The following is a 144,179-nucleotide window of genomic DNA, read 5'->3' on the forward strand; positions in this document are numbered from 1 at the left end:
ATCCAAGTTTCCATGAGGAAGGCGATATCAGGGGAGTGTGTAGTGATCAAGTCCCAGGGCTCAATGGCGTGCTTGTGGATGGAGCGGGAGTTTAGGAGTATGCAGTTAAGGTGGTTGCGGGGGTTGTTGTGGTTGTGGTGTGTGTTGGCATTGTTGTGGTGCATGTTGGTGCTGTTGGTGTTTGTGTGAGTGCAGGTAAAACGGCATGAGTGGCATGTGAAAGGTCCGTGTGTGTGCTTGGGGTTGGCCTGTGTGCAGGCGGGGTGCTGGTCTGGGTTGAGGGCATGGAGTTCTGTTCCTTTTCCACAATCCTTCACCATAGCTCCATCTTTCTAGCAATGGATATCTGCTGGACCTGTGCACCAAGCAGCTGTGGCTCTACCCTGATGATTTCTTCCACCATCACCTGCAACTCCTCAACAGTTAAACAGGGGTTCTTTTATGGGGACATGCCTATTGTGTAGTGTGTGTGTTGTGCAGAGGGTGCTAGGTTTTGAGGTATGTTGTGTGTGTGATGTGTGACTGTTGTATAGGTGGCTGTGGTTTGTGTGTGCAGGTCTAGGGATATGTGGGCTGGCAACGTATAACAGTCTTTTCAAGTTTGTAAAGAATTGTGATTTGTGTGGGGGGTGTCTTATAGTGCTGTTGCAGGGAGTGTATGGTGTGTGTATATGTGTCAGGTGTGGGTTTTTCAATCTGGCCAATGTTGCCTTCTGTTGGTGTGGAGTGGCCAATTCGACCGTGGCGGTATGCACCACCAATGGCTTACCGCCATTGTATGTCCGCTGTGGTGATTCGTGGTTCATTATTTGGAGGGCGGTATGTTGCAGCATAGCGGGGAGGGTGGTGGGTCCGACAGATTTTCACATCCGTTGGATCTGGCAGAATTGTGGATGTGGCTTTGTCAGTTTTGTGCTTGTGTGTCATAATGTGGTGGGCGGATTGGTGCCTCCACGGTGGACTGTTGTAGGCTGTCACCACGGCAGTCTTCAGAAAAGGCCGCCAATGTCATAATGAGGGCCTAAGTCTGAAGGCAAACTTTTGACAGATGCCTCCCACGTGCTGTAGCCAAGCAGGGCTCCATCGCGGTCGGCCTTAAACTTTGACTTTGTCCCAGTCGAGGTGCGACCAGAGGACCAGATTGGCGTTTTCAGTTTCTATGCACTAGCAAACATGAATTCTTTAAAAATGCATATCTCCGGTTCCCCTTATTTGATTTTATTTCTTTTGGTGTCAAATTAAAGATAAAAATATTTTCTATTGTTTTTAATTTGTTTTTAATTTTTAAACAGTTTTCTGTGTTTTAGTTTAATACTGTTTTGTGAACCTTGAATGCTTTACACACTTTGGCCCTCATTATGACTTCGACAGTCTTTTAGAAAGACCGCAGACGCCGCGGGTGCCCAAAGACCACAACTATTGGTGGGCCAAAGATCGCCATATTTGGACTCACCCAAGGATTGCTGCTCATTCAAGGGAAGAAATCCGACAGCGTCAGCCTGACCGACTGCGGGTGACCGGCTGTTCAACTGCCAGCACCTCCACCCCAAAGTGTCTCAGCCAGCCGTATTACGAAATATAATACAACACAGTGGTTCCTGGTGGTGTTGTGCTAGCGTGGAAAATGCTGAAACCCATCCCTTTCCGAAAGACCACCTCGCCAAGACAGGTAGGTGGACCTACCAAAAGGGGGGGGGGGGAGGGTATGTTGTGGGCATGTGTGGGGCGTGTATGTGTAGCAGTATGGGTGTGCGTGAGTGCGTTTGTGTTTGTATGTGTGCGTGGAGGGTGTGTGTCTCTGAAAGTAAGCCGAGGGGAGAGTGGTGTGTAAGGGTGCAAGTGAGTAGGTGTGTGTAATAGGATGCATGCGAGTAGGGGTGTTTGTATGGGTGCATGCGAGCATTTGGGGGTGTATGTCAGGGAGTATGTTGATGAGTGGGGGTGCGTATCTGAAGGTGTGTTGATGAATTGGGGTGTGTGTCTGAAGGCATGTTGATGAGTGCGGGTGCATGTATTAAGGTGTGTGGATGAGTGGGGGTGCTTGCATGTCAGTGTGAGAGCGAGTGGATGAAGGACATGACAGGTGGACGTGCAGTAAGTAATTGCAATGGGAATTTCCATGCCACTAACATGGATTTATTCAGCTAAGTGATTATCACATGTTTATGTGTGAAAGTTCATTAACTGACTGTTGGCATGCATCAGGGAGTGACATGCAGAAATGTGGGAATCATATGTGAGTGTGTACACTCAGCAATACAATGGAATTTGTATGTGCATAAGAATGGTACAGTGATGTGCCTTCCCATTAGGAAACAAGATTAAACCACCCCTTCAGTTAATGGAGATTCCTGGAGCCTCAACAACATTCAATTGACTATTGGCTTTCAGTTATACAATGTTAGAATGGAGTTCTCACCAGTAAGAATCTGAACTGATGATTTTGCTACGTCTAGCTGATTCATTATGCTGTGGATATTTGTAGACAAATCTCCCAGACATTTTGCCCAGATTTGCACTAGTCCACGTTTCTGTATGACATGTGTTACATAGAGAAGCTACATAAGTACAGTTTTCATGAGACTATTCTGACAATGGATATATTAGGAAGTTACCATCGGGATATTTTAGCAGTGTAACATGAGTCTTTCCATGTCACCTTACTCCTGCTATTGTACATATTCCTGCAACATAGCTGTATTAGTTGACCATCATTTCATCATAATGTGGTATTAGGTATATGAACATTTTCTGATTGCAGGAACTTGTTTGGAATCTGTAGTAATGAACTTGGCATTGCCATGCTCTTTGATAACACCAGGTTACTGAGATATGCTACAAGAGCCAAACTATTCAAGGTGATGAGGTCTCCTACTTGATACATGAGTATTGTGATTAGACAACTTCACTCAAGCAATTGGAGCTGTTTGTGATTATGATTTTACTGTGAGTAACTGTTCATAGGTCATGTAGCATGCATTCATGTGGTCTTGCTAATGTTGAAGCCACTTTAGTGGACCTTGTAGCTGGGGTCTAATGTAAGTTTAGTAATGTTCTGTGGTCGAAGTTGCTGGTGAAGTGTTTTCTGTCACATGCAAAAAACCTATTAGTCTTTCCAGCACCATCCCAGGCAAGTGGAGGAGACAGGGCTGACATCTTTGGGAAGCAGCTGGCCACAGTATCTGTGGTTGTGACACAACAGACATGGAGGGACACAGTGGTCCAGAGGATGAGGGGAGTGCCACAGAGGACACAGACTCACCGTCTTTTTCATCAGAGTCAAGCTCCAGTGGACACTCCCTAGTGGTGGTGGAACACACAGGACCAGTTCCTACATCATCCCCGTCTGTCAACCACACTACCATCTCTACCCTCGATGTTGCTCCCCACCCAGTTGGCCAGGCCTGTTCACCTAAGAGGGGAGCTATCTCCTTAACTCCAAGCACCTCAGCCCTGCCCCTGTTATCCCTGCTGCCCTGCGTGAGAAGGTTACTGATCTCCTGAGAGACACCTCTGTGGGTCAGACAGTATTACTGAATGCCACCCAAGGGTGGGGCAGCCATCTGCAATGGATGGTGGCCCGCCTGGAAGGCATCCACAGTGCTATGTCTGCCTTACAGAGATCTTTTCAGGCTCGGGCCTCCTCCCTTGTGGCTGCCTTCCACCCATCCAAGACTTCCACCTCACCTCCTGTCTCTTCCTCATCCGATTTCCCTATTCCCATACCAATCCCAAGCACACTCATATAGAAGCATGCACCTCACTCAACAGCCCCAAGCAACATTTGAAAACATAAACACCACAAAACATATAAGCTCACAATCACTCACCAGATACTCACTCCTTCATCACCATCCCAACATACCCGCAGACACCAGACCCACACAACATCCACCACCCCAACATACTCCCAGGCACCACACCCACAGATCCATCCCCCATCCCCCACATATACCCCCAGACACCACACCCACTGACACATCCACCATCACCAACTTACCCTCAAGCACCACACTGACACCCCCAGACCCAATCACAACCCCAGCATTCCCCCAGACACCACACCCACACTGAAAGATCCATCTACTAGCCCCAGCATACCCACCATGTCCACATCACACACCACCAAAAAACGCAAACACCCACACTCACTCACCCAACAGACATCTACAAAACACAAACATGATACTTCAGGCACACAGACAGCAGCACCAAAAACACACCCACACTTGACACATCCACTCCCTCACCTCACAACCCCTAATCCCTCCTGGACATCCTGCCCATTTTCCCAAGGAAAGCTTATTATTTGTCCATGGCCTTACCCCTGTAAAGACCATTCCCCTCCCAAAGCCAAAGGAACCTCTTCCATACCACAACCCATCCCTACCACATTCAAATCCTCCCTTGTGAAACATGATCCCCTGCCACTAAACTGAGCCATACCCACATAAAACCAAAAGTCCTCCCAAAACCTAGGACGCCCCTCCCAAAGTCAGGCATACCCCTTCAAAGACCAAACTCATCCATCTCAAAACCTACTCCTCCCTTCCCAAATGACATCATTGCGGTGCCTGGACTGCCCACTAGATGCACCTTCCTGGAGGGTTTCCATGGCTGTGTTATGAGAGGCACATTTACTGGCACACCAGTGTACTGGATGACATATTATATTATTGGATTGGCCATTGGCCTTTACTTTACGACATGTGTTTATTGTTTAAAAAAAAGAGAATTTGCTTGTTTTAGTACAAATTAGTCCTGCCAATACTTTTCTACTATTTTGATGTGCATGGATACTTTAGGATGTATCACTACAATTGTGTTTGTTTTATCCTGATTGATGATCCATTTGATGTGGTTGGTATGATCTGACCTTAGAACCAGTGCTGGAGTCACCCAGGGCAAGAGGATATGTTCAATGGATGGATATGTGGGATGTAATCCAAGTGGGATTGACATTACGTTGGGTCCTATTTCATATGGTGAGTATTTCATCTTAGCTTGGCCAATGTCAACATCTATTGGGTTGTATTTCTCCCTATGATTTAGGTTAGATATTTTTTTAATGTGTGCAAGCTAGAATTTTGTTTCTCCACACGTGGATGATGTTCAATTGTCCTACCATTTTTACATTTTAATGGAGATGTATTCATTTTTATGTGTGTACCTTATACCTACTTCGTCTAAATGTGTGACCCAAGCTGTTACTGCTGTGTTTGATTCCATGATTTGCACTTACACACTTCCAACATATGCATGGCACTTGGTTGGCCCTGATATACTTCGAGCCACTGTTCCACTGGGTGTATTTCTTTTAGTGGCGTGCTTTGTGGAAACATTATATATTTGAGAGTTACAACTAAGGCATGGCAGTTGGTGTCTAAGAGTAATATAGAACTGAAAACAATGTATGAGAAAAGGTATTCTGGGACTGATACTTGTCACATTTGGTGTTAGTTGGTGGAAAAGATGATCTTATGAGGTTGTTTATAATGTGTTTTTTTCAATTTTTATAGTGATGCCAGTGTTCTCCAACAGTCCTGATGAGGCCTTGAGTTGTTAGGCCGAAACGCGTCGACATATTCCTAATGGGTTTAAGGAGTCTGAGCAAATAATTCACTGATTTCCTAAACTTATATAGCACTACTTACTACCTTGTACAAAGAAATTTAAGGCAGCATACAGCTGGGTGCAAGATCCTTGGTCACCATACAAATGTTGATCACTACGCTTACTGTGTTCTTTTGTGACTATCCTATAAAGCGTTGGAGTAGGGCACATGTTTTTTAGACATTGTATGTATTATTTGTTCCACATGTCTAGTATTATTGTAAATATGTATATATAAGTGTATATGTCCCCCTAAGTGTCATTAGTTTATAGATAGGCAGTCTTCCTCTGACTCTGATGTTGCTGTGTATTATTAAATGAAATAAATAAGGGAAAATAGTTTTACCCCTCCGAACCAAGAGTCAATATTGGTTGCGTGCAATAATTATTCAATTTGTCCCTTTCCTGCTAAATCTTTTGTGAGCATTGTTAAGTTAGTATCCTAAGCAGGCGAGGGTTATAGGATACCTCCCCCCCTCTTTTTCAGTTAGACTGTTCCTCTGCAAGCATAGGTTTTGAGACATGTGCGAAGAGGATTTTACCCAGGGCATCTACTTTCTAGGGGTCCCCCAGTAGAGGCATACCTCCTCTGCAGGGTGTCTTTACATTGTGACCTTAGAATGTTGTTCACACTGATTATTTATCATCCCATTTACATAACATTACCTTTAAATGTGGGTGATATATGAAAGTTGGTTACAGAGATTTAGCAGAGAAGGTGTGTTTCAGTTTCATGATACTTCCATACAGATGTATATTTGATATCACAACAGGCCATAGCATGTGAGCCATGTGAGGGTGTCACTTAGATTCTTAGGTGCGATATTGATGAGGAGGTGCTGTTATGTGACACAATTTAATGCACACATCACTATCCCTGATTTTGGAACATCCCCACATATCGACTTATGTAGAGTGTGGCTGTGCAGTATCAGTGACCTGGCCAAAGAGGTCATCATAGAGCTGAGATTGGGTCATACATTGAGAACAACTTCAAACAGGGGCCCACAAAGTATGTTTCCCTGTAGTCCCAGGGCCAATATGTTTGGCCCAGGGACCACAGACCCTTTGCCAGGTCAATGGCGGGCCATCTATTTGCTATGGTGTTGATGGTAACAGGTAAGTGTTTAGCTTACCATCAATTGTGTTCACATTGGTGTCAGTTTTGGGTGTCATAAAGCAGCACAAACAGCGGAAGTATGTGTACGAACAGCTCCATGACAGCACAGGATGTGTGAAGCTGAGTACAGGTGAGTTTCAGCCTTCTATTCCTTCTTGTCTACCAGCTCAGATGTGGTGGTTGGACCGCAGGAAGGCACTTCATAATTGCTCCAGCGGTAACACTGGTGGTCCCCCCTCTGACAGATACATTGGCCTATCTCACTGCCACTGCAGTCTGGTGGTGTAGGCAGGACAGTAGCAGTCTTTCATCTCTGCAACCACATGCATTGTAATACAGAGGTTGTACCGCCAACAATGCAGCGGTGTATCCAAAGCACCCGCCACAGGGGTACCAAGACCGCAAAAGTCATAATCAGGCTATTAGTTGCTTGAGCTTTGGATGTCTTTAGAGTACATGAAAAGGATCTTTAGAACAGTGGAGAGGTCATAGTATCCGTCATATAGACCGCTATTTTACGTATTGTAACAAGAAGATGCAGGTAATACCCATCTCTGTGTTTTCTGTGTTTTGATTTTCCAGTCATAACTAGAAAATCAGCATTTTGTCATACCACCCCTTATTTAAGCTACTTGAAAACTTCTATCACTTGTGTGCAAAAACAGCACAGGATAAATATTCTTTCTCTCTAATGCTTTCTAACCAGCGACACATTACGTTTTCAATTCCCATGTTCTGTCAGTCTCTTACCGCCTATACTGAATCATTTCATGGATCAATTTTTTTATTAATTTTAATTAATTCTCGCCCAAAGCCACACTCTGCTTATTTATCCTCTCAGAAATTAGCACTCATATTCTCTGCAATGTATTATAACTTGCTGCCCCATTCAGTAGAAACTATAATTTTATACATATTAATTAAGCATAGCTGTAGTATCAGTTCTTTCTGATTATGTTTGGCTCCAGTTCTAAGGCAAAATAAGTGAATCTGTCGACCTGGATCACTGATATAATATGGAGGCCTAAACTACCTAAACACAAATCAATATGGACATTGACTCCCTCTACTTAACTGTATGATATAATTGTTAATAATAATGATATTTACATAAATCAAAAACAAAAACATCGGAAACAAACTTATTGTTATCCTTAAACAAGCAAATATTATGTAATTAAAACATTGAGCCACACAATATGAACTACAATATTATTAGCAAAATAATAAAAAAAAATACTCATTAATATATTTAAAAAAAACACTTTTCACATAAAACAATTACTTTAAAAAAAACTTGGTACACACATATTTAAATCACATAAAAATATATGACATCAACAATATATTTACCATTCACCCTAAACAAATTATATATCTAAAATATAGACAATAAAACCCCCAAAAATTAGCATTACCCACAAACATTTAAAAACCAACAAATATATATTTTATCACTTGAGTCCATCCATGGTAAACACTAAAGTGGTCATTAAGAGTTTAGCGGACAGAAAAGCCTGTCCGCCAAACTCCCACGGTCAGGTTGCCGCCAGTACGGCCACTTTCCCATGGGCCCCATTACGAGTTCCCTGCTGGGTCAGCGGGTGGAAACAGTGTTTCTGCCCGCTGGCCCAGCAGGGAACAACATACAACATTGACGCTGGCTCATGATTGCAATGTTGCAGTGCATGGGGTGCAGCAGACCCCTTTGCGCTGTTCACTGCCTGCAAAGCAGACAGTAAATAGTGCAATGGGGCTGGCCATGGTTTGCCCCTGTACCCCATTTCCACCAGCCTTTACATGGCAGTGCTACAGCCATGTAAAAGCAGGTTGAGAGGGGAGCATAGTCTCCAGCCAGCACAGCTCTGGTGGATTAGGACCTCCAGCATCGTCAGTCCCTCCTGCGTAGGTAAACTGGCGGTGCTGGCGGTCCGACCATGGTGCAACCACCATGGTTGCAATGTGGCGGTCAGTCGGTTGCCTAAGTGGTTGGATCCCCGCTTTGGTGGCAGTCAGATGGCCACTATCACCCCTCTAAATTAGGTCTATAGCTATAAATCCTGCTTTCCACAGTGCTGAAGACCGCCAACATATTGTTGCGGCGGCGGAATACCGCTACAGGTATTACGATCCACATCTCGGAATCCCCCCACAATACAGACACCCACACAAGTCCGCCACACCAAAGGTCAGTGATAAACTTGTGATACCAAAACCCACACCATCACGCCAACAAGAATACGCCCACACTATCACAACCCACGAATCAACGCGGTGGTCTTTCAACCGCGGTAATCCATTGGCGGTACACACTGCTGTGCTAAAAATATACACACATTTACAAAACACAACCACATTGGACAATTAGAAATACACACACCTGATACACATACAAACACCACACCCACAACACTATAAAACACACCCCCACATTACCCACAAACCCTTACAATGTAAAATTTCGAAGAAGGCCAGAGAGAGAAATTAGCGAATACAACACCAGCATCCACAGACACACAACACCATCACTTATACAACTTCTGGGTAGAGCCACAGCTATTCGGATCACAGGTGCAGCAGACGTACATTGCTAGGAAGGTGGAGCTATGGCAGAGATTCGTGTACAGGGTCAACACCGTGGGACAGCACCCCAGAACAAGGAATGACATCAAGAAGAGGTGGAATGACCTACGGGGGAAGGTGCATTCTGTGGTATCAAGACACCAGATTGCTGTACAGAGGACTGGCAGTGGACCCCTACCTCCTCCCCCACAACTAACAACATGGGAGGAGCAAGATTTGGCAATAATGCATCCTGAGGGCCTTGCAGGAGTAGCAGGAGGACTGGACTCTGGTAAGTCATATCTTAATTACTTTATCCCCCAACCCCACCTGCATGCCATTACATACACCCACCCCTACTCTCACCCCCATCACACCATCATCTCCATATGTCCCACTATCACAACCCACACATCTCAATACCAAGGCCCTGCATGCAACACCTATGCATGGGCCACCATCACCAAAGCATATCCAATACAGAAACCCACATAGAACCCAAACCATCTATCACAAAAGGGCTAACACAATGATGCAAGACCAAGAGTAGAGGGTACCTCACCCAATGCACAAGATTGCACACATGGATATTAAAACTATGTGTTTACACCCCAACAGGACCCCTACCCAACGTCACCGGACTGGAGGTGCCAGACATATCCAGTCGCCCCACAGAAGAGGCCCACAGTGATGACAGCAGCTCTGCACGTCTGGATCAAGATGACCAGCCTGGCCCATAAGGGACCTCAGGACAGTCGGTTCCACTGGCACAGTCCCAAACCACCACTGAACCTCCCCCCTCAGGAAACAACGCCACAGCACCCACCCAGCGGGCCCATCCCTCTGTCCTCTGGACACGTCAATCAGCAGTGTGTCCACCACTACAGGGAACCCAGGCAAACCCACCAACACAAGACAATCAGAGATCTGGGGTCAGTGGCAGTGGGCACACGGTTCAGGGGATGGAGGCAAAGGATAACAGGGAAGCTGGGAGGACTGCTGTGCGACAGGGGGAGGACAGGCCCAGGGAACCAACACTCTACGAGGCACTCTCCAAAATCATGGGAGCTTACCACCATTCCCAGGAGACCATGGGCACGGTACTGGCCAAGTTTCAGGAGACCCAGCGGCTGCAGGAGGAACACTACCTTGGGATCAGGGAGGACTTGAAGTCCATTAACACCACCCTGGTCACCATTGCAGGGGTGCTGGCAGACCTTGTCAACACCATGAGGGACACAGTGGCACACAAACGGGCCCCCGACACTAGCCTGGACAATGAACAGCCCTCCACCTCCGCCGGCACTAGTGGACAGGAGGCACCGCCACAGGACCAACAAGCCACCAGCACCCAACCTCCTGCAGAAGGAGAACTAGCCTGCAAACGGTCCCTGATATCCAGGAACAAGACAGAGAACATTGCCAAGACCCCCGCCAGGAAATAAGACCCTCTTGAATGTCAACGTTCTGTCCCACTTTGTCACCCTCTCCACCTTAAACTGCCATAGCTCCACTTCCTATGCCCCATTGGACAATGCACCTGTGATACCAAGAGACTGGACTCTGCTATGGACATTATTCCACCATCACACCAGCCCATTTCACACCCCCTCCCCTTATTTGCACAGAAATAAACACCCTTGAATCACAAAACAATCTGGAGTCAGTCTGTGCTTTCACAAATGTGTAATTGCAACATCTCTGGAATATAGCAATATCAATGTACTTGTACACATACCAATGTTACACAGCTGTAGGCCAGGAGTAAACATAGCAGAGGGCACAAATGGGGACCCAGATCTGTGAACTGGAAAGCCAAAGTGAGAAGTCAGGGTCCATACACAGAGTTCAAAAGGCAGACTTATGCTAGGTCCTACAAAAGTATGATCTATGGGAAGCAGTTCCATCTTCTTACCTGTGTCTCACTGGAAGTATTGCATGATGATGTTGTTTTGGTTGCCTACATCTTCTTCTTCTGCCTCCTCTTCTTCACTGTCCACAGGCTCCACAGCTGCCACAAGACCACCATCAGGCCCATCCTCCTGCAGAAAAGGCACCTGGCGTCGCAAAGCCAGGTTGTGCCACATACAGCAGGCCACGATGATCTGGCACACCTTCTTCAGTGTGTAGTATAGGGAGCCACCTTTCGGATGGAGGCACCGGAATCTGGCCTTCAGGAGGCCGAAGGTGTGCTCAACTATCCCCCTAGTTCGCCCATGTGCCTGTAGCGTTCCTCTGCCCTTGTCCTGGGATACCTGACTGGGGTCAGTAGCCATGACAGGTCAGGGTAATCAGAGTCACCTGCAAATATCGAGGGACAACTGTTAGATATCCTTCAAACATATCCAGACAGCAAATGAAACTGTGTGGGGACTTTAGGCTCACCTATTAGCCACACCCGGTGCCTATTCCTCCAAATGTAACCGTCATGCACTGATCCAGGATACTTGCCATTCACATGGGAGATGTACTGGTCTGCCAAACACACCATCTGCACATTCATGGAATGGTAGCTTTTCCGGTTTCTGTACACCTGTTCATTCCTGCAGAGGTGGGACAAATGCCACATGTGTACCATCAATGGTACCAATGATGTTGGAGATATGTCCCAGGGCATAGAAGTCACCTTTCACTGTGGGCAAATCCTCCACTTGAGGGAAAACCATGTAGCTGCGCATGTGTTTCAGCAAGGCAGACAACACTCTGGACAACACGTTAGAGAACATTGGCTGGGACATCCCTGATGCCATGGCCACTGTTGTTTGAAAAGACCCAGGAAATGGAGTACAGACAGGACTTGCACTAGAGCGTGGATCAGTGTCCCAAAATGCATCAGCGAAGCCCACACAAGATACCTGACTCGAAACGTAGAGAACAATGCAGGGGCATCAGATCAAAATTAAACGGGCACCTCAGGGGGAGGGTGGGCACCTCAGGGGGAGGGTGGGCATTTCAGCCAGATGAACGCACAACGCCACTGCTCCACGAGGGGGCTCCATGCCCACTGCTGTATCCTGGGGAGTGCAAAGCCACAGTCTCACAAGTCTTTCCAGTGGGTGTTTTGCCCACTGCTGTATCCTGGGGAGTGCAAAGCCACAGTCTCACAAGTCTTTCCAGTGGGTGGTTTGCCCACTGCTCTATCATGGGGAGTTAAAAGCCACAGTCTCAAAAGTCTTTCCAGTGGGTGGTTTGCCCACTGCTCTATCCTGGGGAGTGCAAGGCCACAGTCTCTCAAATGGATGTCAGACTCCACTGGTTCTGGAGGGGGCATTGTGCCCAGAGTGCTACATCCTGCCAAGGACTGAGGAAGTTTATGCTTTTCTCCACTGGTTCTTGAGGGGGCTTTGTGTCCAGAGTGGTCCAGAGTGCTTCATCCCACCAAGGACTGAGGAAGTGGATACTTTTCTCCACTGGTTCTGGAGGGAGCTTTGTGCCCAGAGTGCTTCATCCTGCCAAGGACTGAGGAAGTGGATGTATCTCTCCACTGGTTGTGGAGGGGGCTTTGTGCCCAGAGTGCTACATCCTGCCAAGGACTGAGGAAGTGGATGCTTTACTCCAATGGTCCTGGAGGGGGCTTTGTGCCCAGAGTGCTTCATCCTGCCAAGAAATGAGGAAGTGGATGTATCTCTCTACTGGTTCTGGAGGGATCTTTGTGCTCAGAGTGCTTCACATGCAGTGTGGCAGGTCCCATTCCTTCACCTGGGTGTGTGTGCCATGAGATTGCCTGGGAACAGGTAGCATGATACGCCATGGAGGCAGAGATACACTCCACCCTGCTGCGACTTCGCCTGCCACCTGCTGGTACAAACAGTGCTGGGAGTCATGCCTCATGGACGCTGGGCAGGGTCCAGGGCATCTCCTGCAGCCGCGGACGGCTGCCCAACGGGGATAATGCTGTGGACTGTTGGTGAGGAAGCAGACGTGCAGGTGGCGGTGCTCTTGACGGTGCCGTGGCGGTACAGGTAGTGGTGCAGCTGGTGGTGTCCACCGCCGTACAGGTTGATGTACTGGTTGACAGAAGGGGTGACTCTGGTCCCTCAGCCAGAGCCACCCTGCAATGTCCTGCTCTTCGGCTTGTGTCCCTTCCCCACCTTTGATGTTGCTGCTGGTATCTTGCCACAGTCCCCCTTTTGGTTTGGAGGAGCCCTTGCTTGCTGGTAGGTGGAGCTTAACGCTCCGGCATGTGGGCACCTTCTTCACCGTGGCGGAATGGCCTGCTCCTTGGCCTCACTAGGTGGCACACTGGCAGCACTGATGGGTGGCGCCCGCGATGAGACCGGAATTGGTGTGACCACTGTGCTGGGGGATTTGGTGGCTGAGTGGCTGGGCTGGGACCTGGACAGCCTGGCCCTAGGGGAAGGATGGGGGGAGGTGTAGGGAAGAGGTCAATGTTAGCCAGGAAAGGTTTCTTATACACACTGGGAAGGGAAGATGCACGAGATTTGGGAGTGGAGGAAGAGCTAGTGGTTGTAGGAGGTGTACATTTGCTGAATTTGGGTGAAGGTGCCTGGTCCGGAGGCTGTTGTGAGATGGATTGCTGTTGGGTGGATGTGTGCCTGCGTTTGTGTAGTTTGGGAGGAGGGCTCACAGACACACTGGGAGAGAACACAGGGGATGTGTGAATGGTAGTGGGGGTGGTGAGTGCACGTGAGCGGTGTGTGGTGATGGGCGTGCTGGTGATGGAGGTAGTGGCTGATGATGCAGTGCATGCAGGTGTGAGTGGAGACAGGACAGGGAGGGAGGAGGAGGATGTGGAGGAGAGGGACACAGTGGAGCAGTGCATGTTAGTATGTCTGCATGGGGATCAATCAATCAATCAATCGCTATGTACCCGTTAGGGTTTCGAGGCGCTAGGGGGGTGGGGGGATGCTGCTATCGTTCAAAGAGCCATGTCTTGAGGAGTCTCCTGAAGGTGAGGAGGTCCTGGGTCTGGCGTAGTGAGGTTGGGAGTGCGTTCCAGGTCTTGGCGGCGAGGTAGGAGAAGGATCTGCCGCCAGAGGTCTTGCGCTGGATTCGGGGGACGATGGCGAGGGCAAGGTTGGCAGAGCGTAGTTGACGTGAGGGAACGTAGAAGTTGAGTCTGGTGTTCAGGTAGGTGGGTCCGGTGTCATGTAGAGCCTTGTGTGCGTGGGTGAGGAGTTTAAAGGTGATCCTCTTGTCCACGGGGAGCCAGTGGAGGTCCCTCAGGTGAGGGGAGATGTGACATCGGCGGGGTATGTTGAGGATCAGGTGGGCGGATGCGTTCTGGATGCATTGGAGTCGTTTGATGTCTTTAGTTGGGATGCCTGTGTAGAGTGCGTTGCCGTAGTCGAGTCTGCTACTGACGAGGGCTTGGGTTACCGTCTTTCTGGTTCCTGTTGGAATCCACTTGAAGATCCTGCGGAGCATACGGAGGGTGTTAAAACAGGAGGATGAGACTGCGTTGACCTGTTTGGACATGGTGAGGGCGGAGTCGAGGATGAAGCCGAGATTTCGTGCGTGGTTGGCTGGGGTGGGTGGAGTGCCCAGGGCGGTGGGCCACCACAAGTCGTTCTAGGCTGAGGGGGTGCGCCCGAGGAGGAGGACTTCCGTCTTGTCGGAGTTAAGTTTTAGGCGGCTGTTGCTCATCCATTCGGCGATGGATTTCAGTCCCTCGTGAAGGTTGGCTTTGGCGGTGTGAGGATCTTTGGTCAGGGAGAGGACGAGCTGGGTGTCGTCGGAGTAGGAGAGGATGCTGAGGTTGTGCTGGGGGGCCAGTTGTGCGAGGGGGGCCATGTAGACGTTGAATAGCGTTGGGCTTAGTGAGGAGCCTCGGGGGACGCCGCAGATGAGGTTGGTGGCTTTGGAGTGGAAAGGTGAGAGTCGGACCCTCTGGGTTCTGCCGGAGAGAAAGGAGGAGATCTAGTTGAGGGCTTTGTCTTGGATGCCGGCTTCGTGTAGACTGGTTAGTAGGGTGTGGTGGCAGACTGTAACGAAGGCGGCTGATAGGTCTAAGAGGATCATGGCTGAGGTTTCGCTGTTGTCCATTTGTAGTCTGATGTCATCTGTGGCGGCGAGGAGTGCAGTCTCTGTGCTGTGGTTTTGTCTGAACCCAGATTGGGAGGGGTCTAGGATGGAGTTGTCTTCAAGGTAGTGGGCGAGCTGTGTGTTGACGATCTTCTCGATGACTTTCGCTGGGAAAGGGAGGAGGGAGATTGGTCGGAAGTTTTTGAGATCGTTGAGGTCAGCCTTAGGTTTCTTGAGGAGAGGTTGGATTTCTGCGTGCTTCCAGCTGTCCGGGAAGGTAGCGGTGTTGAAGGAAAGGTTGATGATCTTGTGGAGTATGGGGGCGATGGCGACGTCGGCTTTGTTGAAAACGTGATGTGGGCAGGGGTCAGAGGGAGATCCTGAGTGGATGGAGTTCATGGTTTTTAGGGTTTTGGAGTCGTCTACTTGGGTCCAGGTGGTGATGTGGTCGGTGTGGGAGGAGTTGTTGGGGGTGGGGTCTGGCGGAGGTGAGGTGTTGAAGCTGTCGTGGATGGCTGCGATTTTCTGGTAGAAGAAGGTGGAGAGATCGTCGCAGAGTTTCTGGGATGGAGGGATGTCGTTGACGTTGGCGTGGGGGATGGGATGGTGCTTGTGTGAGTGCCCGTGGGACGTTTGGTGCTTATGTTTGCCATGTCCACACTTGTGTATTGATGAGTGTGCATGCTGGTCTGATGGTGTGCTTGGGATAGGCTGAGGTACAGGGGATTGGGTTTGGGTGAAAGAAGTTGGAGTGAGGAGGCTGGACACAGGGACAATGGCTTCCATCAGTGCTGAGGCCAGAGCCTGAAATGCTCTCTGTTGGGCCATCTGCCCGGAATGAATGCCCTCCAGGTATGCATTTGTTTGCTGCACATGTCTCTCAACACCCTGGATGGCACTCAGAATGGTAGAGTGCCCAACAGTGAGGAATCTCATGAGGTCAAAAGCCTCCTCACTGAGGGCAGCAGGGCTGACTGGGGCAGGGCATGAGGTGCCTGGGGCGAAGGAGATGTCCACCCTCCTGGGTGAGCGGGCACGGGAAACACGCTGAGGGGCTGCTGGGAGGGCGGTGCTGGTAGGGGGGTGGCGGCTGTATCTGTTGATGCAGTGGGCACAGAGTGCCCGCCACCACAAGGGAGCTCCCATCAGAGGAAGAGTCGCTGTTGCTGGTGTATGCTCCTGTCCCCGTCGTGGAGCTCCCCTCGCCCTCCGTCCCACTGGTGCCTTCAGACTCCGTTGCTTCACCCTCCAGGGCCACGTGGGATGCAGCTCCCTCCTGCTCCAAACCCACTGCTCCTCCACCAGATGATGCTAATGCACGCAAGAACAGGGTGACAAAACATAAAAAGGGGGGGAAGACAGAAGAGACACATGGTCAGTGCATTCAACCCCACTACCGTTGGTGGACACAGCAGACAAGGAGCAGCCCTATGCACTAAGCCATGCACTAACAGTGCAGGGGAAAAGCACATGCCCAAGGGGGACTCTGGCCCTCATTATGACCTTCAGCCGCCTGCCAAGATCTGACCGCCGGGCGGCCGCCAATGCGGCTGCACTCCCGCCGCGGTCATTTTGAGATCCCCACTGGGCCTACGGGCGGAAACCTGGTTTCCACCCGCCGGCCCAGCAGAGATCTCAGCTGCAACACAGGATCCAGCTCCAAATGGAGCCGGCGGTGTTGCGGCCGTGCGACAGGTGCAGTTGCACCCATCGCGCTTTTCCCTGTCTGCATAGCAGACAGTGAAAAGCTTCACGGGGCTCTGTCCGGGGGCCCCGGCACTGCCCATGCCTGCAGCATGGGCAGTGTAGGGGCCCCCAGGGGCCCCGCGACTCCCCGTACCACCAGCCTTTTCCTGGCCATTCAAACCGCCAGGAAAAGGCTGGTGGTAGGGGGACTCGTAATCCCCTGGGCATCGCTGCCGTGGTGGATTAGAACAGCCGGGGCCATTGTGTCGGAAAACCGCCGGCCCCGGCGGTGCGACCGCGGCGCTTCCACCACGGTTATAATGACCCGGAATGCACCGCCAGCCTGTTGGTGGTGCTTCTGTCACAACAGCTGTAATGACCCCCTCTATCTAGACCCATTTCATGCACAGCTGGAACCCATGGAAGCCTGACTAGGTGTAGAGGACAAATACCCACTTTGGGGTTGGAGTGGGAATGAGGCTGCAAAACAATGGATCTACCTATGCGCGTCTGCCCTTGCCTAGGGGAACCCACAGGCCACCACCCACACCCAGACACCTCGTCAAGCACGCAGAGTCAGCTGAGAGAGAGTGTACTCACCCCCTTGTGGCTGCTGTGATGCCTTCAAGTGCCCTTCCAATTCTGGATGTGCCACCACCAGGATCCGGTACATCAGAGGGGTCATGGTGCAACGGGCACTCCTTCCATGTTGGGAGGCCATCCCCAGCTGGGCCTCCACCGTCTTCTTGTTCCAACGGCGTAGGTCCTCCCATCTCTCACGGCAGTGGGTGCTCCGTCTATGGTAGACCCACAGGGACCGCACTCCCTTGGCGATGGCATGCCAAACACCCTTCTTCTGGTGGACGCTGACCTAGAGGAAAAGTGAAGTAATAATGGATGTTACTATCCCGTACAGTTCTTCCCATGCATTGCCTAAAAACCTCCTACCCTGGCCCAGACATACATACACACACACTATCCTCACATGCTGGCCTGTCCCCCCTCCCTCTTCTATCCACGACACTCCATACAATCATGTGCCATCCACTATGCTCACAGTGTACTCACCTGTTTGTCCGGAGGACCGTACAGTTGCGTGTACTGGGGGAGGACCCCATCCACTAGTTTCTCCAACTCCTCCGAAGTGAAGGCAGGGCCGCTTTCCCCAGACACTATAGCCATTGTCGCTTCCAAACACAGGTCACAGCAGCACTTGCAGTGTAGGTCCTCTCCTGTTGAGGATCAGGTATCAAGTGAGTGAACAGTTAGAAAATTGCGGCCACGTCCGCGGTGGTGCGTACCGTCACCGCCGGCGTACATCGTCATTGGCTCCTGGAACCCATAGGGCCCAATGTTAACCAATGCTGAATTGCACCGCGGTCTTCAACCGCCTACCACGACGGGGTACAATGCCAGCGCAGTTACCTCATTTCCCCTTGTCCCATCTTACAGGTCAGGCAGCCGCCATTTCAGGGGGCCACATAGCAGGACAAATAACTGCGTCACACCTATTTAGGGCAGGAATACGGAGAGACAAAGCCACATAGAGAAAATGTAACATTTTTGCAAAACAGCATTTTGATACCTAAGTGTTGTATGACCCTTTGCTCACCGTTCTCCTCCATAGGGGACGTTCACTTGGGCAGGTGATGAGATGGCGGCATCCTCTGGGGTACAGACCCCTGGTGGACCTGTCGACAATGGAAGAGAGACACATAATTATCACTTACAGACTTGATCAGGCAACAATCCAGGAACTGTGTGCCCAGGTGGAGCCAGACCTTATTTCAGCTATCCACCATCCCACAGGAATACCCCCTCTAGTGCAGGTCCTGTCTGTACTCCAACTCCTGGCCAGTGGGTCTTTTCAAACAACAGTGGCCATGCCATCAGAGATGTCCCAGCCAATGTTCTCTAACGTGTTGTCCAGAGTGTTGTCTGCCCTGCTGAAACACATGCGCAGCTACATTGTTTTCCCTCAAGTGGAGGATTTGCCCACAGTGAAAGGTGACTTCTATGCCCTGGGACATATCCCCAACATCATTGGTGCCAATGATGGAACACATGTGGCATTTGTCCCCCCTCTGCAGGAATGAACATGTGTACAGAAACCGGGAAAGCTACCATTCCATGAATGTGCAGATGGTGTGTTTGGCAGACCAGTACATCTCCCATGTGAATGCCTAGTATTCTAGCTCAGTGCATGACACTACGTTTTGAGGAATAGCAGCATCCCTTATGTGATGGGGCAACTCCAGAGGCACCGTGTAGCCTAAAGTCCCCACACAGTTTTATTTGCTGTCTGGGTATAGGAGATTCCCTAATGTTTGGAGGATGTCTAACAGTTGTTCCTCGATATTTGCAGGTGACTCTGGTTACCCCAACCTGTCATGGCTACTGACCCCAGTCAGGAATCCCAGGACAAGGGCAGAGGAACGCTACAATGAGGCACATGGGCGAACTAGGAGGATAATCGAGCGCACCTTTGGCCTCCTGAAGGCCAGATTCCGGTGCCTCCATCTGACAGGTGTCCCCCTATACTACTCACCGAAGAAGGTGTGCCAGATCATCGTGGTCTGCTGTATGTTGCACAACCTGGCTTTGCATTGCCAGGTGCCTTTTCTGCAGGAGGATGGGCCTGATGGTGATCTTGTGGCAGCTGTGGATCCTGTGGACAGTGAAGAAGAGGAGGCAGAAGAAGAAGATGTAGGCAACCAAAACAACATCATCATGCAATACTTCCAGAGAGACACAGGTAAGAAGATGGAACTGCTTCCCACATATCATACTATTGTAGGACCTAGCATAAGTCTGCCTTTTGAACTCTTTGTATGGACCCTGACTTGTCACTTTGGCTTTCCATTTCACAAATCTGGGTCCCCATTTGTGCCCTCTGCTATGTTTACTCCTGGCCTACAGCTGTGTAACATTGGTATGTGAACAAGTACATTGATATTGCTATATTCCAGAGATGTTGCAATTACACATTTGTGAAAGCACAGACTGACTCCAGATTGTTTTGTGATTCAAGGGTGTTTATTTCTGTGCAAATAAGTGGAGGGGTGTGGGAAATGGGCTGGGGTGATGGTGGAGGAATGTCCATGGCAGAGTCCAGTCTCTTGGTATCACAGGTGCATTGTCCAATGGGGCATAGGAAGTGGAGCTATGACAGTTTAAGGTGGACAGGGTGACAAAGTGGGACAGAAGGGTGACATTCAGGAGGGTCTTATTTCTTGGCCGGGGTCTTTGCAATGTTCTCTGTCTTGTTCCTGGATCTCAGGGACCGTTTGCGGGCTAGTTCTCCTTCTGCAGGGGGTTGGGTGCTGGTGGCCGGTTGGTCCTGTGGCGGTGCCTCCTGTCCACTAGCACCGGCAGAGGTGGAGGGCTGTTCATTGTCCAGGCTAGTGTCAGGGGCCCGTTTGTGGGCCACTGTGTCCCTCATGGTGTTGACAAGGCCTGACAGCACCCCTGCAATGGTGACCAGGGTGGTGTTAATGGACTTCAAGTCCTCCCTGATCCCCAGGTAGTGTTCCTCCTGCAGCCGCTGGATCTCCTGAAACTTGGCCAGTACTGTGCCCATGGTCTCCTGGGAATGGTGGTAAGCTCCCATGATGTTGGAGAGTGCCTCGTGGAGTGTCAGTTCCCTGGGCCTGTCCTTCCCTGTCTCACAGCATGCCTCCCAGCTTCCCTGTTATCCTGTGCCTCCGTCCCCTTAACCGTGTGGTCACTGCCACTGACCCCAGGTCTCTGATTGTCCTGGGTTGGTGGGTTTGCCTGGGTTCCCTGTAGTGGTGGAAACACTGCTGATTGATGTGTCCTGGGGACAGAGGGATGGGCCCGCTGGGTGAGTACTATGGCAGTGTTTCCTGATGGGGGAGGTTCAGTTGTGGTTTCGGACTGTGTCAGGGGAACCGACTGTCCCGAGGTCCCTGATGGGCCGGGTTGGTCATCTTGAGCCAGGCGTGCAGAGCTGCTGTCATGACTGTGGGCCTCTTCTGTGGGGGGACTTGATATGTCTGGCACATTCTGTCCGATGACATTGGGTAGGGGTCCTGTTGGGATGTAAATGCATAGTTTTAGTATCTGTGTGTGCCATCTTGTGCATTGGGTGAGGTACCCTCTACTACTGTGCTTGCATCATTGTGTTAGCCGTTTTGAGATAGTTGGTTTGGGGTCTGTGTGGGTTTCTGTACTGGACATGCTTTGGTGACGGTGACCATGCATAGGTGTTGCATGCAGTGCCTTGGTATTGAGATGTGTGGGTTGTGATAGTGGGACATATTGAGATGTGCAGATGTTGTGTAGCTCCATCTTCCTTGCAATGGATGTATGCTGCACCTGTGATCCGAATAGCTGTGGCTCTACCCAGATGATTTCCTTCACCATGACCCTGAGCTCCTCCTCAGAAAACCTGGGGTGTCTTTGAGGTGCCATGATGTGGTGTGGGTGATGTGTGAGCTGCTATCTGTTGTGATGTGTGGGGGGGATATGTTAGTGTGTGTTGTTTGAGGTGCGTGGATGTTGTTTAAGTGATGGTGTTGTTTGTCTGTGGATGCTGAAGTGTTAGCTAATCTCTCTCTCCGGCCTTCTTTGAAATTTTACGTTGTAAGGGTCTGTGGGTAATGTGGGTGTCTATTTTGTAGTGGTGTGGGTATGGTGTGTGTATGTGTATCAGGTGTGTGTATTTCGAATTGTCCAACGTGGTTGTGTTTTTTAAATGTGTGTGTATTTTGAGCGCGGGGATGTGTACTGCCAATGGATTACCGCGGTTGAAAAACCGCTGCATTGATTCGTGGGTCGTGATAGTGTGGGCTCATTCTTGTTGGTGTCATGGTGTGGATTTTGGTATCACCAGTTTATCACTGACCTTTGGTGTGGTGGAATTGTGTGGGTGTCTGTATTGTGGCGGATTCCGAGATGTGGGTCGTAATACCTGTAGCGTTATTCCGCCGCCGCAAAGGTATGTTGGCGGTCTTCAGCATGGCGGAAAGAGGGACTTACCGCCAGGGTTGTTAATGAGGGCCTATGTATGCAAAGGGGGCATTCTCCCTTTGGGGGTTCGGAAAAATGGTGCAATGAAATCTAAAAGATTTCTTTGCATCATTTTTTTCGGCACTTTTAAGGCGTGTTAAAAAGTGGCACACCGTTGTTTACAATGTGCCCCTATGTGCTGTTCAGGGTTGTTTTTGCTTTGTCGCCCTAAGTGGGAAGGGTATGCCCAGATGTGGGTCCCGTGCTTCCCATGCCACTGGATTCAAGCTAGCCTGGCTGATGAGGGGTGAAACCCCGAAACCGGTCCCAGAATGCTTGTTTCCGGTCCAGTGAGGACCTGGCTTGGCAGTTCGGTTTGGACTGTTCCCATGAGGAACAGGGTCAAGACTGATTTGCATATGGCTGGGTCCAAACTGGGGTGGCATGGTGAGCAAAAGAACGATGGATTAAACCCAGATCTATGACTGGGGGTGAGTGTTTGACAATGTTCAGCATTCCGTCCATCACTTGTTGTTTTTGCTTTGTCGCCCTAAGTGGGAAGGGTATGCCCAGACGTGGGTCCCGTGCTTCTCATGCCACTGGATTCAAGCTAGCCTGGCTGATGAGGGGTGAAACCCAGAAACCGGTCCCAGAATGCTTGTTTCCGGTCCAGTGAGGACCTGGCTTGGCAGTTCGGTTTGGACTGTTCCCATGAGGAACAGGGTCAAGACTGATTTGCATATGGCTGGGTCCAAACTGGGGTGGCATGGTGAGCAAAAGAACGATGGATTAAACCCAGATCTATGACTGGGGGTGAGTGTTTGACAATGTTCAGCATTCCGTCCATCACTTGTTGTTTTTGCCCTGTTCAGGGTTAGTGCCAACATTTTGGCGCTATCCCCAAACAGTTCATCAGTAGCGTCAAACATTTTGACGCTATTGTCCCCTACCATGCGCCATGGTGTGCCATATCGGTGCACACATGGTGGGGGGGCTAAGGTGCACAAGGAAAGTGGCACTGCACTGGATGCTGCACAACTTTCCTTAAGTCTTCCACTAAATACTTAAAAAACACTGCAAGGTGAGGAAACTCTGCAGGATTCTCTCAACAAACCATAACACATGATATATAGATACATTTCAACAACTACCTATTTAACTAATACATAACTGTTTCTAATCATTAAAATGTAAGACAGAATATAAATATTAACACAATCTCCAACTTACATTTTCTTACGTAGACTTCTTAAAAGAAAAAATCTTCTACTTGAAAAATGATAAACTAACAAAAAAGAATATCACAAACCAGCAAAAAGATATAAGAAAGTAACTAATTCAAATAACGAGCAAAAATAAATAACCTCAACCTCCACAACCTACCAACAAGTAACATTTAAAATGAAACATATGTTTTTTTCACCCAACATAAAGGAAAAAAAGCACTTGCTCCACATTAGAAACCCCCAACAGAAAAGCTTCTAAACCGTTTGAAACACCTCAACAGAACATACATTTAACTATACAAAAGTAGTTGCATTTTTCAAAATGTTCATAACAAATGTGCAAAGGTTTAGCTATAATATATTTTTATATTATTACACTAATTCCAGGTACAATGACAGAAGCTGCCAATTTGATCACTTAAAGAAAGAAAACAGTAGCTTAATCACCTAGGCCACACCGACAGCCAAGAAAGTGCATCATCAGAAAATATAAACTGGAAATATACTATAGCCTTAGAGCCCGCCATAGCGGGCTCTACCGGCCATTAAAGGCCCGCTCCAGCATTAAAGGCCTGGTCTTTAATGGCCGGTAGAGCCCACTACAGTGGGCTCTAAGGCTATTAGAACATTCTACCACTAGAGGGCATAATGTTCTAATAAATAAAACAAAGTCCTGATGGAGTCCGAGGGGATTAAAATCAGCAACAGCTTTAACAAGGAGAACATTGGAATGTTGATGCTCCAGGCTTTTACCAGCCAGTAAAAGCCCGAAGCATACCATTGTCTGCAATGGCGATCCCAACATTCAAATGTTCTTTTTTTTTAAAACTAATTTTATTGAGTTTAACGGAAAAACATTGGGATAGTACACAGGTCAAATTCAAATTCAAATCAATCTTTATTAGGATTTTACTCTATAAAAGATAAACAATCTCTTTAAAACGATAAAAATATACAGTAAAATACTTAAAGAAAACATTACTGATAAATAAATAAATAAATAAAAAACCCTTGCTACTACAAATTGAGGAATTATTCATTCTCATACCGAAGATTTTCTAAATACGACAGCGTTTTCCTTTGTTCTATGGCATTTTGGATTCATTTTATCACTACATCACATTTCTCATTAGTATCCAATTTACATAAGTAGTTAAAAGCTTCTCTACAATAAAATAATTTGTTAATAATAAATACAGGTTTTAAAAATTGCTTCCTAATATCGTGATCAAATTTACAAGATATAATAAAGTGCATTGTGGATTGTGCAAATTGCCCCACACAGGGGCACTTCGGTAGGCTTTTACTCCAAATCCTCACCTTTCGGAAAGCTACCAAAAAGTGCAACATTCTAAAGCGCATGCGAGTCAGATAAAATCTATCCTGGATGTTTACTACTTTCAGCAAATAATTTGGCATTACCTCGTTATTTTCAGTCATGTAAAGTGCTGCTGTTGACTTCCTACATTCTCTATTTTCTCTATCACTAACCCTCCATGCCATAAGTTGATTTTTCAATTCTTTCTTGCTAAATTGGAGAATAATACCTGGATTGTCCAAATTTGGAACTAGATGTATACCTTTCAACAAATTTATTAGATGCACGAACCTTGGAATTTCATCCCAATATTCTAGTGTAAGGCAATCTTTAATAATCTTTTGGGTAAAATGCGTCCCTTCTTTAGACCAGATACCATGCCAAGCCAACAATGCATTGGTGTATATTAAATCATCCACATAAGGGCAACCCAACTCCTTGTGTACCATAAATGTGGAGGTAGTATTTGGCTCTGCAAGTAGTCTGCAAAATAATTTATTCTCTAGCACTTGTAATGAACGGATCTCGGGCATCGAACCCCAAAGGGCAGAACCATACGTAATGCTGTTAACTGATTTACTTTTGTAGATTTGCAGCATTTCCCTTAGGGGTTTATTGCCAATTTTTTTTGAGAATCTAAAAACAGCCTCAGTTGTCCTAACATACTTCATCTTGATAATTTCTAGATGTTGTTTCCAATGACCCATATTAGAAAACTGTATACCCAGATATGTAATCCATTCACCTCTTCACATTTATAGCCTTTGATAAAGAAAGCTTTCTTCCTGACCTTTCCCTGTCCACAAGTCATTACAACAGTTTTACTCATATTCAACAACATATCTCTTTCCTCCCTAAATTCCACAAAGCCCTCGATTAACCGCTGCAACCCATTTGCAGTTTGTGACAGCAGTACAGCATCATCTGCATATAGAAGGACTGGGATAGAGCATTCTCCTATTTTAGGGGTATCAATTTCCACATTTTTTTACAGGTACACAGGTCATTCTATGTGCCTTATTCCAATAACATTTTACGATGTCCGTGCATCAGCCAATGGCCTATCCCAGTTAACTTCAACCCCCTAAACCCATCCCTGTCATCACTACTAGCTGGTCACCCCTTCAACAGTGCAGTAATACTCAATTCAATAATAGTCAGCTGTAGATCTATCCCCCTGTTCTGCCTAGTCAACATGACCAATCAGTGGCAGTCCCTGGTCTTGCCATCTCCATGCTCCTCTTCCCTGCCTTCCCCCTATGTGGATCTGATCTTGGAGATTGCCGGTGGAGAGGCCAGCAGTCTGAGTTCCTCAACTAGGATCGCCCATCCCCTGGCCCACTTAGAAGGGCAACCCCACCTCTGAGCCTCCATCTTTAACATTTTCCCTTCATAGTCTGCCCATTTCAGGAGTTCCTTGTGCCAAGTTAGCAGAAGAGGGCCTGAGGAGACTTCCAGTTGGGGTTATTTCCCTTTTGGCTACAATAAATCCTAGATCCATAAACTTACTGGTAATTTTATTTTTGGTGGTGTGTGGGAATTCACTTAAGAGGCAATAGGCAGGGTCTCTTGGAATTTCTCTTTCCACTAGTGTTGAGAGGGAGTCCACTATCTCCTACCAGTAGTGAAGGAGTTGTGGACAACTCCAGAACATATGAATAAACCCTGCCCCCTCTTCATCACATCTGGGACATTTGATTTAATTGACCGTGTACATTGTGTTCAACCTATGCGTGGTCAGATATGCTCTATGTAAAATATAGAAGTTTATTAATTTAAACCTGGCATTGCGGGAGACTTTGGGTATGTGTTCCAGCACTATTTCCCATCCCTCATCTGTGAAGGGTTTACCGATATCTGCTTCCCAAGTCTGATGCAGGTGGGTCAAAGTATCTTCTGGTATAAGCATGTGACTGCCTTCCTAGAGTCCACTGCTGTTGCTATATACGTGCATCTGGAGTGGGTGGGAGGTTTTGCCCTGCCCACCCTCCAATATTGCCTTATGGTAGTCACAAGGGCCCTATGCATCAGGAAATATTGAGGGCTTAGCTCAAACTCCATCTGCAGGTTATTATAGGGGACCAATGTCCCATCTCTGAGCAAGTCCCCCACTCTGTGCACTCCTGCCTCTTTAATTTAATGCAGTCCCTGCATGTGATTTTCACTGAGGAGGGCTGTTGAATAATCAAGAGGGAGCTCTGTAGGATAGGTGCATTTGGTTCCCATTCTTTGAAGACATCTACACCAGCAGCATGCTACTGCCTCCTGTTCCCTCGTTTCCCTCGTTTACCATGGTTCCAGGATTCTCAACCCTAGTAGCAGCTGAATGAGCCAGGACCCAGCTGGGGTACCAATCCGCCTATCTTTGGTCAGGCTCTGCTTGCCCCTCACCCACTGCATAAAATATTGCAGCTGCGCTGCTGTATAATAGGCTTCGAAGTTAGGTGCTGCCAGCACACCCATGTTATTGGGTCCTCTTCCCCATAAAAATGATAGAGTCATGGAATCTATCTCCTTGAAAATGGCTCAAGGGATTTTAATAGGCAAAGTAGTAAAGTAATAGAGTAACCGTGGTAGTACAATCATCTTCAACAGAGCCACCCTTCCCATCACTGATAATGGGAGTGTGCCCCAAAAGTCCATGGCCCGCTTCAGGGAGCCAATTGACCATACAATATTGCCATCTAGAACATTGTAGATGGCATGATAAACTCTCACTCCCAGATATGTAATGCAATGTGGCTCCTAGTGCACTGAGCCCAATTCAACTGGTGAGGGGGTGTCTCAGCAGAATGGAAACAGGTTGGTTTTCTCCCAATTGATCCGGAGGCCCAATATGTCACCAAATGTTTGTAACAGTTGCTGTACCCAAGCTAGGTCTACCCCGCTGCCCTGCAGGAACAGTATGAGGTCATCCGCATAGAGCGCAATATACTGCCATTCAGCTAACACCACAGGGCCTCTATAATCGTCCCCTTGGTGAACTCGGAATGTGATGAGCTCCATTGCTAGGACGAACAGCAACGGAGATGGGGAGCACCTCTGCTGGGTGCCTTATTCTATCTCATAACTTGGAGAAATATGTTTACCAGTCTTTACTCTGGCACTTGCAGCTGCGTAAAGAAATTTGACCTAATTCAAGAACCCCTTTCCTAGGTGGAAACTAGTGGTCACCTCTGCCAGGGAGTCTCATTCCAGGTTATCAAAGACTTTTTCGATATCTACTGATAAAATCGGAGTTTGTGCAGTTGGGGTCAGAGCTTTCTCTAGTATTAACAGCAGTCGACGGTTGTTCTGTGCTGTGTTGCGGCCCGGAATGAAGCCTGATTGATCTTTGTGTATCAGCTGAGGCATATGGTGCAGGAGTCTGGCTGCTATTATTCTACTAATAATTTTATAGACTGTGTTGAGGATTGACAGCAGGTGATAGGCCTTTAGGTCATGGGGTTGTTTCCCAGGTTTCAGCAGAGGGACCATTAGTGCTTCTCTGGTTGATGGTGGGAGGACATTTATCTGCTTGGCCTCATTGTACATTTCTACTAATTTAGGCGCCAACTGCTCTGTAGAAGTGGCATAAAATTAAATTGGGAGGCCATCAGTGCCTGGGGTTTTTCTTCGTGCCATATGTTTTATGGCTGCCCTCACTTCTAGTAATGTAATATTCCCTCCCAATAATTCTGCCTCCTCCTGCGATATTCCAGGAAATTTTAGTGGCTGAAGAAAGGCCTTAATGTCTTCTAGCGATACTTGGGATTTGGTCTTATACAACCCAGCACAGTAGTCATGGAAGGCTCCATTGACTTCAGATTGTGTATTCAATGATAGTCAAGAATCTGTTCGGATCTGCACTATTGGAGTTCCTCTAATATTGGGCATAGCCAACCAGGCCAGTAGTCGCCTGCCTTGTCCCCAGACGTGTGTGCTTTTATCATATAGTTTTGGTAATCATGACAGCGGAGTCGCTCGACTAGTTCCGCTACTTCTTCTTTGGCCCTCTATTAACTTGCCCGGCCACATGCCCTAATTCAGTATGCTTTAGTGCAGCTTCAGCAGTTTGAATTTCCCAAAGGAGGGTTTTTCGTACTCCTACCGATTCAGCAATACAGCGCCCCCTTAGGACTGTCTTAAATGCAGCCCATTCCATGTCTCTGGAATCAGTAGACCCTCTGTTTTCCTGGAAGTATTGTAATACACATGTACCTATTTGCCCCCTAAACGATACGATAATGCTTCTGGCCTAAGTCTCCAAGTGGGTATGGGGGGAGGGTCTATTCCCTAATTTAGGTATAGGAGGACAGCGTTATGGCCTGATACGGTATGGCCTGATACGGTTTGAGCAAGATACTCTATTTTGTGAATTTTCTGGTGCAGTGGTGGCGTGCTCAGGAATTTACCTAATTGCACATGCAAATTATAAAAGGGAGAGTAATATGTGTAGCCCCTGTACTGTGGGTGTAAGGTGCACCACATGTCTACCAATTTCCAATTCTCCCCCCAGGCTGTAAACGTTTGAGCAAGTTTGCATATTATGGACTCCTCTAGCGGGGGTGAGACCTATTCGGGACCAGGTCACCCACACAGTTGAAATCCCCTCTGTTTAAGACTTCTCCCATCATATGTCGAGCAAGTTGTTGGGAAAGCTCGCCAAAGAAGCCAGCTTGGTTGACATTAGGGGTATAAATGTTAATGAGCATGATGTCCTTGAGAGCCATGAAGCATCCGTGCATTGGAACGGGACCCTAGGCTTCATCCAAATTAGCACCCCCCGGCATATGCTGAATAGGTCGTATAATACAGTTGAATTCTCCATCTTTGTTGTAATGTTAGCCCCTCTTTCTGAAGGATGTGTGTTTCCTGCAGTAATACCAGCTGCACCCCTCTGCGGGAATGGATCCCCTTCACATTCTAGGAGATTATGTTATAGCGTGTGGGAGCTGGAATAGTTTGTTGAAGGACCAAGGGTTGTCTCTCAGCCATGCCATAAGTAACTGAGCGAGGATATGCTGGGACTAATCATGTGTTACTCTTAGCGGGAAAACACCTGTCCCATTGTATACTGCACAGTTTCCTAGTAACCAAAACATTAATAGAGCAACCCAACTCTCCTTCCCCAGGACTCTGTTGGTTAACCCTCCCTGTGCAAACTACATATCTAGACACCATGTGGATTTTATCGTCCACCTCTCCGGTTGAGGGGTGGTTGAGGACCATGTGCCGGTGTGGCCTGCTGCAGCAACCATTTGGGGTAGTTTACTGGATGTTTAGGAGTGTGATATTTTCACACATAGGGTCTTTAGGCTTCTAGGCTTGGTCTCTCTTCTTCATGGATCTTGATGTCTCCCCCATACCACAGTAGCGAAGAGATTGGCCCCTTCTCTTCTGTCTCCCCTGTGCCAGTGATTATCGGTGACTGCCCCCTCCTAGTCCTTCTGCTGTCTGTCCTCAGAGGAGGTAATCTGCTGTCTATGTGTAGTTCCAATTCAGAATCTGATAAGTCTGAGTGTTCTGATTGTGTTGTGACATTACTTGAGGCAACTCTGTTGTCCTCCTCCTGATCTACGGGGGTTCCTACCCTGGAGGTAGGGCTGGTTTGCCCCCCGCTGCAAAGGCCACAATATCTTCCAGACCCCAGCTCCGGGCTTGCCTCGCCTCCTCGGCTGAAGGGGGCCCCCTTCAGTGGTCTACTCGTCTTGTACTTGCGCTTCATGCGTGGCGACTGCGAGTCTTGTGCTTCCCACGGGGCCTGCGTCAGTTGTGTCTCAATCCAGGACTAAACCTCCTGCGGCAAATTGAAGAAGAGGGTGACACCTTGCCATACCACTCTGAGTCGGGCCAGGAAGATCATAGCATAGGACACTCCCATTTGTCACAGCTTCTGTTTTGCTGTTAGGAACATGTTTCTCCGATTTTGAACTTGATTTTGAATAAATAAAACAAAGTCCTCATAATGTATGAGGGGATTAAAATCCCCTCAGGCTCTGTGAGGCCTTTGTTCACAGCTGTTGCTGTGCACAAAGAGAACATTGGAATGTTGATGCTCTGAGCTGTTACCAGCCAGTAAAAGCCCGGACCAATCTATTGGCTGCAATGGAGATCCCAACATTCCAATGTTCTAATAAACATTATTCAAATGCTTGCGAAGTGAGGGCAACGAAAAAATATGATGTTGTAATTGATATGAAAGAGCACAGCCACTGCTCAAATCAGTCAGAAGTAGCAGTAAGAATGATATTGCAGGTTGTAAGATAGGCACACTAGCTCCTAGGGACATACAAGCAAAATCCTTGAAAATATACTACCTAGAGTGCTTACACACATAAAAGGCCTAATACCAGCTACACCCACCTTAAAAAGTTTAATTCCATAAAACAAAAAAGCAACCAGCAATACCTCACCTGCTCCTAGAACATAGCAAGTCACAGAGATACCTGAACATTTAACAATTACACATAATTAGGAACCTTAACTTTGAGTTGATAATCTAAATAATGAGAAATGAATTCTTATATGCTCTACGGTAGACAACTTAATACAACTTAGCTAATGTCAAATCTGGATGATAGATGGAACCTAAAAAATGTGTCTCAATCCATTCACTCAGATATACACTATACACTGTGAATTTCAAAAACACTAATATCATTTTTATATAAGCCCTACTACCAAATAAACAAAGCAGCACTTACGATGACCTCTTAAACCACATAACGCATAGAACAAATAACTACTACCTCCTGGGGGTAGGTCATTTGGATGGCGAAGAGGAAGGTGGTGGGGGAAGGACTTTGGAGGTGGAAGACCGCCGTGAGGGAGGAGTCCAGAGCCTGAAAAGTCCTCTGTAGGCCAGGCATTCCACTGTGAATGCCTTCCAGGTACGCAACTATCTGTTGGAGCTGCCTGTCCTGCACCTCGATGGCATTCAGAATGACAGTCTGACCACAGAGATACTCCTCAGGAGAGCAATAGCCTCCTCGCTCAGGGCAGCAGGGGTAACAGGGGCAGAGGGTGAAGTGCCTGGCATGACAGAGACGGCTACCCTCTTTAGGTAGCAGACCTGGCCAACTGGGTACGGAGTAACAGGGAGAGTGAAGCTGGAACTGGGGTGGCAGACAAGGATGGAACAGGTGTAGGCCCTGTGTCCATGGAGGAGGACTCGAAAGAAAACGATGTTGAGCTGGTCTCCTCCATGGCACTCCCCTCACCTTCTGGGCCACTGGGCCCCTCTGTGTCTGATGTTTTGTGACCATTAGTACTGTGGCAAGCTGGTTCCCCATTGTTGTTGGCCCTATCTCCTCCGCTTGGCTGTGATGATGCTGAAATGACAAATACAAATAGTGTCATTCCAGGTGCCTGAACACACTTGAACAACAGTTTTGATTACAAAACATTACCATAATGTACAGTAGTCCCCAGCCACAAGGTCCTCCAAAGTGGCTTCAACATTTGCAACACCACATGCATTCATGCTACATGAACTGTAAACTATTGCCAACAAGAAATTCAAAATCACAGAAAACTTCAATTGCATGAGTGAAGTTGTCCAATCACAATATCCATGGATCAAGTAGGAGATCTTGACACATTGAATGGTTTGGCTCTTGTAGCACCCCTCAGTAACCTATTGGAATCAAATCTTATGGCAATGCCAAGTTCAGCCTCACAGATTCCACGCAAGTTCCAGCAATCAGCAATAGTTCATATGCACAATATCACATCACAATGAAATGATGGGCAAATAATTCAGCCACGTTGCAGGTTAGGTGGAAACACCCAAGTCACACTGTAATTTCACAATATGTCCATTGTCTAAATAGTCTCATGAAAGTTTTAATAATGTTGCTTTGCTAGATAACATATCTTGCATAGAAAATTACACTGGAAACAATTTGGTCAACATGTCTGGGAGATTTGTCTACAAATATCCACAGCACAATGAATTAGGTAGGCTTAGGGAAATCACCTGTCTCGATTAGAACTGCAGAGAACACCCTTCTAACATTGCTTAACTAAAGGGCACTAGTCCATTGCATGTTGTTGTGACTCAGGGAATCTCCATTATCTGAGGGGCCTTTAACATGTTTCTCAATGGGAAGGCACATCAATATACCTTTTTGTCATGCAAATACAGATTCCATTGGATTACTGACTGTACACACTCACATATAATTCCAATATTTCTGCATGTCACTCCCTGATGCATGTCAACAGTCAGGTAATGAACCTTAAACAAAGCACTTAGCCAAATGATTTAACATCAATGGCATGGAAATGCACATTGTGAGTAATTCTCATAGGTCTACCTGTCATGTCCTTCATTGCTTTTGCAATTGTTCATGATAAATGACATGGAGTAACAGGTTAGGTTATGTCCTGTTGGAAATGGGGTCGCTAGTTGGTAAAGGTATACACCTTTGTCCAAGTAGGGACCACAATCCTGGTCAGAGTAAACCACACGCAATCCAATTGATCTTGTGCATACCCTCTGGTAGATTAGCACTGAGCAGTCAGGCTTAACTGAGAAGGCAATGTCTAAAGTACATGTGCCATAAATCATACAGTAACAGAGTGAAAACACCACAAAAATACACCACACAGGTTTAGAAAAATATAGCATATTTATCTGGTTAAATTAAGGTCAAAGCAATAAATATTCAATAAGCACAAGTTCAAATATCACTTTTGCGTGTTTAAAAAGTGTCTTAAATCTTAGAAATCAACAGTTGTCTCTTGTTTACATAAAGTACCTGGTTTGCATAAAAAATAACATGCACAGAGACCGTAGAGGAGGAGATGTATGGAAAAATAGGGTGTGCATTGGATTTTCCGGTGCAGCACAAATGATACGTTGTTTCTTTCTGTAGGAAAGTACCCTCTCTTTGCCATGGTTACCCCCACTTTCTGCCTGATGTCAGTGTGCTTGACTGTGTTCACTGGGATCCTGCTAACAAGGATTCCAGTGATCATGCTCTCTGCCCTCTAAATAATACTGGTGGCCCCTTATAAGCCCCTAGTATATGGTACTTAGATCCCCAGGGCATTGGGGTTCCAAGGGATCCCTATTAGCTGCAGCATATCTTTTGCCACCCATAGGGAGCCCATGCAAAGGCATCTACAGGACTGTCATTGCAGCCTGCGTGAAAAGGTGTATGTACCCTTTCACTGCCATTTACACTGTGCTATGTCACTTATAAGTAATATATAGCACCTACCCCAGGCCTGAGGGCAGGGTGCAAAGTACCTGTGTGTAAGGGCACCCCTGCACTAGCAGAGATGCCCACACAACCTCCAGAACCATTTTCTTAGACTTCGTGAGTGCAGGTATGCCATTTTACATGTGTACTGGACATAGGTCAATACCTATGTCCAGCTGCATAATGGTAACTCTGAACATAGGCATGTTTGGTATAAAACATGTTGGAATCATACCCCAAGGCTTTTGCAACCATGGGTTGTATTATTCCATGAACTCTGGGGGCTCCTTAAAGAACCCCCAGTATTGCCATGCCAGCCTTCTGAGGTTTTCCAGGCAGGCCCAGCTGCTGCCACCCCTCTGACAGGTTTCTGCCCTGCTGTTGCTCGAAAAGGTCAAGCCCAGAAAGGCAGAACAAAGGATGTCCTTTGGGAGAGAGATGTTACACTCTCTACCTTTGGAAATAGGTGTTACAGGCTTGGGAAAGGTAGCCTCCCCAAGCCACTGGAAAACCTTTGAAGGGCACATTTGGTGCCCTCCTTGCATGATCCAGTCTATACAGGTTCAGGGACCCCATAGTACCTCCTCAGGCATGAAAAAGGACAAAGGAAAGAGGAGTGACCACTCCTGTATCCATCACCACCCTAGGGGTGGTACTCAGAGCTCCCCCAGATGGTCCCTGAGTTTTACCATCTTGGATTCCAAATTGGCAGGGAACTCTGGGAGCATCTGAATGGCCAGTGCTGGCATGGACGTCAGACCCCTCCCCTGATAGGTGCTTACCTGTTTAGCTGAGCAATCCTCCTTTCAGGGCTATTTAGGGTCTGTCCTTTGGGTGATTCTTCAGATTCGGATTGCAAGACTCTACTTCAACTTCTCATCAAAGAAACTGCATCTGGACCCTTCTGGAACTCTACAGACTGCATCAAAGAAGCAAATATGACTTCTGCAACATTATATCTTCAGCTCCTGCCAGCAACCGCAACTGTTTCCCAGTTGTGCATCCTCAGAGGACAGCCTGTCTTCAGCCTCCACCAGAAGAGTGAAAGAATCTTCCTTGGGGTGAAGCAGTCACTCCCCTGCTTCAGCAGGCATCTACTGCAACAACGACTGGCTGCGTGGATCCCGTCTCCTGATGAGCTACGTGAATCCTGCATCACAGGTGGTGGACTGAAGTCGTCCCAATGGTCCTGACGTTCTACTGTCCAACTTTGGTGGAGGTAAGAGCTTGCCTCCCCAGGTAAGACAGTACCCCTGTGCTGCATGGGCTCCTTTTGCATCTCCTTTGTCCCCATGCTGCGGGACTCCTGGTTGTGCTGTCTGGTCTTCTTTGGGCTCTCTGAGTTGCTGAGAGCCTCTTCTGTCTCCCCCTCCTGGGTAGAGTCCACCTGGTGCCGGGCAGTGCCATTTTCCGCTAACCTCAAGCTTTGCGTGTGCCAAGGCTTGTTGGCGGACTCCAATGATGCAAACCAGACTGCAATCCTCCATCCAGTGTGGGACATCACTTGCACCAACCAGGAACTCGAATCCGTCTTCCTGGCTGCAGCATTGATGTTCTTCTTCACCTGTGGTTCTTCTTTTGCATCTTCATCCAGGTTAGCAGCGGCTCCTGATTTCCCTGGACTCTTCTGTGCTTCTTGGACTTGGTTCCCTTCTTCCACAGGTCTTCAGGTCCAGAAATCCACTGTTGGTGTCTTGCAGTCTCTTCTGGTTCTTACATTATCTTCTTTCTTGTGTTTCTGTGTGTTCTAGGAAAATTACTGTGTTTTACTCCTACCTTCCTGGGCTCCGGGGTGGGTGCTATTACTTACCTTTGGTGTTTTCTAATACTTCTATTTCCCCTCTACACACTACACTTGCCTAGGTGGGAAACTGACATTCGCATTCCACAGTATATGGTTTGTGTTCCCCTAGGCCCATTTCTAACTATTTTGATTTTCACTAATTGCACTGTGTTCTTACTGTTTTTATGCCTATTTCTGCATACTAGTGTATATATTTTGTGTATTACTTACCTCCTAAGGGAGTATAGTCTCTATGGTATTCTTGGCATTTGTGTCACCAAAATAGAGTACCTTTATTTTTGTAACACTGAGTATTCTCTTTCATGTGTGTGAGTACTGTGTGACTACAGTGGTATTGCATGAGCTTTGCATGTCTCCTAGTACAGCCTTGGCTGCTCAGCTACAGCTACCTCTAGAGAGTCTGACTTTTAGACAGCCTACATTTCACTAATAATGGATAACTGGATCTGGTGCAAGGTGTAAGTACCATAGGTAACAATACAAACCAGGCCAGGCTCCAACACTTTCCACGCTGCAAGGGGCTTTGCGTCGTTTTTCAGCACGCAGTCTTGGTTCCTCACTGCAATGTGGGGATATTTTTGATGCCCAGGGAAGATGCAGTAAAATCCTGGCCATGGGTCGATCTGGTGTGGCGATGCACTGAATTTTCTGTTGCACGGCAGGTGCTGCATTGATATTCCACTCGGGGAATTGGCTGCGTCATTGCAGTTTGGCTGTGCCTCAATCCGGTAGGGCTGCGTGTCAAGTTTCCAGTCGCAAGGCGGTGCTGCGTCGAATCTTCATTCAGGAAGTTGACTGCATCATTCCAGCTTGGCTGTGCGGCGATTCAGGCAGGCTGTGCATCTTTGTTTGGCACACAAGAAGTTTTCTTAAGAGATAAAGGCCCTCATTACAACCCTGGCGGTCGGTGTTAAAGCGGCGGTAATACCGCCAACAGGCCGGCGGTAAAAAAAATGGGATCAAGACCACGGCTGAAACCGCCAACAGACACAGCCACTTTAACATTCCGACCGCCACGGCGGTAGCAACAAACACCACAGCAGTCACCGCCAACAGACAGCCGGAAGTAAATGTACCGCCCACAGTATTACAAGGCACCAATCCGCCAGATTTTCCGGTGCGGTATCAACGACATCAAAAGTACAGCGGAAACAGTGTTCTGAAGGGGAAGCACTCACCTTTCGACACTCAACGAAGAACCAGAATGCCATGGAGCCCGAACTACAGGTCCTGCCAATGCTAGTGTATCTGTTAATACACCAGGAACATCAAAGAAGGCGGCGGTGATGACCACGGTGCGTACTGCACCTAGAACACAGGGGAGGGGGGAGGAAAAAGAGAGTGACACACAGATGCAACATGCAACACCCCCACTCCCACCCTCATCCACAACACCATACACACAAACACATGCATCCCATAACCCCGTGTAAGAACGCAAGGACAAAAGGAATTGAGTTAAATCAGTAATATTTAGAAAATGCAGATAAAGTTAACGGTTGCAAACAACAGTATGTACAAATATTTACAATATGTACAGAGGGCCGTACACTGTCCTTTGCAAATGTCCGTGGACCAGTGGGCCAAAAAAACAGGGGCGAAGCCCACACTTGACTCCTCCCTCAAAACGGAGAGAACACTGCAGGGGCATCAGGTCGAAAACACAAAGGCACCTCAGGGGGAATGGGAGGGGGGGCCTCAGCCGGAAGATGGTACTACACCACTGCTCCTCGAGGGGGCAACATGCCCAATGCTTGTTCCTGGGGAGTGGAAGGCCACAGTCTCTCTAGTGGGTGGTTTGCCCACTGCTTGGTCCTGAGGAGTGCAAGGCCACAGTCTCTCAAGTGGGTGACATGTTCCACTGGTTCTGGAGGGGGCTTTGTGCCGAGTGTGCTTCATCCTAACAAGGAAAGTGATAGTGCATGCATATCTCCACTGGTTCTGGAGGTGGCCTTGTGCCCGGTGATGCTGCACCTGGGGTGTGGCAGTTCCCATTCCCTCACCTGGGTGTCTGAGCCACGAGGTGTGCAGGGAACAGTTAGCATGCTACTCCATGGAGGCAGAGCCACACTCCATCCTGCAGCGACTTAGGCTGCAAACTGTTGGTAGTGCCGGTGCTGGTGGTGGTGCTTCAAGTGGTGGGTGGAGGGTCCAGGCCGCCTCCTGCATCCCCGGATGCCTGCCCACTGGAGATGCTGATGATTACAGATGTAGTGGCACTGGCTGGGCATGTGGTGGTGCAGATGGAGGCGCATGTGGCGGTGCTTGCGGCGGTGTCTGCGACGGAGATGCTGCCGGTGCAGGCCATGGTGCAGGTGCTGGTAGTAGTGGAGGGAGACACCAGGCCGTCTCCTGCAGCCTCGGATGACTGCTCACTGGGGATGATGCTGCTGACTGTTGTTGTGGCAGCGGCAGTGCATGTGGCGGTGTAGGGGGCGGTGCAGGTGATGGTGCCTGCAGCGGTGCCTTCCGCGGTACAGGTTGCTGGCCTGTCATTATTTATGGTGGTCACCAGTCCCTCACCTGGAGTGTCCGAGGCTTGAAGTGCCTTGCCCTAGGTTTTCTTGCCCCTCCCCACCTTGCCCGATGCTGCTGTGACCTTGGCACTGGCAGATGGAGTTTTGGAGGAGGCCTTGCTGGTTGGGTCCTGCTTTTTGGCCGTGCTGCTTGCTGGCACCCTCTTCACCTTGGCAGGTGGTGGAATGGGTACCACTGCGGACGCCGACTTGATGGCTGAGGTGCTGGCCTGGGATCTTGACACCCTGGGCCGAGGGGAAGGACGGGTGTGGGGGGAGGTGTAGGAAAGAGGTCAAAGTTAGCAAGGTAAAGTTTTTCAGACACACTGGGATGGGAAGATGGAGAGGGTTTGGGAGTGGAGGAATTGGGAGTGGTTGTAGGAGGTGTCTTTCTGCTGAGTTTGGGTGAAGGTGCATGGGCTGGATGCTGTTGTGAGGTGGATGGCTGTTGGGTGGGTGGGTGCTTGCGTTTGTGTACTTTGGGAGGAGGGGTCACAGACACACTGGGAGAGGACACAGGGGACGTGTGCATGGTTGTGGGGGTGGTGACTGCTTGTGAGGGGTGTTTAGTGATGGGCGTGCTGGTGATGGACGTAGTGGATGAGGACGTAGTGCATGCAGGTGTGAGTGGAGACAAGACTGGGTGGGGGTGGACGAAGAAGAGGAGGGGACACAGTGGAGGCAGTAGATGTTGCTGTGTCTGCATGGGCATGGTGCTTGTGTGAGTGCCTGTGAGATGAGGTCTGATGCTTATGTTTGCCTGAGCCACTTTTGTGTGTTGATTTGGGTGAATGCAGGTCTGAAGGTGTGCTTGGGATAGGCTGGGGTTGAGGGGATTTTGACTGGGTAGAGGAAGTTGGAGGGGGGAGGCTAGACACAGGAACAATGGCTGCCATCAGTGTTGAGGCCAGAGCCTGAAATGCTCTCTGTTGGGCTGCCACACCAGAGTGAAGGCCCTCCAGGTATGCATTTGTTTGTTGCAAATGCCTCTCAACACCCTGGATGGCATTCAGAATGGTTGACTGCTCAACAGTGAGGGATCTCAGGAGGTCAATAGCCTCCTCATTGAGGGTAGCAGGGTTGACTGGAGAAGGGCCTGAGGTGCCTGGGGTGAAGGAGATGACCACCCTCCTGGGTGTGCAGGAACGGGAAACACACTGAGGGGCTGCTGAAAGGGCAGTGCTGGTAGGGGTGGTGGCAGCTGTACCTATTGTTAGGGTGGGCACAGAGGTGTCCGCCACTGCCAGGGAGCTTCCATTTGAGGAGGAGTAGCTGTCACTAGTCTCCCCTCCTGTCCCCATCACGGTGCTCCCCTCACCCTCCGTCCCACTGGTGCCTTCACCCTCAGTGGATTCGCCCTCATGGGCCATGTGGGATGCAGCTCCCTCCGTAGCCGGTGCCTCTGCTCCTCCGCCAGATGATGCTAATGCACACAAGGACAGGGTGACAAAACAAAAAGAGGGGGGAGAGCCAGAGGATACACTTGGTCAATGCCAGCAACACCACTACAGTTGGCGTACACAACACACAGGGAGCAGCCCTATGCACTAGGCCATGCCCAACCAGTCACTAAGGTAGTCACAAGCCTATCGGGTATAATGGCTAACTCCAGCATCTGCACACCTGACACCCACAGGACCCTGCCCATTAGTATATGCCCACTTACACCATTGGGTTTGGATTGCTTCAGAGCCTGCACACAAGGGACCTACCCTGCGCTGATCGCCCTGGCCTAGGGTCACTCACAGCCCACATACCCAACCTAGCTACCTCCGAAAGCACGCAAAGTCAGGAATCAGAATCTGTACTCACCCACTTGTGGCTGGGGTGATGCCCTCAAGCTCCCATTCCGGGTAGGCCACCGCCAGGATGTGGAACATCAGGGGGTCATGGTGCGACAGGCACCCCTTCCATGTTGGGAGTCCATCCCCAGCTGGGCCTCCATCGTTTTGTTTGTCCTGCGGCGCAGGTCCTCCCATCTCTTGCGGCAATGGGTGCTCCGCTGTGATAGACCCACAGGGTCCGCACATCCTTGGTGATGGCACACCAAATACCCTTTTTCTGGTGGGTGCTGACCTAGAAGGCAAAGACAGGAGGAAAGGAAATTACTCACCCATCCGGACCGGCATACTCATTGCCCCCCAGTTCCCACCCATGCCCTGATGTAATTACACTGACCACCTCTCATGCAGCACTCAGGCCAGGATGCCTCAGCAACCCCCAACATGTGGCTTACATCCACACCACTCAAAACATGCATTGCCCACACCTCATGCTCTCAGTGTACTCACCTGTTTGTCTGGAGGACCGTAGAGTGACAAGTACTGAGGTAGGACCCCATCCACCAGTTTCTCCAACTCCTCTGCAGTGAAGGCAGGGGCCCTTTCCCCAGACACTCTAGCCATTGTCTCTTCCAGACTCAGGTCACAGCAGCACGTGCCGTGTATGTACTCTTATGTTGACGGTCAGGTAGCAAGTGAGTGAGTTGTTAGAAAATGGTGGTCAGGTCAGCAGCGGTGCGTATCGTCACCGCCAGCGTACATCCCCATTGGCTCCTGGAATCCAAAGGGGCCAATGATAACCAATGCAAAGTAGCATGGCGGTCATCGACCGCCTACCGCGAAGGCGCACAATGCCAGCGCACTTACCTCATTTCCACTTGTCCTTCCTCACTGGTCAGGCAGGCGCCATTTCAGGGGGGCACATGGCATGGCACCTAACTGCATCACAGCAGACATTGACCCATCAACTGACTCTCGACTTCACATACTGCTTCTGTGACCTAACTTCAGCAACAGTTGTGAGTTCAATGTGGAAATATGACCTTTTGCTCACCCTTCTCCTCCATAGGCTTCGACCGCTGAGGCAGATGATGAGATGGCAGCATCCTCCCGTGTACAGACCCCTGGTGGACCTTGTGACAATGGAGGACAGACACATTATCATTACATACAGACTTGATTGTGCCACAATTCAAGAGCTGTGTGACCAATTGGAGCCAGACCTAATGTCAGCTATCTGCCAGCCCACAGGAATTCTCCTCTAGTGCAGCTTCTAACAGTGCTTCATTTCCTGACAAGTGGTTCATTTCAAACAACAGTGGCCATGGCATCAGGAATGTCTCAGCCAATGTTCTCCAACGTGTTGACCAGAGTGTTGTCAGTCCTGCTGAAACACATGCGCAGCTACATCATTTTCCCCCAGGTGGAGGATTTGGCAACAGTGAAAGCTGACGTCTATGCCCTGGGACATATCCCCAACATCATTGGTGCCATTGATGGTAGACATGTGGCATTTGTCCCCCCCGGAGAAATGAAGAGGTTTATAGGAATAGAAAAAGCTATCACTCGATGAATGTGCAGAAGGTGTGTTTTGCGGACCTGTACATCTCCCATGTGAATGGCAAATATCCTGGCATTCTCTGCCTGACTCATATATCTTGAGGAATAGCAGCATCCCTTATGTGATGGGCCAACTCCAGAGGCACTGGGGGTGGCTAGTAGGTGAGCCCAAGGTCCCCATCCACTATAGGAAGGTGTCTGGGTATGGGGTTGTCCCTAAGGGTTAGTGTGTGTCTAACAGTTGTCGCTCGATATTTACAGGTGACACTGGTTACCCCAACTTCTCATGGCTACTGACCCCAGTGAGGAATCCCAGGACAAGGCCATAGGAACGTTACAATGAGGCACATGGGAGGATTATTGAGAGAACCTTCAGCCTCCTGAAGGCAAGGTTCCGGTGCCTCCATCTGACTGGTGGATCCCTGTACTACTCACCCAAGAAGGTGTGCCAGATCATCGTGGCATGCTGTATGTTGCACAACCTGGCCTTGAGTCGCCAGGTGCCATTTCTGCAGAAGGATGAGCCTGGAGATGGTCTTGTGGCAGCGGTGGAGCCTGTGGGCAGTGATGAAGAGGAGGCAGATGAAGAAGATGTGGACAACAGAACAAACATTATACAGCAGTACTTCCAGTGACACACAGGTAAGAGACTGTGAGTCAAATTTACATTACAGTAATCTTTTGGACAATGTACATGGCATCCTCTTACCCTCTGTCTATGGACACTGACTGTTCCCTTTGGAGTCACTATTTTCAAATCTGTGTAACCCATTCTGGCTACTGCTATATGTACTGCTGCCCACCAAAGGTCATCCTGTGGTATATTTCACTGAACATAGACGTTGCAATGCTTTGATAATGTTGTAATAATACATCTTTATAATCATTACACTGACTCCAGTATGGTTTCTGTTTAAAGGGTGTTTATTTTCTGTACAAAATAGTATGGGGGTAAGTGGAAGGGGCTGGGGTGATGGTGGAGGAATGTCCAGTTAGAGTCTAGTCTCCTGGTATCACAGGTGCATTGTCCAACGGGGCATTGGAAGGGGAGCAATGGCAGTTCAAGGTGGACAGGGTGACATAGTGGGACAGAAGGGTGGCAATCAAGAGAGTCTTATTTCCTGGTGGGGGTCTTGGCAATGTTCTCTGTCTTCTTCCTGGATTGCAGGGACCGTTTGCGGGGTGGTTCTCCTTCGGCAGGGGGTGGGGTACTGGTGGCCTGTTGGTCCTGTGGCGGGGCCTCCTGTCCACTAGTGCCGGCGGAGGTGGAAGGCTGTTCCTCAGTTTGGTTAGTGTCAGGAGCCCTTTGTTGTGCCACTGCCTCCCTCATGGTCTTGCCCATGTCAGCCAGCACCCCTGCAGTGGTGACCAGGATGTGTATATTTTAGTTAGGTCCTCCCTGATCCCCAGGTACTGTCCCTCCTGAAGCCGCTGGGTCTACTGTAACTTGGCCAGTACCTGGCCCATGCTCTCCTGGGAATGGTGGTATTCTCCCAGGATGTTTGAGAGTGCCTTGTGGAGGGTTGGTTCCCTGGGCCTGTCCTCCCCCTGTCACACAGCAGTCCTCCCAGCTTCCCTGTTGTCCTGTGCCTCTTTCCCCTGAACCGTGTGCCCACTGCCACTGACCACAGGTCCCTGATCGTCCTGTGCTTGTGGGGTTGCCTGAGGTCCCTGTAGTGGTGGTCACACTGCTGATTGACGTGTCCTGGGGACAGTGCCATGGGCCTGCTGGGTGGGTGCTGTGCTGGTGTTTCCTGAGGGAAGAGGCTCTGTGGTGGGTTGGGACTGTGGCAGGGTACCCGACTGTCCAGAGGTCCCTGATGGACCAGGTTGGTCATCGTGATCCAGGTGTGCAGAGCTACTGTCATCACTGTTGGCCTCTTCTGGGGGGGCTGGATGTAGCTGGTACCTCCTCTCCGGTGATGTTGGGTAGGGGTCCTGTTGGGATGCAAATGCATTGTTAATGTATTTGTGTGGGCCATCTTGTGCAATGGGTGTGTTTCCCTGTATAATTGTGCTTTCCCTGTCGGCTTGGCCTTGTGTGAGTGGTGATTTTGTGGGCTTGGTGAGTCTCTCTATTGGGCATGCTGGGATGATGGGTGTCCATGCAGGTCTGTCATGGGGTTCCATGCATTGTTGTTGCATGCAGGGCTTGGTATTGGGATGGGTGGGTTGTGATAGTGGGGGATATGTGAGGTGGTGGAGTGATGGGGTGAGGGTAGGGGTAGGACTTTATGATGGCATGCAGGTAGGGTGGGGGATATAATAGTTAAGATTTGACTTACCAGGGTCCAGTCCTCCTGCTACTCCTGCGAGGCCCTCAGGATGCAGGATAACCAAGACTTGCTCCTCCCATGTTGTTAGTTGTGGGGGAGGAGGTGGGGGTCCAGCGCCAGTCCTCTGTACAGCAATCTGGTGTCTTGAAACCACAGAACGTACTTTCCTCCGTAGGTCGTTCCACCTCTTCCTGATGTCCTCCCTGGTTCTTGGGTGCTGTCCCACGGCATTGACCCTGTTGACGATTCTCTGCCATAGCTCCATCTTCCTTGCAATGGAGGTCTGCTGCACCTGTGATCCGAATAGCTGTGGCTCTACCCGGATGATTTCCTCCACCATGACCCTTAGCTCCTTCTCTGAAAACCTGGGGTGTCTTTGGGGTGCCATGGATGTAGTGTGAGTGATATGTGTGAGGATGTGTGAGGTGATGTGTGGGGTGATGTGTTGGGGTGTATACTGTGATGTGCGTGGATGGTGTATGGGTGGTGATGTATTGTGCCTCTGATTGAGTGGGTGCTCCTTGCTTGTCTCTCTGTGCTGGGTCTCTTGTTTTTCATTGTAAGGAGTTGTGGGTAATGTGGGTGTGTGTTTTATAGTGGTGTGAGGGTGTGGTGTGTGTATGTGTGTCAGGTGTGTGTATTTGGAATTGTCCAATGTGGTGTAGTTTTGTAAGTGGGAGTGTGTTTTGAGCGCGGCGGTGTGTTCCGCCAATGGTTTACCGCGGTTGAAAGACCGCTGCGTTGATTCGTGGGTTGTGATACTGTGGGTGTATTCCTGTTGGCGTAACGTGTGGATTTTGCTATCAGTAGTTTATCACTGACCTCTGGTGTGGCGGACTTGTGGAGGTGTCTCTATTGTGGAGGAATTCTATGTGTGGGTTATAATTCCCGTGGCGGATTACCGCCATGGTCACGGTATCTTGGCGGCCATCAGCACCGCGGTTGACAGCATTTACCGCCAGGGTTGTAGTGAGGGCTGAAGTCTTTTTTGCACTGAGACTTCAGAAAACAGGAGGCAAACTTAATCCAAACCTTTGGAGAGCACTTCTCAAAGTCAGAGGGCAGCAGGGCAACAGCAGGTCAGCAGTCCTTCTCAGCAAAGCAGTCCAGATGAGTCCTTTGGGCAGCCAGACAGTTCCTCTTGACAGGTTACACGTTCAGGTCCAGAAGTGTCTGAGTTGGTGGGGTCAGAGACCCAGCTAATATATCCAAAAATGCCTTTGAAGTGGGGGAGACTTCAAAGATTTTTGAAGTGCACAAGTTCTACTTTCAGTACAGCACTGTTTCCCAGGGTCCCAGTAGGGGGGTTTGTCAGTTCATTTTGAGAGTGCAGGTGACTAGCCTTTGAAATGTAAGTGTCAGGCCCTCCACCCTCCCACCCCAGGAAGACCCATTCAGTATGCAGATGAGTGCAGGTGTGATTAAGTGTCCTGCCTTTTTGGTTGTCTGGGTGAAAATCACAAGGGAGATGTCAACCAGCCTAGCCCAAATGTTGATTGGAGACAGGCTATAAGGCACAGAAGGATTTTAAGTGCAGAAAAAAGCTCACTTTCTAAAAGTGGCATTCCTAAAATAGTAATATAAAATCCAACCTCACTAATAAGCAGGATTTTCTATTACCATTCTGGCCTTACTAAATTTGACCTGGTTACCCATTTTATATCAGAATCTACCACTCAAACAGTATATGAGGGTAGTCCTAATGCTGTCCTAAGAAAGGAAAAGGCCTCACAGTAGTGGAAAACTAATTTAGGAGTTTTTCACAACTCACACATGTACATGTCCTGCCTTTTACCTATATAGCACCCTGCCCTATGGGTTACCTAGGGCCTACCTTATGGGTGACCTATATATGGAAAAAGGGGAGTTTAGGGCTTGGCAAGTACTTTTAACTGCCATGTCGATGTGGCAGTGAAACTTCAAACACAGGTCTTGCAATGGCAGGCCTGAGACATGGTTAAAGGGCTTCTTATGTGGGTGTCACAGCCAGTGCTGCAGGCCCACTTGTAGTATTCAATTTACAGGCCCTGGGCACATGTAGTGCACTTTACTAGGGACTTACAAGTAAATCAAATCTGCCAATTTGGAATAAACCAATGTTACCATGTTTAAGGTAGAGAGCATACGCACTTTAGCACTTAATAGCAGTGGTAAGGTGTGCAGAGCCCTAAAAGCAGCAAAAACAGAGTTAGAAAAGTGGAGAAAGGCAGACAAAAAGTTGGGGGATGACCACCGTAAGGCTGTCAGGTCTAACATGCCCCAACAAACAATGTTGACAAACTCTTGTCTGTGGTACCATATGAAGTGTATAGCCACAACATAAAACTATTTTCCAAGAGATTTTGGCATGCACACATATGTGATGGAATCAGACATCATCCAATGAAGACAGGTAGATCATGTATGAAACAGTAGTGGAAATGATACTGCAAAATTGCAAGTTATACATGCCTACACACAGGGACAAACACTGATGCCAACAGTGATGTTGCCAAAGTCATGTAACTGTACATTCCCTACTTACCAAGGGAAAGTACTGCTCAGTGACTGCCTGCAAAGCACGATGTCTGCTACGTCACATTTATGATGTCCACCATCACAAGAGAGACTGTAATGATCCACCAGCACTCTTGACACACTGAAAACAAGTGCCCTGTTAGTATAGATGCTGATGTACTCTATTGAGCAGACACATGGCTGAATATAGTAATCTATTACCTAATGTTGTTTGATGTTGGGGCTGACACACTGAAGACAAGTGCACTTTCGGGTACAAATGACACCCACAAAATGAAACATCATGAGATGATTGACCACTGTACTCAGCCATGTAGCTGCATAAAAGAGTATATTGGTAGTGGACTGTACTCTGTTGTCTCCCTGGTCACTGGGACAATAGGCAAGGCACATAATCATGCACCAACTACCATACCTGCACAAACAATAACACTTCCTGAGTATCACACATGGGCCATCTCCAATATTCATGGGGAGATGGCTGCCTCTAACACATCAACCTGGCAATGTAATAGATAGGAATCACCCCCTTGTAGCTTCTGTGTTTCCCTCAAATACCCATCAAGCTCGGTGTAGGCTACAACCAGTATGCAGGCCATCGGCGGGGGTGTCATGGTCCGGCATGCTCCCGGTTCACAGTGGTCTGCACCTTTTGGGCAATGACTCTCAAAATACTTTGCTTCTGATGGATATTGATCTGTATTGATACAATAAACAAATGACGAGATCGCAGTTGAACTTTTTTAGGGTACCTGGTTGTTTAACACATGTTTTGGAAGTGCATAGCACTAGCATTTTGTAATTGTCAACACACTACATGTGTAAAGCACTCACAATGATAAGTACAGGGATATAAATACACAGTTTTGGAGCCATCCACTGACTATCCACAACCCTGGTCATGGCCTACACCGACTAAGCAAGCTTAATGACATCATGAGACCTAGGGCAAAGCACCATGTACAGTGATGTAAGCCTCTGTGAAACACAACACACCACTGTGACCTTCTGATGGGTAAACTACTTGTGCATGATTGTACAGACACCCTTACATCCAGGCACATTGACTCGCTGCATACGGTTCATACAGAAAAATACCATGGCACAGACTACACCCTAAGACTTAGGTTACAAGGAAAGGGCTGGCATGAATGTCACTGAAAGCTTCTGTACTGCAAATATGTGGGCATGCGGTCTACCTAAGGGATTCTTATACCACTTCTGAGTGGGTTTGTGTGGTATGTACTGGTATCACAGGAGACAGCTTTTAACATATGTGGCACTCCTGCAGAGATGACACTCAACATGCCAAAGTATGTTTAGACTGACTAGTTGCATGTAACAAAGCTAGTGATTCACATGTCATGATCTACCCTGAATTAACCAACTAGCTGCACTGTGGGTTTGTCACTTGTGCAATAGGTCTGTACTGTGCAACCATAATGTATGGAAAGGTGACAACAGAACTGTGGGAGTAAGGGGCATGTCATAAGTCAATGACACACATAAACAATGGAAAGAAGTACATGTTAGCTCAGTCCCCATTCCTAATGTAGTCAAAGTAAAAACATTCAGGCCACATCTTGCTTCTGAAGACTCATTTTCGCCACATCCAAGGATCGGCAGGTCTACACGGAGTGGGCCCGGGACCTCAGTTGCCTAGGCATAGTTACTGTACACCAGCCTAGTTTATGTCCCATACTGTGATAATGCTTTGCCAGGCCTTGCTTTCGGCTGGCTGAGCATACAAAACCTACATCATATTTTTATCACTTCCATGCATGACAGTAAATTCTGTGGCCATCACACATGTGAGTTCAGGGATATGTGGCACTCTAGAGGGCTCAATGAGTTTTACATTGTTCTCATACAGTAGTTTGCTAAAGCCTGATCTGGGCAGAGTGATCTGTGGGACTTTACACATTGCTAACAAATCCCTCAACTGACTCAAACAGTATTTATACACATCTCATGCTGTAATGCAGATACAGTTACTGTGTCATTTATCATCATCAGATATATCACTATTTGGCAGTAAAATTTACTTGCAAGATTATATGAATGGAACAGAAGGAGGACCTAGGGCTTATCACATTTCACACAACACATTGGTCATTTGAAATACACGTGAGCCACTCCAGCTCCTCTGAAGACAAAGCAGGGGCCCTTTCACCTGCCTAGCATGTTTGCTCCAAGAAGTGGCACACAGCAGTTAAAGTGGTGGAGGTGTTGATGGCAGAAGTGTCAGGAGTTATTTTCCAAACTGTGGAGTGCATGTATGTGTATGTGGTCATCAACGTTGACGGGTACAGCCATTGCCCTACGACCTTCACAGTCAACAACGTTAGCTTATGGATGTGCCCACCGCGGTTGAAACTGCCAACCAAACGTCGACTTCAGCTGGTGCGGGATGTTCCTACAGTCCAATAAATCAGGTCAGGCATCTGCCATTTTGGTAGTTGAAACTATGTTTTTGGTGACTGTTAAATGCATCACAACATCTATAAATGAGTAGTAATGTCTAAACATTTGTAAATCTCCCTTGATATTTAGATTCTCCTACACAATCATCAGTGTAGTGTGCTCCTGGTCACAGATGCCATATAACCACAGTGCACTGTACCCCGAATGTGATGCTATTTTTGGCAGTCGGAACATACTATATCAAGGGGCACAAGGGGAGCTGATAGGTGTGTTATGTGCACATATATGTTGTAGACACATGTCTAGACAAACAAGCAGATCATAGCTGGACCTTGAGTAGTATACAGTTTTGATGCGTTTAAGGAGGTAATGTATTTCCAATCAGTAATGTTTTGTTACATGGCTTTGCTCTTATCAGATATGTTGGCCTGGACACAGTGACCAATGCTCCAACTCATTTCATTCCACAAATAGATACCCTGGGAATGGGAAGGAGCAAAAACTTTCAGTCTAGCGTCCATTTCCAGACCTTCAGAACATGGAAGAATGTGACATAATGAAGCAGTTCTAGATCTCATCAACAGCTTCTTCTCATGAGTGCAAGTATGTCATGAGATGTCATGACATTGACTTTTCAATGAGCGTTTGTTGTGATGATGTGAGGAGTATATATGTGGGAAATGTTAGGAAGCTAAAGCTCTGGCAAATATTGGCAAAGTGTGTCTGATGAGGAAGATTTTGACGCAATCACATTTTGGAGATGTGTCTTTGTGTAAGATTTATAACATGGACTGCATTCACCAGATGTTTGATATGTGAATTGTGTCATGTGTATGGTTTCATAACTATACTCCTTGGTTTTGAACTTGTTCAGGTACCTTCACCATGACATCTTCAGTGGGATATGTCAGAGTTTTGAAATATTCAGGTATATAATGCTGTTGGTAGGTGAGAAGTGGACATGGTTTGTTTCTGGGAATGTATGTCACAGACATTAGGTGTATAAGACCTGTGCCAAGACAGCTTGCACAGTGATAGGATGGAAGTTAAAAGACTCCATTTAATTTCTTCCTTGTGATGTGGTGGCCCTGATGCATCACGTGTGGCATCATGTGGTCAAAGAATGTGGAGTCCTAGGCTGAATTCATGTTAGTTTCCCTTCACATTGCTAAACACTCTTTTTTTGTATGTACTGTATGTAGCTGTTGATGTTTTTCATCATTGCAGGCCAAAGTGCCTGTGGCACATCACTGACATTTGTTTGTGTCTAACCACCAGATGCAGAAGCAGTGGACTGTAATGACCATGTGATCAGGAACAGTTGTATTGCCATCTGTCTGGATCTTGCATTATAAGATGTGGCATTCCTTTTGAGAGTTTGGATAGATGGTTCCAGCTGATTACATCAACCATAATCATTTTTGCCTGTTCTACAGGACAGTTTCTGATGTGCCCATTCCTCCAATGTTCAGTGGTTCTGTACATGTAAATATGATCACTTACAAAGTATTGTTCAATCATGTGTGATTTGCTATGTTTCAGACATATTGACAGCCTATGAGCTGAACAATGTAATAACATTTCTTCTTTGACAAGACACTTGTATGTATGTGTTTGTGTGGAATGGTTGTAATCATCAACTGGACACTGTGTACATGCAACATATCCCTGCTTCTACAAGTAGCTTGCTTTTTCATTGTATGTTTCACATGTTCTTAAATATCTACATTGCTAAATGTGTATTTGAGACAGAAGACAATGAGTTTGTGAGTGGTGAATTTATTACGGTGCTAAGAGAGAAACAAACTTGTGTCAAAATGTAACATAAATGAAAAGTGAAGGGGTCAGCCATGGTGAATGAAATCATAGGAGTAGGTGCCACACAATCAGAAGTCCAAAGTCTGTAGTACTCTTCCCAAAAACAATGGAGATCAGTCCACAGAGTGAATGTGTGACACACAAAGGGGGACATTAAGGATAAGGTTTCTTGCTGGCAGTGGTAGATGTCTTGCCATCCGCACCGCTTGGATTTTTACATGGATGTCTCTGCTTGTGAGTGTGGCGGTTCAGTTGCTGCAGAGACAGCCTTTCTGGGACCGCCTTTGTGGCTGAATGGTAGTCTGACCTTCCAATCCATACTAAGCAGAACTCGCCATACTCTATACAAATTTATAGAAGCATTACAAAAATAACAAAGCTACCAAGATCTATGAATGTAGCATTCTGTTATCTAAATTGGGTATAGATGTAGCAAACAAACCAAAAGAATATACAACATGCTACAATTTCAAGTCAAAATTTACATAAATATTAAAGGAGAAGATTACTTAGGAATCATAGTCAAAAGCATATTATAAAATAAATGTTAACCTAACAAAGTCCTAAACAATTATGACAAACTCTAAACCAAAACACCAGGGGGCTGATTATGAGTTTGGCTGACAAATACATCCGTCTGCCAAACTCCACATGAGAAGGTTGCCACGGTGTTGGTGACTTCCCTGCCACCCACCGGTAGGTTGGCGAGTCTGCCCGCAACCTAATAAAGTGGTGCTCTGAAGACTGCCACAGTTGCGAAGGTCCGACTGCCACCACGAGGCTGACAGTCTTTAGACACCACCACAAGGCTGGCGGCCTTCAGATCGCCAGCCTTATAAGAAGGCCTCAAAACTTTTTTTTTTTTTTAAATAATAAATGTACATTTGTCAGTCAAACAATTATTTAAAAACTCAATGTTCATAAAGGCTGATGATATATAAATTGTTTGTAAAAAATTGTAGCCATCACCAACTACAATAGTAAAAGGTAAACTCAATCACATGAAATAATGACAGCACATAATTTAACCAATTACACATAACAATCACATACATTTGACATAAACAATATACTATCACATTTTCCACCCAAAATAACTAAAAGAAATAGAACTTAGCCGCATATTTATAGTCGGTTTGCACTGAATTGGCAGAATTTCCTTTGCGCAAATTAAGCGCAAACCTAACTCCATATTTATACTTTGTGCTAGACACATCCAGCGCCCAAGTATTGGAGTTTATTTCATTTTCTGGACGTGGAAACCTATCTTGCTTCAATGAGAAGCAAGGTAGACGTTCCCGTGCAGAAAATGACGATATGTCCTAATCTAGCGTGGGGAGATGGGGTCTTAAATAATGGTGCTAAGCTGGCTTAGCGCCATTATTTAATGCCTGGGTTCAGGGCAGGCGTTAGGGGACATGTGGGCCTTTTCCCATGGACAGAGACCATGGAAAGAGCCCACAGGTGTCCTTCCCTGGCCTCAGGGACACCCTCACCCACCCCTATCCACACCAGGAAGACATCTAAGGATGGGAGGGGCAATCCGAGGTAAGTAGAGGGAGGCATGGGTAAGTATTTATTTTTATATTATGAAGTGCCATGGGGGGACTAACTTGGGCCCCACTAGATGGCACTGGGGCCAATGGCCATGCCCAGGGGACATAAGTCCCCTGGGCATGGCCACTGGGCCGGAGGCATGACTCCTGTTTTAACTGAGACAGAAGTCATGTCCATGGGGTTCTATAGTCAAAAAATGATGCTAGTCTGGGTAGAGGCATTTTTTTGCCTCTGCCCGTACTAGCGTCATCCTCTTACGGTAAACCCAATGTTCCCCGTACACCTCCTCCAGCTGGATAGCATCTGTTTCTATGAAGCTAGCTCGGCCTTACCGCCAGCCAGCTTCATACCCTAAATGTGACACACGCCCGGCGTCTTGGTATAGGGCTGGCCGACGGTAAACGTTTTGACGCTGAATTGCGTTAGCACAGTTCAATGTCAAAAAGTTTACATTTGGGCCTCACTGTTCTGTAGCTGCAGAGCTTTCTAAGTCTCTGAGTAATACAAAACAGTAATCAACTAAAAATGAGGTAAATAATATACAAAAATCCCCAAAGAAAATGGAAAAATATAACAAATCCAATAGAAATCCCTCAAAGCATTCCAAAGTATCTAGGTTCCATAAAAAATCAGAAAAAGTGTTTTTAAAAATGAAAAGCTCCAGGAATCCCAAAACAAGGAATTCAAATTAAAAATCATTGGTTTATTATAAACCAAAAAAACAGATTTCTTTAAAAAAAGTAAAATAAACTCAAAATGCTCATAAACACATTTGTAGACAAAAACATGTAAAGTAAATAAGAAACCTGTGTACAAAACATTACTTTTCTAAAAATACATATCCATAATGGTTAATCATCAAAATATAAATATCATCACAGAATTTAACATAGCATAGTGATACAGTTCTGAAATTCGCAAAAACATTACGGTAATACATTTAAATATTTTTAAAAAACTAACACACTTCAACTGTCATTGAGACCTCCCTCCTAAATCCTCTTACCCTAAAAAACCTTAAAGAATCCTTGAAAAAGAACTTACCTGTTCCATCGAACTGCAACATCTTACAACAACCTGGTTCTAGGAAAATCTGCTAAAAATAACACAAATAAATGACAAAAGAGAAGGTAGTAGTAAAAAGTGGACACTTAATGAAACGTAAAAAAGACCAAGGGCCAGATTACGACATTGGCAGTCTGAGGACAGCCAATGCAGTGGTGGCTGTTTGACAGTCACGGTTGTGGAGGTCTGACCACCACATTAAGTGGTTGGCAGGCAGACCTGTCAACCTACTGCCATTCCTGCCAGGATCCTAGATCCTGAATGGCTGAGGATGGTGCAGGTTGCAATCAGCCTGGGTGGCACTGAACTCAGCACCGCCCTACCGCCATGAAAAAGCTGGAGGAGAACATGTGCAGGGGGCCACATGGGGGCCCTTGCACTGCCTTTGACCATGGAATGGGTAGTGCAGTGGTCCCCCTGCCCATCACCCTTGAAATGCACACTGTCTGCTATGCTGACAGTGCCCATTTTGAGGGTGCTGGTGTCCACTGCGTGCAACATCATTGCCGTCAGCTCTATTATGAGCTGGAGATAATGCTGCTGCTACTTTCCCACTGGACTAACTGGCGGAAAATTTGGTTCCTGCCTGTCAGCCCAGTGGGAAAAGTTGTAATAGGCCTAACTCCCTATAGAAATAAATGGGAAACATATTAAAATAGCCCAAAAAAGAATAAATTAACAAGTAGTATATATTATATACAATTCTTTTATATATACAAATATATATATATATATATATATATATTTCCTCCACCAAGTGACACAAGGTCAAACACGGCACACACAGGAAACCTTGTGTTTGAAAATGATTCTTCCAACAAAGATGAGTAACCCAAACTCCGCCAACATGTTTCAACCACCAAAGGTCTTGATCACGGTGAGTGAGTGATCCATTTACCGCTTCATTTATAGTTTCTCCTATTGTCTGCCATTATGGGGCATTCTGGGAAATGTAGTTGTATCACATTTTGCCATTATGTACCCATCACACTGTGACTCACACAATAAAAACAACTTTACATCCCACATACCACAATAATAGAACAAAAACAAATGTGAATATTACAAATGTTAAAACCAATTATCTGTGACCTTTTCTTATTTGCATACAAAAAAATCTACATTTTTGGATTATAGATGTTTTTCTGAAATTTTTACATGTCTCAGTATTTAGAGAAGGGGGACAGCGTACCATTAAAAACAAATTCAGTGCCAAGAGAGATAAGAACAAATAGAAAAAGATATCAATACAGAGTATTATCCACTTTCGGTTTTTTTAAAATAAAAAATTATTATTTAGAATTCTTCAATTCTATTTCAGAGTGGCAAGTCCAGTAATTTACTACCCAACTAATACTGGGAAGATTTCTCCTTTTCACGCTGTCCCTACCTGGCTTTTTCCTCTGGGCAGCCCTTTGCATTCACTATAATGTAGAAGATATTTCTCTATAATGTATCAATATATGTATATTCCTATATTTCATAATCCTGACTTCACACAGAATCATATACAAGGTACAGACCCTCTTCGTAGAAAAACTGTAGACAACCATATTTCTTCATGAATTTGGATTTCTAGAGCAACTTAACGATGGCAATAAAGCTCTTCATCCCCACTAATCCCATATGGGGTCTTGGTTTTTTTACCACCACTATGCCAAAGAATCTCATGTGTAGCCAATCCGCTCCCACATGATTTCTTAAATGTTTAGTCATTGCATAGTTGCTATCACCATTTTGAACTACAAAGAGCTGCCAAGAGGAAAAAGCCAGGTAGGCCTTAAATACCATATAGTGCATATACACATAGATGTGCTCAATGTTCCAGTACCTTATTATGGCAAGAAACACTGATGTTGTGTGAGCATCATCATGCCTGAGGTTATAGTAGCCTAGTATCTAAACAGAATAAATGAAACAACTCTGGGCATTATGATAAAAATAGCGTCAATGGGCCCAAATCAGAAAGTATGTGCGTATAAGCACCGATGTACCCCCCTTAGTAGTAATAAGTAATGCTTTGTCAAGTGTAGGAAACCGGTCAATAAACATATATTAATACCAAAAGTAATCTATGGAAGTCAGAAGACCATGATAAGTCAATTCCTGAAAAAGGAGAAAAGAGAAAAGGCCACGTTAACATATAAGAAACTAACATATACCCTCTATAACCACAGTAAAAATGTAACCAAAATAGAAGGTAACTACAAAAGTCAAGGAAAGTACAAGACAAGACATGACATAAGTCCAAAAGAGAGGAAAACGACACCTGGAGTCCCATCAGGAAACTCAGAGTCAAAGATTGAAATAGCAGAGCTTCCAAAGAAAAAAAAAAGAATAAGTTGACTTATTTAGCTATGTATCCAATGAATTCTAGGAAATATTCCTCTTGGTTCAGAAGTGTTCTAAAAGTCTAGGCTTTTGGGGTGAAGTCCAGTTGAGTTACTCATTTCTGCCTTTGAAGTTGGCAAACTTCAAAGGAAAGCCTCTGTTGTTTACAAGATCCTGCTTTGCCCAGGCCTGGCCCCAGACACTCCAGGGGGCTGGAGACTGCATGGTGTGAAGACATGCACAGCCCCTTCAGGTGCAGGTGTGAGCTCCTCTCTCCCCCTCTAGTCCAAGAAGTCCCATGAGGATAAGCAGGACACACCTAAGCTCCCTTTGTGTCACTGTCTAGAGGGAATTCACAAACAGCCCAACTGTCAGTCTGTCAGTCTGACCCAGATGTGGATTCCACAGGCAGACAGAGGCACAGATTGTTTAAGCAAGAACATGCCCACTTTCTAAATGTGGAATTTCCAAACAGACAATCTAAAAACCAACTCTACCAAAAGATGTATTTTTAAATCTTGAGGTCAGAGAACCCAAACTCCAATCTCCATCTGCTCCAAATGGGAAACTGCACAAATATATTTAAAGGCAGTCCCCATGTAAAGCTATGGGAGAGATAGGCCTTACAATAGTGAAAACTGAATTTGGCAACATTTCACTATCAGGACATGTAAAACACACCAGTATATATCCTACCTTTATACACTGCACGCTGTCCATGGGGTTACCTAGGGCCTACCTTAGGGGTGACATAGTACAAGGGAAGGTTTGGGCCTGACAAGTGGGTACACTGATCTAATATACAAACCTTTAAATATATATTTAAATTTTAAATTATAAAATTATTTTTTAATTACTATTAGAAATTAATCTGTTGTTGAAAACATTTAGAACCATTCATAACCTTTAAACAATAAATGTAAAAAAATCATACTGCAAAATTAGCAATCAAAAATTTTAAACAATGTAAATACATTTTATCTTTCAAACTTTTTTAAAAAAACCTACAATTAAAAGTCAATTTGTAAAACAAAAAATATTGTTATAAAATGTAAATAATTTTTGAATGATGTAAAATGTTAAAAAATAACATAAAAATATGTGCAAATATTCTATTTCATTATTATGTTTTTAATATTTTAGAATCTGTTTTACCTAATTATATATCTTCATAAACCCCAAACTAAGTATATTCAAAATATGAATATAACAAATTAAGTAAAAAACAATTTAGATTATTAATTTGAATATCTTTACATGTATTACCTTAAAAATTAATTTAAAGCATTTGTTTTAAATCTCCCTACCCTTATTCCCTAAGAATTCAATATTCTGCTACTAAAAACAAAATACGTTAATACAACTAAAAATACAAATAAAAAATAATAAACATAAACAATCAGACTCACTACAATACATTAAATACTAATTAACAGTTACAAACAATACTGCATGTGATATTTTCTACATCAATAAAACACTAAAAAAACAATTTTTACCCTTGAAATTACTGTCCACTATATTTTTGATATCCCAATTTTCTTGAAATAAAGTTTCTATCACAATACTCTTTTCCTATATTTTATCCAAAAACCATCAACTGGGAGCAGCTCCAGCGTGCAGTGCTAGATTGCCTCTCATATTGAAAATGATGATCCTACATATTAGAGACAATGGCAAACAACTTATTTGCAAAGGTTTGAGGATTTGGGGTGTATAATATAGTATGACTGGGTAGTCCTACCTTGCAATACACTCTGAAATACCACCTTGGATCCAGTCAGTTACATTTACTCAACCTTAAGCTCAGCCCTGGACAGCTGTGGCTGCTAGCAGAAACGATTAGCAACAATCAATAAAATGAGAAAGTCACACAACACAAGAGAAACAAGACACCAGGTTAGAAAAATAGCTTGGATTTTTATGTATCTTTTGAGACCCTGTTCATCAAAATCCATTGGTGTGTTCCACAAATATTGATTATTAAAGGACTAAATAACGTCAATATCAATATCAACCTCAAACAGGCAGTGGTCAATAAAAAACTTTGGAAAGCTTTGAAAAGTTAAAAAAAGATAGTTCGGCAACTCCAGCCCAAGTTAGGTGACCAAGTCTGGCAGGACAGAGGTTGAGGGGACTAGAGAGGAAACTTTGGACAGTTACCTGGCCACCAGACCGCTTTTGGAGCAAAACTTTACAGGATGACCGCCATAGACGACAATGGAGTGGTCCTGATGCTGAGGGATGCAAGCTCAAAGATGCTAAAGGATGCTTCGGATCCTGTGCGGTCCAGTGGGATGAAGTCCAGTTGAGTCCTCGGTCCACAGGAGATTGGGAAGGACTCTAGCCACAGAGTGTGGGGTCCCACAAAGTCCTCTTTGCAGGGTTCCAAAGGCTGCTGATGCAGACCTTGTGCTTTTGCAATACAGTGGTCATGGTGCAAATCTTTGACAGAGGCTGGTGCCCCTCTTGAGTGGTGGATCTGATCACAACCAACACTCACAAGTCCAGCAGACATGGGTGCACCTTGGGAGTGCCCGGCATCCGGTAGTGGCAAGACTTTAGCAGAGACTACCAGAGAGGTGACTTGGGCTCCTGAATCTTTAATGTCCCTAGTGCTGTTCTGGGCCAGCCTACTGACCCTTGGAGTCTATGCTTCAGTCTGGGGCCAGGGATCAGAGTTTCCGCAAGTTAGGCATGCAGAACAGGGTCCAAACTCCACTAGCCCAAAGTGCAGCAGGTGTGGTCACTCCGACATTGGAACCTCTCTGCGTGTGCTTTCAATGGGTGCTGATTGGTCTTCTTCTCATCTTTCCAGATCCAGCCAGTACAAGGGGGGCATGGAATCACAAGCCAATAGGGTACTGGGTCCCCTCCTACCTAGTGATGAACTTCCTGTGATGTGTGACATCTGGCTATCCCAGAATTCCACATTCTTTCCCCTTCAAGATGGCATGACCCTTACTCAATCGTGAGGAGCAAGGTAGCCCAGTATAGAGCTGTGGCTACCTGGGGAACAACACACCCATGATAGAACCAGTTCTGGGATGAGTTTCTTGCCTCTGTCTCTGTATTGTCTACAAGGACAAAAGCTTCCTGCTTAGGGGGTGTTGGGCCAGGCGGCCTATCAAAGGTGGCTTCCCCTTTGAAACACACCTCCTGACTAATCCCTTGAGTGGCCATCCAGGCAGAGGAAGTGACATCTAGCCTCTGCAGCACTGCCTTTGTCCTTGAGCCTGGAAATCATTCACATGTCTCCCCAGGTGGTCAGAAAGCTGTTTATAGGAATGTGCCTTTGTGAGGCCACCAGACAGGCAGATAGAGTCGTCACTTTTCTAAAAGTGAACAGCTATCAAAAGTGGCATTAATTTCGACATAAGCATCAAATTGCATTTAATGTCCCAATTCATTTGATACCTCACATGACCCAGTTTGATAGTCCCAGCCAAAAGTTAGCCAGGTGGGGATGCCACCCGGTAACCATGTGTTAGCCAATGGGGCTACCAACTTTACCAAACAGCAAACTGACAATTTGGAAGTGCTGCTGTTGAGACACTTCGAAGTATATATATATCACTTAATAAAATAGAGGTCCCTGACCTTCCTTAGGGGAGACCTACATACAATTTTAGGGACAGGATGGGCTTACCATTAGTTTCAATGGCAAATCTGAACTGACAGTGAGAACACTGGGCTCGATGTATGAAGCCCATTAGGCCATTGCGACCAGAAAAATGCCTTTTTCCATGTACCAAAGTAAAATGCGACTTGATAACTTGTTTGCGAATGAAATTTTGCTTTTGCAATTTGGTATTAGGAAGGGGAGTGTTTAGGGTATTCCTAATAGGGAATGTATGAATATTTTGCGACAGTGAATGTGCAAAACCTTTACACTTACCAACAAATTCAGCACCACGGAACACTGATTACTCTGAGAAAATGAAAAGAAAACTTGTAATTTCTTTGTTTGATATGCATCCCATATTTCTTGAAGGAAAATGGGATGGATTAATAAAAAACTGTTGGTCTGTTGTCTCCAACACAGCTGTAGGCCAGCAGTAAACATAGCAGAGGGCACAAAGTGGGACCCAGATCTATGAAATGGAAAGGCAAAGTAACAAGTCAGGGTCCATACACTGAGTGAAAATGACAGACTTATGCTAGCTCCAACAATAGTATGAGATGTGGGAAGCAGTTACATCTTCTTACCTGTGTTTCACTGGAAGTATTGCATGATGATGTTGTTTCGGTTGTCGACATCTTCTTCCTCTGCCTCCTCTTCTTCACTGTCCACAGGCTCAACAGCTGCCACAAGACCACCATCTGGCCCATCCTCCTGCAGAAAAGGCACCTAGCGTCGCAAAGCCAGGTTGTGCAGCATACAGCAGGCCACGATTTTCTGGCATACCTTCTTCAGTGAGTAGTATGGGGAGCCACATGTCAGATGGAGTCACCGGAATCTGGCCTTCAGGAGGCCGAAGGTGCGTTCTATAATCCTCCTAGTATGCCCATGTCCCTCATTGTAGCGTTCCTCTGCCCTTGTCCTGAGATTCCTCACTGGGGTCAGTAGCCATGACAGGCTGGGGTAACCAGAGTCACCTGCAAATGTCGAGGGACAACTGTTAGACACACACTAACCCTTAGGGACAACCCCATACCCAGACACCTAGGTCAACTGTGTTGGGACCTTGGCCTCACCTATTAGCCACACACAGTGCCTCAGGAGTTGCCCCATCACATAAGGCATGCTGCTATTCCTCAAAATGTAATCGTCATGCACTGAGCCAGGATACTTGGCATTCACATGGGAGATGTACTGGTCTGCCAAACACACCATCTGCACATTCATCGAATGGTAGCTTTTCCAGTTCCTGTATACCTGTTCATTCCTGGGGGGGGGGGGGGGGTTACAAATGCCACATGTGTACCATCAATGGCACCAATGATGTTGGGGATATGTCCCAGGGCATAGAAGTCACCTTTCACTGTGGGCAAATCCTCCACTTGAGGGAAAAAGATGTAGCTGCGCGTATGTTTCAGCAGGGCAGATAACACTCTGGACAACACGTTAGAGAACATTGGCTGGGACATCCCTGATGCCATGGCCACTGTTGTCTGAAAAGACCCACTGGCCAGGAAATGGAGTACAAACAGAACCTGCACCAGAGGGGGTATTCCTGTGGGATGGCGGATAGCTGAAATCAGGTCTGGCACACAGTTCCATGAGTGTTGCACGATCAAGTCTGTATGTGATTATGATGTGTCTCTCTTCCATTGTCGACAGGTCCACCAGGGGTCTGTACACAGAGGATGCTGCCATCTCATCACCTCCCCCAGCAAACGTGCCCTATGGAGAACAGCGAGCAGAGGGTCATCCAACACTGAGGTATCACAATGTGTTTTTGTGAAACGTTTGTAAATCGCAATGTGCCTGTATCTGTCTGTATTCCCGGCCTAGATAGGTGTGGCGCAGATTTAATCCATCCCATGTGGCCCCCTGAAATGGCGGCTGCCTGACCGGTAAGGTGGGACAAGGGGAAATGAGGTAACTGCGCTGGCGTTGTACACCGTCACAGTGGGCGGGCGAAGACCGCGGAGCAATTCAGCATTGGTTAACATTGGGCCCTATGGGTCCCAGGATCCAATGACCATATATGCTGGCGGTGACGGTACGCACCGCCGCGGACGTGACCGCCATTTTCTTACTGTTCACTCACTTGATACCTGACCTTCAATAGGAGAGGACCTACACTGCAAGTGCTGCTGTGATCTGTGTCTGGAAGCATCGATTGCTACAGTGTCTGGGGAAAGGGCCCCTGCCTTCACTTCGGAGGATTTGGAGAAACTGGTGGATGTGGTCCTCCCCCAGTACACTCAACTGTACGGTCCTCCAGACAAACAGGTGAGTACACTGTGAGCATGCTGCGTAGGCAATGCCTGTTTTGAGTGGTGTGGATGGAAGATACATGTGGGGGGGTGAGGCCGGCATGTGAGGATGGTGAGTGTATGGGCGTCAGGGCATGGGTGGGAACTGGTGGGCAATGAGTATGACGGTCCAGACGGGTGAGTAATTTCCTTTCCTCCTGTACCTTTCCTCTAGGTCAGCGCCCACCAGAAGAAGGGTATTTGGCGTGCCATCGCCAAGAATTTCCACACCCTGGGGTCTACCATAGATGGAGCACCCACTGCCATAAAAGATGGGAGGACCTGCGCTGTTGGTGCAGGAAGACTGCGGAGGCTGTAGGAGGCTGGCCTGGCTTATAGTGGGTACCTTGTGGTACTTACACTTTGTGCCAGGTCCAGTTATCCCCTATTAGTAGATTAGAGGTGTTCTAGCAGCCTAGGCTGATAGAGGTAGCTACAGCAGAGCAGCTTAGGCTGAACTAGGAGACATGCAAAGGTCCTACTATACCACTTATACCACTTAGCACTATATCATAAGAAAACACAATACTCAGCGTTACTAAAAATAAAGGTACTTTATTTTAGTGACAAAATGCCAAAAGTATCTCAGAGGATATACTCCCTTAGGAGGTAAGTATAATACACAAAATATACACACATACCAAAATCAGGTAAGTAAACAGTTAGAAAAGTAGTGCAAACACTGTAGGACACAGTAGAATGCAATAGGAGACAATAGGCCTAGGGGCAACACAAACCATATACTCCAAAAGTGGAATGCGAACCACGAATGGACCCCAGGCCTAGTGAAGTGTTTAGAGGGTCACTGGGAGTTTAAGAAAACACTAAGGGTGTCCAAGATACCCCACCCCAAGACCATGAAAAGTAGGAGTACATTTGCCCTACTACCCCAGAAAGACAGGAAAGTCACGATAGGGGATTCTGCAAAGGCAACAACTGACTGTAAAGCACTGAAGACGCATTCCTGGACCTGAGGACCTGCAAAGGAAGGGGACCAAGTCCAAGAGTCACGCAAGTGTCGAGGGGGGGCAGGAGCCCACTTAACCCCGGATGAAGGTGCAAAAGGGGCTGCTTCCGGGTGGAAGAAGCCAAAGATTCTGCAAAAACAGAAGGTGCCAGGAACTTCTCCTTTGGTCAGAAGATGTCCCACAGCGTGCTGGAGGATGCAGAGTTGTTTCCATGCAGAAAGACTGCAAACAAGCCTTGCTATCTGCAAGAGTCGTGGTTGAAGGTTTTGGGTGCTGCCAGGGCCCAAGAAGGACCAGGAGGTCGCCCCTTGGAGGAGGAGACAGAGGGGGTGCTCAGCAACACAGGGAGCCCATGCAGAAGCAGGCAGCACCCGCAGCACCCGCAGAAGCACCTGAACAGGCGTTCAGATGATCTGAGCACTGTGGTTGTCTCAGCACAACAAAAGAGGGTTGCACGAAGTTGGAGTCCAACTCAGCGAGTTGGGCAATGCAGGATGGAGTGCTGGGGACCTGGGCTAGGCTGTCCAAAAAGGAAGTCTTGCAAAAGTGCACAGAAGCCCTAGCAGCTGCTGTTCACTCAGTACACAGGATTACTGTCTGGCGTGGGGAGGCAAGGACTTACCTCCACCAAATTTGGACAGAAGGGCCACTGGACTGTCGGGGACACTTGGATCCAGCTCCTGTGTTCCAGGGATCAAGCTCATCAAGATGAGAGGGGACCAAGAGGACCGGTGATGCAAATGTTTGGTGCCTGCGCTGGCAGGGGGAAGATTCCGTCAACCCATGGGAGATTTCTTCTTGGCTTCCAATGCAGGGTGAAGACAGACAACCCTCAGAGCATGCACCACCAGGAAACAGTCAAGAAAACTGGCAGGATGAGGCGCTACAATGTTGCTGGTAGTCATGTTGCTACTTTGTTGTGGTTTTGCAGGCATCCTGGAGCAGTCAGCGGTCGATCCTTGGCAGAAGTCGAAGAGGGAAGTGCAGAGGAACTCTGGTGAGCTCTTGCATTCGTTATCTGACGAGAAACCCACAGGACAGACCATAAATATCCCTCGGAGGATGATTGGCTACAGAGAGAAGGTAAGCACCTATCAGGAGGGGTCTCTGAAGTCACCTGCTGTCACTGGCCACTCAGACGTGTCCATTGTGCCCTCACGCCTCTGCATCCAAAATGGCAGAGGTCTGGGACACGTTGGAGGAGCTCTGGGCACCTCCCCTTGGGAGGTGGTGGTCATGGGAGTGGTCACTCCCCTTTCCTTTGTCCATTTTCGTGCCAGAGCAGAGCTGGGGGGATCCCTGAACTGGTGTAGACTGGCTTATGCAAGGTGGATACCATCTGTGCCCTTCAAAGCATTTCCAAATGCCAGGAGAGGCTACTTCTCCCAGGCCCTTAACACCTATTTCCATAGGGAGAGGGTGCAACACCCTCTCTCAGAGGAAATCCTTGGTTCTGCCTTCCTGGGACTGGGCTGTCCAGGCCCCAGGGGGGCAGAAACCTATCTGAGGGTTGGCAGCAGCGGTAGCTGCAGTGAAAATTACGGAGAGTTAGTTTGGCAGTACCTATGCAGAATGGTATTGGGGTGACAATTCCATGATCCTAGACATATTACATGGCCATGTTCGGAGTTACCATTGTGACACCACATATAGGTACTGACCAATATGTAGTGCATGCGTGTAATGGTGACCGCGCACTCACAAAGTCCAGGGAAATTGCCCTGAACAATGTGGGGACACCATGGCTAGTGCCAGGGTGCCCCCACACTAAATACCTTCACACCTAACCTTCACTAAGTGAGGGTTAGACATATAGGTGACTTATAAGTTACTAAAGTGCGGAGTGAAACGGCTGTGAAATAACGAGGACGTTATTTCACTCAGGCTGCAGTGGCAGTCCTGGGTAAGAATTGTCTGAGCTCCCTATGGGTAGCAAAAGAAATGCTTCAGCATATAGGGATCTCCTGGAGCCCCAATACCCTGGGCACCTAGGTACCATATACTAGGGAATTATAAGGGTGTTCCAGTGTGCCAATTAGAATTGGTAAAATTAGTCACTAGCCTGCAGTGACAAGTTTAAAAGCAGAGAGAGCATAAACACTGAGGTTCTGGTTAGCAAAGCCTCAGTGATACAGTTAGGCACCACACAGGGAACACATACAGGACACACTTTATGAGCACTGGGGTCCTGGCTAGCAGGATCCCAGTGACACAGGCAAAAACAAACATACATACAAATAGAAATGGGGGTAACATGCCAGGCAAGATGGTACTTTCCTACAGAGGCCCAGATGTGGATTGCCTCCCAACGTGGAAGGGGTGCCCGTCGCACCATGACCCCCCTGATGTACCCAATCCTGGCGGTGGCCTATCCGGAGTTGGATGGGCACTTGAGGGCATCACAGCAGCCACAAGGGGGTGAGTACACTCTCATTCAGCTGACTCTCTGCGCTTTATGAGGTGTCTGGGTGGGGGAGGTGGGCTGTGGGTTCCCCTAGGCTAGGGCGAACTTGGTAGGCAAGGAACCTTGTTAGGCAGGCTCTGTGGCACCCCAATCCCACTAGTGGTAATAGCCATCTACACCTTGTCAGGCTCCTGTGGCTTCCAGGTGTGCAGCAATGGTGCTTAGGCCTCGTACCCCATGGGCATGTGAATTTGCTAGGAACTGTTAGTGCATGGCTTAGTGCAAAGGGCTGCTCCCTGTGTGTTGTGTCCGCCAACGGTAGTGGTGTGGCATGCACGGAACATGTTTTCCTTTTGTCTCCCCCCCCCCTTTTTGTTTTGTCTCCCTGTTCTTGTGTGCAATAGCATCATCTGGCGGAGGAGCAGTGGCACCGGATCAGGAGGGAGCTGCAACCCACTTGGCCCTGGAGTGTGAAGCAACGGAGTCTGAAGCCACCAGTGGGACGGAGGGCGAGGGGAGCTCCACAACGGGGACAGGAGCATACACCAGTGACAGCGACTCCTCCTTTGATGGGAACTCCCTTGCGGTGGCAGGCACCTCTGCGTCAACCGCATCAACAGGTACAGCCGCCACCCCCGTACCAGCACAGCTCTCTCAGCAGCCCCTCAGCATGTGTCCTGTGCCCGCTCACCCAGGAGGGTGGGCATCTCCTTCACCCAAGGCACCTCAGGCCCTGCCCCAGTCAGCCCTGCTGCCCTCAGTGAGGAGGCTATTGACCTCCTGAGATCCCTTACTGTTGGCCAATCTACCATTTTGAATGCCATCCAGAGTGTTGAGAGGCATTTGCAACAAACAAATGCATACCTGGAGGGCATTCATTCTGAGCAGGTGGCCCAACAGAGAGCATTTCAGGCTCTGGCCTCAGCACTGATGGCAGCCATTGTCCCTGTGTCCAGCCTCCCCCCTCCAACTTCCTCCACCCAGACCCAATCCCCTGTACCTCAGCCTATCCCAAGCACACCATCAGACCAGCATGCACACTCATCAACACACAAGAGTGGACATGGCAAACATAAATACCACACATCCCACACGCACTCACACAAGCACCAAACCCATGCAGACATATCAACATCCACTGCCTCCACTGTGTCCCCCTCCTCCACGTCCTCCTCCTCCCACCCTGTCTCGTCTCCACTCACACCTGCATGCACTACATCCTCAGCCACTACCTCCATCACCAGCACGCCCATCACCACACACCGCTCACGTGCAATCACCAGCCCCACTACCATGCACACATCCCCAGTGTCCTCTCCCAGTGTGTCTGTGAGCCCTCCTCCCAAACTACACAAAAGCAGGCACACACCCACCCAACAGCCATCCACCTCACAACAGCCTCCGGCACATGCACATTCAACCAAATTCAGCAAACGTACACCTCCTACAACCACTACCTCTTACTCCACTGCCAGACCCCGTCCATCTTCCCGTCCCAGTGTGTCTAAAAACTTTTCCTGGCAAACTTTGACATCTTCCCTTCACCTCCCCCCCAGTCCTTCCCCTAGGGCCAGACTTTCCAGGTCCCAGCCCAGCACCTCAGCCACCAAATCCTCAGGCACAGTGGTGCCAGCAACTGCGGGGTCATTGAGTGCGCCACCCAACAGGGCTGCCAGTGTGCCACCTAGCGAGGGCAAGGTTATTCCGCCACCTGCCAAGGTGAAGAAGGTGCCCACATCCTGGATGGAGAAGCTGCACCTACCAGCCACCAAGGGTTCCGCCAAAACAAAAGGGGACAGTGGCAAGACACCTGCGGCACCATCAAAGGTGGGGAAGGGACAAAAGCAGAAGAGCAGGTCAGGACAGGGCACAGTGGCAACGACTGAGGGACTAGTGTCACGCCTTCTGTCCACGACTACACCAACCTATATGGCGGCGAACACCCCAACCTGCCCAGCCACCTGCACCGCAACCAGCACTGCCACCTGCAGCGCCACCTGCAGCGCCACCAGCACCACCACTTGCACAGCCACCTGCACCACCACCCGCACGTCTGCAGCCTCAGCAACAGTCCCCAGCATCTTCCCCAGTGGGCAGCCGTCCGAGACTGCAGGAGACGTCCTGATGTGTCCCTCAACAGGTGCTGACACATGCACTACCGCCAGCACCGCCACCACAGGCACCTCCGCAAGCACCGCCACCAGCCCCGCGATGTGCTCGGACAGTTGTGCCACTGCTGACATGGCTACCATCCCCAGTGGTCAGTTGTCCGAGGCTGGAGGAGACTTCCTGAACCCTACCCAGCTTCCATGAGGCATGACTTCCATCACTGTTTGCACCTGCAGGTGGAATGTGAGCCGCAGCAGTGTGGGGTATGTCTCTTCCTCCATGGCATATCATACTACCTGTTCCTAGGCAATCTTGTGGCACACACACCCAGGTGAGGGAATGGGACCGGCCACACTGCATGTGGAGCACTCTGGGCACAAAGCCCCCTCCAGAACCAGTGGAGATTCACATCCACTACCTCAGTCCTTGGCAGGATGAAGCACTCTGGGCACAATGCCCCCTCCAGAACCAGTGGAGATTCACATCCACTACCTCAGTCCTTGGCAGGATGAAGCACTCTGGGCACAAGGTGCCTCCAGAACCAGTGGAGAAAGGCATCCACTACCTCAGTCCTTGGCAGGATGAAGCTCTCTGGGCACAAGGTCCCCTCCAGAACCAGTGGAGAATGTTATTCACTTGAGAGACTGTGGCTTTGCACTCCCCGGGATAAAGCAGTGGGGAAACCACCCACTGGAAAGACTTGAGAGACTGTGGCTTTGCACTCCCCTGGATAAAGCAGTGGGCAAACCACCCACTGGCAAGACTTGAGAGACTGTGGCTTTGCACTCCCCAGCATAAAGCAGTGGGCAAACCACCCACTGGAAAGACTTCTGAGACTGTAGCTTTGCACTCCCCATGATAAAGCAGTGGACAAACCACCCACTTGAAAGACTTGAGAGACTGTGGCTTTGCACTCCCCAGAATAAAGCAGTGGGAAAACTACCCACTGGAAAGACTTGTGAGACTGTGGCTTTGCACTCCCCAGGATAAAGCAGTGGGACAACCACCCACTGGAAAGACTTGTGAGGCTGTGGCTTTGCACTCCCCAGGATAAAGCAGTGGGAAAACCACCCACTGGAAAGACTTGGGAGACTGTGACTTTTCACTCACCAGGATACAGCAATGGGCATGGAGCCCCCTCGTGCAGCAGTGGTGTTGTGCGTTCATCCGGCTAAGGTGCCCCTCCTTCCCTTCCCCCTGAGGTGCCTGTTTATTTTCGATCTGATACCCCTGCAGTGTTCTCTCCGTTTCGAGTCAGGTATCTTGTGTGGGCTTTGCCAATGCATTTTGGGACCACTGGTCCACGGACAATGATTGGTACACTATCCGGACTTGTGTAGTTGGTGTACATATTTGTATATACTGAATTTTGAACTTTCACTATCAGATTTTTCATGATTACAATTGTTACAATCATTTAATGTTGTCCTTGCGTACTTCCAGGGGGTGGGGGATGTATAAGTAATGTTGCTGCATGTATTTGTGTGTATGGTGTTGTGGGTGAGGGTGGGGGTGTTGTGTGTTGCGTGTTGCGTGTTTGTGTCACTCTCTTTTCCCTCCCCCCCTCCCCTGTGTTGTAGGTGCAATACTCACTGTGGTCGTCGACGGCATCTGTCCTGCTCCTAATGGATCAGGAGGAAGACCAGCATGGTCAGGACCTGTAGTTCGGGCTCCATGGCGTCCTAGTTCCTCGTTGGGTGTCGAGAGGTGAGTGTTTTCCCTTCTGTGTACTGTTTCCGCCGTGCTTTTGATAGCGTTGGTTCTGCCCCGGAAAAGGTGGTGGATAGGCCTCTTGTAATAGTGTGGGCGGTACTTTGTCCTCTGCCTGTCTGTTGGCTGCGGTGTTTGTTTCTACCGCTGTGGCTGTCAGAGTGTTAAAGTGGCTGTCTATGTTGGCGATTTCCGCCATGGTTGTGATTCAATTTTTTTTCCGCCGGCCTGTTGGCAGTATTACCGCTGCTTTACCACCGTCCACCAGGGTTGCAATGAGAGCCTAAATGTGTCTGAGACACATTTGTACATTTAATTTTGTGAGTCTCTAATTGCAACTCGCAAAAAGTTGTAATGAGAGACTTTCAAAATGAAAGGGACATACATCAGGCCTTACATCCTTCTAGTCTGAAGTGGCAGGCTGGGAGCCATTTTGTGGCTTGTCTCACAAAGGGTGGCACAAACAGTGCTGCACCCCTGAGTGGACACTCTGCCTTACATGCTCTGGTTACCATATACTAGGGACTTCAAAGAACGTGAGTTGTTGCCAATGGAGTGTATCTAATTCTACATATACTTTGCATTGGGTTAGAACACTGGCAATGAGGTCTGGTTAGCAGGCCTCAGTGCACTCTCAGGGTTGAAAAACCAGCAGCATAAGTCCACAAATGTGGGACTGAACATACAAAGAGAGACATTTTCTTACTATAGGACTGTAATAATTATAACATATACCAATGTGATCATACAATCTTGCTCTAACTATTAATGTGCTGTTTTTCTTGACTGGTGATCCTAGCTTTGAAACAAAATACAATCTAAACACAAATGCAGGAATATACTGTTGTCTGTCATTTACGTATGTACAAAATATGTTCATTTAATCTATGATCATGATTTTTTAAAATTATTACTTGTGAAAAAAGGTAATTGGGACCCTTAACATAATGTGTACTTAATAAAAATGTCTAAAAAAGATACCCACCAAAAAGTAGTTACAACTACGTATGTTTAATCACATGTAATGTGTTTGCAACAAACACAAAACATTGTTTTCTGACCCATCCACAGGCAATTCACATCAATACAATTAGATGTATAAGAGCATGGGGGAGAAGAGAGAAGAACTACGGAGTCTTGTCTCGCCAATTTGTGCCAACCAGTGCTTTAGTTTCTCAAAAGATGAACAAATCCAAAGAATACACTAATTAAGAGAATTAAAAGCTCATATGTTCATATTAGAGCAGGATATTTGTATTCCATATTCTAGGAAGTGGGTGCCAAAACATGAATTACTATTGTAATCAACTCCATGGTTTCTATAAGCGGTTCTAAATTAAACCTAATAGGTGATCACAGCTTCACATTACTCATCGAAAAATGAAGCGAGTCTGGCAGGTTCTGGCGGTTAACCTTGTTTCATGGAATAGCAGAATAGCTGGCTGCAGCAGAGTCTTTGAAAGGAGAAATAGAATATTGTAAATGTTGAAATAGAATATTGTAAATTAGAACAAATGTGGTCTTTTACACTTACAAAGTCTTTTAAATTCTGGCAAAAGCAGGCATTCCTCCCAAGAACTTTCTAAAGTGTCTGCTCTTTGCAGTAAAACGTCAGCACATGAACACACTGATGTTCATTATGTTGAAAACATTAAATATTGACTAACAGTTTAATGTGAATTAAGGTACAGAGTGAATAGGTAATTGACAAGACCTAAAGTCATAAAGCACAAACTTTAGGTTAATAACTACATTTCTTTCATGAATACTCTCTTGTACCAGGCCTTTCTTGTTAGGAGACCACTTCTCCCAGGCAGAACACTTCTGTAGTTAATGTAGGGCCCTATTTAGAGATTCATGAAAGGACCTGTCTTGGCAGTTCCAGCTGGACTGTTCCCATAGGGTGCAGGGTCAAGACTGATTTACGTTTGGCTGATTCCAACATGGCATGGTGAGCAGAAAAAATGATAGTTTAAACCCAGATCTGTGACTGGGGTGAATTTTTGATTTGTTCTGCATTCTGTCTATCATCTGTTCTTTTTGCTAATTAGAGGTTGGCAGACCAGATACGCTGCCAAAATCCCATCTGCCATATTGCAAGTGCCATAACCTATAATCCACTTGCAATACAGTGGATAGGACATCCACAACGTTTGTGATGGAGTACTTCATCCACTAAACTCTAAATTAAGCCCATAGGCTTTTATAACCTCAGTAAGATCCCCACCAACTTCTGGGAGCTCCTGTAAACAAATGGGAATGTAATCAAACCCAAAGTTAAAGCTCTATAATGTTGGAGCTGTAGACAGAAAAAACAGGAGGAAGGGACTAAGGCCTAGTATGAGGAATTCGGACCAGGAATAAGTAATCTAGTCATTATCGCCTTATCCCAATTCTTTGTCCCCAGTCTTACTTTTTAGGATATAGTAATCACTCATACAGCTACAAAAGGAACCAACACAGAAAAAAGACATGCATATTGATAAATATTGCACCATTCAAGTGCACACTTTGATAACAGCTGTTTAAAATGCATTAATAAGCAAAACAACAAACAAAACACACATGCTACAGGATACATGCATGTTCTTGAGAACTCATGTCAGTTGGTAGGACATGTCAGAACATGAATCTTTTAGGTTTTGCCTGACTTTTCAGAATAGCAGAAGTCAGTTCAACGCCTTCATGGGAGTCCAAGTAGTCAAAACACAGTCACATTGCTAGAATGGAACTATACGCCATCTATTAAATAAAACAGCTCTGAACACATCATGCAACAATAAGGAAACTTCTTTTAGGAAAGTAGGATTAGAATAAAACCCTGGCAAGGATTAGAGTAAAAACATGGGGCCCAATTATGGGTATGGTGGCCATAGGACTGCCATTCCTGTGAGGCGGTCCAACCACTGCATCTTGAACTGTCAAACCACCAGATTAGGATGCTGGCAGTTGGACCGTCACAAGACCACCACCACCACCATGAACTTGGATGCCCCGGCGGTGGGGAAAGCTGTGGTCTATCACAGTGGTGCCGATGTCGGCACCACCATGCTGATCAAGACTTGCTTTCTGCCAGACTTATCATGGTGGGGAATCCACCATGAAAAGGCCGGCTGAAAGAAAAATATGGGCCACAGGTGGGCCTCTGCACCACTCATGCCCATGTGGTGGGCAGTGCAGAGGCCCCCCCATCAGCACAGTCAAAATGCATAATGGCAACAGGGCACATTACAACTGTGCTGGCAGTGCAGACAGTGTGGCAGATTTGGCCTCAGCTCTCGCTTAGAGCCAAAGCCAATGCTACTGCACTGTCTCAGCTGTCCGGCCCAACAAGAACATACTGATACGGTGGTTGGGAGGGTGCCAGATTGGTGATGTCCTCCCCACCAAGTTTTGGTGGTCCGGTAGTCGGACCGCCAAAATCATAATCAGGCCCATGGTAATTCATTCTCCAGCATAGGAAGAAACCTAGAGGCTACCTAAAAACAAAAACAGGGCCCAGTTTAAGAATCATTCTGTCTGGAACTAATGTCCACAGCAAAAAAATCATTAAAGAAAAAGAATTCAAAAAAACTTTGCTGGGGATTAAAAAGGAACTAACTGAATCATGGGCAGGACCATAGACCCCACAGACCTGCCCCTCTCTATATATCAAGTCTAACCAAACACATAGGAGGAAAAAGAACCAACGGATGTGAGACCTTCCTAAGGTTCCTGAAAGACCCTGAGAGCATCTCAATACAGCAGTAGTAAAACCCATGGTAAAATCACCTTGTAGAAAGGAAAAACTTACTCATCTGTACCTCATTTATTGGAAGGAAGCTCAATGATGATTGTAAGCTCCTTGGTTCAGGGTCTCTTGGAGCCTGACGTTCCCCAGGAACCTCTGCCACAGACCCTGGAATTCAAGCTGCGGGTGGTCAATCTTCAAAACAATATGTGCATTCCTTATGGCAGGATTGTTTGAGGATTTGCAGGCCCTGGCAGGATCCATTATTAGGCTGATGCCATGTGTTGGAGAGCATGAAATGAAGGGCGTCATTCACAAGGCCCCAGTGGTACACTGTGCCACCGGATCATAATTTTTTGATGCTCCGGTGGTGCAGTTTGCCGGTCCATATTTACAAGGCCACGCAAAGCCACCTTGTCTGGCTTTTCATGGCCTTGTAAATATGGACCCCCTTTCAGGCATAACACTGCTTGAAAGGGGCATTCCATGGGTGGTACTTGCAGGTGTTCCCACAGAACACCCATGGAACCCAAAGGAATTTGACTCATTCCCAGATTTACAAGTCCGGGGATGCATCAGATTCCAATGCCACATCACATGTGGCATAATAATGACACAACAGGAAGAAATATCTTTATGTTTCTCTGTTGTTCCTCTTTCTATGTGTGCTGCACTCTGCAGCACACATAGAAAGAGGAAAACACCTCTTGTGATTGTTTTTGTGCAGGAAAGTGTCCCTTCCTGCACAAAAATAATCATCTCCACAAAGCAGACATCATTGCACCATGCTGCAAGGAGGCCTGTGTTGGCGCTAGGCAGCAATTTGTGTGCCAGAACAAGGGGAGATAACAGAAATTCCTATCTTATACATATCGTGCATTTTTGCCCTTTCCCGGTGGTGCAGGGTAGCGTAGCAAGGCACTTGATGCTCCACCCTGCGTCACAGGCCGCATAAATGAGGCACAACGTTTCTGACACAAAAAGGGATCCGGTAGACCTGCATGTTGCCTCAGATGAAGTTGTCATGACAGAAGGATTGAAATGACTTTAAAAAAAAAGGCAAACAGCAAATATCAGGCCTCTGACATGTCAATCTACTTAACCCTAATACCACTTTGACTAAAACTGGAAGCAAAATCTGGGAAGTAGAATAGTCCCCTTGGTCACAAAAAGGTCCACTAGAGGTACTCCAAATCTTCTGTACATATGATAGAAGACTTCAAGAGAAAAGGGGAAGATTTAGGAGGATGGAAAAGGTGTGCTCAGAGAGTCTGGCCTGGTGTGATGATTCTCTACCCACGACGGAAGTGCTTTGAATAGAACTTGTGTAAGATCCTTGTACCAAGTGCACCCTTAAGGTTTACAAGAATCTTGTTTGCTGTGTTATCTTTACTCAACACACTACTCTCCACTCCACTGACGGCACAATCACCTGTAGAGCATGAAGTACTCCAGAAAGTGTTTTTTAATCTGTGAAATTGGATAACTTCTAATGACAGCAGAGACCCTGGTCAGAGAGAGACCATAAAGTTACACCCTGCACATAGGTTGTTGCATCTATGGACAACTTCACTTGTCCCAAAGTAAACAGGGGCCTTCTCACTCCAGATAAGAAGTTTCCAATAGCCAATTCATTGGCAATCTCTTTGGACATAGGAATTCTGTCGTTGTAACACCTTAATGCTGAATACCAGCAATAAGGAATGGGACAACATAGTGTGCACAAGTGAACATGACACCAGGCCACAATGAAAACAAAAAAACCTGTAAAAGAGAAACAAAATATATTTGTAAGGAAATTTTGCATCCCTAAGAGGGACACAATGTCCAGTGTCAAAAGAGAAAGACTAGAACTCACTAGATCCCCCTGCATAAATATGTAAGTTCTAGCTGATCCAGACTGATTGATTAGGATGGCCTCAAATTACAGTGGTTACAAACAGCATGATCCAATGCTAAGGACAGCTTACCAATTAAGGGCCAGATCCTCAAAGGATTAGCATCGGTTTGGCGTTGCTTTTGTAATGCTAAACTGGTACTAAAATGTTTTGGGCATTCACAAACCAATGCAAATAGGTATTCGCATTGGTTTGTGTGGCGAAGTAACGCAAGACAGCACAAAATGCTGCTTTGCATTACTTTGCCCCTAGAGGACATTACATGAGTGGTACATAGACGTGCCCATGCTATCAACCATGCTTTTTAATGCTAAACCATATTTGGAAACACCAGAAGAAAGGCTTTGGCAAAAACATTTACGTCTTTGAAAAGCAAGCGCTAAACACAGAAATGTTTTTATTTCTTCCTGATTTTCTGTCTTTGCATGTGTGCTGTCCAGTACCTTTTAGAATCTGGGCCTAAGTTTGAAATCAGCCTCCCTACAAACTACTGATCCTGTGGTGGAATGAACCACTATTTAGAGGCAATCACTGGATGACAGGGAGTTCAAAAGATGGCATGTTCCCTCCAAATCCAGCAAAATTTTCTCTGAGGCTAACAATAGATTAGCTATTTGCCAAGGTAAGGATGAAGTCCATGCCCTTTGTTGTGTAGCAACCATACAACTGAATCTGGTAACTTGGAAAATACCAATGGAGCTAATTTTTAATGCAAAGAGTTGAACATCAACCTGGAAGTGGACACCCCTTTTTAACCAAACATACCAAGATATAAACTCCCTCCTAAATCTATCTATCTATCTATCTATCTATCTATCTATCTATCTATCTATCTATCTATCTATCTATCTATCTATCTATCTATCCACATATACACACACTGAAAAAAATCAAAAGTTATAGCTAGGAAATAGAATAAAAAAATACAGTACAAATTAACTTTAACAAATCAAAGGATACAGGGACATTATAGTTGAGTTCTGAATTTACTCACACAAAACCAACAAAGCCGAATATGAAGGAGAAGGTGTGAATAAAACCAGAACCAACATCCTTAAAAAAGTGGGTGATTCCAGTAGCACTGAACGCATTAAATATTCGTCCCACAAGTTCACCAGAGTGTCTCGGAAAGTTTGTACTTAAAAGGGACTGAATCTCCGCAGATGACCTCGCAACCTGAAGTGCATGGGTCTTACGTGCAGATGTAAGCACCACATGTTTTTGAAACAATAAAGCCTTTAGTCTGCTCAGCTTGTCAAAATTAACTTCAGAAGTAGCAATATGAGCCCAAACGTCTACTACTCCTTTTAGTTGCGTAGGGGGAAAAAGGACATTCCTGCAACAAGTACCAATATGGGAGACTGAAAAGACATAAGCTATTCTGGCTCACATTCCACAACAGCTGTCACTGTTAAGGAGCACATAACTGCCATTTGCGAGCACTTGGAATGCAGGTCTAATCAAGGGGACTGGGACCATCTTCAGATAACAAGCCAAGCTTTATGTTAATTTCCTGATCTATTTGCCTTAACCTGGCGGTGCTTCTTGTTAGGAAAGTTCCCAAATTTCATTGTATGTTGCATAAAAGAAGCGTTTTCTGCGTTGCCTTCTGGGACCTAACAGGAGATCCTGTAAATCTGTGTTATTGGACAGGAGACTAAGATGTTCTTTGGCAGCATCCAGTGTGGAACCATTCAGCCATTGCTGGCATAGTTTTCTTATACTATGGCCCTCATTACAACCCTGGCGTTCAGTGTTAAAGCGGCAGTAATACCACCAACAGGCAGCGGTAAAAAAAATGGAATCACAATCATGGCGGAAACCGCCAACATAGACAGCCACTTCAACACTCCGACCGCCACGGCGGTAGAAACAAACACCACAGCAGTAACCACCAACAGACAGGCGGAAGACAAGGTTCCCCCCACTGTATTACAAGAGGCCTATCCGACACTTTTTCCGAGGCGGTACCAATGACATCAAAAGCATGGCGAAAACAGAACACAGAAGGGAAATCACTCACCTTTCAACACTTTACGAACAACCAGGACGCCATGGAGCCCGAGTTACAGGTCCTGCCGATGCTGGCATACCTCCTCTTGTATCAGGAGCAGCAAAGATGCCGGTGACGACCACGGTGAGTACTGCACCTAGCACACAGGGGAGGTGGGAGGGAAAAGAGGGTGACACACACACGCAACACGCAACACCCCCACCCCCACCCTCACACACAACACCATACACACAAATGCATGCAGCAACATTACATATACACCCCATCACCCCCTGGAAGAACGCAAGGACAAAAGGAAATGATTGTAACAAGTGTAATCATTGAAAAATCAGATAGGCCAAATTGAAATATCAGTATATACAAATATGTACATCAACTACACAAGTCCGGATATGAATGAAATCATTGTCCATGGATCAGTGTCCCAAAATGCATGGGCGAAGCCCACACAAGATACCTGACTTGAAACGGAGAGAACACTGCAGGGGCATCAGATGGAAAATAAACAGGCATCTCAGGGGAGGAGGAGGGGAGGCACCTCATCCGGATGAATGGATGACGCCACTGCTCCACGAGGGGGCTCCATGCCCACTGATTGGTCCTGGGGAGTGCAAAGCCACAGTCTCACAAGTCTCTCCAGTGGGTGGTTTGCCCACTGCATTATCCTGGGGAGTGCAAAGCCACAGTCTCACAAGTCTCTCCAGTGGGTGGTTTGCCCACTGCTTTATCCTGTGGAGTGCAAAGCCACAGTCTCCCAAGTGGGTGTGATTCTCCTCTGGTTCTGGAGGGGGCTTAGTGCTCAGAGTGCTTCATCCTGCCAAGGACTGAGGTAGTGGATGTGATTCTCCACTGGTTCTGGAGGGGGCTTTGTGCCCAGAGTGCTTCATCCTGCCAAGGACTGAGATAGTGGATGTTATTCTCCACTGGTTCTGGAGGGGGCTTTGTGCCCAGAGTGCTTCATCCTGCCAAGGTCTGAGGTAGTGGATGTGATTCTCCACTGGTTCTGGAGGGGGCTTAGTGCCCAGAGTGATTCACAATCAATGTGGCAGGTGCCATTCCCTCACCTGGGTGTGTGTGCCACGAGATTGCCTAGGAACAGGTAGCATGATACTCCATGGAGGCAGAGACACACTCCACCCTGCTGGGACTTCGCCTGCCACATGCAGGTACAAACAGTGCTGGGTGTCATGCCTCATGTACGCTGTGCAGGGTCCAGGACGTCTCCTGCAGGCTCGGATGGCTGGCCACTGGGGATGATAGCCATGTCAGCTGTGGTGGCACTGTCTGGGCACGTCGTGGGGCTGGTGGCAGTGGTTGTGGCGGAGGTGCTGGCACTGGTACATGTATCTGCACCTGTGGAGGGACACAGCAGGACGTCTCCTGCAGCCTCGGATGGCTGTCCACTGGGGATGTTGTGGGGGACTGTTGCAGCAGACGTGCAGGTGGCGGTACAGGTGGCGGTGTCCACCGCCGTACAGGTTAATGTTCTGGTTGACAGAAGGGGTGACTCTGGTCCCTCAGTCAGAGACTCCATGCCCTGTCCTGACCTGCTCTTCGCCTTGTGTCCCTTCCCCACCTTTGATGTCGCTGCTGGTCCCTTGCCACTGCCCTCTTTTGGCTTGGAGGAGCCCTTACTTGGTAGGTGGTGGAATGGCCTGCTCCTTGGCCTTGCTAGGTGGCACACTGGCAGCCCTGATAGGTTCCAGCCGCGATGTGACCGAACTTGCTGAGACCACTGTGCTGGATGATTTGGTGGCTGAGGTGCTGGGTGGGACCTGGACAGCCTGGCCCTAGGGGAATGACGGGGGTAGGTGTAGGGAAAAGGTCAATGTTAGCCAGGAAGAGTTTCTTAGACACACTGGGATGGGAAGATGGAGGGGGGTTGGGAGTGGAGGAAGAGGTGGTGGTTGTAGGAGGTGTACGTCTGCAGAATTTGGGTGAAGGTGTATGGGCCAGAGGCTGTTGTGAGGTGGATGGCTGTTGGGTGGGTGTGTACCTGCGTTTGTGTACTTTCGGGGGAGGGCTCACAGACACACCGGGAGAGGACACTGGAGGGTTGTGTCCATAGTAGTGGGTGTGGTGATCACACGTGTGCGGTGTGTGGTGATGGGCGTGCTGGTGATGGAGGTAGTGGATGAAGATGTAGTGCATGCAGGTGTGAGTGGAGACGAGACAGGGAGTGAGGAGGAGGACGTGGAGGCGGGGTCAGAGTGAAGGCAGTGGATGTTGGTGTGTCTGCATGGGGATGGTGCTTGTGTGAGTGCTTGTGGGGTGTGTGATGCTTATGTTTGCCATCTCCACTCTTGTTTGTTGATGAGTGTGCATGCTGGTCTGATGGTGTGCTTGGGATAGGCTGAGGTACAGGGGAGTGGGTCTGGGTAGAGGAAGTTGGAGGGGGAGGCTGGACACAGGAACAATAGCTGCCTCAGTGCTGAGGAGAGAGCCTGAAATGCTCTCTGTTGGGCCACCACGCCAGAATGAATGCCCTCCAGGTATGCATTTGTTTGCTGCAAATGCCTCTCAACACCCTGGATGGCTTTCAAAATGGTTGATCGCCCAACAGTGAGGGATCTCAGGAGGTCATGGCCTCCTCACTGAGGGCAGCAGGGCTGACTGGGGCAGGGCCTGAGGTGCCTGGGGCAAAGGAGATGCCCACCCTCCTGGGTGAGCGGGCATGGGAAACTCGATGAGGGGCTGCTGGGAGGTTGGTGCTGGTAGGGAGGGTGGCGGCTGTACCTGTTGATGCGATGGGCACAGAGGTGCCCGCCACCACAAGGGATCTCCCATCAGAGGAGGAGCCGCTGTCGCTGGTGTCTCCTCCTGCCCCCATCGTGGAGCTCCCCTCCCCCCTCCCACTGGTGCCTTCGGACTCCATTACTTCACTCTCCAGGGCCATGTGGGATGAAGCTCCCTCCTGCTCCGGTGACACTGCTCCTCCGCCAGATGATGCTAATGCACACAAGGACAGGGCGACAAAACAAAAAGGGGGGGAAGACACAAGATACACATGGTCAATGACTGCAACACCACTACCGTTGGCGGACACAAAACACAGGGAGCAGCCCTATGCACTAAGCCATGCACTAACACAGCATGGAAAAAGCACATGCCCATGGGGGACTCTGTCGAGAACCATTTCATGCACACCTGGAACCCATAGGCACCTGACTAGCTGTAGAGGGCAAATACCACCTTTGGGGTTGGACTGGGAACGAGGCTGCAAATCAATGGATCTACCTTTTCACGTCTGCCCTGGCCTAGAGGAACCCACAGCCCACATCCCCCACCCAGTCACCTCGTCAAGCGCGCAGAGTCAGCTGAATGAGAGTGTACTCACCCCCTTGTGGCTGCTGTGATGCCCTCAAGCGCCTATCCAACTCAGGATATGCCACCGCCAGGATCCGGTACATCAGGGGGTCATGGTGTGACGGGCACCACTTCCACGTTGGAAGGCCATCCCCAGCTGGGCCTCCGCCGTCTACTTGGTCCAGCGGCACAGGTCCATCCATCTTTTGCGGCAGTGGGTGCTCCGTCTATGGTAGACCCCCAGGGTCCGCACTTCCTTGGTGATGGCATGCCAAATACCCTTCTGGTGGGCGCTGACCTAGAGGAAAAGTGAAGTAATAATGGATGTTACTCCCCCGTACATTTTTTCTCACACATTGGCCACAAACCTCCCACCCTGGGCCAGAAACACATACACACTCCATCCTCACATGCTGTCCTGTCCCCCCCTGTCTCGCCCATCCACGACACTCCATAAAATCATGTGCCATCCACCATGCACACAGTTTACTCACCTGTTTGTCTGGAGGACCGTAGAGTTGGTTTTACTGCTGGAGGACCCCATCCGTCAGTTTCTCCAACTCCTCCGCAGTGAAGTCATGGGCCCTCTCCCCAGAAACTGTAGCCATTGTCGCTTCCAGATGCAGGTCACAGCAGCACTTGCAGTGTAGGTCCTCTCCTGTTGAAGGTCAGGTATCACGTGAGGGAACAGATAGAAAATGGCGGTCATGTCCGCGGTTGTGTGTACCGTCACCTCCGGCGTACATCATCACTGGCTCCTAGAACCCATAGGGCATAATGATAATAAATGCTGAATTGTGCAGTGGTCTTCGACTGCCCACCGTGACGCTGCACATCCCAGCGCAGTTACCTCATTTCCCCTTGTCCCAGCTTACAGGTCAGACAGCCGCCATTTCAGGGGGCCACATGGCAGGCCAACTAACTGTGTCACACCTATTTAGGCCAGGAATATGGACAAACAAAGGCACATAGAGAAAATTTAACGATTGTGCTAAACAGCCTTGTGAAACCTATGTGGTGTATGATCCTCTGCTCACCGTTCTCCTCCATAGGGCACATCTGCTGGGGCAGGTGATGAGATGGCGGCATCCTCCGGTGTACAGACCCCTGTGGGACCTGTTGACAATGGAAGACAGACACATCATTATCACTTACAGACTTGATTGTGCAACAATCCAGGAACTGTGTGCCCAGTTGGAGACGGACCTGATTTCAGCTATCCACCATCCCACAGGAATCCCCCCTCTAGTGCAGGTCCTGTCAGTGTTCCATTTCCTGGCATGTGGGTCTTTTCAAACAACAGTAGCCATGGCATCAGGGATGTCACAGCCAATGTTCTCTAACGTGTTGTCCAAAGTGTTATCTGCCCTGCTGAAACACATGCGCAGCTACATCGTTTTCCCTCAGGTGGAGGATCTGCCCATAGTGAAAGGTGACTTTTATGCCCTGGGACATATCCCCAACATAATTGATATCATTGATGGTGCCATTAATGGACACATGTGGCATTTGTCCCCCCGCAAGAATGAACAGGTGTACAGAAACCTGAAAAGCTACCATTTAATAAATGTGCAGATGCTGTGTTTGGCAGACCAGTACATCTCCCATGTGAATGCCAAGTATCCTGGCTCTGTGCATGACGCTTACATTTCGAGGAATAGCAGCATTACTTATGTGATGGGACAACTCCAGAGGCACTGTGTGTGGCTAATAGGTGAGCCTAAGGTCCCCACACAGTTTCATTTGCTGTCTGGGTATGGGAGATTCCCTAATGTGTCTAACAGTTGTCCCTCGATATTTGCAGGTGATTCTGGTTACCCCAACCAGTCATACCTACTGACCCCAGTGAGGAATCCCAGGATAAGGGCAGAGGAACGCTACAATGATGCACATGGGCGAACTAGGAGGATAATAGAGCGCACCTTCAGCCTCCTGAAGGCCAGATTCCAGTGCCTCCATCTGACAGGTGGATCCCTATACTACTCACTGAAGAAGGTGTGCCAGATCATTGTGGCCTGCTGCATGTTGCACAACCTGGCTTTGCGTCGCCAGGTGCCTTTTCTGCAGGAGGATGGGCCTGATGGTGGTCTCGTGGCAGCTGTGGAGCCTGTGGACAGTGAAGAAGAGGAGGCAGAAGAAGAAGATGTAAACAACCGTAACAACATCATCATGCAATACTTCCAATGAGACACAGGTAAGAGGATGGCACTGCTTCCCACATCTCATACTATTGTAGGACCTAGCATAAATCTGCCTTTTTACCTCTGTGTATTTACCCTGACTTGTCAGTTTGGCTTTCCATTTCACAGATCTGGGTCCCACTTTGTACCCTCTGCTATGTTTACTGCTGGCCAACAACTGTGTAACAATGGTATGTGAACAAGTACATTGACATTGCTATGTTTCAGAGAGGTTGTAATTACACATTTGTGAAAGCACAGACTGACTCCAGATTGTGTTGTGATTCAAGGGTGCTTATTTCTGTGCTAATAAGTGGAGGGGGGTGTGAAATGGGCTGGGGTGATGGTGGAGGAATGTCCATGGTAGAGTCCAGTCTCTTGGTCTCACAGGTGCATTGTCCAATGGGGAATAGGAAGGGGAGCAATGGCAGGTTAAGGTGGACAGGGTGACAAAGTGGGACAGAGGGATGACATTCAGGAGGGTCTTATTTCCTGGCGGGGTCTTGGCAATGTTCTCTGTCTTGTCCCTGGATCTCAGGGACCGTTTGCGGGTTGGTTCTCCTTCTGCAGGGGATGGGGTGCTGGTGGCCTGTTGTTCCTGTGGCGGTGCCTCCTGTCCATGGCGGAGGTGGAGGCCTGTTCATCGTCCAGGCTAATGTCAGGGGCCCGTTTGTGTGCCACTGTGTCCCTCATGGTGTTGACAAGGTCTGCCAGCACCCCTGCAATGGTAACCAGGGTGGTATTAATGGACTTCAAGTCCTCCCTGATCCCAAGGTAGTGTTCCTCCTGCAGCCGCTGAGTCTCCTGAAACTTGTCCCATTACTGTGCCTGGGAACGGTGGTATGCTCCCATGATGTTGGATAGTACCTCGTGGAGTGTCGGTTCCCTGGGCATGTTCTCTCCCTCGTCGCACAGCAGTCCTCCCAGCTTCCCTGTTATCCTGTGCATCTGTCCCCTGAACCATGTGCCCACTGCCACTGACCCCAGGTACCTGATTTTCTTGGGTTGGTGGGTTTGCCTGGGTTCCCTGTAGTGGTGGACACACTGCTGATTGACGTGTCCTGGGGACAGAGTTATGGGCCCACTGGGTGGGTGCTGTGGTGGTGTTTCCTGAGAGGGGAGGTTCTGTGGTAGCTTGTGACAGTGGCAGGAGAACCGACTGTCCAGAGGTCCCAGATAGGCTGGGCAGGTCATCTTGATCCAGGCGTGCAGAGCTGCTGTCATCACTGTGGGCCTCCTCTGTGGGGGGACTGGATATGTCTGGCACCTCCTGTCCGGTGACGTTGGGTGTGGGTCCTGTTGGGGTGTAAATGCATAGTTTTAGTATCTGTGTGTGCCATCTTGTGCATTGGGCGAGGTACCCTCTACTCCTGTGCTTGCATTATTGTGTTTGCCCTTTTTTGATAGTTGGTTTGGGGTCTGTGTGGGTATCTGTACTGGACATGCTTTGGTGATGGGGGTCCATGCATGGGTGTTGCATGCAGGGCTTGATATTGGGATGTGTGAGTTGTGATAGTGGGCCATATGTGAGGTGTTGGAGTGATGGGGTGAGGGTGGGGGTATGTGATGGCATGCAGGTGGGGTGGAGGGGCTTGGTAAATAAGATATGACATACCAGAGTCCATCCTCCTGCTACTCCTGCAAGGCCCTCAGGATGTAGTATTGCCAAGACTTGCTTCTCCCATGTTGTTAGTTGTGGGGGAGGAGGTGGGGGTCCACCGCCACTCCTCTGTACAGCAATCTGGTGTCTGGATACCACTGAACGCACCTTCCCCCGTAGGTCATTCCACCTCTTCCTGATGTCATCCCGTGTTCTTGGATGCTGTCCCACTGCGTTGAACCTGTCGACGATTCTCCGCCATAGCTCCATCTTCCTAGCAATGGAGGTGTGCTGCACCTGTGATCCGAAAAGCTGTGGCTCTACCTGGATGATTTCCTCCACCATGACCCTGAGCTCCTCCTCTGAAAACCTGGGGTGTCTTTGAGGTGACATGATGTTGTGTGGGTGATGTGTGAGGTGCTGTTTATTGTGCTGTGTGATGTGTTGTGTTGGTGTGTGTTGTTTGAGGTGCATGGATGTTGTATGAGTGATGGTGTTGTGTGCCTGTGGATGCTGGTGTTGTGTTTGCTATTCTCTCTCTCACAGATTTTTCAAACAAATGTCATTGTAAGGGTTTGTGGATAATGTGGGTTTGTGTTTTATAGTGTTGTGAGTGTGTGGGTGTGGTGTGTGCATGTGTATCAGGTATGTGTATTTGGAATTGTCCAATGTGGTTGTTTTGTAAATGTGTGTGTATTTTGAGCGTGGCAGGTTTTTCTCCCAAAACGTAGCACTTGAAAGTAGGGACTTAACAAGTTTCAACGCCTTAGGCTATCAAAAAAATAAATGCCGACTCCCACAAGGGTATAAGAACAGTCCAGGGCTGTTCTCAGCTTGTGTTACATCGCTTTTACAAGACATAGACCCTGAGGCATTGTCATATGTGGATGAAATTTATCTCACAGACAACAACCTCATGCAACATTTAAGATGGGTAGCCCGCATTGTTGTAGGCTTTGCTGAAATCGGCTACAAATGTAACTTCAAAAAAATGAAAATAGCTTTCTTTAGTGTCCTGTTTCTGGGATATGAACTGTCGGATGAAGGCAAGAGCCTTGCGCCCCAATTTTTACAAAAATGCGCACAATTACAACCACGAACACAATAAAAAAGCTACAGTCAGTATTGTTTTTTTAAAAATGTTGGCAGAACACAAATCGCAGATTATGCACAATGCATTAAATAATTATAAGACTTAATACTTCCTGACTTCACCAAAAAATTGTGGACAGTCGAATATACACGCATTCTTAGAGCATTACAAAAAGACATGCTTGAAGCAAAACATATACAAGGGACTACGAAAAACATCTGGTCATCAGAGTAATTGCTGGTGCCATTGGTTTCACCTATGTGACATTCAATGAGGGTGAGACCGTCCCGATTGCTTACAAATCACACTTATACTCCACAGCTGTACAACGCTTTGCTCCAACGGAGAAGATTCTCACTGCTGTCCGGATGGCGGTCCTTAAAGAGAGACCTCTGCCCCAGGGGAAGTGCATTATTGTTGTGGCCCCCATTCCAGCCCTTGAGGCTGTTACCAAAGCGAGCGTTCCGAACGCTAAAGCACTACATCCACATTGGGTTCAATGGACAAGGTCTCTGATGGCCACTGATGTTGATTTTGTTTTTGACTCCAAATTACAGACCCAAGAATTCTCACAATATGAACTTGAGTATCCAGTTCCAGCAAATACATTACATATTGAACAATATCAGACAATCTTGTACACTGATGGTTCAACCCAACCCGCAATAGGCACCAAACATCAGTACTCCGCCACTTGCACAGTCATGAGTGGATATATGAAGGATGGCAAGTTCCATCCACAAAATACTTACACACTGACTCAAGGGGATTGCACTGTACAACTTGCAGAGCTCAAGGCTCTGGTGATGGCAGTGGAACATACTGATCCTGAGCAGATGACGTTGATTGTCTGTGATTTGTACTATTGTGTCCAGTCCTTCAATGAATATCTGCATTACTGGCACCAAAATGGGTTCAGAGATTCAAAAGACAATGCCATTAAACATAGACTCCTGTGGGGGAAAGGAGCGGATCCTAAAGAAAGGCTACCTAATGTCCATGTTGTACATACACTAGGACATCAGCGTGTTGGAATACACGTTGAAGGCAATTCTTTGGCTGATGAAGCAGCCAAATCAGCAGTAGCTCTGGCTTCTGATGCTGCAGTAACTTGTTCTAAATTGAAGGTGGATGATGAAACACTGGCAGCTGTGAAAGCTTGGGCTGATGGCACACCCTTACCTAAAGGATATCCAGCTAAATATTCCTACAGTGTGGTAGGCATTTTTACAGCACAAGTAAAAATACCAGGTGTGGGAGATTGTGTAATTCCCAATAAGGACTTAAGACCTGAGTTAATTAAAGCAGCGCATGAGGGAGTTGCTTTTGCCCATGCTGGTGTGGTGGCTACAGTTTCACTCTTACAAGCATGTTATTGGTGGCTAGGTCTCCACAAGCAGACCAAGCAGTATGTCCTTTGTTGTGACATCTGCCAGCAAATTAAAGGTTCCACCGTCAAACGCCCATGGGAGACACCCCTCTTAATTTTCAACAAACCATTACAAATGTGTGTACTTGGACCATTGTGGTCCCCTGACACCAGACAATGTACACAAATACATCCTAGTCGCTGTTGCCTCCTGCTCCAGATCTCAATGGGTTTGGCCACAATGCTCAGCTGATGCTCAAACTGTTATTAAAGATTTGCAAGTTGTTATCTGTACATATGGTGTTGCGGCTTTCCACTCAGACCAGGGACCTGCTTTTGTCTCAAGGGCTTTCAGGGACGACATGGCTTTGTTAGGGGTTCAACTGCATTACTCTTCTCCATTTCATCCAGAGGGAAATAGTGTTGTGGAATGAAGAAACCGAGATTTAAAGTGATCCTCAACAGCCAGAGTATTAGGTACGGGTGGCAGTTGGCTTACACACCTGTATGGAGTCCAGAAAGCACTTAACAATCTGCCCAGAAGGTCCCTGGGGGGGCGTACTTCATACGAATGCGAGTTTGGAACACAATTGTGTGTTCCAGGTCTTGATGGTTCTGGCGTGGAGGCCGCAGATACACCCTTTGACATAAATGAAGGTGTCACTGTCTTGCAGGATTTATTGCAATTCCATGATGACAACACATCTGGCAGTGCTGCTTCCTCTGGAATTAGGGATGTACCAGTAACATCTACCGGCTGGATTCTAAAACGTGGGGATCTAGTGCATGAAAAGACTGCTGTGAAAAAGGAGATTGGTCCTTCTCATCGAACACTGGTTCCAGTCCTGGGAATACACGGTACCAGAACTGTCATTGTACCTCGCTGCCTGGTTCTAAAGAAAATCGATTTGTATCCATCGACAATGTCAAGCGACACCATATGGCTGATCCTGCACAGCAGACCTAGGGGACTCTTGGGTAGTACCCAAATCCCTCCCACTACAGACCAGGATGTTCCCTACAAGTCTTCAACAGCAACGCTATTACCTCTTCTAGCTTCGGGAGGGTGAAAAATAAGCTTTCATTGGTTCCAATAACAACTACTTCTACAATAACTACCGGGGATAATGAGCAATTTTATTCAAATTCCACACAAGCGGATGGCATAGTCTACTATGAGCCACTGAGGGAGTCTTCTGCAATTTCTCCTCTTCAAAACGCAGCTCCAGTTTTTGCACAAACTGTTTCTGGTTATTTTGTTGACGTTAATGGCAGATTTACTGACTCATCTGCCTCTACTACAACAGAACTGTCAAGAGCACGTAAGCTGATATTTTGGCTCAAAGTTAACTATTTCATTCATCCATGGAACTATCTATGGCTCTCATTAACTATACTTGCTTTCCTCCTTTGGATTGGGTTTGTAATTGTTTTCTTTCTTTTTTTTTTACACATGGTCATTACCTTCCTGAACGCTCTACAGTTGAACTGGTAGATGAAGTTCTGACACCACATTTTTCATCACACAAAATATAAATATAAATATAAATATAAATATAAATATAAATATATATATATTCAGGTTTGTCTTGTATATTGTGCGCACTATGTTGTTCATGAATGCTGTGCTGTGTGCATTTTGTATTGCCAATGTGCGTGTGACTATTTAAATGTCCGGAGTCCAAGACTATTCTATATGAGTGGTCGGGTTTGGCAACTGGAAATAGTGGATTATTCATTGATGAATTTTTAGGGTTCAAGTACACCCTGGTACAATAATTGGTTGCCGATTTCCCTCACAGGTGCTTTTGCATCATACTTCATTGGATATTACGGTTGAAGATGGGGTTGGGATTTTATTAGTATTACGTGGTAGAGGGAATCTTTGTCCCATCCGACATGACTGCAATATAAGGCAGGTGCCTGCGCCACTCCCTAATCAATGGCGCTCATTTCAACGAGCTTTCTGGGAACAAGGGGCGAGAAGGACTTTTCAATAAAGTACTCTCCGTAAGGGAGATTGAGGACAAATTCTGGAAGCCAATCTTTTTCAGCCAGCAAAATATCATAAACGGAGACGACACAGTCCCAAAAGATGGTGTCTATCATACATTCAATGTCTCCCTCTAACTGGTTAATTACTTTATACACCCTGTTGGGTGTGGAGATACTTATGCCCACAGTCTCAACTTTCAAAAAGTCATCAGTTGCTTTCACCTCCAGATGCTCTTGAAGATCCTGGTGAACTATTGTGATCCCTGCCGCACTGTCTAACAGTGCTAGTGCCCACTTTCTGTTCTTCAGTAAAGCCCTCTTCTTGAGTGGCAGGCGGATTGTAACTGCTACCACGTTTTTCTTTTTAAATTGGGTTTTTGTTGGGGTAGTTTTCTTCTTTCTTAACTGTAACTTCAGACAAGCATTGTGAGTCCTTTCTCGATTTCACATACTCAGGGGAATATTTATACTTGTTTTGCACTGAACTTGAGTCATTTTTGTTAGGCCAAAACTAACTTCATATTTATACTTTGGCGCTAGACCTGTCTAGCACCAAATGTGTGGCGTTAAAGTCATTTTTTGGACGTGGAAACCTACTTTGCTTCAATGAGAAGCAAAGTAGGCGTTCCTGTGCAAAAAATGACACTATGGGGGTCATTCTGACCCTGGCGGCCGGTGGCCGCCAGGGCCACCGACCACGGGAGCACCGCCAACAGGCTGGCGGTGCTCCCACGAGCATTCTGACCGCGGCGGTTCAGCCACGGTCAGAAGCGGCAAGTCGGCGGGCTCCCGCCGACTTACCGCTGCTCGGGGGAATCCTTCATGGCGGCGGAGCGCGGATTCTGACCCCCCCTACCGCCATCCTGTTCATGGCGGGAAAGCCGCCATTAACAGGATGGCGGTAGGGGGGGTCGCAGGGGCCCCCGTAAGAGGGCCCCGCAAAGTATTTCAGTGTCTGCCTTGCAGACACTGAAATACGCGACGGGTGCCACTGCACCCGTCGCACCTTCCCACTCCGCCGGCTCGATTACGAGCCGGCATCCTCGTGGGAAGGGAGTTTTTCCCTGGGCTGGCGGGCGGTCTTTTGGAGACCGCCCGCCAGCCCAGGGAAAAACTCATAATACCCTCCGCGGTCTTCTGATGGGGGCGGAATTCTGGCGGGCGGCCTCCGCCGCCCGCCAGAATCAGAATCACCCCCTATGTCCTTAGTACCAGATTTATCCCCCGTGCTAAATCATGCACGGGGAAGGAGGGGTCAAATAATGGTGCAAAGCTTGCTTTACACCATTATTTAACACCTGGGTCAGGGCAGGTGTTAGGTGACCTGTGGGCACAGGTGCCCTCCCCAGGCCCCAGGGACACCCTCGCCCTCACCAGAGGGACAGCAGAGGATGGGGGACCCCATCCCAGGTAAGTATAGATAAGTACAGGTAAATGTTTTTTTTTTTTTTTTAAAGTGCCATTGGGGGCCCTGAAGTGGACCCCCCTACATGGCACTGGGTGCAGGGGCCATGCCCAGGGGACCTGTGCTGGCCATTGGGGTGGTGGGCCTGGCTCCTGTCTTTTCTAAGACAGGAGTCTCGTGGTAAGGATGGTTTTGCATCAGAAAATGATGCTAGGCTAGTTAGAGTCATTTTTTTTACTCTAACCTGCCTAACGTAATTTTTTTAGTGCAAAATCCCCTTCTTCCATACCGTCAGCACCACCCGGCTAACTTAATTTCTTTTTATGCTAGCCTACCGCTTACACCGGCGTGCACCATTCCATACACATGGGGCCCAGCTGATGCTCAGAAATGGTGCAAGCCAGTTCTAAGCATTTTGGTGTAAAACTTCGTTCATCGGGCCTCAGTTCGCTGCTCTGACCACCCACCCCTCTCAATGCATTTTTCCATTGAGGCCTGTAAGGAACAAGATTGGTGTGTATCACTATATTGATATCTGTCAGGCGTTTTTAGTTATCTCTATTTCTAAGATTATATCTGTTTTGTGGGGTCTCCGCATGCGGAGATTCTCCTCTTTCTTTTTTAGGTGTTTGTTGTTTTTTATGCCAGCATGTTTTGGAACCTTCTGGAGCTTGCTTGGTAGTGTCTTTATTAGATCTATCTTGAAATTGTGGTTTTGTCGGTCTGGCCCCCAGACTATCTAGACCAATACTAGAATAGGTCTCAGCGGTAATTTTTGGCAGCTCACGTTCTTCATCCTGGACAGGAACATCCCGGAGCCGTATACGCACTGCTAGTGCAAATGCTTCCCCTTCAAGGCTACTTAATAGAATTGAAGGTTCTGTGGCAAAATTGCCCATTAGTTGCATCCCCAAATCCAGGGACGGGGCAGACCTGTATTCATCTTGAATTTGTTTTAACACCTCCTGTAGATTGGCAAGTGTTGGTGTACCGTGTGCTGTAGTGTAGAGCGTGGAAAATACTGTGTCCCATGTATTGCAGTTATCAACTGTGGGCACCATCCCAAATGGCAAGCACATAGTGAGAATTCTATGTTTATCTTGAGGTCCCGTATGTGGAAAAACTGGTTCCAGCTCATTTATTTTTTGAGCTTACAAAAACAGAATTTCCTCCCGCTTGGCGGGTGCCTTACCTATAATCGAATGTACAGTAGCAGGGTTAATGCCTGGTGTAACTGCATGTGGTTGCGCTGGGGCAGCACATGCTGGGAAAGTATTTAATGTTTGCATAACAAACTGTACTACCAATCTGTATATTGTCATGCGCTCTATATATAGGCGGTAGAGTCAGCTACCTCTAGGGTTGCTGCATCAGGGTGTGGTGTATATGTGGCCAATAAAGGCGAGGTCGGGCCATCATTGCTCAGAGGACCTAGCCTAATGTGTAATAGTGTACATGGTAGGGCGCCATTAAGCAAGTTATTATGGTCTTGATAAGATAAAGGTATTTCCAAATATGCATATGCCATGTGTTGTGCAGGTGTGTTTGCAGGTGTGTAGTGATGAAATATATTTGTGTTCCCATCTGCTGCTAAAAGGTGACTCAAAAATAATAAATGTCTGTTCTGTAGGCTGGATGAGCCTCGTCAACAAATGTGACTGGAACCCCTTGGGCCATTAGGCCATTTGCCAATAAATGTGCAGTAAGTGGATGTTGCATATTTACTACAATTGCCAACCATTGTGGGTTCGCCATATTAATGGTAGATGTATGTTCAGAGATAAGGACACCAACTGGGGATCAGCCCTTTTAAGGTTCAAGCTTGAACAACCTACAGTTCAAGATAGGTACTACTTATTTAGCTGAGGAGGAAATCCTCAATGGGTTCAATTGTCCCGGATGTAATTGGTGACTTCCAAAATGACACTGACTATCGAAATTTGCCTTTTTTATGCCACTTGTGGCTTCTCCAACTATCCTTCTTCTTTTTTTTTACACCTGTGTCTCTTAACTTGTCTATATTGACATATATGTTTATATGCCTTTATTGTTATGGTTTTATTTGCCTACTTTTAGCATGAGCTTAGAACCACATTTGACTGGCAAGGGGAGGGTGTTCTATAGCTATTTTAGCCATATTGTAGAGACACTATTATAGCAACTAGGCTTGCCGTTGTTCACTTTAACCCAGTAACATTCTATTCTGAATTGCTTTTTTTCTAGCAATAGCCACATTTGCGGTGCTGTTTTATTTTCGCTGTCTCATTGTCCTTTCCCATAGGAAAGAATTATGTTCTTAGTAGGACATTTATTTCACTCTGTGCTTTCTCCAAAGCTACAGTCAAATAATGTGGCCGACAAACGTGGTGTGCTGTGTCTCCAACATTCACAGAAAACACACACTCATACGTGGGGACAATTTCTTACAATGTCAGCTGTTTTATTATAAAAACACCCCTTTGTCCCAAACACGTTAGAGGGAGATTCCAGCCATATGACCACAACTGTAGGCTAATTGCTATCTTACAGCTACTTGCTTAGACGACCGAACCCCTGATCCATTTGGGGATGGTATCTCTCTAGACTACAGGCTTTTTTCTCCAGGTATGAGGGATGATGTTCTCTCAGGGGGAAACCTGAAGGGCGGATTATGTTTATTAGGCTGTGCTCAAACAAAGCGTAGTCAAGTGAACTATAGATCACTCCTCTAGCCCAAACTGCCAGGCTAGGTCCGCCCTGGACCGGAAACAAACATCCTGGGACTGGTTTCAGGGTGTCACCCTTCATCAGCCAGGCTAGCTTCAATCCAGTGGCATAGTAAGCCCGGAACCCACATCTAGGCATACCTGGAACACTTATGGCGACAAAAGCAAACAAACAAAAATGATGGACAGAATGTGGAACCAATCAAACATTCACCCCAGTCAACGTGACAAAGTAGCCCCCTAAGGAACCTGGCAGGGAATCGACAGAGCAAAACTCCCTAATGGTTTTCACCAGACCTACAGGAATCCAAGCGTGCCTGCAGACAATTGGAACATAAATGGAGGCTTAGCAAATCCACCGAAGACTGTGCAGCCTACAAAATAGAAGTCATCATGCACCATCAGAACATCAGAGATGCCAAAGAAGCCGCCTTTCAAGCATGCTTCAACACCAGCACTCACAACATCAAAGAATTCTTCCCCATCGTGAAAGAGTTCACGAACCCCAGGGCAGACATCTCATCCATCCCTCCCTCCCTAGACCTCTGCAACAACCTCACCACCTTTGTTCACCGTAAGATGCAGGGCATCTACGAAGGCTTCAGGAATGAAAGCCCGCCAGCACCGCTCACCTCCACGGATCTTGCACCCCACCAGACACTGAACTCTGGACCCCCATCACCTAAAGACAGATGAACTCCATCCACTCAGGAGCACCATCGGATCCATGCCCTCATCACATCTTCAACTCGGCCGATACCTCCATAACACCGGAGCTCTGCAGAACCATCAACCTATCCTTCAAGACTGCTACATTACCCTCAGCCTCAAAACATGACGAAATCTGCGCGCTACTCAAAAAACCCACCCCGACCCTAGGAAGCTGAAGAACTAGAGATCTATTTCTCTGCTCCCTTTCCCAGCCAAGGTAACGGAGAAGGCCGTCAACCAGCACCTCACTGAGTTCCTCGAGATACACTGTATCCTAGACCCTTCCCAGTTCAGTTTCAGAAGCAACCAAAGCACAGAAACTGCAGAAGCAGCCACCGATGAAATATGCATCATACTGGACCACAGAGGTACTGCCGCAGTCATCCTCTTCAACCTCTCTGCTGCATTTGACACCGTCTCCCACTCCAATCTCTGTGGCATACTGCACGATGCCAGCATCCGAAGAAAAGCCCTGAACTGGATCAGGTCCTACCTCACAGGAAGAAAACAGAGGGTCAGACTACCACAGTTCACATCAGAACCTTAAGATCCCCAAGGATCCTCACTCAGCCTGATGCTTTCAACGTCTTTATTGCCCCGCTCTCCAAGATCACTAAACAACACGAGCTAAACATAATCTTCTATGCCAACGACACCCAACTGATCCTATCCCTCTCTGAGGACTCTGTGCAAACCAAGAGGTATTTCCACAACAGGATGAGAGCAGTCGCCACCTGTATGGAGGCCTGCTGCCTCAAGCTCAATTCAGACAAGACAGAGATCCTTGTGATTGGCTCCACTACTTCTGCCTGGAGGCCCACCACTCTGGGTAATGCCCCTGTCCCCATTGACCATGCTCACAACCTGGGCATCATCCTGGACTCCACTCTATTGATGACCTGCCAAATTAACACTGTCTCCTCATCAAGCTCCCACACCCTCCAACTCCTGCAGAAGATTTTCAAATGGTTTTCCCCTGACACAAGGAAGACAGTCATAGAGGCATTCATAACCAGCAAACTGGACTACAGCAATGCACTCTATGCCGGCATTACTAAGAAGCTTCAATCAAGACTACAACGAGTCCAGAATGCAGCAGCTGTTCTCATCCTGGACAAACCCCGACACAGCCAAATCTCCTCCCACCTCAGAGACCAACACTGACTCCCAGTCAACAAGCACATCACATACAATCTTCTGATCCACACCTTCAAGGTACTGCACAACACCGCCTCACTTTCTATGTCCCGACAGACATCTCAGTTCCTCCAAGCTCGCCCTTACAACCATACCCAAGATCCGGAAAAGTACAGCAGGAGGAAGATCCTTCTCCTACCTAGCAGCCCGGACATGGAATACACTTAACTTCTAGCTCAGGAAGACCGCATCACTGAAGCAGTTCAGGAAGTACCTCAAGACCTGGCTCTTCGACTGAGCAGCATGCCTAAATTCAGCGCCTTGAGACCCCATGGGTGATTAGCTACACTTTACAAGTCCTTGGTTGATTGATTGATGTCTTTAGAAGCTTCTCCTCACTTTAAAGGCACAACTGTGTATAAAAGAAGGGCATCAGACTCTGTTGTATAGCCATTTTCGTTATAGCTCCATGCATGTTATTTTAATACACTTGGCCGCTGTGCACTTTAACCTAGATATATTTTATTCGGCTTCGCATTGTTATTTTTACAATAACCATTTCTACGATCTTGTTTTATTTTCATTCATCTAACTGTTTTTGCCTAGCCAAGCACTGTGTTCTTAAACAAGACATTCTTTATCACTCTGTGCTTCATTCAAGGCTACAGTTTGGTACATTATCGGTGAACGTGGTAAAAGTTTAGGTGGTCATTCTGACCGCGGCGGTCGCCGCCCGCCAAGCGGTTCCCGCCGAAAGACCGCACCGCGGTCAAAAGACCGCGGCGGTCATTCCGGCTTTCCCGCTGGGCCGGCGGGCGACCGCCAGAAGACCGCCGGCCGGCCCAGCGGGACAGCCCCTTCAACAATGAAGCCGGCTCGGAATGGAGCCGGCGGAGTCGAAGGGGTGCAACGGGTGCAGTGGCACCCGTCGCGATTTTCACTGTCTGCTAAGCAGACAGTGAAAATCTTTGTGGGGCCCTGTTAGGGGGCCCCTGCACTGCCCATGCCAGTGGCATGGGCAGTGCAGCGGCCCCCAGGGGCCCCACGGCACCCGTTCCTGCCATCCTGGTTCCGGCGGTGGACACCTCCAGAAACAGGCTGGCGGTAAGGGGGTCGGAATCCCCATGGCGGTGCTGCAAGCAGCGCCGCCATGGCGGGTTCCCTGGGCCAGCGGGAACCCGGCGGGAAACCGCCGGCTCCCCTTTTCCGACCGCGGCTTTACCGCCACGGTCAGAATCGCCAAGGAAGCACCGCCAGCCTGTTGGCGGTGCTTCCGCCGCACTCCGCCATGGCGGTCATGGACCGCCAAGGTCAGAATGACCCCCTTAGTCTCCAACATTCATAGAAAATACACATCCTTATGTAGGGACATTTTCTCAGAATATCAGCTGTGTTATTACAAAAACACTTACTAGTTCCATTACACGTTGGAGGGAGATTCCAGCCAGGGAACCATGACTGTATGCTGATTGCTGAATGCTTCGCTACAGATGCTAACGCAGACTACAGGCCTTTGCTCAGGTATGAGGGTTGATGTCTTCCCAGGGGAACCTGAAAGGCAGAATTAGAGCTTAACATACTGTGCTCAGATTATGATTTAGATAGGAAATAATCCATCAATCATAGTGACAATATGATAGCATTATTTTTATGCCTCACTCTTCTCGTCACCATTTGAATACTGTCATGTTGTATCGTCCTGGTTATTGCAGCTCACGCTTTGCTATCTAAGATGCATTTGTTTTATTAAACCCATTATTAAAACATATACTGCCTCTGTTTGTTGTTTATAGATGAGACTGAATTGTAAATGAGAGAACCGGATGCGACCTGAATGACCACAACTTCCCTGGGAAGCCTAATATGTCATGCGCTCGGCTGCCCAATCATCACTATCCCTTGGTAGAGATGAGGCACTGCTAGCTGGACGGAGCAAATCCCGGATTTAGAGCGACAGGTGTCATCCGCAGTGGGTTAGACTCAGTCTCCCACACCGTGGACGATCCTGCTGCTCAAAATCCAGTAGTCTCATTAGAATAATGAGAGCCTACGCAACAACTCCACTACTTCAGTCCACTTCTGGATCTGTGGATACTCTGCCAAAAAGAAGGATGGCTGTCCTGCTACAGGGGATGCCACTGTGCTTGACTGCTGCTCTGAAGGAACTGCTGCCTTGCTGTGTTGAATTGCTGCCTGCTACCCTCTTGCTTAAGTGAGAAGGTTGAGTGAGAAGGCTGGACCTTCATCTCTTGAACCCAGATCATAAAATGACTCCAAGGGCTAGTTAGCTGGCCTCCTTATCTGAAGCCTCGTGGACATACCAGGCTTCCAAAAACCTTGCATTTACACCTGGATTCTGACATCTATGAGTCTACCCTGCCAAGTGGTGCCAGTCCTGGACCCTTGGAATCGGGCCTAGGGTGCTCTGCCAGTCTGTGGTACCAGCGGAACTGACGCATCTCCTCTGCTGCACAGTGCAACCCCAAGCAGAACTGATACATCACCCCTGCTGAATGGATTCAATCCATTCCAATGCCTTGCATCACTGCCACAGGCCACATCATCTTCAGAACTGTCACTATGTGATGCATCCTCAATGCAGGCCCTTACATCGCTTTGACTGCACCCTCGATGCTGATGCTGGACTTTACATCACAGCCTGGCAGCTCTTCAGAACCTCCACATCCCTGGAGCTGAACTTCGCATCGCAAGCCCCATCAACAGGATCCCCAACAATGATACAACAGGTCCTTACACTGCAGCCTCACTGCACCTCAGAACTGACACATCACCTCAGCTGTGTGATGCATCTTTGAGGCAGATCCATGCAACTCTCCACAAGCCATGATTAAAGGTACTTTTGTTCCGCAGGCCTAACTGGGTGCTTGTAGCCTGCCCTCGTTCCATCACAGTTGGCCTGAAATTGTGACTTTGTCCCAGTACAGCACAACCAGATATCGACAGTTGTTGCTTTACACCCTTTAGTTCTATTTACTCCAAAAATCTAAAAATTCAATGTTTGGTCCTACTAATTGGGTTTTTGTCATGTTGGTCTTGTTTTATTTATTATTAAATTAAACTATATTTCTCTAACCTGGTTCAGGACTTTTTGTGTAGCGTTTTCACCGATTTACCATTTGAAGTGTTGCACAAATACTTTATACATTGCTTCTGAATTAAGACTGACTGTTTTGGGCCAAGTTACCAGGGGGCTCAGCACAGCTTAATTTGTGGTTTGCATGTGCCCTACCTTGACTAGGAGTGTGGGTTCTGCTTGACGAGGGCTCACACCCCAGTGTGGAGTGACAACAGGGTTGTGGTTGCTCATTTCCCTGGCCACAATCCTGGGGTGGGAGAGGGGATCATTTGAAGTAAAAAACACAGGAAGTGATACAAAAGGTGGGTGGGTACTCCTGTAAACTTTACTCCATGGAGTGGCCAGGAGTTTCCTCCACCCTCAGACTAGTACCATAAATGTGTCATCCCCAGTACCCTCCTTTGAACACTGCTGATCATGTGAAAGAGTCAGAAGGACTGACCTGCTGTCAGAAGACCTGAAGAGGACTGAACCTGCCCTCCTTGTACCCAGGCCCCAAGAAGTGCCTCAAAGAATAGGACGTTTGTCCTCCGGTTTGAACTACAAGAACAAGAGCTCTTTTTCCTACTTTCCCAGTTGACCAGTCCAACTGAACCTCCCCTGTATCCCTCCCCTGGACCCTGCTGTTGGCATCTGATGAAGTTGATCTTGACCCTCAAGTGCTGAATCAAAAGATCCAGGACTATTGACTAGCATCAAAGTGTACTACTCCTAACATTGCTGCTGTGCTAAATATTCAAGTTGCTCCTACAATGCTTTTCTCCACAGCAGCAATTATGGTTCAGCTTAACCTTGGGGAGAAGGTATCTGGCCCTGTAGAGCCCTCTTAGACTACAGCCTTGCCTGATGGAAAAATCTGAGCTCCATTAAATTGGCTAAGTCTGCTGGTCGGCCAAATAGCAAAAAGTATGCAGGAGGTTAGTGACCCTCTCTGGGCACTAAATTCAAATTTCTCACACTCTGAACTTTCCCAACAAACTGAGACCTCATCCAGCTGCTATCTGATGACATGAAGCCTCTTTCGGCCACAGCTTGCTGTCTTTCATTGCTGACCATTTTTTACTTCAATTCCAGAGACAAAGGAGACTACATATAATTACTTCACACAGCACAGTGCAGCAAGCCACCTTGCTGTGCTCCTTGAAAGGGCAGAAATGAGCTGTATTTACCATGATACAGTGCATTCCTATCCTTTCCTTGCGCTGGTGCACAATGTGCTGACTTGTGCCAATGCAGGCACCCTTGCACAATGGTGCAAGGGTGCCTGTGTTTCAGGCAGGATTGTGTTTGTGCAGGAAGGGGCTTCTTCCTGCACAAAAACAATCCTCAGATGCATTTTCCTCTTTTTAAGTGTGCTGCAGAATACATCACACTTAGAAAGAGGAAATAACAAGAGAAATAAGGACATTTCTCTCTGTTTGGCCTAACCTGGGAAGGTGTCACATGCTGACACGGTCCCAGGTTTACCAGTGTTGGTAAATCTGGGAATGTGCCAAAATCCATGGGTGGATGTATGGGAATACCGACGCTCCACCCATGAAATGCCTTTCTGGGGCAGAGTAATACAAGGAAGTGAGTTGGGCTGCCTTGCATTACTTCAGACTTATCAGGCCACTGAGGGCCATGCAAGGTGGCCTTGAATGACTTGATAAATCTTACTTAGGTTTTACATCACCCTTGTACCCCCTTGTATGGTGCAAGAGCAATGCAAAACCCTGATAAATATGCCCCTGTATCTGTAGGTAAAAATTTTCACTGGGATGAACCTGATCCCTGTTTTTGACTTATGCTCTATTATGGTTCGCCAGGAAGTAAACGTAACTTTTGTCCCAGTCAACTGCAACCATGTGACGTAGTTGGCACTTAATGATAAGATACTATTTTGACCCTTCTACCTAAAAAAATCATAGCTCTGAGCCTGAGTATTTGAACTGTTGTTTGTCATTTGTTTTATTAAAATGTACTCTATCCTTTCCTTGTGCTGGTGCACCATGTGCTGCCTTGTGCCAATGCAAGCACCCTTGCACAATGGTGCAAGGGTGCCTGTGTTTCAGGCAGGATTGTGTTTGTGCAGGAAGGGGCTTCTTCCTGCACAAAAACAATCCTCAGATGCATTTTCCTCTTTTTAAGTGTGCTGCAGAAAACATCACACTAAGAAAGAGGAAATAACAAGAGAAATAAGGACATTTCTCTCTGTTTGGCCTTCCCTGGGAAGGTGTCATATGCTGACACGGTCCCAGGTTTACCAGTGTTGGTAAATCTGGGAATGTGCCAAAATCCATGGGTGGATGTATGGGAATACTGACGCTCCACCCATGAAATGCCTTTCTGGGGCAGAGTAATACAAGGAAGTGAGTTGTGCTGCCTTGCATTACTTCAGACTTATCAGGCCACTCACTTAGGGCCATGCAAGGTGGCCTTGAATGACTTGATAAATCTTACTTAGGTTTTACATCACCCTTGTACCCCCTTGCACGGTGCAAGGGAAATGCAAAACCCTGGTAAACATGCCCCTGTATCTGTAGGTAAAAATTTTCACCAGGATGAACCTGATCCCTGTTTTTGACTTATGCTCTATTATGGTTCGCCAGGAAGTAAACTTAACTTTTGTCCCAGTCAACCGCAACCATGTGACCGTAGTTGGTACTTAATAATAAGATACTATTTTGACTCTTCTACATAAAAAAATCATAGCTCTGAGTCTGAGTATTGGAACTGTTGTTTTGGTGTCATTTGTTTTATTAAAATGTACTCTATCCTTTCCTTGCGCTGGTGCACAATGTGCTGCCTTGTGCCAATGCAGGCACCCTTGCACAATGGTCAAGGGTGCCTGTGTTTCAGGCAGGATTGTGTTTGTGCAGGAAGGGGCTTCTTCCTGCATAAAAACAATCCTCAGATGCATTTCCCTCTTTTTAAGTGTGCTGCAGAATACATCACACTTAGAAAGAGGAAATAACAAGAGAAATAAGGACATTTCTCTCTGTTTGGCCTTCCCTGGGACGGTGTCACATGTTGACACAGTCCCAGGTTTACCAGTGTTGGTAAATCTGGGAATGTGCAAAAATCCATGAGTGGATGTATGGGAATACTGACGCTCTACCCATGAAATGCCTTTCTGGGGCAGAGTAATACAAGGAAGCGAGTTGTGCTGCCTTGCATTACTTCAGACTTATCAGACCACTGAGGGCCATGAAAGGTGGCCTTGAATGACTTGCTAAATCTTACTTAGGTTTTACATCACCCTTGTACCCCCTTGCATGGTGCAAGGGCAATACAAAACCCTGGTAAATATGCCCCTGTATCTGTAGGTAAACATTTTCACCGGGATGAACCTGATCACTGTTTTTGACCTATGCTTTATTATGGTTAGCCAGGAAGTAAACGTAACTTTTGTCCCAGTCAACTGCAACCATGTGGCCATAGTTGGCACTTAATGATAAGATACTATTTTGACCCTTCTACCTAAAAAAATCAAAGCTCTGAGTCTGAGTATTGGAACTGTTGTTTTGGTGTCATTTGTTTTATTAAAATGTACTCTATTTTTCTAAATTGATTTGGTATTTTTCTTTTGTTGTGTTTTAACTTTCCTACAGTTTGAGTACTATAAATACTTCTCACATTGCTTCCTAATTAAGCCTGTCTGCTCTGTGCCATAGACACCAGGTGGTTGACCTTTGGATAATTATGGGCCTCAGTACAAGGGTGGCGGTCACAAGACCGCCTCATTATAAGTTTGGCAGTCCAACCACCATCTGACCGCTGTCTCCGCCAGGATCCTAGATCCTGACAGGGTGATGGAGGTCTTGGTTGCAATCAGCCAGGGCAGTGATGAACTCAGTGTAATCCTGCTGATTACAACTTTGTTCTCTGCTTCCTTTTCATGGCGGTTTCATGAAAAGGCTGGTGGAGAACAAGTGTTTGGGCCACAAGGGGGGCCCTGCACTGCCCATGCTCATAGCATAGCATGGGCAGTGCAGAGGCCCCCCTGCCCAGCACCACCAGAACGTGCACTGTCTGCTCTAAGGGAGCTGAGTGCTATCTCATTGCACTGCTCCCGCATGTCAGGCCGGCGGAAAGCTTGTAATAGGGCGGGGGTGCCACAATCCGCCCTGCAAGTTTGGTGGTCCTGCATTGGGACTGGAAAACTCCTAATTAGCCCCTAAGTGACTTTAGTGGTTCCCTCTGATTAATGCTATGGTTATTATTTGAGGTGGGCCCTTGCGCCCCCTCAACTAATACCCCACTTCTACACAATTATACAGTCAGTATTATGATGTTTTTTTAGGCACAGTAGATAAAGTGATTTGATCAGAACCACAGGACGGTGAGCTGGCACCAGGACTCAAACCTGGTTCCCCCAATTCCAACGTTGGCAGGTCTAGCTGTTAGGCCACATCCCCACATTCTGATGAGGGAATTAGAGAGACTGTTCATTTGCTCAATAGGGGAGGGACAATTATCTTGAGAGCCCTTTCTTTGTGTAAGTCCTTTAGCTAAGGAGTCAGCAGAAGTCTTAAATCCGGTGTAAAAGATTCAACTTTTATTTGATATTCCTGTTGAAGAACATTCAAGGCTGAACAGTGTGAAATTAAGTCTCTTCAACTATTGAAGACTAGCAACCCACAGCAACAATCACTTGAGAATGAGGATTGTCAGGAATGATTAAAGGCCTTATATATGACTGCTCTGCGGGTTTAGAGGGTTGTCTACCATATGTGCCTCGAAAAGGACATTGACTTCCAAGAAAATGGCTAGTGCCTGGATTATGTTTATGGTGAGCTTGTCTAGAAAATGTTTTAGAAGACAAAGGACCCTTGACGCTGTTCAGTAAATTCCACAGGATTCCTTCAATTCTTGAAAGGGTTCTGTACCAGCTCCTCGAGATGAGTAAAACACAAACAATATCTCAGGAAAGGACGATGAACTACTGCTGTCCTCTGGAGACCCTTAAACTTCCAATTATGTGTCCATAGCTTTTCACAGGTTCCCCAATATTGCACCTAAAAATAACAGATGTACACATAGTATCAAAAAGACATCAACCAAATGGAGTTCCTATCTGGCCAAAGGTTCTGCATGATCCTCCCTAACCTGAATCACCTTAGAGAGGAACTGAAGGTTTTTATCCAGAATATGAAAAGCATAAAAAGAATACGTAGCTGCCCTCATGGTGAGATTCAGAGCAGAAAACACTTTTCACAAACCCCATTCACCCTTGTCAAAAGGGTCGTACATCTGTGGAGCAGCTCATCAGATTAGGTAAAATTGAGCTTCCCATCATCACTTACGAAGATTCTGATCCTACTGGCGGGATACATATGTGTAAGAATTTAAGAAACATTATATTTTCCATTTCTTTCATTGCTGCATTAGGGTATTCTTTACAACTGGGATGATAAAGACTGACTTTGGAGCACGACTATGAAACTGAAAAAAAAATAGTGAAGAACTGTTAGAAATAACAATAGTCTTGGTAGGCCCCAAATTGACTCCTAAATATATAGAGACACCATTTTCTCTTTGGCAACGTAGCATGTTGGTGTGATAGTAACACCCTCCATCTCCATCGAAATGAGAACAGCCACCCCTAGTCCAAAATGGCTTACACGTAAGTGGGAGAGTGGCAAGGACTGACACTACCTGGTCAGTAAACCAGCACAAGGGTAAGTGCCTTGACCCGATTACAACTCCGTCTTCTTCTGGCTACAGATCCGGAGCTAGATGGGGAATGGAGCTGGACACCAATGGGATAATTATTTCTTCCAACTGTCCCCATCCGCCCATCATAAGTGGTGCAGTTGAAAAGGAAACCACCAAGCAGTACGTAATGTATTTTCAAGATAAGATTGAAAACCTGGAACAAAAGCATTTGCTAATTTTTGCCACACATCGATTAAAGCTAGCAACTTCCTGTGCTGTGTTAATTTGCACAGGGTTGCTATTCATCACTATGTTACCACCACTCTTAAAGGTGAGCTGTAATGCTGCTTTGCGTTATTAAGTAGTCAGCGTTTTGCAGTAACAAAATATATATATTTTTGTCTATACAGAAAGTTACGATCGTTCAATCATTTTTCTTGTTATAAAACAACACTGGATACCATAAAAACGGATTGAAGCAAACATAACATGGTGTTTAGTAGCCAGGAACAGTGTAAGGATTGATTGTGGTGTGATACCGAAATATTGTGTGACAAAAAAGTCATACCCTAAATACTGTCTACAAAAATATCACCTCCATGGAGTTAAGAGAAATTGTACATCTAAAGGGACGATATTTGTGTAAACTGCATTCGTGACTCAATATTTATGTCAGACGATGTCTGTAATCATCTGACATACAATTTCACTTGCACCATAGACAAAATGTATTTTCCTGTTTGCACACTTCCCTAACAAAAGAATATATCCTTGCATGGGTATCGTCAGACAACAATGTGGTCACTTATTGCTCCTCTCAAGTAGTATTATTTTGGACGACCCCGCCCATAAAAAGCAACACGTCAGTGCAAATTAAGGCCATTTTTACTGACCTTGTAGCAATAATTCATATACAAAACAGATAATATTAATCTATATGGCTGCAATGTGGACCATCACAACGAAAATGTAAACAATAAGACTTATTCAAAAGCATTTCTAGAAAACACTACTTACATAACTGAAGAGAACTGCGGCTTCAGTGCAGTTGCTATGCAATAACGTAATACTCTGAAAGAAAGATCTAAGTGGTCAATGCTTTCAGAAATGAATGCCGAGAATCTTTGCATCTGCATACGAATTAGTTAGATAGAAATGAACAAGCCGCAAATATGAATAAAAATATATGAAAGCGCCAACAAGACGGCATCCGCATTAATCCTAAATCTAGCAAAACAATGCGAGCATGGAGTGCGCTTCTTGGAAAAAAGTATTCGAAAAAGAGGTTAGTGGTGTTTTATAATGCTAACTGAATAAATGGACAGTTTTATTTTCCATAGTGTGGATGAAAGCGAATGAGCGAAGCCACGTCTTTCTGTCTGTTTCCTAAAGTATATAAGCATACGGTTCGATCACGCTGCTGTCGAGTTCTGTTGTGCTTATTTTTATTCTACAGCCATACAACGTTTTGAGACTTACATAGGGCATTGTCAAACGCTTAACTACAAAAAATGAACTGAAATACAGAAAGCAGTTCTTGCTCAATCACAGCTGTGCAAGGGAAAGACAGTCACTATTTGACGCCATGTTTTCTGTTCAGAAGTAACATGTAAAATTTAATATGTTTTAAAGTCCTAATTTAGCCTGGGCTGGTCATTCACCTTCCAAACAGGTCAGGTGAATGCTCCGTCTTGCCACATTTAGAGATTCTCCCTGCTTCCTGTGCATTTCTGCGACAAGTGAGAAGCCACTTCTGCAACGGCTTAGCTGCAGGCACTAAAGCTTTGCAAAGAAGGGACCACGTTTAATGTGGGACTTTGTATCTTGAAAACAAATAGCCCCTCATGCATGGAGTTTTCTCCCTCTCCGTGTGGGCCATTCTGTATTTCCTCTTCCCAAGTTCACAGTGCATCGCATGGTGGATACAGGCACGGAAATAAGTGACGGCCATCCCACCTGCAAGGGATTGGAGTGGCCCTGACTGTTACATTGCTGGCCCTAGCTAGACAGGCTGTCAAGCCAGACATTTACACTAGTGAAATCAGTGGAGGCCAGTGTAAATTTGGCACTTCTCTAACTCTAAGTGAAGCAGGGACTGTGGCCCTCATTATGAACATGGCGGTCTGGACTGCCATGCTGGCGGTGGCGGTAATTGCCGCCAACAGCATGGTGGTCCAGACCGCCATATAATGAACGTGACTGAACTGCCACATTTGAAACACCGCCACAGACAGGCTTCCGCCACCAGGCAGCCTGGTGGTAGTGGCGTTTATGATCCGACTGGGCAGCGCTGCAAGCAACACTGCCCGCTGGATAATGAGTTGGATTCCACCAGCCTTAGCATGGGCAGTTCAGGGGCCCCCATGCACAGCCCCATCGCGCATTTCACTGCACGATGTACGGGCAGTGAAATGCACAACGGGTGCTGCTGCACCCGCCTCACTGCTACATTGCAGACAGTGTGTATTTCGAGAGTGCTGCAGCATTGCGGCAGGCTCTTTTATGAGCTGGCAGCAATACTGCTGCACCTTTCCCACTGTGCTGACAGGTGGGAAAGTCCTAATAGGGCCTGTGGAGAGACAGCCACCTCAGCGGCAGTCTCCACACCACGGGTCTGGCGGTTGGAAAAACTGACAACCAAACTCGTAATCAGGCCCTCAATCAGGACATAAGTAACAATAAACAACACAAAAACAATAAGAGGTATAAAGGAGCTGTACTGGTCATATTGGACAAAAGAGAGAGCCTAAATCATGCACAATATGCTAAAAAACAATACAGAAAAAATTAGTGCAGTAAAAATGGAAGGAGAAAATCCACAAAACCATAAGTCTTATATATTATGACAGGAAAGCTTGTGAGGAACCATTGTACAACCAACGATCTACCCTCAGTGTTTCACTGATGACTTATAACAACCATCTCAGAGGCCTAGCAGAAGACCAATTCCATCCCCTTAAGGATGATTGAAATGGTGACTTACTGGGAAATTAACAGAAATGCATCAGTAACTGAATTTTTTATTTCTCCTATTTTTGTCCCATATCCAAAATGTTACAATTCACCCTCAACTCTTTCTTGTCACCAGCCAGCCAAGAATACTTTGAACATGTCCACCTCCTTCTTCTATCCCACTAGCAATTTATTTTTCACTTTTGTACAATGAAATAATAATAATAATAATAATAGCTTGATTTTCATGCAGTATTTCATACCATGGTTGCTGTTTCTAGATACTGAAAACAGCATGATACAATAATCCCCAATTTAATGGCAAAGATATAGCTACTGTCAGATGTGGCATCTTGGGTGTGGTATTCTCCAGACGTTTGCCTTCACCACCTTGATTTTGCTGAACCCTTTTTGCTTGCCAATATGGCTCCTGCTAACCAGTACGGTGCTTGTGCTTTCTGCCTTTAACATTGTAAATTTAGCATGCACCTAATTGGCATATTTAATTTAATTATAAGCAGGGCCTGTAAACTAAAAGCAATAATCGGGTTGCAGCCCTCATTGTGCCACTCACTAAAGTAGTATGTAAGCCATCTCCCAGGGGTCTGCCATTGCAGCCTATTGGGCAGTTTTAAACTGCTGTTTCAATCTGTCAAAATAAACATTTTCCGGCCTAAATCTTCCTTTTTAATACATAAATGTTACACCTAGGTTAGTCCCTAAAGGCCCTACGAGAAGGGTGTGTGGTATTTAAAATGTAGGACATTTATACGTAAGTTTCAATTGTCCAGAGAGTGAAAAACTCACTGTACCTCTCACATGGATTAACATTGTGTTACTAATTACACTTAATAAATGATGACTTCTGTTTGGAGCAGATAGAGAAATACTTTTTCCACTAATTTGAATTGTAAAATACTTTTTAATGGTAAAATCAGATTTTGTGTTACTATTCTGAAAATGCCACTTTTAGAATGTTAATGAAAATAATAAAAGGTCTGTTGCACTCCTTTTTGTGAGTAGTGATGCTTGATCAAGTACTCAATTTTCAGGCATGCTGTCTCAGTATGTTCCCTGTTTAACAACAGTTCACTGTATATAGTATCACTGTTCTCAACAGTTTGAGAAGTGTCCCATGGCACACAGCTTCTAAATTAGCCTCACAGACTCCTTTCTCTACAATACATAGACTGAACCATCTTTTCCAAGTTTTAACATTTTTATTTGGTTTAGTTGGAGTATGTCCAAACATACTCATGTTCAAAAAATTAATTTTTTCCCGGTATTGTCTTCATATTTATGAGTTTGTATGAAGCATCTCTGTATCATCACCCTGTCCTTGAATATTCAGCTAAGTACAAGAAAGTTCCCCATTCTATCAGGTCCTTCCTCAGTGAAATACACTAAAATAATCATATTATCATATTGTCAAACACTCATATAAACAAACAAACAGGAATGTTTGATGATGGTTACTGAAGAATTAATATCTTAACTGCATTTAGAAAGGTGCAATAATATAGCAATGGTGCTTTAAACATGCTGATGCGGATTGGTGAAAACCTGCATAGTTAAACACCATATAAATCAATGTGTAATGATAAGTTAGTGATTAGTGCCTAATCACCAAAACATATCAGAATGAATGCATCAAGTAAGTATACAGTGACTTTGTAATAATACTGCTGTAAACATGCTGATGCTGAACATTTAAAAATTCATAACTCCTGTTCTATTTATTGGATGTTTATTGTTTTTGGTGTCATTTTATTTATTTACCCACTTAACCGCCATGGACGTAATGGTTACTTCCATGGCTGCGCCTCTGAGGCGCCATGGACGTAACCATTATGTCCATTTACCGGCCCTCGGGGGAAGCGCTAGCGCTCCCCCCAAGGGCTGATCACCCATCCCCAAGTCAGGGGTGGAAGGGGAATCACTTCCACTTCCACCCCCCCCCCACATGACATCAGCGCGCAATTGCTCGCTGACATCATGAAAGGGTGCAAAGACGCGCTGGAAGCCATTTGCTTCCAGCGCGTCTTCAGGGAAGGAGGTACGTTTTACCTCCGGGCGAGGGGGGATCCCCCTGAAAGAGGCATCAAGGAAAAGGAAAATGGTTTTCCTTTCCCTCATTGTCTTTTGAGCATTCCTGCAGCCCGATCGTGATGCAATCAGGCAGCAGGAATGCCCACTAGACACCAGGGAATTAGCGTATGTGTGTGCGTGTGTGTTGTTGTTGCGTAGGAAAGTGACCCCTTGGGCAAGGGTCGCTCTCCTTTTGGGCGCAAATTGGCCTTATTTTTAGGCCGATGGGGGCAGAAAGCCACTGGAAACCAGGGATTGTTTTTTGTTGCTCATTATTTTGTGTTGGGGGACAGATTGACCTATTTTTTAGGCCTTTCTGCCCCCAAGGGGGGCAGAATCCACTTAGCGCCAGGGATCATGTGTTTGTGCTTTGTGTGGGGGGTGGCCCCTTGGGCAAGGTTTGCCCCCCAAAGGGGGCAATGTAATCTAGGCCCTTTCTGCCTATTTTTGGTAGGCCCTTCTGCCCCCAGGGTGGTAGAAACCATGAAGAAAACGGGGATTTTTTTTCTTTCTTTTGTTTTTTTTGTGTGTCGGGGCGCGCCCCCTTGGGCATGGGCAGCTCCCAAGGGGCAAAGAGCACTATTGGGCATTGTGTGGGGGGTGGCCCCTTGGGCAAGGGTTGCCCCCCAAAGGGGGCAATGTCATATAGGCCATTTCCACCTATTTTTGGTAGGCCCTTCAGCCCCCGGGGGGGTAGAAACCATGAAGACACCGGGGATTTTCGTTTCTTTCTTTTGGTTTTTTTCTGTGTGTCAAGTGTCGCTCCCAAGGGGCAAAAAGCACTATTGGGCAGTTCTGCCCCCCCCCCGCCCTTGGGGGCAGATCAGCCTTTTTTTTTCAGGCTGATCTGCTCCCAACGGGGGGGGGGGGCAGAATCCACTTAGCGCCAGGGATCATGTGTGTGTTTTGTGTGGGGGGGTGGCCCCAAAGGGGACAATATATTCTATGGCATTTCTGCCCCCCTTGGTGGCAGATTGGCCTAGTTTTTTTTTATGCCCATCTGCCCCCAAGCAGAGAACACTAGACACAAAGGACATTTTTTTAATGGTTGGTGGCGGGGTGTTTTTCAACTGGCAAAGTATTTGCATTTATGATAATAAACGTTTATTTCTTCTTTTTGTTCTAGTTCAAAGCTTTCGCTTCCTTTGCTGTGGCTTGTTGCAGTTTTGGCAGTGGTTGTCCTGCGGTTCGCGTAGTTGCATGTTTTAGGTGAGTAAATAAATTTAATCCAAAGGAGTATTGTTGCCATGCATGAATTACATGTTTGTAGGTGGTGTACTGAATGCAGGATTGTGTGTGAAATTGTCCATAGATTTATGCACAATGATTATTGTGTCTAATTTTCTTTTTTTTTCTTTTTAGTGGGATATCATTGGTGATTGCTGTGGCTGTGCAGAGTAGTTGCTGGTGAGTCAAGCTTTTTCAGGCAAGTGAGCAGTATAGTTTTTTAGTTTATAACTCTTAGTGAAAAAGCTACACTTTGTTTGTTACTTATCTTACACAGTGCTGGTTCTTGGTGGGGCATTTGTCCAGTTAATTTTTATAGGAAGGATCATGGTTATCTGTAGGATGACCACTCAGCAGGTTGTTGGTGTGCTTTTTGAGTCCTCTTCTGACCATGATTATGAGACTGACTCTGCATCTGAGGCAGAGGTCGAAGTGCAAGATTCTAGAAGTGAATTTTCTGTCAGAGAGGAATCATCTGATGATGAAGCCACTCTCAGTGCTGATGAAGGGCCTGTTTTAGAGGAGGACACTGATGTGCCAATGGTGCAGCAGCCAGCGGCTGAAAGGCTTCCCATTGGAAGACCTGGTACGTGGGTTGCAACAAACATGGAGCAGCCACAGTTGCCTGCATTTACTGGTTTCCCAGAGTGTCGAGTTAATACGGAAAACGTTTTGCCCATCAACTGTTTGAAATGTTTATGGACAATATATTTTTGGAAGAGATTATTGAGCAGACTAATTAATATGCAGAGCAGTTTTTGAGGAACAACGCTGCCAGACTTAGACCACACTCTAGAGCTAGCAGGTGGATTGCCACAAATCTGGAAGAGTTGAAAAAGTTCTTGGGTTTAACTTTTTTGATGGGGCTGATAAGGAAGCCATCACTGTCCCCATATTGGTCTACTAGTCCCGTGATGGCAACTGCTATATTTCCGTCAAACATGAGTCGTAACCGGTATGAGCTTCTTCTTTGGATATTGCATTTTGTAGATAATGCTTTAGCCTTACCGCAAGATCACCCTGATTCTGACTGTCTTTTTAAGATTAGACCTATCCTTGATCATTTGGTAGATCGGTTTTCAGAGACCTATGTACCAGGCAAAGAAATATAGATGAGTCTTTGGTCCTGTTCAAGGGTCGTTTGGTTTTTAGGCAGTACATTCCTAGCAGAGGGCACGGTATGGAATTAAGATGTATATGCTGTCTGAAAGTAGTACAGGATATGTTTATAATTTCCGGGTCTACATTGGTGGGGATTCCAATATTGACCCCCCCCGGTTGTCCACCCACTTTTGGAGTTAGTGAGAAAATTGTGTGGGAACTTGGTAGATGACTGTTTAACAAAGGTCACCATTTATATGTAGATAACTTCTACATTGGAGTCTAGTTGTTCAAGGAGTTGTTCAGTATGGACACTGTTGCTTGTGGCACAATCCGCTCTAATCAGAAAGGCTATCCAAGAGAGCGAGTCTGTAAAAAACTTGAGAAGGGACAGTGAAGTGCCTTGCGGAATGATGAGCTACTAGCTCTGAAATTTGTAGACAGGAGGGATGTGTACATGCTAACTACCTTCCATGATGAGAGTACTTCACCTGTGGCTGTTTGGGGTCAAGTTGCTGAAGTGTGCAAACCTGTGTGCATTTTAGACTATAATAAGCAAATGGGTGGTGTTGATAGAGTAGATCAGAGGTTGGAACCTTACACTGCTGCTTGTAAGTCTTATGTGTGGTAAAATAAATTAGTACTTCACCTGTTCCACTTGGCAACTTTTAATGCTTTTGTTGTGTTCAATGATAGTTCTCCAGAGTCAAGGATGAGATTTGTGAAATTTCAATCATAGCGAACCTTGTTGTACTGGAACAGGCAAGAGTTCCTAGAGAAGCAGTGCTGGAGGATGTGGCTAGATTTAAAGATCATCACTTTTTGCTGAGCACATTACTCCCATGGCCAAAAAAGCTTTCCTGCTAAGAGATGTAGAGTCTATGCTTGAAGAGGTATCAGGAAGGAGACTAGGATGTACTGCACTGATTGTCTTGATTGCTGTGTGTGGGTGGCTGTTTCAGGAGCTACCACACACAGAAGAATTATTGGGAAATTCCGTGAGCGTAAACTGCTGTTTTATATTTTTTTATGTTCAGTTTCAGTGGTTGGCATTACTGTCATGTATTCAGTTAGAGCTTTTGTGTTTGTAGTTTTGTACTTATTTATAATTAGTTGTTTCTTTGTTATTTAAAAAAAATTAAAAAAGTGATGGCGGTGTGCATGGGGTGGTGCTTGGTTGACGGTGTGCGTGGGGTGGCGCTTGGCTGGCGGTGTGAGTGGGGTGGCGCTTGGCTGGCAGTGTGAGTGGGGTGGCACTTGGCTGGCGGTGTGAGTGGGGTGACGCTTGGCTGGCGGTCTGTGTGGGGTGGCGCATGTCCACACACTCATCAGTTGGTGTGATTGCTGTATCAGGCATGTTGGCGTATGAAAGTGATGGGCCCTTGAGTGGCGCTGTTCGTCGATGTGAGTGTTGTAATGTGCTGGGCCCGTGGCTGGCGGCATGAATGGTCTTGTGCATGTCTTGTATGAAAGCTGTGTGAATGTACTGTAAAGAGGTTGGTGCCTTGTCATGGCTTTATAGCTCACGAGCTGTGAGTCATTGGTTCAGTTTTTTGGCCTTTCAGTTATTAATAGTGCATTTCATTTTTGTGAAATCTCGTTTTAATCAAATTTGATCCAGTGAACCATCACTCACCCTCATGCCAAATCCAACCAGTATGTGTGGTAAAAATGACAAAACCTACTCCGCTGTAATCAGACATCGCAGCACACCTGTGACATGCCTGGTGTCTCGGTGGGACCTCGATGATGAAGCATGCCACTAACTTGGTTGGTGGATGAGGGATCTTTTTAACATGACCTAAGTGCATTTCTTTTCACAATTTTAGTGACCAGAACACCACATAACTACGTGACACATCAAAATGATCTATTGCAAAACTACCAGTGTTTGGGGGGGACCTATGTTTTTGGTCCCGGATTAGGTCTTCATCTAGGAATATCTACCAAATCCAGACATGTTATAAAAATAGACACCCCAAGGAGTCCCAGGAGGTGTGGCCTGTCTGAATCCCCCAACATTTTCTTACCCAGACTCCTCTGCAAACCTCAGAATTTGCTTAAAAAAGCATATTTTCTTCACTTTTCTTTGTAGGATCAGAGCTGCGGCACACATTTTCTACCACCCAGTGTTCCCGTCAGTTTCCCAAGTAAAATGATACCTCACTTGTGTGGGTCCCCAAAGTAGAGTCAGCCTAAAAGATGTATAAATGAAAAATATGTGCTTATCAAGTCGCTGTGCTATCCCCTCAATCTCTACATGTTTTTGGCATTTTTCCGTTGCAGGCACCTTGGTCACCCACACAAGTGAGGTATCATTTTTATCGGGAGACTTGGGGGAACACTGGGTGGAAGGAAATTTGTGGCTCCTCTCAGATTCCAGAACCTTCTGTCACCAAAATGAGAGGAAAAAGCGTTTTTTGGGCCAAATTTTGAGGTTTGCAAAGGAATCTGGGCAACAGAACCTGGTCAGAGCCCCACAAGTCACCCCATCTTGGATTCCCCTAGGTGTCTAGTTTTCACAAATGCACAGGTTTGGTAGGTTTCCCCAGGTGCAGGCTGGGCTAGAGGCCAAAATCCACAGCTAGGCACTTTGTAAAAAACAGCTCTGTTTTCTTTGTGAAAATGTGATGTTTCCATGTTGTGTTTTGGAGCATTTCCTGGCGCGGGCGCTAGGCCTACCCACACAAGTGAGGTACCATTTTTATCGGGAGACTTGGGGGAATACTGAGTGGAAGGAAATGTGTGGCTCTTCTCAGATTCCAGAACTTTCTGTCACCGAAATGAGAGGAAAAAGTTTTTTGTTGGCCAAATTTTGAGGATGCAAAGGATTCTGGGTAAAAGGACCTGGTCAGAGCCCCACAAGTCACCCCATCTTGGATTCCCCTAGGTGTCTTGTTTTAAAAAAAGCACTGTTTTGGTAGGTTGCCCTAGGTGCCTGCTGACCTAGAGGCCAAAATCAATAGCTAGGCAGTTTGTAAAGAACATGTCAGATTTCAATGTAAAAATGTGATGTGTCCATTTTGTGTTTCCTGTCGATGGCAGTAGGCCTAACCATGCAAGTGAGGTACCATTTTTATCGGGAGGCTTGGGGGAACACAGAGTAGCAAAACAAGTGTTATTGCCTCTTGTCTTTCTCTACATTGTTTCCTTCCAAATGTAAGACAATGTGTAAAAAAAAAGGTCTATTTGAGATATGCTCTGTAATTCACATGCTAGTAATGGCACCCCGGAATTCAGAGATGTGCAAATAACCACTGCTTCTGAACACCTTATCTTGTGCCCATTTTGGAAATACAAAGGTTTTCTTGATACCTATTTTTCACTTTTTATATTTCAGCAAATGATTGCTGAATACCTGGTATAGAATGAAAACCTATTGCAAGGTGCAGCTCATTTATTGGCTCTGGGTACCTAGGGTTCTTGATGAACCTTTAAGCCCTATATATCTCCGCAACCAGAAGAGTCAAGCAGACGTAATGGTATATTGCTTTCAAAAAATCTGACATCGCAGGAAAAAGTTACAGAGTAAAACTTGGAGAACAATGGCTGTTTTTTTTCACCTCAATTTCAATATTGTTTTATTTCAGCTGTTATTTTCTGTAGGAAACACTTGTAGGATCTACACAAATGACCCCTTGCTGAATTCAGAATTGTGTCTACTTTTCAGAAATGCTTAGCTTTCTGGGATCCATTATGGTTTCCCACCTATTTCTGTCACTAACTGGAAGGAGGCTGAAAGCAATTTGTTTTTTAAATATGGGATATGTCCCAGTAAAATGTCAAAATTGTGTTGAAAATGGGGTTTTCTAATTCAAGTCTGCCTGTTACTGAAAACTGGAAAGATGGTGATTTTACCACTGCAAACCTTTTGTTGATGCCATTTTCAGGGGAAAAAAAACACACGCCTTCTGCAGTCCGTTTTTTCCATTTAAAAGAAAAAACGAACTGTTCTTTATATTTTGGCTAATTTCTTAATATCCTTCACGGCAACACTCAAAGTCTGGGTACCTCTAGAATCCATAGGATGTTGGGAATAGAGGACGCAAATTTGGCATGGGTAGCTTATTTGGAGAAAAAGTTATGAGGGCCTAAGCGCGAACTGCCCCAAATAGCCAAAAAAGGCTTGGCACCTGCGGGGGAAAAGGCCTGGCAGCGAAGGGGTTAAATACTTTACGTTGGTAAATTGGGTTGGGCATTTTCTTGTGTTATGTTTTCAGTTTATGATTGTTTGAGTCCTGCATAAAAACTTTACACATTACTTCTAAGTTGGTACTGACTGCTTTTGTGTCAAGCTATCATAGGGTTAAGCACTGATTTCTTTTAGGACTTTTGTAGTTCACCTTGAAAAGGACTGTGTGTATTATTTGAATGGTCCTCTCAGTCCTCTCAGCTAATAACCCAATTTCCAAGATCACAGACCTGCTGCAACTGAAATAGGAGTGTGTTCATCTGCACAAATATATTACATAATGTCTCCCTTACTCAAAAAATGAACCAAAACCAAGATAAGCAACAACTTATTGAAGCCAGTGCACATTAGTATTTTCAAAGGACTATGTCTGAATGCACTGTCAGACCTGACCCTTGGATACATCTATCACAGGGCTTCATGGTCCACCGGAGGTAGGTTATATGGTTCTGCATCACATCCAGTCATTGGTAATGGTTTACACTAATCCCCCAGGTGGTTAAATGTATGGAGCAATCTAAGAACTGCAAGCCAAAGGGCTTTTGACATTGAATGAAGAGAGTTCTGCAGACTCTAAGCACACCTTCCCTAATTTTGGTGTTTCTGGCTAGTTTACACTGTGTTTGGGTCCTTTTCCGGCCACTCTGTGCTCAAATAGAGAAGTTGTTGGCTCTTGCTGTATGTTTTGTGGCTGTTAACAAGAACGCAGAATTACAAGCAAACGAGTTTACAGTGTTGGGTGCACTTCCGCAGGGGATGACAGCCACGGTCACACTCGCCTTCAGGCCAAACTGGCAGTACAAGAAGGTTTGTTTTGTCAGGTCAGTGTTTGTGCTGGGTTCCAGCTGTTTTTTGGCCTGTTTTATGGTTGGGCGGTCCACTTTTTACTGTCAAGTTCCTGTAGATTACCACAAACATTGCCTACAGCAAACACAAATGCATGCAGTGTCCCATATCTTGCAAAACACCTGTAAAGAGTGTCTTTACACGTTCAAAAGTGCCCTGATTAGCCATCTGATTTACTAAAGGTGTCACTTTTGTTTTGTAACCTGGGCCTATTTTCTGTCATAATGCGACGCACATCACAGCCCCGTCTCCTAGTGATCCTCTCGCTCCATTTTTCTGGTCTCCTTGTCATTTATCCTGCTCTGCAGAGCAAATCTTGCCTTTGGATACATGGCCTTGTAGCAGACAATACATTTCTCAGCAAACAAGAATTTTATTTTCAAAACCATACCACTGTGCATAAAAAGAAATCTCTGGAAAATTATGGTTTGCAGAGAATGGGTTCTGCAGATATGTTTCAGGGGATATCCAACGGGGCAGCAAGATGCAATAAACAAATAATGAAAGTCAGTGGTTCAGAAATTGTGTCCCTTTGTTGAGCACATCCAGGCATTGATGAGCCCTTCAGCGGCCCTCCTTTTGTGATCTATACCTGGTTTTGTTTGCCCGTAAGGTTGCTGTGGTTGCATGTTTTTGGAACAAGCAATGGTGGCAAGTAATGTTTTCAGGTATTGAGGAAATAATGTAAATGAATCCCATTTAGAATTTGACATTTAAAAGTGTGATGCTTGATTAAAACATGATGTTCTCTGACTGCCATTATCACACGTCATTCAAAAGCAGATATGAATGTAGGTAAGACAATTAGGTATGTCAGATTTTACCTAGAGAAAAAGAGATGCCTTCTTCAGAACAAAATGACAGAATATGCATGAAAATATGTGGTTTCTTCCATGTGACATAGTTGATACTCTTTTCAGACTGCAGCAAGCCACGTGGGCAACAAGACTTTGTAAGGGATGGGTGGAGTACAGTAGAAAACGAGTTCAAGATTTATTTGATATGAGCAAATAGATAAGATAGATATAGGAGTCAATGTGACATGATATTACCAGGAGGGGTCAAAACACCTCAGATACAGAACTTTGAGCTGCCCAATCCTTGAATTGATGAGTGGATAAACTAAACTGCAATATTTGAAGAGCATGAATTAGAAACTATGTTTGTAGGAGTGGTACCAATACATCGCTTTTTTAATATCGACCTGACCATACAAAGACTCCACACTATCAACTTGCACCATATTGTTAAGATATATAGATATGGGGATAGAATAGTAAACAAATTCTTCTCTATTATGTTGCCTACCTTGATTACGTGGTGGCACTCAATGCTGTGGACTCGATATATTGTTAGGTCACTAATTCTGTACTCAATATTTTGATGTGCGGCTTGTTGTGCCTCTCATTTTGTTTTCTGACGATTAAGACGCTTGCTGACAAGTTCTATGCACAAAAATAAGGTTCTGTGATCTTCTGTGCAGCAGGCATACTGACCCCCTAAACCACTTCAGATTAGTTAAATCTGTCACCAGATAAAACTTTGAACTCTCTTCAGGGACACTAATCACTGGAGATTTTAATCCTGACATTTTTATTGCTGCATGAAAACTGCTGGTCACACAAGGAACTCTGCAGAGGTTGCTTTTAAACCCATAACAAATTTCAAAGCACTGTTTCCCTGGGAGTCTGGGAGTTGAGGCTCCCCCACTCTTCCACCCTCCTAGAGAAATGCCAGATGCCGGGTTTGGCCAGTAAGGCCTTGAGCATAGGCAACAGGGAGTGGTTGGAAAGTGTTTGCCCTTTGCAGACCTTTTACCATGAAGGCAGTAAGACGCCCACCGATGTCGTCAAGCTTCTGAGATGACGGAGGAGCCTCATGCACAGGCCAAAATCTTAGTGGACGACAACACCATTTTCATATCCAAAACCATGCTTGGGCTGTTAATGTCATAGCTGAAGCGAATGGAGAAAAAGCAGAGAGATAAGTTCCTCCAGCTCCACAAGTCCTTGGTATATCTAAAGGGAATAATTGGGCATGTTAAGGAGTTGGCCTTCCATCAGGGTGAAAAGGAGGTTGTGGATTATCACATGTTTGCTTAATCTGTTCTGTAAAAGCCATAGCTTTATAAATAAAATTGCTGCTCCTGAAAAATTAAGTCAACACATGCCAGTGGCTGAAATGAGAACAAGGGGATACTATAAGCCGGATACAAACAAGGGAAATCGCTTCAATAAGCTAACCACTGCCCCTGCTGTTTAAAGAACTATAAGTATGACAAGTGCACTGATTAGCCAATTTAGAAGCTGATTTGGAGAGATTTTCTAGTGCCAGTTAGTGCCATTAGAAGAGCAGGAGCATTGCGCACCAAAGCCTTATTACTTTGTGAAACACAAGCAGAACATTATAGATCTAAATGTAAACATACTAATTAGTCTTATTTCCACTGCTCCGCGCACAACCCAAATCAGATCATAGCACAGATTAACTAACGGATTTACAAAGGAGGCAACACTAGACCGCACACTATTCAAAAATATCATGGATCTTTCTTTGATTTAGTAGAGTTTACAAGTAAGGCTGAGCGTGCTGCTGTAAAAGTGGAATTATCAATATGAAGGAAGCATTCTAAATGTAAATGAAATGGATTTTATTCAGTAACAGCCTCAGTCAGTAGTCAGATTGAGACTTCAGCTCCATTCGATGAAATGGATCATTACATAGCATTTTCAAAATTATGTAAAATCATGTGAAAATGATTTCTCATAATTAGCATTCTTATGGTGCCCATAGTTATAAATAATAACTTAATGATGTTGAGTAAATCACCTAAGTCATTTAGAAAGGTAGATAATGAGACTAATAGTTAAGCCACATTTGTGTGTCACCCTTATTTTTAATATAGATGTAGTTTCTGATGTTTTGTTTAACCTGTCCCTGCTCATTCCCCCCTCCCATCAGTGTCCCGCAGCAAAGACATCCCTCCCCTTGTCTTTGAGGAATGAAGTAAACATGCTAGTAATGTACAATTTTATAAGAAAGACTGTATTGTAAATGAAGCTTCCATTATGTGTCCAAAGTATTATTTTCAAGGATTTCCACTGGAAGTGAGGTTGTAGTCATGGAATCTACAAGTCATTGTTAGTGGGGTGTTTCATTTTGTGTTCATCCTCTCCAGAGGGTGGTTGCTGAGAGAGAAAATGGAAGATTTCTATTACCTTAAGAAATGGGTTAGTGTTAATGTCTTTTTAATTACATAGATGTTCCGTATTTAGTAATGCAACTCTAACCATGATCATGTCATGCTGAATTTCCAGAATCTTATTTTTAGAAAAGGTGATTTTTGTATAGGAGTTCATCGACCTTAGCTGTCCAAGTTTAGTCTGGGCTTAGCTATCAAGTAGGCTTGGGTTATGTGAGATTTTGTGGCTATCATTACGACTGCTGCTGTTAGAGACTTTGGGGCTGATTTAGATCCTGGAGGAGGGGATTACTCCATTTCTCTGTCACATATATGACAGATATCCCATCCACCATATTACAATCCCACAATAGCCTATGGAGATCATAATACGACAGATGGGATATCAGTCACATTTGTGACGGAGAAATCCCTCCGTCAAGAACTGAACCAAGCCCTTTATTTTCATTATCAACTTGCCTCAGACTCTCTAAAGGATATGTCTATATTCTTTACAAGTCTGACACTTAGAAATTGTTCTTGAATTTTGCTAACTAGGGACTAATATGTTTTATGGGTTTGCATTTATTTTGTATGTCTGTATTTTGAGCTCTTATGGCACTTCATGCATATTTTCTCTGTGTTGCATCTAACTTTCCCTGTATTAAAAATATGTGTTTTGCTAACTTTGGTCTGTAACTTTGGCCCAAATTTAAAACAAATTGGCGCAGTTTGTTGCTGCACTAAAAAGCAGCGCTGCACTGCGCCACTTATGAAAAGCAGGGATGCTCGGTATTTACAGGTATACAGCACATTCCCCTTTATTTTCCCCTGCGCTGGAACTGAATTAAGCTGCCTGCGCCAATGCAAGCATCCTTGCATCATAGGGCAAGGGTGTCTGCAATGAGGGAATAGTTTGTTTATGTGGAGGAAGCTTTCTCCTCCTGCACATAAACAATCTACAATGGTGGTTAGGCACTTCTATATGTGCCACAGAACAGAACATAGGGCCAGATGTAGCAAAGGATTTGCGCGTCGCAAACGGCGAAAATCGCCGTTTGCAAGGCGCAAATGCCTCTTTGCTATGCAGAAATGCATATTGCGAGTCGGGACCGACTCGCAATATGCATTTCAGAATCGCAAATAGGGAGGGGTGTTCCCTTCCTATTTGCGATTCTGAGTGGTATGCAATACCATTTACGACCGCATATGCGGTCGCAAATGGTGTCGCAGTTACCATCCACTTCAAGTGGATGGTAACCCACTCGCAAATTGGAAGGGGTCCCCATGGGACCCCTTTCACTTTGTGAATGGACCCACAAATATTTTTTCAGGGTAGGTAGTGGTCCAAGGGACCACTACCTGCCCTGAAAAAAACCCGAAACTAAAGGTTTCGTTTTTTTTTTTAAGTGCAGCTCGTTTTCCTTTAAGGAAAACGGGCTACACTTAAAAAAAAAAAACTGCTTTATTGAAAGCAGTCACGAACATGGAGGTCTGCTGACGACAGCAGGCCTCCATGTTTGCGAGTGCCTAGACTCGCTATGGGGCCGCAATTAGCGACCCACCTCATGAATATTAATGAGGTGGGTCATTGCGACCCCATAGCGAGTCGCAGTCGGTATCTGAGACACCGTACTGCATACCAATTTGCGAGTTGCAAATTGCGAGTCGCAGGGACTCGCAATTTGCAAGTCGCAAATTAGCATTTTGCTACATCTGGCCCATAATGACTAATCGTTGAGATTCCTAGACGTAAATGTATTTTTTGTCATCTTCAATGCCATACATTCTTTAATCACAAATCGGCGCAGTTTACATGCTACCTGGTTAGTGATATTTACTATTTTGAAATACATGTTTAATTATTAGTTAAAGTGTAGTAAAAAAAATATATTTGCAGTTGCCACAGGTGAAAGCCTGACAAAATAGTTAACAGTAAATTATGGTTTGTTTTTTGCACATACCCACTGACCATCCCCTCACTTAGTCTCTCTATCCGAATGCCCTCATGGTCACAGGTAAATCTAATTTTTTAGCTCTCAGTGCCTTTTTAAGGATCTTAATCCTGTTTAAGTTTTAATGTTCTTTTCTATTTTGTTACACTTTCACTGCCAGTGCTTTTCCCGTCCTGTGCTGAGCCTTTTTTTGGCTATTTGGGGCAGTTTGCGCTTAGGACCTCATAACTTTTTCTCCACATAAGCTACCCATGCCAAATTTGTGACCTTATTGTCCAACATCCTAGGGATTCTAGAGGTACCCAGACTTTGCGGGTTCCCCTGAAAGAGAGCAAGAAATTAGCCAAAATACAGCGAAAATTTTGTTTTTAAAAAAACAATGGGAAAAAGGGCTGCAGAAGAAGGCTCGTGGTTTCCCTGAAAATGGCATCAACAAAGGGTTTGTGATGGTAAAATCACCATCTTCCCAGCTTTCAGGAACAGGCAGACTTGAATTAGAAAACCCTATTTTCAACACAATTTTACATTTTACTGGGACATACCCCATTTTTAATATTTTTTGTGCTTTCAGCCTCCTTCCAGTTAGTGACAGAAATGGGTGAGAAACCAATGCTGGATCCCAGAAAGCTAAACATTTATGAAAAGTAGACACAATCCTGTATTCAACAAGGGGTCATTTGTGTAGATCCTCCAAGTGATTCCTACAGAAAATAACAGCTGAAATAAGAAAAATATTGAAATTGAGGTGAAAAAAACAGCCATTTTTCTCCACGTTTTACTCTGTAACTTTTTCCTGAGATGTCAGATTTTTTAGAGCAATATACTGTTACATCAGCTGGGTTCTTCTGGTTGTGGGGATAGATAGGGCTTGTAGGTTCATCAAGAATCCTAGGTACCCAGAGCCAATAAATGAGCTGCACCTTGAAATGGGTTTTCATTCTATACCAGGTATACAGGAATTCATTTGCTGAAATATAAAAAGTGAAAAATAGGTATCAAGAAAAACTTTGTATTTCCAAAATGGCTACAAGATAAGGTGTTGAGAAGCAGTGGTTATTTGCACATCTCTGAATTCCGGGGTGCCAATACTAGCATGTGAATTTATCAACAGACTTTTTTTTACACATTGTCTTACATTTGGAAGGAAAACATGTAGAGAAAGACAAGGGGCAATAACACTTGTTTTGCTATTCTGTGTTACCCCAAGTCTCCCAATACAAATGGTACCTCACTTGCGTGGGTAGGCCTAGCACCTGCGACAGGAAATTCCCCAAAACACAGCATGGACACATCACATTTTCACAAAGAAAGCAGAGCTGTTTCCTGTGCAGTTTTGAAAACTAGACACCTAGGGGAATCCAAGATGGGGTGACTTGTGGGGCTTTGACCAGGTTCTGTTACCAAGAATCCTTGGCAAACCTCAACATCTGGCCAAAGAACCCTTTTTCCTCTCATTTCACTGACATAAAGTTCTGGAATCAGAGAGGAGTCACAAATTTCCTTCCACCCAGCGTTCCCACAAGTCTCCCAATACAAATGGTACCTCACTTTTGTGGGTAGGCCTACTGCCCGCGAAAGGAAATGCCCCAAAACACTATCTGGACACATCAAAATTAAATACAAAACTACCTGTTTTTGCGGGGGCACCTGCGTTTTTGGTCCTGGGCTCAGCAGCCATCCAGGGAAATCTACCAAACCCAGACATTTCTAAAAACTACACACCCGAGGGAGTCCAGGGAGGTGTGACTTGTGTGGATCCCCCAATGTTTTCTTACCCAGAATCCTCAGCAAACCTCAAATTTAGCTAAAAAATCAAATTTTTCCCACATTTCTGTGTGGGATCACCACACCGGGACAAATTGCATACCACCCAACGTTCCCATCAGTCTCCCGGTAAAAGTTATACCTCAATTGTGTAGGTGGGCCAAGTGCTTGTGACTGGGAAGAGCCAAAAACATTTCGGAATTGAGGGGGAACCAAAGCGGGTCCAAAAGGGCAGTTTGAAAATAAAACAATTTTAGGCTGACAAGTGCAGCAGAATTGTTATTGGTATAGATGAGGCAATGCTGGGTGGTAGGAATTTTGTGGATTCCTGCAGATTCCGGAAGGTTCCATCATAAAAATGTGGGAAAAATGTGTGATATCCAGCAAAGTTGGAGGTTTGCAGGGCATTGTGGGTAAGAAAATGTTGCGGTTGCATGTGAAACACGGCACCCTGGAATCACCCAGATGTTTAGTTTTCAGATGTGTCTAGGTCTTGTAGATTTTCCTACATGGCAGCGTCCCAAAGTCAATTAAGTGCAGCCCTCACCATTCCAAGTGGGACAATTTTGAGTGTTAGCCAAGCTCTCATGGCCCAAATGTAAAGCCAAAACCCAAAATAATCAAATGTCTTCTTGCTTGCTGTGGGATAAGTTGTTTTAGAGTGTGGGGGAGAGCTGTAAGACTATTGCCCCCTTCAGTTGGGGTTGGGGCATAACCAGGCCCATACTGGTTGGTAGCCACCACCCCACAGTTTTTTTAATTATTTTAATTCCCTGGCATCTAGTAGACTTTCTGCCCCCTGGGGTGTGGATCAGGGGTAATTGCCCCATCTGCCCACTGGTGGGCAGAACAACTTTTGCCCCATTCATTTGGGGTGGGGTTATGATCATCACCCCACCCTCTTATTTTGGAAATAAAACTTCCCTGGTATCTGGTGGGCAGATAGGCCTTCCAACAAAAGGCCAATCTGCTCCCAAGGGGGGAAGATGTGGCCAACAGTAATGTGCCCACATGGAGGGTGACCCTTACCCAAGGGGCCGCCCCCTATTGAAAACACACACATACACACACACCAATCCCCGGTGCCTAGTGGTTTCTGCCCCCCTTGGAGGAAGATTTGCCTAACAAAAAAGTGGACGATCTGCCCCCATTGGTCCAAATACAACTTGCCCCCTAGGGGAGTGACCTAAGGGGTCGCTCCCCAGCTCTAAAAAAAAAAAAAAAATCCCTGGCGCCTTGCGGTTTCTGCCCCCCCGGGGGCAGGTCGGCCTAATAACAATAGGCCGATCTGCCCCCAGGGGGCAGAAATGGCCTAAAATAAGTTTGCCCCCTCTGGGGAGTGACCCTTGCCTAAGGGGTCACTCCCGTTGCTTGAAATTGGCGCAAAAAACAAAATCCCGGCGCCTAGTGGTTTCTGCCCCCCTTGGGGGCATATTGGCCAAACACATTTGGGCCGATCTGCCCCATGGGGGGCAGAAATGGTCTAAATACAACCTGCCCCCCAGGGGAGTGACCCTTGCCTAAGGGGTCGCTCCCCTTCCTTGAATTCGCTGTAAAAAACCCTCCCTGGTGTCTAGTGGTTTCTGCCCCCTTTGGGAGCAGACTGGCCTCATAAAAATAGGCCGATCTGCCCCCAAGGGAGGCAGAAATAGCCTACATATAATGTGCCCCCTAGGGGAGCGACCCTTGCCTAAGGGGTCGCTCCACAACTCTAAAAAACAAAAAGAAACACAAAAAAAAAAAAACATTAACCCTGGCGCCTAGTGGTTTCTGCCCCCCCCCCGGAGCAGATCGGCCTAATAACAGTAGGCTGATTCTCCCCCGGGGCAGAAGGCAGAAACAATTGCCCCCTAGGGAACGACCCTTGCCCAAGGGGTCGCTCCCCTTATGCCAATTACTAAAAATGAAATAAATCCCTGGTGTCTAGTGGGCATTTCAGAAGCCGGATTGTTTTACGATCCGGTTTCTGAAATGCTCTGAGAGACTTCAAAGGGAAGGAAATTCCTTTCCTTCCCTTTGAAGCCTCTCAGGTCCCCATCACATGATAGGAAGCTTAGCTTCCAGCACAATGGGGAAGTGGCCTCTGATGAGGTCAGCGCGCGAATGCGTGCTGACGTTATAAGATGTCACTGGAGGGGTTGGGGGGTCAGGGGTGGAAGGAGAAGGGCTTTCCCTTCCATCCCTGCCTTGGAGCGGTGAGAGGGAAGCCCACAGAGGGAGCTCTAGCGCTCCCTCCGAGCTCAGTGCCGAGGATGTAATAGTTACTTCCTCGGCACAGGAGAACTGTGCCAGTGGACGTAACCTTTACGTCCACGGCACAGAAGGGGTTAAAGGCCCGATTTAGATGTCGGCAGAGGGGAATACTCTGTCACAAATGTGATGGAATTCCTGTGTGCTGTATTACAATCCCATTCTAAGCTATGGGGATTGTAATATGGCAGGTGGGGTATCTCTCACATTCATGACATAGTACTCCCTTTGCCAACATCTAAATCAGACCCTAAGTGATCTAAGAGCAAAATACACACAGGACACAAAGCATACCAATGTGCAATCACATAGACCATTTCTGCGCTCATACAGGTGAACAAAGTTTCCTTTCTTGGTCAGGACTGCTTTTGATCCACACAGAGAACACATGAATGGTTGTTCAGCAATCATCCCATGACCAGATCTACTATAAAGACTCGGTTGAGATCATGTCAATAGTTCTTAACTACACATAACTAGTAATATTTACGATGACCGGATGATTTTGACCGTATCTGCAGGGTTTCTCAGGTGATTAGCATTTTAAAACCTTATTTAAAATTTCATCTTTAATTATTTTACATTATTATTCTGTTTTTACCTTGATCTACACTATTCAAGGAGTAACTCTGGGGTCTCTATATTATCTAGATTTCCAATAACTTTGGTCTGCCTTAGCTATTTTTGCACCCCCCAGGCCTGTGTTCAGTGGTCTTTGGGGTGCATTTTGATAGTGCCTTAAGTTTCACTCATGGAGCTGACAGCTGCCATTTTACTTCCTCCATTGGGCACATTCCTTAGCCGCCATCTTTGTTAGTTAGTGGTCTAGTTGCCTACTCCCTCTGCTCCCGTCCCCATATAAGGGCCGCAATGCTGCGGAAGCGCAGCGGATGTTTTTGACTGTATCTGCAGGGGTTTTCGGATGATTAGCATTATAAAACCTCATGTTTTATTTTCTGCTTCAATTATTTTACTTTACCATTCTGTTTTTATTTCGATCTACACTGTTCAAGGAGTAACTCTGGAGTCTCTCTATTATCTATATTTCTGCTAACTTCGGTCTGCCTTGGCTATCTTTGCCCCACCCAGGCCCGTATTCAGTGGTCTTTGGGTGTGCATTTTGGTGGTGCCTTGACTTTCACTTGTGGAGATGACAGCTGCCATTCTACTTCCTCCTTTAGGCACATTCTCTAGCTGCCACCTTTGTTAGTTAGACGTCTAGTTGGCCACTCCTTCTGCTCCCGTCCCCATATAAGGAGCGTGATGCTGCGGATGCACAGCGGATGATCCCAGTTCTCCAGAAACTTTTCTACACTCATTTTCTGATCAGGTCGCTGAACTAATATGTAAAAAGCCCAACTTCACTGTTCTTGGTGATTTTAATATACATGCAGGGGACCTACAAAACGTATGGCAGCGTTAGAGTCGGACCAATTAGTTAGGGGCCCGCTCATGTCAAAGGCCAAACTATTGATCTATTTTTTTGCAATTTAGTCAGTTTAACCTCCATACCTCCTCTCCCTTTGGCGTGATCCGACCACTTTTTAGTCACCCTTAACCTAGCCACGTCTACTATGGGTAGAAACTCTCAGATTATAACTGAACCCTACCAGCATTGGCACAAGCTCAAAGCTAGTGAGTGGATCAACACTCTTAAAAGACTTAAACTTTCATTTATGGAGAATAAAGCCTGCCTGCTAGAATCATTCAATGGGTGGATTACCGACTGCCTCGATACTCTGCTTCCCCATTCGATTAAAACAGGGCAACGTCGCAAAAAAGGTGCCCCTTGGTTTACCTCTCATCTTCACTGTCTTAAAAGGGAATGTAAGCGTTCTGAAAGGAGATGGAGAAAATCTTATGACATTCTATTAAAACAGGATTATAGGAAAGCTATCAGGGTCTTCCATGGTGAAATTAAATCAGCCCACTCTACATATCATACATCGAGGATTGAGCAACCACCTAACACCACAAAGAGATTTTTCACCTACTTAAAGAAATTTTACAACCACACACTCACAGAGAGCTGATGGATGGTTCTCAAGAACAAAGCAATAATCTGGCACTGTTTTTTCAGCAAAAGATCTCAGACATCTACTCTGCTTTTCCAGCAAAGGACCATCAGTCTCCTGAAGTTTCAGTTCTGTATACTTTATGTTCCACAGTCTTTTCACAATTTTACCCCCTTGCCATGGACTTGGTCTCTAAATTACTTTCCACTCAAGTCAAGCTCTCCGCTTCACCCAGCTCCCCCTCATGTACAAGCCTTAGGTGCCTCTTTCATATTACCAGTTCTTACTGATCTTCTGAACTCATCACTCTCTAGTTGCATGGTACCATCTCAATGGAAACATGCCATAGTTAAACCTCTGCTGAAAAAACCTAACCTTGACGCAGCTCTGCTCAGTAACTATAGGCCTATCTCTCTGTTGCCAGCTCTTTTGAAAATTATTGAAAAGCATGTCAATGCCCAACTTTCGAGCTTCCTTGAAGACAATGATATCCTTCACCCGGGAAACACCCGGAACAACAACTCCTAAACCACGAAGTGGTAATTTTTAGGGGTGGGGATCTAGGGGGGAAGCATGCTGGAACCGTGCATGCTGATCACTAATGCCTTTACCAGCAATGCGTTTACAATGAAAAATTGATGTAAAGGCATTCGTGGTAAAGGCATTAGTGATACCAACGAGTTAGTTGTTCCGAACTCGTTGTTGAGCCATGGGTGCTTGAAGTACTCGTGGTTTCGAGATATATCCCCTTCACCCTACTCAGATGGGTTTCAGACCACTTCACAGCATAGAATCAGCTATGATTGAAGTTACAGAAGACGCCAAGAAGTGCCTTGATCAGGGGATTTCGACGGCGATTATCCTTCTTGACCTTAGCGCAGCTCTTGACACAGTTGACCAACAGGGAGATTGGAATCACCAGCGGTGCACTGAGATGGCGCTCCTCTTTTTTGGAGGGGAGATTATTCCAGGTGCTTGGCCAATCGTTATTCTCCAGCTGTGTCAAGAGCATCTGCGGAGTACCTCAGGGCTCGTCTCTTAGCCCTACATTGTTTAACATTTATATGTCCCCTCTGGCAGAAATAGTCAAGCAGTATGGTTTGTCATTGGTGTCTTATGCTGACGACACCTAATTGGTCTTTTAATTATCGACCAACCCCAACACCAATTGTTCGTCACTTGGTTCCTGTCTGCAGGCAGTGTCAGAATGGATGTCTGATTGTAAGCTCAAGCTTAATGAAGACAAGACGGAGTTAATCATATGAGGATAGCCCATCTCGAGGTCCTAACTCCTCTATTTTAGATTCCCTGGAGGATTTGGCCTCTCCTAAGGAACATACGAAGAGCCTGGGAGTGTGGCTTGACCCTCAACTTAGTCTGGACTATCATGTCAATAAAATCTCCTCCACTTGCTTTGGTCTACTTAGGCTCCTGAGGAAGGTCTTCAAAATTCTTCCTTTCATTGCAAAGATACTGATTATTCAGGCCCTTATTATTTCTGGGCTGGACTATGGCAATGCTTTGTATCTTGGTTCCCCTGAATATGTGATAAAAAAGCTGCAGGTTGTGCAGAAGGCAGCTGCCTGTCTCCTTCTAGATATACTGAGACATGAATCAGCCAATTCGGCTATCTGCTCTCTACATTGGCTTCCGGTGGAACAGCGCATAAAGTTTAAAACCTTGTGCTGGCTCCTCAGGTCACTACACAATTTAGGTCCTCCTCTCTTAAGGACTCTGGCCTTTTTCCATAAGCCTGTTAGACAGCTTATGTCTTCGTCAGAAGCCCTAGTCTCCATCCCCAGAGCAAAAAAATCGAATTGGATGGAAGGTCTCTGGCCTGTCTTGGAGCTAAGCTGTGGAATTCTCACCCTCTTGAGCTTCCCCTTACAAGTCATGAACTTACTTTTCAGCGATCGCTAAAAACTTGGCTATTCAGAGCATAAACTTCAGACTCTGGTTTACGTCTGTAACTAGCGCTTGAAGGCCTCTGGGTAGCCATGTGCTCTACAAGATCCTATACCATAACATATAACATAACATAACATAGCAGAACAAAACATAACGTGACATAACATGAGTTATTAAACGCCAAGTATGACACATTTGAAGTTCTTGTCAGACAGAAGAGCAGGATGGTTCATTTGTGTTTCCAAAGTGGTGCCGACTATGACAGTCTTGAAAGTATGCAGTGGCAGTAAGCAGCTTGACCATTTGATTTTTTTCCATTGCAACATATTCAATTTAGACCACAACCATTTTGCCCTTAAAGGCAATGGTCAAAAGTCTTTGCTTTCAGCGATGCCTCTCATCAGCAAAGTACCATCTTACTGCCAGGAATCAAAATAAATAATGATTTCAGGAAAATCAGTCATATAGCTGGTGCTTTGTGCAGAAGTGTGCCATTTTAACTAGGCTTTTGCATACATTTTATTTTTCCGACTTAACTGGAGGAATTCCATCTTACTCTTCTGATGCAGAACTACTGATTGTAATGCCATGCCACTATGTTGCATAACCAGTTCTCCCATTTGGGGAAAAACAGACCAACAGGACTGCAAGATGCACTGAAGCAACATAAGATCATGAACACTGCCAGTTGTGGGGCAGCATTTTGAGTAAATTTTCTCCTCGAGTGGCCAAAACATAAACTCAAAATGCAATTTTAAATTGAAATTTCACCCAAATAAATGTTATGAGTATTTCTTCAGCATGAAATACATATTTCTTACAGAAAGGAAGTACAAGCAACTTCCTCTCCCTGTCCTGAAAACTCCTCTGTCTGCTTAGTCCAGCCCTTTGTCACTTTAGATTTTGATTAAGGAAGGAAAGCAGCACTCTCTCTCTTTGTCTGTAATCTCTGCTTTATCAGTAGCGCCAACCCTATAATGAGTCAGCAGACTTCCACGATTTCTGTGGCAGTACGAATGCCACAAAAAGCTGGCGGAAATGAACTGAAAGAAGGAGACACTCACCTCCAGGGATACAGATGAGTCAGAGGACACCATGGAACGTGCACTACACGTCTTCCCAGTGCTATTCCACACCATCCTCCTACAGGGCCAATGCCGATGAAGACGCCATCGGTAAGTTCACCCGCCTAGCACACAATGGAGGGAAGGGGAGAATCGCACACACCACAAAAACCCGGCACAGTCTCTATCGCACACACATGCAAAATTAAGCCCGTACTGGTACAAACACACACATACACAGAGACAAACACACCACACAGATGCACAACCAACACACATACACCACACCCAAGACACATGTCACCCACACATACACACAGCCAGGCAAAACACATAACAATGGAACCACACATACACCACACATACACCCACCCACAGCCATCCCACACAATAGACCACAAAACGTAATGCAGACACCCTAATCCTGTAACAGACAGGACTAGCAAGCAAAACAAAATGTCAAGGCAACCCGCAAGGAATAGAAAACATTCAACACAACCAAACCAGAACATGCACACATCCATGCAAAGGGAACATACGCACATCATGGACTGGACACACAACACACTCATACCTCCTCACACACATCAAGATACTTAACAACACAAATACCACAACCAAGACTACACAAACATACCAATCCATATCCATAACAATAGTTATACTGGCCAAGTTATGGATCAAGCCAATACAGCCATACAGATGCGAGGCATGGACCTGCAAAGTAAACAGCATTCACACATATTTGCATATGAACCATGAACTGAGAAAGGCTCAACAAATGTTTGAAAGCATCACCAACATGGCCTGTTGGGCAGTTGTATTTTGAATATGATAGAACAAACAGTTATATACAAAATTGGGCCATAGGCCAGTCCAAAAGCAAACTAATGCCAAAGTACATAGGCCCAGGTAATTGGCTCGACCTGACTCTTGACAGCCACATGGCATCCAGAGGACAGGGACATCAATGGGGCAGGCAGGCACCTCAGAGGTCAATGGGTGGGGGTGGTGGAGGGGGTCAAGATTTGGGAGAGGGGTCTTTGGGCTTTGACTTGGGAGGGGGTGGGGGTTCATCTTTCGATGTGGTCGTAGGAGTAGGGGGTGTTGATTTGGCTTTAGGCATAGATTTCTTTTGGTGTAGGGAGAGCCTTTTTTGCCGGTGAGAGGCATGGGAAACAGAAGGGGGGTCTGGGGAGGCCTTGGATATGGAGGGACAGGGTGTGGGGATGGAACCATGATGTGAGGGGCAACATGTGTTGGGACAGGCTCAGAGAAAAGATCAAGGCAGGCAAGGAAAAGCTTCTTAGGAACGGGGAGATGGGCTTGGAAGCAGGTCTGTGAGTGGAGGTAGAGGGAGTGCTCCTAGGACATGTAGGTGTGCTGGACATGGATGCAGGTGTATACATAGTGTGCATGTGGGAGCTAGAGGAATGTTGAGTGTCTGAGTGGGAGCGTTTATGTGTCTTGGGGGGAGGGGGACGAGAGGCTGGGACAGAACAAATAGGCCATGTGAAGGTGGTATCTGCAAGGAAGGTGGGTATGCTGCATGTGGTCACGATGGTGGTTGTGGTGAGTGCGGATGTGGTATATGGGGTAAATGTCTGTGAGACTGCTGTTGTGGCGAATGTGGGCAAAAAAGAAGTGGTGTCAGGATCTGGGAGTGAGGATGCACTGCTGGCAGGTGTGAGTAGTGATGTGATTGTAAGACATGAGGTGGTGGGGGAAACAGAGGAGGCTGCGGCTGTTGTGTCTACTTCTGAGTGTTGAATGTGTGAATGGCTGTGGTGTGTCTTGTGGCGCCTGTGGTTGTGTGTGTTTGCGTTCCTTGGGTGTTGCTTTGGGTGAATGCCTTTTTGAATCTGTGGGTTGGATGGGTGAGGTGAGAGGGATTGGCCACAGGTAGCTGGGGGAGGACGGAAGAAGTAGGGACACTAGCTGCCATCAATGTGGAGGCCAGAGCCTGAAACGATCTCTGTAGGCCAGCCAAGGCACTGTGAATACCTTCCAGGTAGGCATTGGTCTGTTGCATCTGGGACGTCAGGCCTTGGATGGCATTCACAATGGTTGACTGCCCCACAAAGATGGATCCCAGGAGGTCAATAGCCTCCGCATTAAGGGCAGCTGGGTTGACTGCGGCAGGGTGTGAGGCGCCTGCGGCGAATGAGATGTCCACTCTCCTGAGTGAGCATGCACAGGCACCTGGGCGGGGAGCTACTCAGAGTGCAGTGCTGGTAAGCGTGGTGGCAGATAAGGATGGTGATGGAATGGTCCCAGAAGGGTCCACCACCACCAGGTAGCTTCCATCGGAAGAGGAATAAGAGTCAGATAATGTACTTCCTGTCTTCCCCGTGGTGCTCTCCTCTCCCTCCAACCTACTGGTCCCCTTGGCATCTGTGCTCTCTGCCTCCTAGGTCCCATGGGCTCGACAACCCCCACTAAACAGTGCCCCTACTCCTTCACCTGCTGATGCTAATGCACACATGAGAAGAAGAGGACAAGGAGGGAGTGTGGGAGAGCATGAAAGGGAGCACAGGGTCTATACCTGCACATCAAGCATACATCAACACATCATTAGCCATAAGCATAGCAATTACAGGTATGCAAAAGCTACTACAGTACCACAGTCATCAACACTCCCAAATAGGTAACCAAAAGTAAATGAACACAACCATCACAGTTGACCAGCACAACTCAGGATCTGCTGCATACTGGCATACCTCAATGAAACCAGATCAGAGGAATGCTAAGGGAATCCCATAGTAACAACCTTGCAATGTTATGCCAACATGTGTATGCCCTCACAGAACCACCTTTTCAGGATCAGAACTGTACCTGACAGTCAATTTCCCCCAGTCCCATCCCAGATAGTACAACTTTGCACATGTCTTGCAGCCTTTGGCACATACACTACCATTCTAACATACTACACACCTTTTACCCAATGTCCTAGCTACATTCCATATCCGATGTACACTTTACATCTACATTTGACCATCACACACTTCGTTTCCATTCTGAGTGAAATAACACAAGTACTACACTCTGTTACTCACCCACTTGGGGCTGCTGTGTTGCCCCCAAGTACCCATTCAACTCCGGGTAGGCCACTGCAAGTATGCGGGCCCTTAGGGGGTTATGGTCTGATGGGCAACACTTCCACGTTGGGAGGCGTCCCCAACTGGGCCTCCGTGATCTTCTGTGGCCAGCATCTCAGGTCCTCCCACTGCTTCCTGCAGTGGGTGCTCCATCGGCTATAGAACCCCAGGGTCCAATGTGTTCACCAATGAGGAGTTGCACGGCGGTTTCTAACGCTTACCGCCATGACAGCATGCGCTGCCGGAATGAGCTCACTGTCATATGCCTCTGCAAGCAGGACAGGCAGCAGCCATTTTACACATCTATTGCCCAGTTTACAGTCACACATGTCCATTACAGCTTGTACAAGCAATGTACATGGCAAGCAGAAATGGTGGTGTTCGATGTCAGTCATATCTAGTCAGTTGTACCTTCAGAGTAATGAGGAATATGTTGCAGACTCATGAACAGCCAATGTTTGTGCAGTAGATGTACTGGTGAGTCTACATCAATAATGCCGGGATGCCACTAATATTTGGTGTATGCGCTTGAGATGACATCAGTAGGTTGTCATTCTGTTTGAACAGTCTCTCATCAGATATCCAGGTCTGAGTCAGGAACCTGTTCTCATGTGTGATGTACATTGGCGATGTCTTCTCACGATATGGGACAAATGAAGTGTACTCATGCTCACACATGTGTTGCTTGCTAAATCTAGATACAGACCACTGTGGAGGTAGAGACATGCATCTGTGTACTGGCTCCTGGCTGACTTTGACACCATGGAAGACAGACACATCATACTCACCTAGAGTCTCAACTGTGCAACTATCATGGAACTGTGTAGCCAGTTAGAGTCAGATCTGCAGCCAGCCATCTGACAAACTACTGCCATTTCTCTCACTGTGTAGGTGCTATCCGTCCTCCACTTTTTTTTGCCACTGGCTCTTTTCAAGGGACTCTGGGATTGTAAGTAGGTATGTCTCAACCTATGTTCAGTCATATGTTGTGGAAAGTCTTGCCTGTCCTGCTGAAACGCGTTGACAGCTACATAAAAATTCCCCATCCTGAAGATTTTCCCCATGTGAAGGCTGACTTCTATGCAATGGGGTATAACCTTCATGTAATAGTGTCCATAGATGGTGCCCATATTGCATTGGTACCACTCAGGGACAATGAGCAAGTGTATAGAAATAGAAAGAGGTATCATTCTATTGATGTGGATATGGTTTGTTTAGCAGACCTATATATTTCATAGGTGATAGCTAAGTTTCCTTTGCGTGATTCCCACATCCTCAGGAACAGCAGTGTCCTACATATGATGACAAACCTACAGTGGGAGAGAGGCTTCCTCGTTGGTGAGTATGATGAGTGTGTGTACAATCACTGTGACCACAGCCACCATACACTTTCCACTCTGAACATAGCAGGGCTGTAATAGATGTTTCCACTATCCACAGGTGGTTCAGGGTATCCTAATCTGTTTTGGCTACTGACACAAGTGCGGAATCCAAGGACTGGGGCAGAGAATCAGTACAATGAGGCTCATGGGAGGGCGAGAAGGGTCATTGAGTGGACATTCAGTATTCTGAAGGCGAGGTTCCGGTGTTTGCACATGTCTGGAGGTTCCCTGCTCTATTCACCACAGAAGGTGTGCAGGATTGTTGTGGCCTGCTGCATGCTGCACAATTTGGCACTAAGTAGGCATGTGCCATTGCTGGACGTGAAGGATGTAGAGGACGTACTGTTAGCAGTGGAGGGGGCAATGGACAGTGATGAGGAAGAGGACGAGGATGATGTTGTCACAAGAACTCAGCTCATCCAGCAATACTTCCAGTGACATTCTGGTAGGTTTCCTATACAGTATGGGTTTTATTTGTAATCCATCTGTGATGTGAGCAGTGTCATGTCTGAGTTAGGTACAGCAGTACAGTGTACCTAATTTGTAGATATTTATGGGCTGAAATACTACTGCCATTGCTATTGTCAGTCCATATGAATTGATTTCACTGACTATCCAAATCTCTTATGTGCTATGCATTATATGTATAAGATTGAAGTGAGAATGGAATGTTCTTCTTCACAGCTGTCCTCGTGCATCACCTTATGGTACGGTTTACCCAAATTTATATTCCCAGTTTTGTTATACTATCAGCACAGGATAGCACACAGATAATTGTGATAGACAACATTTCACTCATGCGTCATGTATCCAAGACAAGAATGGTGTGATATGTTCAATTTTGATCAACAAGAAATCCTCTGCGTGTTGTTGTTGATAGGTATGTTAGTTGGCACTTACTATTGCAGGTACATGTGGTATTGCTCTGCTATGGTGACCTATCATAATAGATTGTTTGTTGACACCTTTACACAGGGGTACTGTAGCTGGATGCTGAGTTCCCTTCCCTCTCTGCTACCTGTGGACCCAGGGATGTGTGACATTGACACTGTGCATCTGACAATGTGCTATTGAACACAAAAAAACAATTATTGGGTTGATGTATGTTTATTGTGATAACAATCAGATGGGTTGATGCTAAGGAGGAGGAAATGTTGTTCAAAGGTTGTCAGTCCAAGCATTTGGTAGCACAGCTCCAGTGTCCAGGAGTGATAGATAATGGGGATGTGTCAGTAGTCAGTCTCTAAGGTGTCTCTGTGTCACACAAGGGGGATAGTTCTGGAGAGGCTCATTTTCTGGCAGTGGGGTTGGTCTTTGCTCCAATCCCTGAAGGATGTCTGGGTCTGCATCCACGTTTGTGTTAGGGTTCCTTATCTACTGAGGGAAGATCACCTGTGTCTTGTGAGTCCTCAGGCAGGGCCACCATCCCAGTAGTTGCAGCAGATGTAGAGGGCTACTCTGGTCTGTGGCTACTGGTAGAGGCCTGGTGGTGGATGAAGGACTCATGCAGGAAGGATATCAACTCTGACATGAAGCATTTGCCGGAGGCCATAGTGGCATTTTGTTCCTGCCACTGCTTCATGGCCTCCTGGTGGTAATGGGTTTGTAGCCTTTGGTGTTCCCCCAACATGGTGACAATATGACCCATCTTGTCCTGGATTGGCGGAAAGCTCCCAGGACTTGTGAAATGGCCTCCTGGGCAAGTGGCTCCCTGAGTTGGCACACCCTTTGCCCCACAGATGCCCTCCCACTGGCCCCACCCCCCTGTGCCTGTGTCCTCCGTACAGTGTGCCCACTTCCATTCACACCAGGACCTTCATCGTCTTGAGTGGTGGGTGAAGACTCAGGCCCTTGTACAGGATGGCACACCATTGGTTAACGTGGCCTGGGGACACTTATTTGGGAGTGGTGGGCGACTGCTATTGTCACTGCTACAGTAGTGGGGGCTCTATCATGGCCTTGATGAGGCTTTTGGAAGGAGAATGCCCAGAGGTGCCAGATGGACCAGGGAGGTCATCAGATCCCACACATCCTGTGTAGCTGTCAGCGATGGGGTCTTCTTCTGGTGGAGGACTGGATGTTAATGTCACCTGCTGACAGGTGACATTATCAGTGGTACCTGTGGATGGCTGGGATTGATAGAGAGATCTACCCCATCCTTATGACATAGGCTGCTAAATGAGTGCTATTTGGCATGCTGCAATCTGCAGGGCCAACTATGTGGGGGGGTTGTGCATTGTTAGGTTGATGAAGTGTGATGCATTGTGGGATTTATAGTGCTTCATGCTGAACATACATTAGGTGCATTTGTAGGTACAAATGTTAAGATTGGCGTTGGTGCGGTTGGGTAGGCATGCATGGGATGGGGACTCATGCGATGCAGGTATACTGACTACAAGATGTTTATGTGTGACTTACCACTCTCCAGTCCTCCGGGGATTCCACTGAGACCCTGAGGATGCAGGATTGCCAAGACCTTCTCCTTTTATGATGTCAACTCAAGGGGAGGAGACTTCATAATTGCGAGTTGTTGCCTGGATGCCATGGATCTGACCTTCCCCCTCAGGTCATTCCACCTCTTCCGGATGCCTTCCCACTGAGTTCACCTTGTCGATGATCCGCTACCACATCTCCATCTTCCTGGCTACAGATGTCTGCTGGATCTGTGCACTGAATAGATGGAGCTCTCCCCTGATGATTTTGTCCACCATTGTCCACAACTCATCTTCTATGAAACGGGGGTGCATTTGTAGGGACGTAGTGATGGTGAGTTGTGTGTTTGTATGTAAATGCACTAAACCCCCATTTCACCTTCTCTGAAGTCTTGGTGTATCGCCCGCCCGGTTCTCCATAAAAATTTCTACACTCATTTTCTGATCAGGTCGCTGAACTAATATGTAAAAATCCCCACTTCACTGTTCTTGGTGGTTTTAATATTCATGCAGAGTGTAGGAAAGTACCATCTTGCCTGGCATGTTACCCCATTTTTACTTGTATTTATGTTTGTTTTTGCCTGAATCACTGGAATCCTGCTAGCCAGGACCCCAGTGCTCATAAAGTGTGCCCTGTATGTGTTCCCTGTGTGGTGCCTAACTGTATCATTGAGGCTCTGCTAACCATAACATCAGTCTTTATGCTGTCTCTGCTTTTAAAATTGTCACTGCAGGCTAGTGACTAATTTTACCAATTCTGATTGTCACACTGGAACACCCATATAATTCCCTAGTAAATGGTACCCAGGTACTTAGGGTATTGGGGTTCCAGGAGATCCCTATGGGTTGCAGCATTTCTTTTGCCACCCATAGGGAGCTCAGACAATTCTTACACAGGACTGCCACTGCAGCCTGAGTGAAATAACGTCCACGTTATTTCACAGACATTTTACACTGCACTTAAGTAACTTGTAAGTCACCTATATGTCTAACCCTCACTTAGTGAAGGTTAGGTGCAAAGTTACTTAGTGTGAGGGCACCCTGGCACTAGTCAAGGTGCCCCCACATTGTTCAGGGCAATTTTTCCCAGACTTTGCGAGTGCGGGGACACCATTACACGCGTGCACTACATATTGGTCAATACCTATATGTAGCGTCACCATGGTAACTCCGAACAGGGCCATATAACATGTCCAGGATCATGGAATTGCCACCCCAATACCATTTTGGTATTGGGGATACAATTCCATGCATCCCCGGGGCTCCAGCATAGAGCCCGGGTACTGCCAAACCAGCTCTCTGGGGTTTTCTCTGCAGCTACCGCTGCTGCCAACCCTCAGACAGGTTTCTGCCCACCCCGGGCATGGGCAGCCCAGTCCCAGGAAGGCAGAACAAAGGGTTTCCTCTGAGAGAGGGTGTTACACCCTCTCCCTTTGTAAATAGGTGTTAAGGGCCTGAGAGGAGTAGCCTCTCCTGGCCTCTGGAAATGCTTTTAAGGGCACAGATAGTGCCCTCCTTGCATAAGCCAGTCTACACCAGTTCAGTGATCCCCCAGCCCTGCTCTGGCACAAAACTGGACAAAGGAAAGGGGAGTGACCACTCCCCTGACCAGCACCTAACCAGGGGAGATGCCCAGAGCTCCTCCAGTGTTTCCCAGACCTCTGCCATCTTAATGCAGAGGTGTGAGGGCACAATGGACACCTCTGAGTGGCCAGTGCCAGCAGGTGACATCAGAGACCCCTCCTGATAGGTGCTTACCTCTCTCTGTAGCCAATCCTCCTCTGAGGGCTATTTAGGGTCTCTCCTGGGGGTTTCTCATGACATAGCAAATGCAAAAGCTCACCAGAGTTCCTCTGCCCTTCTCTCTTCGACTCTTGCCAAGGATTGACTGCTGACTGCTCCAGGATGCCTGCAAAACTGCAACAAAGTAGCAAGAAGACTACCAGCAACATTGTAGCGCCTCATCCTGACTGCTCTCTTGACTGTTTCCTGGTGGCGCATGCTCTGAGGGCTATCTGCCTTCACCCTGCACTGGAAGCCAAGAAGAAATCTCCAGTGGGTCGACGGAATCCTCCCCCTGCCAACTCAGGCACCAAACTTCTGCATCACCAGTCCTCTGGGTCCCCTCTCATCTTGACGAGTGTGGTCCCTGGAACACAGGAGCTGGATCCAAGTGTCCCCAACAGTCCAGTGGCCCTTCTGTCCAATTTGGTGGAGGTTAAGTCCTTACCTCCCCACGCCAGACAGTAATCCTGTGAACTGCGTGAACTGCAGCTGCTAGGGCTTCTGTGCACTTTTGCAAGACTTCCTTTGTGCACAGCCTAGCCGAGGACCCCAGCACTCCGTCCTGCAGTGCCCAACTCGCTTTGTTGGACTCCAACTTCGTGGGACCCTCTTTTGTTGTGCTGAGATGACCACCATGCTCAGATCTTCTGAACGCCTGTTCAGGTGCTTCTGTGGGTGCTGCCTGATTCTGTGTGGGCTCTCTCTGTTGCTGAGCGCCCCCTCTGTCTCCTCCTCCAAGGGGTGACCTTCTGGTCCTTCCTGGGCCCGGGCAGCACCCAAAACCTTCAACAGTGACTCTTGCAGCTAGCAAGGCTTGTTTGTGGTCTTTCTGCGTGGAAACAACTTTGCATCCTCCAGCACGCCGTTGGACATCTGCTGACCATAGGAGAAGTTCCTGGCACCTTCCGTTGTTGCAGAATCTTCAGCTTCTTCCACCCAGAGGCAGGCCCTTTTGCACCTTAATCCGGGTTTTAGTGGGCTCCTGCTCCCCTGGACACTTGCATGACTCTTGGACTTGGTCCCCTTCCTTTGCAAATCCTCAGGTCCAGGAATACATCTTCAGTGCTTTGCAGTCAGTTGTTGTCTTTGCAGAATCCCCTATCTCGACTTCACTGTCTTTCTGGGGTAGTAGGGTAACTTTACTCCTACTTTTCAGGGTCTTGGGGTGGGGTATCTTGGACACCCTTAGTGTTTTCTTACACTCCCAGTGACCCTCTACACACTACAGTAGGCCTGGGGTCCATTCGTGGTTCGCACTTTTGGCGTATATGGTTTGTGTTTCCCCTAGGCCTATTGTCTCCTGTTGCATTCTATTGTGTTTTACATTGTTTGCACTACTTTTCTAACTGTTTACTTACCTGATTTTGGTTTGTGTGTATATTACTTACCTCCTAAGGGAGTATATCCTCTGAGATACTTTTGGCACATTGTCACTAAAATAAAGTACCTTTATTTTTTAGTAACTCTGGGTATTGTGTTTCTTATGATATAGTGCTAAGTGATATAAGTGGTATGGTTATAGCTTTACATGTCTCCTAGTTCAGCCTAAACTGCTAGAACACTTCTAATCTACTAATAAGGGATAACTGGACCTGGCACAAGGTGTAAGTACCACAAGGTACCCATATAAGCCAGGCCAGCCTCCTACACAGAGGACCTAGAAAACTTTGACTCTAAATCTTCGCTTACGGACATCGACACGTTAGAGTTGGACCAATTAGTTAGGGGCCCGCTCATGTCAAAGGCCACACTATGATCTATTTTTTAGAAATTTAGTCAGTTTAACCTCCATGCCTCTTCTCCCTTTGGCGTGGTCTGACCACTTTTTAGTCACCCTAGCCACGTCTACTATGGGTAGAACCTCTTATATACCCTACCGGCGTTGGCACAAGCTCAAAGCTAGTGACTGGATCAATACTCTTAATAGACTGAAACCATCATTTATGGAGAATAAAGCTCGCCTGCTAGAATCATTCAATGGGTGGATTACCGACTGCCTCGATACTCTGTGTCCCCATTCGACTAAAACAGGGCAACATCGCAAAAAAGGTGCCCCTTGGTTTACCTCTCATCTTCACTGTCTTAAAAGGGAATGTAAGCGTTCTGAAAGGAGATGGAGAAAATCCTATGACATTCTATTAAAACAGGATTATAGGAAAGCTATCAGGGTCTTCCATGGTGAAATTAAATCAGCCCAATCTACATATCATACATCGAGGATTGAGCAGCCACCTAACTCCCCAAGGAGATTTTACACCTACTTAAATAAATTTTACAACCACACACTCACAGTGAGCTGATAGATGGTTCTCAAGAACAAAGCAATAATCTGGCACTGTTCTTTCAGCAAAAAGATCTTAGACATCTACTCTGCTTTTCCAGCAAAGGACCATCAGTCTCGTGAAGTTTCAGTTCTGTATACTTTCTGTTCTATGGTCTTTTCGCATTTTCCCTCCTTACCATGGACATCGTCTCTAAATTACTTTCCACTCTTAAGTCAAGCTCTCCGCTTGACCCAGCTCCCCCTCATGTACTAGCCTTAGCTGCCTCTGTCATATCACCAGTTGTTACTTATCGTCTGAGCTCATCACTCTCTAGTTGCATGGTACCATCTCAATGGAAACATGCCATAGTTAAACCTCTGATGAAAAAACCTGACCTTGACGCAGCTCTGCTCAGTAACTAAGGCATATCTCTCTGTTGCCAGCTCTTTCAAAAATTATTGAAAAGCATGTCAATTCCCATTTTTTTAGCTTCCTTGAAGATAATGATATCCTTCACCCTACTCAGATGTGTTTCAGACCACTTCACAGCACAGAATCAGCTATGATTGAAGTTACAGAAGAAGCCAAGAAGTGCCTTGATCAGGGGATTGCAACGGCGATTATCCTTCTTGACCTTAGCAAAGCCCTTGACACAGTTGACCAACAGGGAGATTGGAATCAACAGCGGTGCACTGAGATGGCACTCCTCTTTTTTGGAGGGGAGATTATTCCAGGTACTTGGCCGATCATTCTTCTCCAGCTGTGTCAAGAGCATCTGTGGAGTACCTTGGGGCTCGTCTCTTAGGCCTACATTGTTTAACATTTATATGTCCCCTCTGGCAGAAATAGTCAAGCAGTATGGTTTGTCATTCATGTCTTATGCGGACGACATCCAACTGGCCTTTTCATTATCGACCAACCCAGCACCAATTGTTCGTCACTTAGTTCCTGTCTGCAGGCAGTGTCAGAATGGATGTCTGATTGCAAGCTAAAGCTTAATGAAGACAAAACGGAGGTAATGACATGAGGATAGCCCTTCTCAAGGTCCTAACTCCTCTATTTTAGATTGCCTAAAGGATTTGCCTTCTTCTAAGCAACATATTAAGAGCCTGGATGTGTGGCTTGACCCTCGACTTACTCTGGACTATCATGTCAATAAAATCTCCTCCACTTGCTTTGGTCTACTTAGGCTCCTGAGGAGGGTCTTCAAAATTCTTCCTTTCATTGCAAAGAGACTGATTGTTCAGGCCCTTATTATTTCTGGGCTGTACTATAGCAATGCTTTGTATCTTGGTTCCCCTGAATATGTGATAAAAAAGCTGCAGGTGGTGCAGAAGGCAGCTGCCTGTCTCCTAGACATACTGAGACATGAATCAGCCAAATCGACTATCTGCTCTCTACTTTGGCTTCCGGTGGAACAGTGCATAAAGTTTAAAACCTTGTGCTGCATCCTCAGGTCACTATACTATAGAGTTCCTCCTCTCTTAAGGACTCTGGCATTTTCCATAAGCCTGTTAGACAGCTTATGTCTTCGTCAGCAGCTCTAGTCTCAATCCCCAGAGTAAAAAAATTTAATTGGGTGGAAGGTCTCTGGCCTATCTTGGAGCTAAGCTGTGGAATTCTCTCCCTCTTAAGCTTCGCCTTACCAGTCATGAACTTATTTTTCAGCGATCGCTAAAAACTTGGCTATTCAGAGCATAACCTTCAGACTCCGGTTTACATCTGTAACTAGCGGTGGGAGGCATCTGGGTAGCCATGTGCTCTACAAGACCCTATAACATAACATATAACAATACATAACATAAATTGAGTTATTAAACGCCAAGTCTGACATATTTGAAGTTCTTGTCGGACAGAAGAGAAGGATGGTTCATTTGTGTTTGCAAAGTGGTGCCGACTGTGTCAGTCTTGAAAGTATGCAGTGGCACTAAGCAGCATGACCATTTGATTTTTTCCCATTGCAACATATTCAGTTTAGACCACAACCATATTGCCCTTAAAGGCAATGGTCAAAAGTCTTTGCTTTCAGTGATGCCTCTCATCAGCAAAGTACCATCTTACTGCCAGGAATCAAAATAAATAATGATTTCAGGAAAATCAGTCATATAGCTGATGCTTTGTGCAGAAGTGTGCCATTTTAACTGGGTCTTGGCATAAATCTAATTATTCTGACTTAACTGGAGGAATTCCATCTTACTCTTCTGATTCAGAACTACTGATTGTAATGCAATGCCACTACGTTGCATAACCAATTCTCCCATTCGGGGAAAAACAGACCAACAAGGCTGCAAGATGCACTGAAGCAACGTAAGACCATGAACACTTGTGTTTGTTGGCAAACTCTAATGTTCAGTGTTCATTTGAGACTGCAAGCGGCAGTAGTTTAACACTGCCAGTTGTGGGGCAGCATTTTGAGTAGATTTTCTCCTCGAGTGGCCAAAGCATAAACTCAAAATGCAATTTCAATTTGAAATTTCACCCAAATAAATGGTATGAGTATTTCTTCAGCATGAAATACATTTTTCTTACAGAATGGAAGTACAAGCAACTTCCTCTCCCTGTCCTGAAAACTCCTCCGTCTGCTTAGTCCAGCCCTTGGTCACTTTAGATTTTGATTATGGAAGGAAGGCAGCACTCTCTCTATTTGTCTGTAATCTCTGCTTTATAAATAACATTAGAATCTTAACATTTTAGGAGAAATCTAATAAGTTCAAGCAATTAGGAAAAATGTTTGGCGTTGAGAGGGTGCAGGTTTTTTTTTAAATCTTTGTTGGTGGGTAGGTTGGTGTTCTGGCTGGAGTAACAGGCCCCTGTGGGATAGGATTAACTTTTTTAAAGGGGGAACATAAATATTTGCACATTCTGACAGTGACCTATGGCTGCTTTAAATATACATGTTCTCCATTTTTTGTGTTTTTGTGTTTTTTACAAATGTTATACTGATTTGTTTATCATTTTACATTGCTGTTGTTTTGCTGTTTGAGACCTAGGCCCTCATCACGACTTTGGCCGTTCCGGTACCACCACCACGGCGGTAGTGTTTGTAGAGTTGCCAGGCTCGCAGGGCATACCACCAAATAACGACTCTGGCAGTGATACCATCGCAACACAGCCAGTAGCTGACCAGCACAGCCAGTGCGGTATGACCGCCACCAATGGCGGTAGCCATCACCACGCCGGCAGAAAGCACAGTAGCGCCCACCCTATAAGGAGTCAGCAGACTGCTACGATTTCCGTGGCGGTATGAACGCCACTAAAAGCTGGTGTAAATTAACTGAAAGAAGGAGACACTCACCTCCAGGGATACAGATGAGTCGGAAGACACCATGGAACGTGCACTACACGTCTTCCCAGTGCTATTCCACGCCATCATCCTACTGGGCCAATGCCGACAAAGGCGCCACCAGTAAGTTCACCCACCTAGCACACAATGGAGGGAAGGGGAGAGTCGCACACACCACAAAAACACGGCACAGACTGTATCGCACACGCGTGCAAAATAAAGCCCGTACTGCTACAAACACACACATATTCAGAGACACACACACCACAAAGACGCACAGCCAAAACACACACACCACTACCAAGACACACGTCTCAGACACACAAACGCACACTGCCAGGCAAAACACATAACAACGGAACCACACATACATACACCCACAGCAGTCCCACACAATAGACCACAAAACGTAATGCAGGCACCTTAATTCTGTAACAGACAGGGCCAGCAAGAAAAAAAAAATGTCAAGACAACTTGCAAGGAATAGAAAACATTCAACACAACCAAACCAGAACATGCAGACATCCATGCAAAGGGAACATACGCACATCATGGACTGGACACACAACACACTCATACCACCACACACACATCAAGATACTTAACAACACAAATACCACAACCAAGCATACACAAACATACCAATCCATATCCATAACAATACTTATACTGGCCAAGTTATGGATCAAGCCAATACAGCCATACAGATGTGAGGCATGGACCTGCAAAGTAAACAGCATCCACACATATTTGCATATGAACCATGAACTGAGAAAGGCTCAACAAATGTTTGAAAGCATCACCAACATGGCCTGCTGGGCAGTTGTATTTTGAATATGATAGAACAAACAGTTATATACAAAATTGGGCCATAGGCCAGTCCAAAAGCAAATCAGTGCCAAAGTACCTAGGCCCAGGTAATTGGCCCAACTTGACTCTTGACAGCCACATGGCCTCCAGGGGAAAGGGACATCAATGGGGCAGGCAGGCACCTCAGGGTTCAATGGGTGGGGCTTTGGCTTGGGGGGGGTTCATCTTTCGATGTGGTTGGAGGGGTAGAGGGTGTTGATTTGGC

Source organism: Pleurodeles waltl, chromosome 4_1 (assembly GCF_031143425.1).
Source record: "Pleurodeles waltl isolate 20211129_DDA chromosome 4_1, aPleWal1.hap1.20221129, whole genome shotgun sequence".
Taxonomy (NCBI): Eukaryota; Metazoa; Chordata; class Amphibia; order Caudata; family Salamandridae; genus Pleurodeles; species Pleurodeles waltl.